At 44.6% G+C, this 144,179-nt stretch overlaps 3 protein-coding genes across 3 annotated transcripts; all 3 read right to left on the reverse strand.

The window, feature by feature from the left end:
- Positions 1 to 9,636: 9,636 nt before the first annotated feature.
- On the reverse strand, positions 9,637 to 37,356 carry LOC311109121 (DENN domain-containing protein 3-like). Its single transcript, XM_084151932.1, has 23 exons — positions 37,216 to 37,356; positions 35,150 to 35,447; positions 34,525 to 34,640; positions 33,157 to 33,287; positions 32,811 to 32,922; positions 32,457 to 32,576; positions 31,185 to 31,403; positions 30,326 to 30,441; positions 29,637 to 29,792; positions 28,821 to 28,917; positions 28,575 to 28,678; positions 27,919 to 28,103; positions 25,631 to 26,158; positions 24,254 to 24,513; positions 23,483 to 23,653; positions 22,031 to 22,160; positions 21,719 to 21,826; positions 18,578 to 18,720; positions 17,888 to 18,048; positions 17,416 to 17,555; positions 16,886 to 17,004; positions 14,841 to 14,978; positions 9,637 to 10,647 (listed from the first exon to the last, which is right to left on the reverse strand). The coding sequence occupies exons 1-23, from the start codon at positions 37,294 to 37,296 to the stop codon at positions 10,447 to 10,449; spliced, it is 3,834 nt and encodes a 1,277-aa protein (XP_084008058.1). The 5' UTR covers positions 37,297 to 37,356; the 3' UTR covers positions 9,637 to 10,446.
- An 11,319-nt stretch (positions 37,357 to 48,675) lies between these two features.
- Positions 48,676 to 113,963, reverse strand: LOC311120419 (solute carrier family 45 member 4-like). The gene is made up of 9 exons (XM_084157845.1): positions 113,861 to 113,963; positions 112,091 to 112,212; positions 87,273 to 88,083; positions 63,698 to 63,886; positions 56,915 to 57,094; positions 55,626 to 56,794; positions 55,085 to 55,184; positions 54,271 to 54,482; positions 48,676 to 52,220 (listed from the first exon to the last, which is right to left on the reverse strand). The coding sequence occupies exons 3-9, from the start codon at positions 87,562 to 87,564 to the stop codon at positions 51,858 to 51,860; spliced, it is 2,505 nt and encodes an 834-aa protein (XP_084013971.1). The 5' UTR covers positions 87,565 to 88,083; positions 112,091 to 112,212; positions 113,861 to 113,963; the 3' UTR covers positions 48,676 to 51,857.
- A 9,088-nt stretch (positions 113,964 to 123,051) lies between these two features.
- LOC311119273 (G-protein coupled receptor 20-like) lies at positions 123,052 to 124,149 on the reverse strand (the record flags this gene model as incomplete). The annotated part of the gene is made up of 1 exon (XM_084157723.1): positions 123,052 to 124,149. One exon carries the CDS (start codon positions 124,147 to 124,149, stop codon positions 123,052 to 123,054), a length of 1,098 nt encoding a protein of 365 aa, XP_084013849.1.
- Between the last annotated feature and the right edge of the window lie 20,030 nt (positions 124,150 to 144,179).

Raw genomic sequence — 144,179 nt, forward strand, 5'->3', positions numbered from 1 at the left:
TTATTTACACTTCTGACCCCCAAGATTTAGAGAATATAAAACTAAGTGTTACAAATGGACACACACACACTCCATCTTTGTTTTGGAACTCCAACGTGTCCATTATAAATGCCAGCAGCAGAGCAGACCTAACCTAATACCTTTGTTTGCGAAACATGTTCTTTAATCACCACCGCACTTAGCTCATCAGGTCAAAAAGCAACACAACAATTCACATAATAGCCACAGCTGCATCACAGCACATCAACTCCTCTCTCTCTCTCTCTTCTCAATCTCTCTCTCTCACACACACAAACAATATGAAACTGCTGCCGCTGAGTTGAGGAAAAAGGCGTTTTTCCCCCATAATCCTGAGGGACGGTGTGTGTCTGTGTGTGTCTGTGTCTGTGTCTGTGTGGCAGCCAGGCTAGGCTACATCCTGGCCAAACTAAAGCAGAATGCAGCAGTACAACTGGAGGACATCGTTGATTTGTCCTTTCTGTCACAGCTGCTGCTTTAGACAGAGCTCCTCTTCCTCTGTCGCTAAAACAACAGTAGGCAGAATAAGGAGGGAGGATGTCTATGTGGAATAGAACTTTCCTGAGGTGGCTATGAGCAAGGTTAGGCCTAGGCCTACTCAATGGAAAATGTAACACGCTCAAGCTCTCACACACACACACACAGAGAGAGAGAGAGGCCTCTGGGAGTCTTATCAATTAATTAAATTCATCAAGCAAGTTATGAGTTATGAGTCCAATCAAAGCCTGTATGTTTAATTTCATTCCCCTTCTTAGTGTCAACCCATTAGATTACAAACTGTCAAGTGTTTGTTTGTGTCATCATGAAGAAGTCTGTCTAAATCTGCCCTCCTGGCTCTGAAAGTGTACTTCAGATCTGGGCCTGTATTTTAGTGTCTCAGAGTGGGAGTTCTGATCTAGGATCTGTATTGCCTTTTAGATAATAATAACGCAGGTTATTATGGACAGGGAGAACCTGATCCTAGATCAGCACTCCTACTCTGAGACACATGATAAATACAGGCCCTGAGTGCAACACTGTCCCACCCTCTCACTCGATACAAAAGTTTACTGTAAGTCTCAAGCAGACAAGTAGATATTTGGAATGTCCCTGAAAAACATTGGGAATGGATACTCAACAACATGAACACAATATTATGGCGGACCAAGGTCAGGTCACATAGCCTATCAACACCTTCAGATATTGAGTCCTACCATAATTCATAACATAAAAAAGGTACAGACTTTTCTATCACATTCACACATCTCCTGGATTTGGGCTAAATGTATACATTAAACTAGCCTAACTAGGACAATCTCTTGTTACACTGTATCTTTACCCTCAGAACTCACCGGTCTTAAAAATACAGGACTTCACTGTACTTTAATTTCCAGAGCCTCGGGCTTACAGTAGTATAAACAGTAACAACAACAAGAAATGCCACGCCAATATTCAAACATAATGGGAGCCGTATTAGGCTTCACAAGGGTGTAACTAACAACACACATTTTCAGGAAACATCCATAAGCTTGGTTACCTAGCTACAACATACAGTTGAAGTCTGAAGTTTAGATACACCTTAGCCAAATACATTTTAAACTCAGTTTTTCACAATTCCTGACATTTAATCCTAGTAAAAATTCCCTGTCTTAGGTCAGTTAGGATCACCACTTAATTTTAAGAATGTGAAATGTCAGAATAATAGTAGCGAGAATGATTTCAGCTTTTATTTCTTTCATCACATTCCAAGTGGATCAGAAGTTTACATACACTCAATCAGTATTTGGTAGCATTGCCTTTAAATTGTTTAACTTGGGTCAAACGTGTCGGGTAGCCTTCCACAAGCTTCCCACAATAAGTTGGGTGAATTTTGGCCCATTCCTCCTGACAGAGCTGGTGTAACTGAGTCAGGTTTGTAGGCCTCCTTGCTCGCACACACTTTTTCAGTTCTGCCCACACATTTTCTATTGGATTGAGGTCAGGGCTTTGTGATGGCCACTCCAATACCTTGACTTTGTTGTCCTTAAGCCATTTTGCCACAACTTTGAAAGTATGCTTGGGGCCATTGTCCATTTGGAAGACCCATTTGCGACCAAGCTTTGAATTCCTGACTGATGTCTTGAGATGTTGCTTCAATATATCCACATAATTTTTCTTCCTCATGATGCCATCTATTTTGTGAAGTGCACCAGTCCCTCCTGTAGCAAAGCACCCCCACAGCATGATGCTGCCACCCCCGTGCTTCACGGTTGGGATGGTGTTCTTTGGCTTGCAAGCGTCCCCCTTTTTCCTCCAAACATAACGATGGTCATTATGGCCAAACAGTTCTATTTTTGTTTCATCAGACCAGAGGACATTTCTCCAAAAAGTACGATCTTTGTCCCCATGTGCAGTTGCAAACCGTAGTCTGGCTTTTTTATGGTGGTTTTGGAGCAGTGGCTTCTTCCTTGCTGAGCGGCCTTTCAGGTTATGTCGATATAGGACTCGTTTTACTGTCGATATAGATACTTTTGTACCTGTTTCCTCCAGCATCTTCACTGTTGTTCTGGGATTGAGTTTTAATGACTCCAACCTTAGTGTATGTAAACTTCCGACATCAACTGTACATACTATATTTCAGAAAGGTATAGTCTGAATACACAAAAAATCATTGAATAATACAAAATAGACATAAGCTACGCGAATTAATAAAAAAACATTTACTATACAACAATTTCTGGAGATTTCGAGTACTTTCCTAAAGATTTAATGAATGACGACCAGAATATAATTTCTAGGTTGAATGGGCTACATGTATGATATGCTTACATTATAGCGATGTGGTATCAATTGATAGACAACACAATGATTGAGAACGAAATATTCAACAGAAAGATACGTGTTAAGGAAAACCACTTTACATTTTATGGGAGGAAACGTCAATGTGTCAGCACAGCAAACCCTCCATCATACACACTTCGCCTGGAAGTAGCCTACATTATACATCACAATATAATATAAGAAACATAACCGTACTCACGTTGGCCTATCCAATTCGCGTGTCGGACAATTCACTTTAGTTTGCCTGTTTAATTCCTAGTTTATATGTGTTTTAAATCCGTCAAAAACTCAAGTTGCTTAGCGGTTCGTGCGCTCTCCTTTCTCAGCCCACCACTCCAGGCTCTGCTTCTTCGTCTTCTTCAGTGGGGTTTATCGGCGGTTGGCATCCAACGTTGTGGTGCATTACCGCCACCTACTGTACTGGAGTGTGGGCCAGAGACAGGGAGAAACTAAATCCTACCCGCTGGCGCCGTTGCTCTTAAAAAAGATACAATATTTGAGACTATATCTAATGACGTTCCACTCAATATACTCTTTAAACTAATTTCCTGTATCCCCTTCTCCCTCATACTAGATCTCATCCTCTCTCTTTCCCTCTGATACTGCCCACACTGTAGCAATACATGCTCCATGGTCTCTGTTTCCTGACAATAATCACACTTTCCTGTTGGATGCTTTCCTATCACATTTAATGTCTTATTCAACTGGCTGTGTCCCACCCTTAATCTTGTAAAAATAGCCTCCTCTCTTCTGTCCCTTCCTGCCGTCCTCCCCTCCCCGACTTTCCTCTGTACTTGAAATAAATGTAAGTCGCTCTGGATAAGAGCGTCTGCTAAATGACTAAAATGTAAATGTAAATGTAAATGCCTTCCCTTATTATCTCTATTCCACTGCTTCTGCCATCTCTGCACCATCACTGTATATCAGCCTTTTTGCCTCTGCCTTGCTCATTGATACTTCAAAATCAACATCCCCTCTACTAAGTGCTTGTTTAGCCTGTTCATCTACAGCCTCGTTCCCTTCCACCCCAACATGGGCTGGAACCCAAGTAAATCTTATCTGAATACCCATCTGTTTAATTCTGCCATGGGTTTGTAGCACCTCACAAAGCAGGTCTTGTCTGCTACATGAGCGAAAGGACTGGAGACTCATTAACAATGCACATTAATCAGAGCAAATAACTACTCTGTCTTGTTCCACTCCAGACTCGCCTACTACTACACCTAGTTCTGTATTTCCCATCCAGAGCCGAGCATTCCAATATGGCTGACACGCTGGGGCAAGGTCAGTGCTATGTGGAATCCTTGGGACGTCCCTACCCTACACCCTAACCTTAACCTTAACCCTTACCCTAACCTTAATCATAACCATAAACCTAACCTTAACCATTTTAAACGTCAACTTCAATGGGGTAGGGACGTCTCAAGGATTCCAGATAGCGTGGACCCAGGAGCAACTGGCCCATAGATGAAGCAACTACACCCCCAACTGTACCAGGCAATGCCACACACCAATATTCATTCTGCCAAACCTCAAGTATCTCTTTGAAACATTATGCTACTTCAAATGTTTCGTGTTTCAAGTCAAGGTGATACATTTGATGATGCCCAAGCACTAATTGTAACATGTGACATCAAAGGCTACAGGCGGTGTCAGAGGAAGGCCCTAAAAATTGTCAAAGACTCCAGCCACCTTAGTCATAGACTGTTCTCTCTGCTACCGCACGGCAAGCGGTACCGGAGCTCCAAGTCTAGGTCCAAAAGGCTTCTTAACAGCTTCTACCCCCAAGCCATAAGACTCTTGAACAGCTAATCAGACTCCTGAACAGCTGCCCAGAATATTTGCATTGTCCCCCACCCCCTCTTTTATGCTGCTGCTACTCTCTGTTTATTATCTATACATACATAGTCACTTTAACTCTACCCACATGTACATATTACCTCAATTACCTCGACTAACCTGTGCCCCCGCACATTGACTCTGTACCGGTACCCCCTGTATATAACCTGTATATTGACTCTGTACCGGTTCCCCCTGTATATAGCCTGTATATTGACTCTGTACCGGTACCCACTGTATATAGCCTCGCTACTGTTATTTTTACTGTTATTTTACTGCTTTTATTATTGACTTATCTATTGTTTACTTAACACTTATTATTCTTAAAACTGCATTGTTGGTTAAGGGCTTGTAAGTAAGGATTTCACTGTAAGGTCTACGAGACCTGTTGTATTCGGTGCATTTGACAAATACAATTTGATTTGATTAGATTTATAACGTTCGAAAAACTAAAAAAAGGGTGCACCTGAAGTCACTGTGTAGCCTATAATGTAAAAACAATTCAGACTATGTAGCAAATGACCCGTGAGCTAATAATGGAATAATCATCTTATGGACTGTATCATTTTAAACATAGCTGTTCATTGTATGTGGCAATAAAACATCTATTGATGTTCTTTCACTTTCTTTTTTTAGAGGTCCGTTTTATTTTGTTTATATTTAATTGTGCAATTTCTGAGGTTGCTTGTATGTGTATACAGCGCATTGGGATTAAATAAATAAAACATCCTCATCAATCTACACACAATATCCCATAACGACAAAGCAAAAACAGTAAAAAAAAAAAAAGATTTTTGCAAATGTATAAAAAATAAAAAACAGAAATACCTTATTTACATAAGTATTCAGACACGTTGCTATGAGTCTCGAAATTGAGCTCAGGTGCATCCTGTTTCCATTGATCATCCTTGAGATGTTTCTACAACTTGATTGGAGTCCACCTGTGGTAATAGTAGTCTAAGGCACTGCATCTCAGTGCTTGAGGCGTCACTACAGACCCCCTGGTTCGATTCCAGGCTGTATCACAACCGGGCGGCGCACAATTGGCCCAGCGTCGTCCGGGTTTGGCCGGGGTAGACCGTCATTGTAAATAATAATTTGTTCTTAACTGACTTGCCTAGTTAAATAAAGGTAAAATAAATAAAAGATGAGGGGTGAAAAATGTGGAAAAAGTCAAGGGGTCTGAATACTTTGCGAACACACTGTATATTTGACTGAATGACCAATGTCGTTGTCATACTACTTGTAGCCGTCTACACTCCTTCCATTGGGATCAAAGTCTCTACACACACTACCAGTATGATGTTCCATCTTTAGGAGCAGGAGCCTACAGATCTGGGGTCACATTTCCCAACTCCAACCCTACCATTAGAAGATGACATGATCTGTGCATTGGGGCGAATACTGTGTGCATGCAGTGGAGTCAAGTTACCTGGAGACAATGTGTGATTTCTGTATCAACGAAAAGGGCCACAATTTAGTAATTGCATCACCCCTGTACCCTATCACCCCAGTACTACCCCACCCAGGAACCACTCCCACCCTTCCCCCACATCAGAGGGGTGCAAGGCAAGCAGCACCTGTTCACTGGTAACCTGACTCGCCCTCTGATTCTCCTTTCTGGAAATTACAACCTTGGGGGTTTAGCTGGATTGCCACCGTAAAAAGAAAGTGTATGACTGGTATCTTGTCATTAGAGTCTGTGGAATGCAGAGTTTGGTTTTCGGCAGGCATTACTGGAACCATGTCGTCCAAAAAGTTATACTTTTGAATCATCTGTCCATAGAACGTTCTTCCAAGAGTCTTGATGAACATCCAGGTGCTTTTTGGCAAACTTGAGTCAACTTTCTGGACGAGATGGGTCCCATTATGCCTGGCGAAAACCAAACACTGCATTCCACAGTAAGAACATCATACCAAAGGTCAAGCATGGTGGTGGTGGTGTGATGGTTTGGGGATGCTTTGCTGCCTCAGGACCTGGACGACTTGCCTTAATAGAAGGAACCATGAATTCTGCTCTGTATCAGAGAATTCTACAGGAGAATGTCAGACCATCCGTCTGTGAGCTGAAGCTGAAGCGCATCTGGGTCATGCAGAAAGACAATGATCCAAAACACACAATCAAGTCTACATGAAATTGCTAAAAAGCAACAAATTGGAAGTTTTGGAATGGCCAAGTCAAAGTCCAGACCTAATCCCAATTGAGATGTTGTGTCAGGATTTGAAACGAGCAGTTCATGCTTGAAAACCCACACGTCACTGAGTTAAAGCAGTTCTGCATGGAAGAGTGGGCCAAAGTTCCTCCACAGCGACGTGAGAGACTGATCAACAACTACAGGAAGCATTTGGTTGGAGTCATTGCAGCTAAAGGTGGCACAACCAGTTATTGAGTGTAAGGGGGCAATTACTTTTTCACACAGGGGAATTGGGTGCTGCATAACTTTGTTTATGAAATAAATATGTAATTGTTGTGTTATTTGTTCACTTATGTTCCCTTTATCTAATATTAGGTTTTGGTTGAAGATCTGACAACATTCAGTATAACAAATATGCAAAAGTAGAGAAAATTAGAAAGGGGGCAAATACCTTTTTATAGCACTGCATTCGGAAAGTATTCAGACCCCTTGACTTTTTCCACATTTTGTTACGTTACAGCCTTTTTCTAAAATGGATACAATTGTTTTTTTCCTCATCAATCTACACACAATACCCCACAATGACAAACCAAAATCTGGTTTTTATACATTTTTGCAAATGTATAAAAAACAAAAAGCTGAAATATTACATTTACGTAAGTATTCAGACCCTTTACTCAGTACTTTGTTGAAGCACCTTTGGCAGCGATTCCAGCCTCAAGTCTTCTTGGGTATGACGCTACAAGCTTGGCACACCTGTATTTGGGGATTTTCTCCCATTCTTCTCTGCAGATCCTCTCAAGCGTTGTCAGGTTGGATGGGGAGCATCGCTGCACAGCTATTTTCAGGTCTCAAGGATGATCAATGGAAACTGGATGCACCTGAGCTCAATTTCAAGTCTCATAGTAAAGGTTCTGAATACTTATGTAAATAAGGTATTTCAGTTATTTGTTTATTTCTAAAAACCTGTTTTTGCTTTGTCATTATGAGGCATTGTGTGTAGATTGATGATTTTTTTTTATTTAATCAATTTTAGAATAAGGCTGTAACGTAACAAAATGTGGAAAAAGTCAAGGGGTATGAATACTTTCCCAATGCACTGTATGTGTTGTGTGCACTAGCTATGGTCTCCATCCAATAAAGGGAAACATAATACTACCACAGCCCACACCCTACCGTGTGTAATACAGTATTTCTGATGGTGGGGACTCTTGATAAAGAGAGACTCAATGCAAGTTCAATACAACTACCGGTACCCACCGTTGCCTGAGCTATGCAGAGACATTGACCTTTTTATTTTGCCCATCAAATGGAATTAATAGATGGTCTATACAGTGCAGAACAGGTAGCAGAGTTCCATCCATATGAAACACACACAATAAAAACCCCTCTCAGTTCAACTGCCACATACATCGCTCTCTGATTCTCTTCATAAGTAGCCTCTTTAAATAGCAAGTGGTTATTCACTCAGTAGCACTCAGTTCTGGCTCATAACAAGAGGCGTATTCCTATTTGTCATGCACAATCACCAACCCACATACACACACTGTGAGTTATAAAAGCCTGGACAACCTGAAAACAGAGTATCCCTTGGAATAGGGAATCATCCAATCCTCATGGTTCACAGAAACCAGGAAAAATGACAGAAACCCAGGTCAGGGCAATGGTGCAACAGGGCCATCTTTCATAACTTTGCTTGATTGGTAATGTACAGTTTCTGTGGTCCCCAGTTTCCCTGGGTACAATAAAATCAGTCATTGTCATCTTTTTTACTGTAAACACAAATAGTGATAAAAAAACGGCCCCACTTTTAGCCAATATGGAGAAACTCTATATGAACATCAACCAGAGCACACAGAGCACAGTAGCTAGGTCCCAAATGGCCTATTCCCTATATAGTGCACTAATTTAGACCAGGGCCCGGTTTCCCAATAGCATCTTAAGGCTAAGTTCAACTTAGAACCATAGGATGCTATGGTTCTAACGATGAATTTAGCCCTATGATGCTTTTGGGAAACCTGGCCCTAGTCTAAATTAGTGCACTATGTAGGGAATAGGTTGCCGTTTTGGACGCACAAGTGTGTTCAGTCAACACATAACTGCCCGCTTGAGGCCAGATTAATGTTTATACAGCATCTTTGTTTACACATCTGCCCACAAACACACATTAATTATTCTGGGAAGTGATATCTGCCTGTGAGGGGAGGAGTCTACCTGTTCTATATTTGTGTTGGACTAAACTAATCGTATTGCGGTCACCTTATCTGTGGATATAAATGCATGATTCAACAGTGCACTGTGTAATCTAGTCCTGTTATTTTAGGCCTCATCAGTCTTCCGCATTCCTGGATTCAATTACTACAACTCATAGTAACTTGTAGTTATGCGCAAAAGAGATGGCATTTGAGACCCATTGGGTAAATCCCAATCTAGGGAAACCACATTGTAAAAAAGAAATACACAATCCCTAGTCTGTAATCCACAGCTGGATTAAAAATGTGGTCTGTGATTATGCTTCTGTGCTCCATTGTATAAGCACAGAGAGGAGAGGGATTTATATTCGTACAGCTGTGGACAGTTGGAGAATAATAACTGGAACACTGGCATTTGGACGATGATTTCAATGATTTTCATCATCTGCTGGTGTGATTAATGAGAGGATTCTCAGATTATGTAGATACGGGCTTCCCTATAGCCACTGTAATGGGATTTAATACAGCTCTGAATAAAGACTGTACTGTATGAAGGCAGACAAACTATTATAGCTGATTGAATATTGAATATGGGCCAAGTGGGTTAAAATGTTATAATCCCCAAGGTTATACAGAAACACCTGGCCTTAGCATCACTGTCAAATTGCTTTATAGAAATAACGTTAAAGATCTTTGGTTTCAGTTAATGCAATACAAAAAAGTCAATTTCATGACGCAGGTTCACAGAGGACAGTTCTGGGATGTGAATTTAAATCTTAGATGTTATACTGTCTCCTGGTGGCAAAATCATATACAGAATACACATAAAACTACTATTTATGGACAATATTTCACTTTTTCATTGAAATGGTTAGAAAATAGTTTGTCATGTTACATGCAGAGCCAAATACATTGAGAGTCTTCATTCCTATATATTTTTTATAATACCAGTAAACAATACAAAAATGCACAGTTTGGGTTTAATGTCTTAAAACATACAAAAAGGTATATTTACAAAAGAAAACACATACATTAAATATAAAATACTCATATGGCTGTGTCATTTGTCATGCATCGCTAAGGTAGTACCAATATAAAAAGCTCAGGCTCTTCCTTAGATGCAAATATTAAAATAAGCAGTAAACAAAAAGGTATTTAATTATAGGTTGGACAAATTACGCGCTAAAAAAAATCCTATGCAATCAGGTGAACATCCCTTATTTTCCTTTTGGTTCGGTCATCCATCCACAGGCAGTCAAAAATCACGACGAGTCCATTTCCCAACTGTTCACAATAACCTGGGTTAATATGGCACAACTTAACAAAACATTTTTCAACAGAAAACGAAAAATAGTGTTTCTTATTGGACCATTCAGCCGCTCCCTGTTCCAGTCCATTTTCTACAGTTTTGTGCCTAATGAACACAACCCTGTTCTGAACCCCAGGCACCAGTTCCACTCCAGTTACTCCACTTTCCAAATGGCTATCTTCCCGTCCTCGCGGGCTGCCCCACTCAGGACATAGCGGTCCTCTGCGGAGCACAGTGCCTGGACACAGTCTGTGTGAGCTACCAGCTCCTTCTCCACCGTGTGTCGCTGGGTGTCCACTACGTAGATCTTCCCCCTGGACTTCCCCGAGCTCCGGCCGCGGCCGCCAACCCAGATCTGACAGGACAGGGTAAAAGATGTGATTTTATGACCAATAAGAGACATCTCTGTTTTTAATAAGACATGTTGAATTGACAATGGACAGCATGTCAGAATGCATGATCTACTGTATTATGTAGGCATTATCTACTGTATTATGTAGGCATTAGCTACTGTGTTATGTATGCATTATCTACTGTGTTATGAGTGCATTATCTACTGGGTTATGTGTGCATTATCTACCGGGTTATGAATGCATTATCTACTGTATTATGAATGCATTATCTACTGTATTATGTGTGCATTATCTACTGGGTTATGTATGCATTATCTACTGTATTGTGTATGCATTATCTACTGTATTATGAATGCATTATCTACAGTATTATCTACTGTATTATAAATGCTTTATCTACTGTATTATGTATGCATTATCTACTGTATTATAAATACATTATATACTGTATTATAAATGCATTATCTACTGTATTATGTATGCATTATCTACTGTGTTATGTATGCATTATCTACTGTATTATGTATGCATTATCTACTGTGTTATGAATCCATTATCTACTGTATTATAAATGCTTTATCTACTGTATTATGTATGCATTATCTACTGTATTATGAATCCATTATCTACTGTATTATAAATACATTATATACTGTATTATACATGCATTATCTACTGTATTATGTATGCATTATCTACTGTATTATAAATGCATTATCTACTGTATTATGTATGCATTATCTACTGTATTATGTATAAAAAAAAGCAGAAAAGTGGGAAGGGGAACCAAGGCTGATTTGGACCAATGAATACTTTCACTAGATTCAACTTTCACATAATAGAATACCTAAACACAGTACGAACTGTAAGTAGTGGATCTAGTAGTCCAGTAGAGTACTCAAGCAATGCCCGTTAATGGAAACTACAGTAGAATAGAAACATCTTAATTTTGGGTGTGACACTCTGGCTCTATGGACGTTTATATTGAGCCAGGGTTGTTCATTTTCATGTGTTTGGGTGTATTTCATTTGGTGGTGTTGGGGATGGGTGAGTTTCATTTTGTTTGTGTCATGTGGTGATTGGTCGATGACTCCCAATCGGAGGTAACGAGTGTCAGCTGTCGGCTCGTTATCTCTGATTGGGAGCCATATATATTCTGTGTGTTTTCACCTTTGTTTTGGGGGTTATTGTTCCAAATGTTCTATGTTCAGTCTGTGTACTGAGGACGTCACGGTTCGTGTTTTGTTTTGTCGTGTGTTTCTTTATCAAATTAAAGTCATGTTCACTCGCTACGCTGCGCATTGGTTTCATCCTTCAGACGATCGTGACAGAATAACCCACCACAAGAGGACCAAGCGGCGTAACAAGCGGCAACAGGACCTACCTACGCAGGATTTATGGAAGCCTCCTAAGGACTTTTGGACATGGGAGGAGATTCGGGCTGGAAAGGGTCCTTGGGCACAACCGGAGGAATATCACCGCCCTCGTGAAGAGCTGGAGGCAGCTGCAGCCGAGAGGAGGTGGTATGAGGAGGAATATCACCGCCCTCGTGAAGAGCTGGAGGCAGCTGCAGCCGAGAGGAGGTGGTATGAAGAGGAAGCGCGGAGTCGAGGCTGGAAGCCCGTGGTTACTCCCCAAAAATTTTTTTGGGGGGGGCACATGGCTTGGGCGCCTGGGCAGCAGGAGGCTGCCACAGGTAGAGCTGGAGAGAAGGCTATCGGATTACGGGAGCCATTGGCGAGTAGAGGGAGGGAAGTTGTTGTGGCACGGCATGAGAGACTGAAGTGTGTTCCCAGTCTGGTCCGGTCCGTTCTTGATCCCCAGTTAAGGCCAGTGGTGGGTGTTCCCGGTACGGACCGGTCTGTTCCTACTCCACGCACCAGGTCCACGATGTGCGTCGCCAGCCCGGCCCGGCCTGTTCCGGCCACTCGCACCAGGGATAAGGTGCGCGTCGCCAGCCCAGCCCGGCCTGTTCCTGCTCCACGCACGAATCCTACGGGGTGCGTCACCAGTCGGCCAGAGTCTGCCGTCTGCCCAACGGCGCCTGAACTGGCCGTCTGCCCAACGGCGCCTGAACTGCCTGTCGGCCCTATGGCGTCTGAACTGCCCGTCTGTCAAGCGCTGCATAAGCCGCCCGTCTGTACTGAGCCTGCAAAGCCGCCCGTCTGCCATGAGCCTTCAGAGCCGTCCGCCAGATCGGAGCCGCTAGTGCCTTCCGCCAGACAGGAGCCGCTAGAGCCTTCCGCCAGACAGAATCATACACCTGCTATGGAATCAGCAGGAGCCGACGCAGCCCATATCAGACTGGAAGCTCAGGTTCGGAACCAGAAAGAGCAGCTCCTGCAGATGGGAGCCGCCCTGCTGGAGGTGATGACTGCAATCCGAGGCTGGGGTCCGCCTCCACCGCCAGCCTCCCAGCCAGCACCATCAGCCAGCCATGAGCAGCCAGATCTGTCAACCAGCCATGAGCAGCCAGACCCGTCAGCCAGCCATGAGCAGCCAGATCCGTCAGCCAGCCATGAGCAGCCAGACCCGTCAGCCAGCCATGAGCAGCCAGATCCGTCAGCCAGCCATGAGCAGCCAGATCCGTCAGCCAGCCATGAGCAGCCAGATCCGTCAGCCAGCCATGAGCAGCCAGATCCGTCAGCCAGCCATGAGCAGCCAGACCCGTCAGCCAGCCATGAGCAGCCAGATCCGTCAGCCAGCCATGAGCAGCCAGATCCGTCAGCCAGCCATGAGCAGCCAGACCCGTCAGCCAGCCATGAGCAGCCAGACCCGTCAGCCAGCCATGAGCAGCCAGACCCGTCAGCCAGCCATGAGCAGCCAGATCCGTCAGCCAGCCATGAGCAGCCAGATCCGTCAGCCAGCCATGAGCAGCCAGATCCGTCAGCCCGCCAGGATCCGCCAGATCCGTCAGCCAGCCAGGATCCGCCAGAGCCGTCCAGCCAGGATCCGCCAGAGCCGTCCAGCCAGGATCCGCCAGAGCCGTCCAGCCAGGATCCGCCAGAGCCGTCCAGCCAGGATCCGCCAGAGCCGTCCAGCCAGGATCCGCCAGAGCCGTCCAGCCAGGATCCGCCAGAGCCGTCCAGCCAGGATCCGCCAGAGCCGTCCAGCCAGGATCCGCCAGAGCCGTCCAGCCAGGATCCGCCAGAGCCGTCCCGCCAGGATCCGCCAGAGCCGTCCAGCCTGGATCCGCCAGAGCCGTCCCGCCAGGATCCGCCAGAGCCGTCTCGCCAGGATCCGCCAGAGCCGTCCCGCCAGGATCCGCCAGAGCCAGCCAGCCAGGATCCGCCATCTAGTCAGGTACTGCCCCTTAGCCCGGTGCTGCCCCTTAGTCCGGTGCTGCCCTTTAGCCCGGTGCTGCCCCTTAGTCCGGTGCTGCCCCTGAGTCCGGTACTGCCCCTTAGCCCGGTGCTGCCCCTTAGTCCTGTACTGCCCTTTAGTCCGGTACTGCCCCGTAGTCCGGTGCTGCCCCTTAGTCCGGTGCTGTCCCTTAGCCCGGTGCTGCCCCTTATCCCGGTGCTGCCCCTTATCCCGGTGCTGCCCCTTATCCCGGTGCTGCCCCTTAGGCCGATGCTGCCCCTTAGTCCGGGGTTGCCCCTTAGTCCAGGTGGGGTTAGGTGGAGGGTGGTCATTAGGAGGAGGCTACCGAAGCAGGTTGTGACTGTGGTGGGGTGGGGATCACGACCGGGGCCAGAGCCGCCACCATGGACAGACGCCCACCCAGACCCTCCCCTAGTCCTGATGTTGGTGCGCCCGGAGTTCGCACCTTTAGGGGGGGGTACTGTGACACTCTGGCTCTATGGACGTTTATATTGAGCCAGGGTTGTTCATTTTCATGTGTTTGGGTGTATTTCATTTGGTGGTGTTGGGGATGGGTGAGTTTCATTTTGTTTGTGTCATGTGGTGATTGGTCGATGACTCCCAATCGGAGGTAACGAGTGTCAGCTGTCGGCTCGTTATCTCTGATTGGGAGCCATATATATTCTGTGTGTTTTCACCTTTGTTTTGGGGGTTATTGTTCCAAATGTTCTATGTTCAGTCTGTGTACTGAGGACGTCACGGTTCGTGTTTTGTTTTGTCGTGTGTTTCTTTATCAAATTAAAGTCATGTTCACTCGCTACGCTGCGCATTGGTTTCATCCTTACAACCGCCGTGACATTGGGTCTGCAGTGCAGTCTGCAGACAGTCTCACCTGGTTTTTGACCTTGATGATGCAGGTGACGCCTGCACAGTCGGGCAGCTGGATCCTCTGGAAGGGCTTGGTGGGCTCCGCGAGGTGCCACACACACAGCTCCCCTACGTCTATACAGGCCGTCCACAGCTGCTCCTTCTGAACCACATACAGTGGGGGAAAAAAGTATTTAGTCAGCCACCAATTGTGCAAGTTCTCCCACTTAAAAAGATGAGAGAGGCCTGTAATTTTCATCATAGGTACACGTCAACTATGACAGACAAAATGAGGAAAAAAAATCCAGAAAATCACATTGTAGGATTTTTTATGAATTTATTTGCAAATTATGGTGGAAAATAAGTATTTGGTCAATAACAACAGTTTCTCAATACTTTGTTATATACCCTTTGTTGGCAATGACACAGGTCAAACGTTTTCTGTAAGTCTTCACAAGGTTTTCACACACTGTTGCTGGTATTTTGGCCCATTCCTCCATGCAGATCTCCTCTAGAGCAGTGATGTTTTGGGGCTGTCGCTGGGCAACATGGACTTTCAACTCCCTCCAAAGATTTTCTATGGGGTTGAGATCTGGAGACTGGCTAGGCCACTCCAAGACCTTGAAATGCTTCTTACGAAGCCACTCCTTCGTTGCCCGGGCGGTGTGTTTGGGATCATTGTCATGCTGAAAGACCCAGCCACGTTTCATCTTCAATGCCCTTGCTGATGGAAGGAGGTTTTCACTCAAAATCTCACGATACATGGCCCCATTCATTCTTTCCTTTACACGGATCAGTCGTCCTGGTCCCTTTGCAGAAAAACAGCCCCAAAGCATGATGTTTCCACCCCCATGCTTCACAGTAGGTATGGTGTTCTTTGGATGCAACTCAGCATTCTTTGTCCTCCAAACACGACGAGTTGAGTTTTTACCAAAAAGTTCTATTTTGGTTTCATCTGACCATATGACATTCTCCCAATCCTCTTCTGGATCATCCAAATGCACTCTAGCAAACTTCAGACGGGCCTGGACATGTACTGGCTTAAGCAGGGGGACACGTCTGGCACTGCAGGATTTGAGTCCCTGGCGGCGTAGTGTGTTACTGATGGTAGGCTTTGTTACTTTGGTCCCAGCTCTCTGCAGGTCATTCACTAGGTCCCCCCGTGTGGTTCTGGGATTTTTGCTCACCGTTCTTGTGATCATTTTGACCCCACGGGGTGAGATCTTGCGTGGAGCCCCAGATCGAGGGAGATTATCAGTGGTCTTGTATGTCTTCCATTTCCTAATAATTGCTCCCACAGTTGATTTCTTCAAACCAAGCTGCTTACCTATTGCAGATTCAGTCTTCCCAGCCTGGTGCAGGTCTACAATTTTGTTTCTGGTGTCCTTTGACAGCTCTTTGGTGTTGGCCATAGTGGAGTTTGGAGTGTGACTGTTTGAGGTTGTGGACAGGTGTCTTTTATACTGATAACAAGTTCAAACAGGTGCCATTAATACAGGTAACGAGTGGAGGACAGAGGAGCCTCTTAAAGAAGAAGTTACAGGTCTGTGAGAGCCAGAAATCTTGCTTGTTTGTAGGTGACCAAATACTTATTTTCCACCATAATTTGCAAATAAATTCAGTAAAAATCCTACAATGTGATTTTCTGGATTTTTTTTCCTCAATTTGTCTGTCATAGTTGACGTGTACCTATGATGAAAATTACAGGCCTCTCTCATCTTTTTAAGTGGGAGAACTTGCACAATTGGTGGCTGACTAAATAATTGTTTCCCCCACTGTATAGCACACAACACCACTCCATCATCACCCCCATACCATGTCAACGTAGCACAGACTTCACTGATCACAGTAGGAAATATTACAGACTATGTATACAATACATGCAGGGATGGAACATGACACTGGCCAGCCGGGCTAGCAGGCCAGAATTTCTACTAACCCCGGTAACAGTCTGGTCCAAAGTCTGTGCCTTTCAAAAACACAATTTCACTAGCCTGGTAGGTTCTGAAAAGTACTAGCCTCAGCTCGTTTAATTTCTATATTTATACAGACACATAAACCATGACCCACCTCATGGTAGAGAAGGAGGCTGCTGAAGGCAGTGGGGGAGCCACAGAGCTGTTCAGGAAGGGAGATCTTGCGATGCAACGTTCCATTTTTCCACACCTCCATAATGCAGTCTCTGGCACCTGAATGACATAGGAGGAATAACAAGCACAATTATAACAATCAATCTTGTCACATACAGTATTATAAACTGGGTGGTTCGAGCCCTGAAAGCTGATTGTCTGACAGCCGTGGTATATCAGTGGTATACCACGGGTACGACAAAACATTCATATTTACTGCTTTATTTGCCTTGGTAACCAGTTTTTAATAGCAATAAGGCACCTCGGGGATTTGTGTTATATGGCCAATATACCACGGCTAAGGGCTGTGTCCAGGCCCTCCGCGTTGCGTCGTGTGTAAGAACAGCCCTTAGCCGTGCTATATTGGCCATATACCACACCTCCTCTGGCCTTATTGCTTAAGTATAGTATAGCCAGAAGTAATTTTAATCCTTTTAAGTACACTATTTGTATGTTTTTATGTGTACTTACAGCACCATAGTGTTCCATTGCAGAGCTGAACGGACTGGAGGCGGTCGCAGGAGAGCCGGAACTGTTTCCTCACCTGTAGTGTGGACACGTCCCACGTCATCACTGTACCCTCCTCACTGCAGGAGTATGCCACCTTGGGGCTGCAACAGGGAATACATGCACAGGTAAAGACTAATGTTACTGATACCCCAGAGAAGAATCAGCCGGTCTATGTTCAGTATGGCACACAGCAGCAAAACACGGAGCGTTTCTTATACAAGTTCAGATTGTCGCTCCCTGTTTCAGTCCATTTTCTTCCGTTTGGTGCCTAATGAACACAGCCCAGGTATAAATAAAGGATGTCATACATTGTACTTAGAGCTGGGACTGCTCATCGATGCCTTTATCATACGCTCCTAAAAAGAAGGCTCGCTCAATTTCTGGGATATCAGTAGTAGCTGTATGTTTGATGCATGTCAACGTCACACCTCACCTGTATTCCTTGCTGCGCTCCCCTAGGGCCAACCCTGTGACCTCACTGCGGTGGTCCGTCAGCTGCTTGTTACAGGACATGCTGCGGGTGCTCATTATGTAAATGACGGAATCCTGGGAGCCAATCCACACCTGCTGCCGGTCCACTCCCAGCATGCAGTTCTGAAGAAAACAACATAAAATAACATTAGGAAGATACAGACTGTTATTCTGTATAACCTGTGTGGCTCAGATGGTAGAGCAAGGCACTTGCAATGCCAGGGTTGTGGGTTTGATTCCCCCGGGGGACCAGTACAAAAATGTATTCACTCAGTACTGTAAGTCACTCTGGATAAGAGTGTCTGCTAAATGAGAAAAATAGAAATAACCAGACAGGCTGCCCAGAAGCTTTTTTAAGCCATGGAAGCAAGCTTGATTACCACCGGCTTTTCTCAGGTTTGTTCCAATAAGCAAGTGAATACAAGACTTGGAAGTGTGGCAACAAGTCCTTGATTTCAGACACCACCAGGGGTCAGCAGAATCCCTGGAGTTATTTTAACTGACAAAAAAACACTAAATATAGTTCAAATGGGTCAAAGCAGAAAGATGACTAACAGTGGTCAGTGAATCACTGCTGCTTTTTCATACTTCTGTAATTGTCCTTTTCCTTTAAAATAGCGGTCTCATCCCTGTTCCACGTCCATAGCCTTACCACTCGTGAAGAACCCACTTGGACTTGGCTTTGTTGCATGGACCAGCTGGCTGCGTCAAACACCACCACCTTCCCGTCGCTCAGGGCACACCACAGTTTGGGGTTCCCATCACCCTCGGAGTCGGACGATACGCCCAGCTGTCCTGAGAATGTAAACAAAAATATTGATGAAGGTCTGGAACGCCTGAATCCACATTCTGTATGCATCTATTTCTATTGGCCCACAAGCATGGCAGAACATCTCTCACATACTGAACACGTCAATTAGATCCGACTCAAATCCAGTAAGTAGGTCATGGTTTGACTAGAGATATTTAACTATACAGTTAAGGAAACAAAACACCCTGATGAAGACTGTGAAGCTGAAAGGCATAGATTATTCTTTATTTATAATAAATATATATTTTCTAATACATCTTCTAGTTTGTTATGAGCAAAGCTAAATATCTCACACACACACACTGAAGAAGTGTAAACATTCACAGTTACACATAATGGCACGCATAGGGAACTTCTGTCAGATATCATTCATGATCTAGTAAGAAATCAATCCATATTTTCAAATACACTCCAAAACTGTTCTATTTCCTTTAACGGCGTAACATTTATTTTTCAAATCATAATAGGAAAAATAAAATAAAAAACAATAATGTGTCACATCCTCCCTTTCATGGGGAGGAGTGATGAACAGAACGGAAAGGAGGAGGGAATATGACAAACATTAATGACCTACATTTAGACCCTGAGAGCTAGGACTTCAATGGTGCTCTGTGCTGAAGCAGCACTGTTACTAATGCCTAGACGATCATGTCCAGGCCCTGTACCGTTGCCACTACCATGCCACCTTCTAATGGGATACAGATGGAACAGTCAGCGGGAAGGCCTAGAAAAACACACCACTGTCTGTGAGAGGACCAGGGGAAGGAGTAGGACCACTGTCTGTGAGAGGACCAGGGGAAGGAGTAGGACCACTGTCTGTAAGAGGACCAGGGGAAGGAGTAGGACCACTGTCTGTGAGAGGACCAGGGGAAGGAGTAGGACCACTGTCTGTGAGAGGACCAGGGGAAGGAGTAGGACCACTGTCTGTGAGAGGACCAGGGGAAGGAGTAGGACCACTGTCTGTAAGAGGACCAGGGGAAGGAGTAGGACCACTGTCTGTGAGAGGACCAGGGGAAGGAGTAGGACCACTGTCTGTAAGAGGACCAGGGGAAGGAGTAGGACCACTGTCTGTGAGAGGACCAGGGGAAGGAGTAGGACCACTGTCTGTAAGAGGACCAGGGGAAGGAGTAGGACCACTGTCTGTGAGAGGACCAGGGGAAGGAGTAGGACCACTGTCTGTAAGAGGACCAGGGGAAGGAGTAGGACCACTGTCTGTAAGAGGACCAGGGGAAGGAGTAGGACCACTGTCTGTAAGAGGACCAGGGGAAGGAGTAGGACCACTGTCTGTAAGAGGACCAGGGGAAGGAGTAGGACCACTGTCTGTAAGAGGACCAGGGGAAGGAGTAGGACCACTGTCTGTGAGAGGACCAGGGGAAGGAGTAGGACCACTGTCTGTAAGAGGACCAGGGGAAGGAGTAGGACCACTGTCTGTGAGAGGACCAGGGGAAGGAGTAGGACCACTGTCTGTAAGAGGACCAGGGGAAGGAGTAGGGATATTGTGTTAAAGAATGAAGCTGTTGTTGGTTCCCTGATGTCACTAGGTTAAGACACAGGCTCCTTTACACATAACCTTACTGTTAGTTTAGGTGCTGGGAGGATCCTTGCAGGCTAGGGCCTGTTTCTTATCTGCCCAGTCAAAACAACACGTTTTGAGACGTACTATTGAGCCTGAGAAAAAATAATGCTGATTCAAACGATTTATGTTAGAAACATACGTTTCGGATGTAAAATTGAAGTCAGACTTTAACACATCTCATTGTGTAATACAAGTCTGTGTAATATAATATAAACGTTTGTGGTTTGAGTAGGAAGAACAATTTCAGTGATTCTATTGCGACTACTGTATGACTCTACTATCAGTAATCAGCGCATGAAACTAAGGATGAAACTAAGGAACACAACAGGAAGTGGTTGGTGGTGATGCGTTGGGAAAATCTGTGTCTCATTATTTGTTTAAGAGGCAGTAACAAACCTCGGAACCAAAACCGCCTCTGGTCAAGCCTCCTCCTGTAACTCCACACTGACACCATCACACTGACACTGTCCTAGCTGCAGTAGCATGCAGCAGTGTGACAGACCTGGGTTCAAATACTACTTTAAATAATGTTAAATACTTTAGCTGTGCTTGATTGAGCTTGCCTGTTGCAATGGAACCAGTAGAACAATCCCAAGAGTTCAAACCCCGCCCACCTGACACTCCAGGCAGATTAAAGCAAATGCACAAAGTATTTGAAAGATTTCAAATAGTATTTGAACCCAGGTCTGGAGTGTGACATATTTACATTTTACGTCATTTAGCAGACGCTCTTATCCAGAGCGACTTACAGTTAGTGAATACATATTTTTTTTATACTGGCCCCCCGTGGGAATCGAACCCACAACCCTGGCGTTGCAAATGCCATGCTCTATCAACTGAGCTACATCCCTGCCGGCCATTCCCTCCCCTACCCTGGGCCAATTGTGCGCCGCCCATGAGTCTCCCGGTCGCGGCCGGCTGCGACAGAGCCTGGATTCAAACCAGGATCTCTAGTGGCACAGTTAGCACTGCGATGCAATGCCTTAGACCACTGCGCCACTCAGGAGCACGGGGGACCAGCACATATGTTACTAGGACACAGGCAGGACACAGGCAACATGATTCTTGTGTGTTGTTGTCGCGCAATACTGTACCTCGACTGCAGAACACAGATTTGAGGACTACTACCATTTAAGTAATGATCTGAGGAGTAGTGTCTGTGAAGGTATGTGGGATGTCCTAGACTGGAGGAGAGTGAGGGTTGAATAGGAAATACCAGCAGCACCTACTTGATCTACTGAGAATACTGTAGGGTGTTTATAGTACTGGGAAATCATACAACAGATATGTAGTGTTACCAGTTTGTTGAACAGGAACTAAATGGTGTCTGATGTCAGCTCTAGTTTGACGCTCCACGTCATAATGTCACCTTCCCTTGAGACTGACAGTGTGCCATAAGGGTTTACCTGGGGTGTAGAGCAGAACATCTACCGCCTGGGGGCTAGTCAGGTCCAGAGATGGGTTGATCTTGTGTTTCAGGGTCTCTGACGTGGTTTTGGGCACCATCATTGGCACTGCTCAGGATGGACAGACAGGTCAGAGGTCAACGTTTGAATTGAACATCTCCTGAGAAGCAAGACACTGTTATAAACATGCACTTTCTGCTAATAATTTCAATAACCTACTGCACAGAACATCGCTTCAGATTGTTTTTGTATCTTCTGTTTTTTTTTTACCCTGTTTATTTTTGTCATGCTAAAAGATTAACTTTGGCATACCTTCCAGTTTCATTCTGTCAAAGTGTGCCAACTTGGTTGCAGCAAAAATTGCCTTTTGTGACTGCAGACAGCCAACCACTGCATCCATCAACAGGGCATTGGTCAGAGCCTGCTGCATATACTGGGGGTCCTGAGAGAGAGAGAGAGAGAGAGAGAGAGAGAGAGAGAGAGAGAGAGAGAGAGAGAGAGAGAGAGAGAGAGAGAGAGAGAGAGACACATGGTGACATGGTGCTGACGTTGACATGAAAACGGTGACATGGTGCTGACGTTGACATTAAAACGGTGACATGGTGCTGACGTTGACATGACAACAGGGAGAAAAGGATGAGTAGAATGCAACACGTCTCTACGGCCAGGAGTTTGTAAACAGACAACCTGGCTCTTACACATACAGTAACTCCATGGCATCTGAACCATGCATTGGTGGAGGCTAGCCTGGCGCCAGATCTGTTTGTGCTGTCTTGCAAACTCCTTGTCTAGTCATTTTCATGCCAGGACAGCACAAACAGATCTGGGGCTAGGCTTGGTGAAGGGAGCAAGGGATGAGGACTTAATAAAAAGAAAGACAGAAAAGGACCCTGGGAAATGCAGTCTTTCCAGTGATAACAGAGAAGAAGACAATATATGAGTGAGATGGGCCAGAAGTGTCCATTTTATTTCATGCAGTTTAATAGCAGAAACTGAAGGCTGGAAAGTAGTGGAGACTTTTGCCTGGCTGAACAATAGAGTCAAGCCCGTATGGAACTCCCCAGCTCCCCCTCTTCCATGGAATGTCAACCACACCCACTGAGCTACAGTACAGTCTGCCAGAGAGGCCCAGGGTGGCATCAGGAAAGGTTTAAGTGCTAACGTTGGCCATCACATCTGTGCTGCTAAAAGCAAAACTCCTCTCATAGTGTACATACTGGGCATACATTAATACATAGTCAGATGCCGAGAGAGAGAGAGAGAGAGACAGAGACAGAGACAGAGACAGAGAGGGAGATACAGAGAGACAGAGAGAGAGAGAGAGAGAGAGAGAGAGAGAGATACAGAGAGACAGAGAGAGAGAGAGAGAGAGAGAGAGAGAGAGAGAGATACAGAGAGACAGAGAGAGAGAGAGAGAGAGAGATACAGAGAGACAGAGACAGAGAGAGAGAGAGAGAGAGAGAGAGAGAGAGAGAGAGATACAGAGAGACAGAGAGAGAGAGAGAGAGAGAGAGAGAGAGAGAGAGTGCTACGTCCCAATTATCTCTCCTTCCTCCCAAAGTGTGCATTTGTTCACTTCTATTCACTAATTTCAAAGGAAATGACAGGTATAAGAAAAACTGTAGATACTCCCACTAGCCCATGCCTCCACCAATCCAATGCTTAGATTTGTGGGAAGTAGTGAACGAGTGCACACTTTAGGAAACGTGAGACTATTGGGACAGGGATTAACCGGAAGTTTAAAGTCACATTTTGACATCCTACCTTGTGGTCGTCGGCCATCTTCCGTCCGGCCCACATCTCCTTAACCATGAGGTGCCAGAGGTCAACCTCTGACTTCAGGTTGACCTCAAACGTCTCTTTCCTCAGGGTGGTCTTGATCTTCAGAGACGGGATCCTCAGCAGCAGGAAGGGAGCCGAGGAGATCTTCACCTCCTGAGGTACAACAGCCAACTGGTTACTCACAATTCACTACCTTTATTTTAGCAGGGAGTCCCACTGAGAAGAAGGTCTCCTTTTCAAGGGAGCCCTGCATCTCAACACATTACACAACCATTAGCCAGGTCCCAGATCTGTTTGTGCTGTCTTGTCAACTATAGCCTGGTCCCAGATCTGTTTGTGCTGTCTTGCCAACTATAGCCTGGTCCCAGATCAGTTTGTGTTGTAAAGACCTATGGTTGTAACTCCTATGGTTGTAAAGACCACCGATCTGGGACCAGGCTTATTTTTTCACCTAACACCATCTTCGACTTATTCATATTTCTAATAGAATACTTGGTAACAATTTGTATAATGGTCCATAAAGCCATGTATCTATAGTGCCTCATGATAACGGTACATGGCATACACTGTGCTATGGAGTCGATCCAGTCGTTTACATTAGCTGTACACATCATAAACATTACTTTGTTTGTCTGTTTTATAGCTTAATGTATTCATATAGTAATCTCTATCAAAAAGTCTACTATCATGAATGATATACGGTATATCACATGAAGTGTAGTAGGAACGTAGATGCGGAAGGTCCTAACTCACCTCAATGTCTCTGAACTTGGTTACCTCCACGTACCCGGGTCGTCCTACGGTCAGCAGGAACAGTCGTCTCTGGGTCATGGCGATCTTGCCCACACCGTGGCTGGTCTTGACCGAAGAGGACAGCTTGAAGACACACTCGTTAGCCTCCAAGTGCTCCAGGACCGAGGCCGGCAGGGCCACTTCCTGAGCCTCGGCCTCCGTCTCTTTCCAGAAGGTGTAGAACACTCGGAAGAGCTCTGGATCCACCTGTTTTTGCTGGCCTGCAGGGGGCAGTCTGGGGTTAGGATCGAAAAATTCCTGAAACCAGCATTTCTGGGACAATATGGGCATTTGGTCAGTTTAAAGTTACTATACTTCACAATGATTTCAGAAGGTTCTAGCATGGAAAAGAGAAGCTAGCAGGGTTGGGGAAGGAGTTACAGGAACAACATTACACAGCCTTGTTTTGGTTGGCTTGTGGAGCAAGTCCATGGTGTGTGGGTTCACTGGAGCAAGAGACTCACACACTCCACATGTACAGTATGAAGAGTAATGTGAGGTACTAAACACACACTTCCACAAGGCAACTCACAGTCCAATGGACCATTGTACGATACAGCGGAGTCAGAGTCCTGTTTGTAACAGAGCCAATAGAACACATAGGCTGAATTCTATTTTGTCATTCAAAACCAAGACTTCAAGTGAGGAAGCAAAGGAAATGATTAACCAGACTTCAGCCTTGAAGGCATGCTATGTGTGGGTGTGCTTGAAGCTGCACACAGGTTGGGAACCAAACACTAATCTTAAATGCGATCAGATTTAAGACCTGAGGGGATAGTTTATTAAGCAGAATGAACAAAGGCCAAAGCAGCACACACACACACACACACACACACACACACACACACACACACACACACACACACACACACACACAGCAGGGTTGGAGATGGGAACAGCACATCATGCTATGCTTACTTTCCAGATTGGAATTAAGGTAAAATACAGACAGGGAAGAAGCCTTCACCGCAGAGTCACAACCTTGACAATCCAAGCCGCTCTTACAACATTCTGATGGGGGGGGGGGGGGATTCAATAGACAGATGAATTAGCATGGCCATTCACTACAGGTATTAAGGTATTAACACATCAATCACAGGGACTGGGGTGATTACGGAGTAGTGGCCAAGTATTATCAACTGGATTATGTTCATGATGAGTCCCATACAACAAGGGGCTAATGTAAAACCATCACAAAATGGGTGGAAAATCAAGACTGGCATAAACACACGTCCCTTGGTGAAGACACCCTTCACCAAGAAAGAGACAACCCTCTCTCCTTTACCCTCACTCATTATTTCCTTCTTTCTAAGCTTGGAGTCTGTGTGACTTCCTTACCCACAGTGAGAGCCTCAAACAGCCGGTGAATGGTCGCTTGGTCCTTGACAATCCCAGACTCCTGCACGTGCCTCACAAAGTCCTCCAACTGCATGTGCTTTTTCGGCAGCTGGAACCGCTTGACACCTTCGTCGTCATGGCACGCCCGCTCCCTCTCGTGGTCCCTCTTCACTCGACTAATCAGACGTTTGATCTCGGTTCGGCGGTTAGCTTGTGCCCGTTCCCCATCCTGTAGAGAGTCCACCAGTGCGTTGACCAGCTCGCCAGGGAAGATGTCCGTGTCTGTCTTGTAAAGGTTCTGAAAGTCTTCCAGAGCGTCCAGACGTTTACCAGCCACGGTGTTGACAAAGCCTCGGAGGTAGTGGTAGCAGGCCAGGAGAGAGGAGTCCTCGGAGGCCACCCCGCTGATGGCCTTGCCCAGGAGGGTGATCATCTCCTGGTAGTAATTCTGGACGTAGTGGTAGGCCAGCGGCGGAGGGAACTCAGGAAGCTTGAAGCATCTCACTGGCTTCTGGGGAGACTTCAGACCTATTAGGGTTCGATCACAAAGGTTTTAAGAACTGAGAACAGCATTTCTTAGACGAAACCTTAAAGCAGTTGGCCAATCGTCCTTGGTTGGATCTTAAAGGTGGCAAACTCAATAGTAGTGGTCAACTACAACAGGGTTTCTCAACTTAGGTCCTGGGGAGTACCCCGTGTGTGCAGGTCTTCACCTCAACCACTTAACACTCATACTAAAACCACTCAATCTAAATTCAGAAATCACAAAAGATAACTATTCGCATCGACAAGTACCGCACACCTGAACCTACAGTTGTCCATCTGAATTTACCGCTGTCCACCTGAACCTACAACCTACAGCTGTCCACCTGAACCTCCAACCTACTGCTGTCCACCTGAACCTACAATCTACTGCTGTCCACCTGAACCTCCAACCTACTGCTGTCCACCTGAACCTACAACCTACCGCTGTCCACCTGAACCTACAACCTACTGCTGTCCACCTGAACCTACCGTTGTCCACCTGAACCTACAACCTACTGCTGTCCACCTGAACCTCCAACCTACTGCTGTCCACCTGAACCTCCAACCTACTGCTGTCCACCTGAACCTACAACCTACTGCTGTCCACCTGAACCTCCAACCTACTGCTGTCCACCTGAACCTACAACCTACCACTGTCCACCTGAACCTACAACCTACTGCTGTCCACCTGAACCTACCGTTGTCCACCTGAACCTACAACCTACTGCTGTCCACCTGAACCTACAACCTACTGCTGTCCACCTGAACCTCCAACCTACCGCTGTCCACCTGAACCTCCAACCTACTGCTGTCCACCTGAACCTACAACCTACCGCTGTCCACCTGAACCTACAACCTACTGCTGTCCACCTGAACCTACCGTTGTCCACCTGAACCTACAACCTACTGCTGTCCACCTGAACCTACAACCTACAGCTGTCCACCTGAACCTACCGTTGTCCACCTGAACCTCCAACCTACTGCTGTCCACCTGAACCGCCAACCTACTGCTGTCCACCTGAACCTACTGCTGTCCACCTGAACCTCCAACCTACTGCTGTCCACCTGAACCTCCAAACTACTGCTGTCCACCTGAACCTACCGCTGTCCACCTGAACCTCCAACCTACTGCTGTCCACCTGAACCTCCAACCTACCGCTGTCCACCTGAACCTACCGCTGTCCACCTGAACCTCCAACCTACTGCTGTCCACCTGAACCTACCGCTGTCCACCTGAACCTCCAACCTACCGCTGTCCACCTGAACCTCCAACCTACCGCTGTCCACCTGAACCTACCGCTGTCCACCTGAACCTCCAACCTACCGCTGTCCACCTGAACCTACAACCTACTGCTGTCCACCTGAACCTACAACCTACTGCTGTCCACCTGAACCTCCAACCTACTGCTGTCCACCTGAACCTCCAACCTACCGCTGTCCACCTGAACCTACAAACTACTGCTGTCCACCTGAACCTCCAACCTACTGCTGTCCACCTGAACCTCCAACCTACCGCTGTCCACCTGAACCTCCAACCTACCGCTGTCCACCTGAACCTCCAACCTAACGCTGTCCACCTGAACCTACAACCTACTGCTGTCCACCTGAACCTACCGTTGTCCACCTGAACCTCTAACCTACCGCTGTCCACCTGAACCTCCAACCTACCGCTGTCCACCTGAACCTACAAACTACCGCTGTCCACCTGAACCTACAACCTACCGCTGTCCACCTGAACCTCCAACCAACTGCTGTCCACCTACCACTGTCCACCTGTATCTTCTTGAGGGAGGTATACATGAGGGGCCCCACCAGGGACCTCACACCCTCCCCCAGGTTGGGCAGGCTGGCCCCCAGCCTCTTGCTGAGCCGGCTCTCTGGGCTGGTGTATTTACGGGCCAACTCCTGCATGGTGGGCCGTCGCGGAGACTCTGTCATGGACCTCAGCCTGGGGAAGAGGACAGTGGTGTAGGGAGAAGTTGCCCTTAGTTGCTGATCTTAGGTCATTTTAGCATTTCCCCCGCTAATGCTTAAGGTTAGGATTGGGGGAGGGGAAGCCAATCCTAGATCTGTACCTAGGGGAAACGTCACCCCGGAGTGAGGATAGACGTCAGGGGAAAGGCTGTGCTTATACCAGGAATGGACCAACTTGGGATGTGTGTATGAAGATACAGTACTGCAGTGTTTCCCAATCCTGGTCCTGAGTACCCAAACGGGTGCACATTTTTGTTTTTTGCCGCAGCACTAACACACATGATTCTAGTAAAAGGATTGCTGATGAGTTGATTAGTTGAATCAACGATTTGAAACCAAATTAAAATCCTACTGAAACCCATTACATTTGCAATAATGGTCAAAATAAACTCTTTACTAGTTTAAAGGTAAAGATTTATGCTAAACTCTTGTCTTTCCTTCTCACCTGTAAGCTTCTGTCCGAGTACTCAGCTCCATGCGCGTGAACGCGTCCATCTTCCTGTTCAGACGATCCCGTAGGAATGAGTGGAAGATGTGTGTGTCCAACACCTGCAAAGAAGACAAAATACACTGCGTTCACTTTCAATTGGACAGGTAAAAAAAACAGGTATTGAAACAAGTTAAATATGTCCTAAATATTGTAGGTTCAAACAGATTGATGTGTGTCTTACTGAATAGGTTTTGGTCGTACCTTCTTGAAAAATGGCTGGTCTGCTGGTTCTCTAGACCTGAGGAACTCTTCACTGTTGAAGACTCTGTGTTCGTAGTTGAGGTGATCGTGGACTTCTCTGTGGGGGGGTGCGGTGGCAGTGGTGGTGGTCGGGGTGAGGTGGGGGGTGGGAGTGGGGGTGATGGGAGTGGGGGTGAGGTTGAGAGTAAAAATCACTGGATTAGCTTGCCTGTCCTGATATTGAACAGGAAATTACTGTGATTTTGCACAGGAAATTGCAGTTATATTGGTTTTAATAAAGCAGGATTTTGTTTCACGTTTCAACGTTTATTCGCAGCATGCACAGGATACAACAGGTGTAAAACAGTACAGGGAAATTCTTACCTTGGGAGATCTTTACAGCAATGCAGTGATAATAATATAGACAATCATTGAAAATAACAGAAAATAGAAAGGAAAAAATGCAGAAGTAGAATTTAATAGGATAACTAACAGTGTTGTTCAAATGTCTAAATAAATCAATATCCATTTGATAATCATCAAGCTTTGGTCCAATCAAATACGTATAACTAGATACTGTGTGCTCAATTTGAGTCTCAATTATCAAAGTAACATAAATACATGTAAATTAGATTATAATATTGTAACAACTATGTAATAATATTATAATAATCATGTCAATGTTTTGTCCTAGTGAACGACAGTAAACGAAAACATAGTATAGCTGTCATGCTAATCTCGGTTAGCCCAGAACTCAAATGTAGCATAATTTGGTCAGATGCTCGGTACCATTTATGTTTCCGTAGTCTTTCCACAAGAGATGAGTTTCATGCTGACCTGAAGATGTTGACGATGAGTTCCAGAGTGATGTTCTGGATGTGTGTGTTGAGTTTCCTCTGCCACTGCCTCCTCTGGGCCCTCAGGTCGTTGACGTCTGTACTGGCCCCCAGGTGACACACCTCCAGGTCATAGTGCATCTGGAGACCCTCCGCCCTGCACAGACAGACAGACAGACAGACACACACACACACAGACACACAGACACACACAGACAGACACACACAGACAGACAGACACACACAGACACACACACACAGACAGACACACACAGACAAACACACACAGACAGACACACACACACACACAGAGAGACACACACGCATAAAACCCCCTTCCCCTATTTATAACAATCCATGTTGTTTCCAGAGCAACGGACAAATAGGACAGCAAACTAACTGGCTGCGTTTACGCACGCAGCCCAATTCTGATCTTTTGCCCAATTATTGGCAAAAAACCTGATCTGATTGGTCAAAAGACCAGAATTGGGCTGCGTGTGTAAACGTATCAACCGAGTGTCTTGTCCTCTAGGTCATATTCATTAGGCACCAAGCGAAAGAAAAGAGACTGAAACAGGGAGGGACAGCCTGATCTTGTCCAATAAGAAATGTTCATTTCCATTTTCCGTTGCAAAACATTTTGCTACGGCGTGCCCTAATGAACATGCCCCAGATCCTTTCCTGTCCTACCGTGTTAGAAAACACTCTCTAGCCGCCAGCGGGATGTCCGGCAGGTCAACCCCGCCGGACCAGGAAGACGACATGGTCCCATCATCAATATTAACCAGAATCAGATCATCTGTTTCCTGTAAGGCCAGGGGAAACAAAACCACACAGTAAAACACAACACTCTGTCCCTCTTAGAGAACACACTGTAATGGAGGAGAACAACGGATTAGGGTCGAGTCAGGAAGGTGAGCTCAAATTAACTGGACTTTCTGTTAACTTCTGTCCTGTATGTCAGTTAGGATATTGAACCACATGATCCTCTATACTGTGTAAAGCAAGTAGAAATGCTGATAAATGATAAAGCATGATAAATCTGTTTATTAAATAATAAATAAATCACTGATGCGAGGAACATTGACAGACAGTGCTGGTGCCATTCTTACCGTGGCTACCTCCTGTAGTGGTGCAGGTAGCAGCCCATGAGGTAAGATAACAGAAGAGAAGATGTACTTTATTGTCCATTAAAACGAAAATGTGTCTTTATGCACAACCCAAACCCCCGAAAAACACACACAAACCCAGTGGGGCTGGAAGCAATGGGTCAGCAGCAATGCAGCGCCCCTGGAGCAATCATATATTAAAAAGTGCCTTGCTCAAGGGCTCAGCGGCAGGCGATGGTACCCAGGATGATCACAGCAACCCTCCTTTTGCCCGGCTGACTCTGCACACGTCTGAGCTGGGATTCAAACCGGCAACCGCTTCTCTAACCACTAGGCTATCTTCCGCCCCAGGTAGGGGTCATTATCACTATAACTGTCCCTACCTGATCATGCTACAGTATTCTATTCTAGCATGGCTACATAGTGATATCCATCCTTACCGCGGCCACCTCTTCATAGTGGTCCAGGTGACAGCCCATGAGGTAGGCGGTGGGCGCCATGAGGAAGTCCAGCATCTGGCTTGAGAGGACGGGCACGAAGGGGTGCTGCCACACCAGGGGGTGGATGAAGTGCATCAGGCTCTCTGCCATTAGGGTGAGCTGTGCCCAGTCACAGGACAACAGTACTACTCTCTGCTCTGTCAGCAGGCTGGTAATGATCTGATGAGATCCAGAAAGAAAGACAGACAGGCAGACAGACAGGCAGACAAGAGGTAACATGGATATCAGTCCTGGGTTCAAATACATGTGTATTTTATTATTTTTTATTTAAATACTTATTTTCGGTGTATTCAAGTATTTTCTAATAATGTGGCCCGAATCAACTACTTCTATTGAAAGCATTTTCTAATAATTTCCTATTTATAAGCCTACTATTTGAAAGTATTTTCAAATACTTATTTCCAAATACATTATTTCAAATGCCAAACAAACCTGGTTCAAATGCCTGGGAGTATTTAAGTATTTGTATAAATACTGTGTATTTGAGTATTTTCAAATACATGCTAATACTTTCCAAATGTATTTCCAAATATATTCCAATATTCAACTAGTTGTGTTTTTTCAAATAAAAAAAATATCTAAATACTTACTTCCAAATGACTTTGAAAGTACTTGAAATTGTCACGAATTCAGCCGAGGCTGCCCCTCCTCCTTGCTCGGGCAGGTTTCGGCGTTCGTCGTCACCGGCTTACTAGCCACTACCGCTCCATTTATCATCACTCCATTTGTCTTGTCTTGTCAATCACACACACCTGGTTCTTATCCCCTCATTAGTCTGTGTATAAGTGTTCCCTCTGCCCCCTTGTCCTTTGTGAGTGATTGTTCATTGTGAGAGTGAGTAGCTTGGTTGAGCTACTCTTGCCTTGTATGTAGCCAAGGTGGATTTTTCCCTTGTGCTAGTTTCGTTTTGACGCTTACTGCGCTTTATTCATGTATACTGAATAAACTCTGGATTTCTGTGTTTTACCTCCTGCGCCTGACTCCGTCATTCACACCTCATCACAGAAATACCCTAAATCGTATTTGAACCCAGGTCTGATTGATATAGACATGTCTTTTACTATTCAAAACAGATGGACAGAAACATACTGTACATTTGCACATTATCACATTCCCACAGTCTTTTAGTCTCTCTAATTGCATTGAAAGAAAATATAATGTAGTGGGGGTTAGGCAGTTTTGTGGCTGTATAATCCGTGTGTCTGTACTCACTTGGAGGAGCTGTCGGGGTCTAAAGCAAAGGAAAGGCAGATGGAGGTCGAGGTCAACAGCCGGCCTGTCCTTATCCTCCCGGGAGGGAAGCACAATCTGGAGAGGCCTCAGACTAAAGACCTGGGACAGAACAGGCAGAGGAATACAGATAGTTAAACTATACTAGTTGAAAGTCAAACACTTAACAATACAACACACTACATAAACATACAATAGATTAAGGTTGGGCCCTTAGATTCTAAGTGGAGCAACGCTATTGGCAAAATGCCCATGCTTGGTTTTACGGTTTATCCTTAACATGATATCCACTGTTAAATAATGCCCGTAAATCATAGAGGGAGACAATTGGCTCACCACATGCAGTTGCCCAGGTGGAGGTATGGGCACCAGCGACAGCTTGGCTGAAAACTCCTTCACCCTCTCCTCAAAGTCCCCCATCCAGCTGGGCTTGAGCTGGGTCAAGAGACTGAGCACACACCCATTAGAGGGACACCATACAGTAAAAACATGAACATACAGGTCAATAGGTGTCTAAGATGAGTTGGACTGATGCCTTTATAACGATGGCCCACATCTGGCATGTATTTATTGTGATAACATGTAGTCTACTGTTTTGTATTCTCGTTCGGTATTTACTTGAACACAAAGAAAGACCTTGAGGAGTAAAAGGATGGTGAGAGGATGGTGAATTTGTTCTCACCATGACAGGCAGTCCCTGAGAGCGTTGTAGTAAGGGTATTTAGAGATGACACAGATGCCGTATGCCGTGTAGAGACGGGACGACTTGGAGGACAACCGGTGGCCATTTTGGTGCCCACCATCCTGAGAGAACTGGGACGCAAGCAAACGACCAATCAGAGAGCAATGTTTTCCACATTGACCAATGACAGTGAAATGACTATTCATGTGGCTGTAGACCGTGTTTCTATTCCATGTGTCCTTCTACATTCACATAGCAGCATGTGTCCTTCTACATTCCCATATCAGCATGTGTCCTTCTACATTCCCATATCAGCATGTGTCCTTCTACATTCACATAGCAGCATGTGTATTTCTACATTCACATAGCAGCATGTGTCCTTCTACATTCACATAGCAGCCACATAGCAGCATGTGTCCTTCTACATTCACATAGCAGCATGTGTCCTTCTACATTCACATAGCAGCATGTTTATTTCTACATTCACATAGCAGCATGTGTCCTTCTACATTCACATAGCAGCATGTGTCCTTCTACATTCACATAGCAGCATGTGTCCTTCTACATTCACATAGCAGCATGTGTATTTCTACATTCACATAGCAGCATGTGTCCTTCTACATTCACATAGCAGCATGTGTATTTCTACATTCACATAGCAGCATGTGTCCTTCTACATTCACATAGCAGCATGTGTCCTTCTACATTCACATAGCAGCATGTGTCCTTCTACATTCACATAGCAGCATGTGTCCTTCTACATTCACATAGCAGCATGTGTCCTTCTACATTCACATAGCAGCATGTGTATTTCTACATTCACATAGCAGCATGTGTCCTTCTACATTCACATAGCAGCATGTGTATTTCTACATTCACATAGCAGCATGTGTCCTTCTACATTCACATAGCAGCATGTGTATTTCTACATTCACCTAGCAGCATGTGTCCTTCTACATTCACATAGCAGCATGTGTCCTTCTACATTCACATAGCAGCATGTGTCCTTCTACATTCACAGAGCAGCATGTGTCCTTCTACATTCACAGAGCAGCATGTGTCCTTCTACATTCACAGAGCAGCATGTGTCCTTCTACATTCACAGAGCAGCATGTGTCCTTCTACATTCACATAGCAGCAAATGTAAAAGTCTACAAATGTACAAAAAAAACATGGACTTAAAACATGGATCTAAAACATGGATCTAAAAAGGCCAATGTTTAAAAGACATCTTTGTTTTGCTGATGAACATGCTTATGTCCATCCAATCTTAAGCCCCTCTGTCTTCAAATGATAAACCATTCTGTATTGAAGAAGGTAAAGCATTCCAGTGCGCATGGATAAAGCTCAGCTGGTGAGCCGTCCCACCTGTATAGGCCTGTAGTACTGCACCACTACGGCATGTGTCCTGTTCCCGAAGACATCAGTAAACACCAGGTAATGGTACGAGTCTTCTCTCTGCTCGCTGGCTATCTGAAGACCCCCTGGCCAATGGAAGAAAGCAGACACAAGACCTCATATAAGAGGAATTATAAACTGGGTGGTTCAAGCCCTGAATGCTGATTGGCCGACAGCCGTGGTATATCAGACCGTATACCACGGGTATGACAAAACATTTATTTTTACTGCTCTAATCACGTTTATAATAGCAATAAGGCACCTCGGGGGGGTTAGTGGTATATGGCCTATATACCACGGCTAAGGGCTGTGTACAGGCACTCTGCGTTGCGTCGTGCTTAAGAACAACCCTTAGCCGTGATATATTGGCCATATACCACACCCCCTCGTGCCTTATTGCTTAATCGCACGACACATACACCTTTGGTGGTGAAGATGACAAATCTGGAGTTCTGAACATGCTCCTTTAATCATTAATACGTAGTGCTATGGTGTAGTGTGTGTGTTGACCTAGTCTAGGTGTTAGGTAGTGTTTCACTGAGGATGGGTCTAGCCGAAATCAAAACGGCGACTTCTAGTCATCACGCTGTGTCACCTGGGAAGCAGAGCTGAGGCAGGGCGATGAGGTCCAGGTCCTTGGGGACACTGATGTCCTCTGTGGTGCCACCCCCTCCATCGATTCCCTTGGCTGCCTCTCCATTAGCCGTACAAGGCCTCTCCATCTTCTTCTTGATGAAGGAGCGCCTCCTCTGGACCCTGGTGAAGGCCGGGGCGTGACCCTGACCTTTGGTCTCACTACTCACACTCTCCTTGGTCACAAAGGGTGGGGCGTGCACCTGCAGTACCTCCACCTCCAACAGGGGGAGCTCTTTGATTTTGGCCTGCTGATGTGACTGGCAGGAAGGGGAAACAATGCATTATATCATATACAGGCCTACAGTTGGGGAAAAAAGTATTTAGTCAGCCACCAATTGTGCAAGTTCTCCCACTTAAAAAGATGAGAGAGGCCTGTAATTTTCATCATAGGTACACATCAACTATGACAGACAAATTGAGGAAAAAAAATCCAGAAAATCACATTGTAGGATTTTTAATGAATTTATTTGCAAATTATGGTGGAAAATAAGTATTTGGTCACCTACAAACAAGCAAGATTTCTGGCTCTCACAGACCTGTAACTTCTTCCTTAAGAGGCTCCTCTGTCCTCCACTCGTTACCTGTATTAATGGCACCTGTTTGAACTTGTTATCAGTATAAAAGACACCTGTCCACAATCTCAAACAGTCACTCTCCAAACTCCACTATGGCCAAGACCAAAGAGCTGTCAAAGGACACCAGAAACAAAATTGTAGACCTGCACCAGGCTGGGAAGACTGAATCTGCAATAGGTAAGCAGCTTGGTTTGAAGAAATCAACTGTGGGAGCAATTATTAGGAAATGGAAGACATACAAGACCACTGATAATCTCCCTCGATCTGGGGCTCCACGCAAGATCTCACCCCGTGGGGTCAAAATGATCACAAGAACGGTGAGCAAATATCCCAGAACCACACGGGGGGACCTAGTGACCTGCAGAGAGCTGGGACCAAAGTAACAAAGCCTACCATCAGTAACACACTACGCTGCCAGGGACTCAAATCCTGCAGTGCGAGACGTGTCCCCCTGCTTAAGCCAGTACATGTCCAGGCCCGTCTGAAGTTTGCTAGAGTGCATTTGGATGATCCAGAAGAGGATTGGGAGAATGTCATATGGTCAGATGAAACCAAAATAGATATTTTTGGTAAAAACTCAACTCGTTGTGTTTGGAGGACAAAGAATGCTGAGTTGCATCCAAAGAACACCATACCTACTGTGAAGCATGGGGGTGGAAACATCATGCTTTGGGGCTGTTTTTCTGCAAAGGGACCAGGACGACTGATCCGTGTAAAGGAAAGAATGAATGGGGCCATGTATCGTGAGATTTTGAGTGAAAACCTCCTTCCATCAGCAAGGGCATTGAAGATGAAACGTGGCTGGGTCTTTCAGCATGACAATGATCCCAAACACACCGCCCAGGCAACGAAGGAGTGGCTTCGTAAGAAGCATTTCAAGGTCCTGGAGTGGCCTAGCCAGTCTCCAGATCTCAACCCCATAGAAAATCTTTGGAGGGAGTTGGAAGTCCGTGTTGCCCAGCGACAGCCCCAAAACATCACTGCTCTAGAGGAGATCTACATGGAGGAATGGGCCAAAATACCAGCAACAGTGTGTGAAAACCTTGTGAAGACTTACAGAAAACGTTTGACCTGTGTCATTGCCAACAAAGGGTATATAACAAAGTATTGAGAAACTTTTGTTATTGACCAAATACTTATTTTCCACCATAATTTGCAAATAAATTCATTAAAAATCCTACAATGTGATTTTCTGGAAAATGTTTCTCATTTTGTCTGTCATAGTTGACGTGTACCTATGATAAATTACAGGCCTCTCTCATCTTTTTAAGTGGGAGAACTTGCACAATTGGTGGCTGACTAAATACTTTTTCCCCCCACTGTACATATGACGTGTATGACTATGTGTCATATGATTAATAGGATGTGGTGGTATCCTAAGCCCACAAAAATCAATGTATTGCAAAACCAACAGTGTATGTCCCCTTTTGATTGAGTCAGCTGTACCTACCTGATAGAGTTCCCTGAGTTTATCGCTGGCTGCTCCAACCACCACACAAGCCTCCAGCAGTCCAGAGGGAATATGTGCCATCAGAGACAACAGCAGAGCTGGCCGGACACCAACGACACACACACACACACACACACACACACACACACACACACACACTGCCAGCTACAGCTGTCTGGCTACAGCATTGTCTTCTGTTCTGAGTCCAATAGGTGGCGTCACTCCTACGCAACACTCCTCCTGTACGATGTTAGTTCAACCAAGTGTGAACAGAGTCGCACTGTCTGACGTAAGACAATGGTGTCTGTCTACAGTCCATACATCCAGATTAGAGTCAGAATGATAGTTCTCCTGCTTCTCCTCCTCTTCTTCCACCACTTTCTTCACCTCCACAGGACATGTCTGGATCAGATCCAACCACCTAAAGGAAAGGCCCATCTCAGTAGAATCATCCGGAACATGGCCTCAGGTCTAGGAAACGACAGACACAGACATTAGTCAGTTAGGTTGTCATTCTATAAGACACTAAGGTCTGAAAGAAGTCAGTATATAGGCCCTATAAACTAAGAGGCCTGCTTGCCTGGCCTGGTAATCACAACAAACACATTGTCATCCCACCAGATGTTGGGGCCTGATCACTCAGGCAGCTAACCACAAACCGATCATTAACATGTTTAACATGGATCCGAAGCCCAGGGGAGGAAATCAAGTATCCGTAGTTACCGTAAATTTGACAAAAAATAAAACAAAGTAAAAACCTGACGATTCACTTGGATAACTGCAAACCAGAAAGGTAAGATTTGAACCTCATAAACCACGTACAACATGTTTTCTCCATAACGTATTACTTTGCCTGCATACTTTCCTCTGTTGTTCGCGATGGTAAAAAAATTAAATCAAGCAAAGATAGGGCTTCACTGATGTAGGTTCCAGAAAGGAGCTGGTCTGGGAGTGAAGATTTCTATGGAGATAAGAGTTTTTCCTCAGAATAAATAAGCAATGTTACACATTCCTATGTGGACTGTGTTCTGAAGCCTGAGATGGTGGTGTGGTGAATTACAATATGTCTGCATTATTCTGTCCACTTGAAGATGATGCCATGGATTTCTTCACATTTTATTGTGTTATAGTTTCTTTACATTTTATTGTGTTATAGTTTCTTTACATTTTATTGTGTTACAAAGTGGGATTAAAATGTATTTAATTGTCACTTTTTGTCAACATTCTTCACTAAATACTCTGTAATGTCAAAGTGGAAGATACAGTGGGGAAAAAAAGTATTTAGTCAGCCACCAATTGTGCAAGTTCTCCCACTTAAAAAGATGAGAGAGGCCTGTAATTTTCATCATAGGTACACGTCAACTATGACAGACAAATTGAGAAGAAAAAAATCCAGAAAATCACATTGTAGGATTTTTAATGAATTTATTTGCAAATTATGGTGGAAAATAAGTATTTGGTCACCTACAAACAAGCAAGATTTCTGGCTCTCACAGACCTGTAACTTCTTCTTTAAGAGGCTCCTGTCACGCTCTGGCTCCGGGACTCTGTATGTTGAGCCAGGGTGTGTTCGTTCTGTGTGGGTTGTTTCTAGGTTGGGTGTTCTAGGTTGTTGTTTTCTGTGTTGGCCTAAGTGACTCCCAATCAGAGGCAACGAGTGTCAGCTGTTTGCTGGTTGTCTCTGATTGGGAGCCATACTTAACTGTCTGTGTTTCACTTTGTGTTTGTGGGTTTTTGTTCCGTGTCGGTATGTTTAACCGTGGACTTCACGAATCGTGTTTTGTTTGTTACTTTAATTAAATAAAGTCATGTTTGTTTCACACGCTGCGCCTTGGTCTACTTCGCTACAAGACGATCGTGACAGCTCCTCTGTCCTCCAATCGTTACCTGTATTAATGGCACCTGTTTGAACTTGTTATCAGTATAAAAGACACCTGTCCACAACCTCAAACAGTCATACTCCAAACTCCACTATGGCCAAGACCAAAGAGCTGTCAAAGGACACCAGAAACAAAATGGTAGACCTGCACCAGGCTGGGAAGACTGAATCTGCAATAGGTAAGCAGCTTGGTTTGAAGAAATCAACTGTGGGAGCAATTATTAGGAAATGGAAGACATACAAGACCACTGATAATCTCCCTCGATCTGGGGCTCCACGAAAGATCTCACCCCGTGGGGTCAAAATGATCACAAGAACGGTGAGCAAAAATCCCAGAACCACACGGGGGGACCTAGTGAATGACCTGCAGAGAGCTGGGACCAAAGTAACAAAGCCTACCATCAGTAACACACTACGCCGCCAGGGACTCAAATCCTGCAGTGCCAGACGTGTCCCCCTGTTTAAGCCAGTACATGTCCAGGCCCGTCTGAAGTTTGCTAGAGTGCATTTGGATGATCCAGAAGAGGATTGGGAGAATGTCATATGGTCAGATGAAACCAAAATAGAACTTTTTGGTAAAAACTCAACTCGTCGTGTTTGGAGGACAAAGAATGCTGAGTTGCATCCAAAGAACACCATACCTACTGTGAAGCATGGGGGTGGAAACATCATGCTTTGGGGCAGTTTTCCTGCAAAGGGACCAGGACGACTGATCCGTGTAAAGGAAAGAATGAATGGGGCCATGTATCGTGAGATTTTGAGTGAAAACCTCCTTCCATCAGCAAGGGCATTGAAGATGAAACGTGGCTGGGTCTTTCAGCATGACAATGATCCCAAACACACCGCCCAGGCAACGAAGGAGTGGCTTCGTAAGAAGCATTTCAAGGTCCTGGAGTGGCCTAGCCAGTCTCCAGATCTCAACCCCATAGAAAATCTTTGGAGGGAGTTGAAAGTCCGTGTTGCCCAGCGACAGCCCCAAAACATCACTGCTCTAGAGGAGATCTGCATGGAGGAATGGGCCAAAATACCAGCAACAGTGTGTGAAAACCTTGTGAAGACTTACAGAAAACGTTTGACCTTTGTCATTGCCAACAAAGGGTATATAACAAAGTATTGAGAAACTTTTGTTATTGATCAAATACTTATTTTCCACCATAATTTGCAAATAAATTCATAAAAAATCCTACAATGTGATTTTCTGGATTTTTTTTCCTCATTTTGTCTGTCATAGTTGACGTGTACCTATGATGAAAATTACAGGCCTCTCTCATCTTTTTAAGTGGGAGAACTTGCACAATTGGTGGCTGACTAAATACTTTTTTCCCCCACTGTATATCGTCGGGTAAGGTCGTCGGGTAAGCTTGGCTTTATACATAGTTTGGGCTTTGTCGAGTAAGGCTTAAACTATGTATTTAGATTGTAGTTAGGTATTGTAGGTAGTTATCGTGGGTTGTTGTATGTAATTATTGTAGGTTAGTATTGTATTCGGCTGAGCCCGGTGAAGCACGAAGCTAGCTGGCTAACCCACTACCTGGACTAGCTGGCGGATAGCTACTGGCAACTATTAGCAACGGTATAGTTGTTTCACGCCTGAGAGTGCCTGTAATTACGCCAGCTGGCTGCCTACAATAATTACATACAATAATTGCCTACCATTCAGCTGTTTTCTAACCTCATTGTCTGAACCGTTAACGTTAGGTAGTAAGTGGCTACTGTGCTTGAAATTTAGCTAGCTTGTTGCTACCTGGATAGCAACTAGTAAACAATAGCTGGAACGACCTAGCGAACAGACGCGAACTGGCTGAGTCAATTCAGTGGCTAGCTCTGCACTTGGCTAGCTAACAGTAGCTGCTAGGGGTAAGTCATAACCTACATTTGTGTTTTTTTTAAATTTATTTTTTACATATTGGTACCCAGAGTCGTTCAAGAAATTCGGGACATGGGTGACTAGTTAACGTTAGTTTGGCTCTCTCTGTGTGTTCGTGCCGTGAAAGGAGGGGTTTCTTCTTTGTCTGAAAGCAATGGCTAGCTAGTATGCTAACTATGCATCTTATGACTAGGTGCCCTGGACGAAATTCACGGAAGAATACTGTACCTAGTTAGCTAGCTGAATAAACTAAGTTAGTCTATTCCTAGAAAACATTGAACTGCTGTAGTTTACAACAATTATAGTTTCTGAAGTGGAAGTTGGGAGAGTTATATTTGGGTGTTGTGGTGAGGGAGGCCCCGCTCTCTCCTTTCCCAGATGTTTAGTTAATCTCATTCCAATCTCCTTTGCATTATTGTAGCCATTTTCTGCAGCCTGTCAACTATGCCTCTGTCTATCCCTGTTCTCTCCTCTCCGCACAGGCTATACAAATGCCTCACACCGAGTGGCTGCTGCCTCTCTAACCTGGTGGTCCTTGCACGCACCACCCACGTGGAGTTCAAGGTCTCAGGCAGCCTCTGGAACTGCCGTTCTGTTGCCAACAAGGCAGAGTTCATCTCAGCCTATGCTACCCTCCAGTCCCTCGACTTCTTGGCGCTGACGGAAACATGGATTACCACTGAAAACACTGCTACTCTACTGCTACTGCTACTGCTACTGCTCTCTCCTCGTCTGACCATGTGTTCTCGCATACCCCGAGAGCATCTGGTCAGCGGGGTGGTGGCACAGGAATCCTCATCTCTCCCAAGTGGACATTCTCTATTTTTCCCCTGCCCCATCTGTCTATCTCCTCATTTGAATTCCATGCTGTCACTAGCCCATTTAAGCTTAATATCCTTGTCATCTATTGCCCTCCAGGTTCCCTTGGAGAGTTCATCAATGAGCTTGATGCCTTGATAAGTTCCTGTCCTGAGGATGGCTCACCCCTCACATTTCTGGGGGACTTCAACCTCCCTACGTCTACCTTTGACTCATTTCTCTCTGCCTCCTTCTTTCCACTCCTCTCCTCTTTTGACCTCACCCTCTCACCGCCCCCCCCTACTCACAAGGCAGGCAATACGCTTGACCTCATCTTTACTAGATGCTGTTCTTCTACTAATCTCACTGCAACTCCCCTCCATGTCTCCGACCACTACTTTGTATCTCCCCTCCAACACTACTCACTCTGCCCCTACTCAGATGGTAATGCGCCGTCGCAACCTTCGCTCTCTCTCTCCCGCTACTCTCTCCTCTTCCATCCTATCATCTCTTCCCTCTGCTCAATCCTTCTGCCTCCAATCTCCTGATTCTGCCTCCTCAACCCTCCTCTCCTCCCTTTCTGCATCCTTTGACTCTCTATGTCCCATATCCTCCCGGCCAGCTCGGTCCTCCCCTCCAGCTCCGTGGCTTGATGACTCATTGCGAGCTCACAGAACAGGGCTCCGGGCAGCCGAGCGGAAATGGAGGAAAACTAGACTCCCTGCGGACCTGGCTTCTTTTCACTTCCTCCTCTCTACATTTTCTTCATCTGTTTCTGCTGCTAAGGCCACTTTCTACCACTCTAAATTCCAAGCATCTGCCTCTAACCCTAGGAAGCTCTTTGCCACCTTCTCCTCCCTGCTGAATCCTCCTCCCCCTCCCCCCCCTCCTCCCTCTCTGTGGATGACTTCGTCAACCATTTTGAAAAGAAGGTTGACGACATCCGATCCTCGTTTGTTAAGTCAAATGACACTGCTGGTCCTGCTCACACTGCCCTACCCTATGCTTTGACTTCTTTCTCCCCTCTCTCTCCAGATAAAATCTTGCGACTTGTGACGGCCGGCCGCCCAACAACCTGCCCGCTTGACCCTATCCCCTCCTCTCTTCTCCAGACCATCTCCGGTGACCTTCTCCCTTACCTCACCTCGCTGATCAACTCATCCTTGACCGCTGGCTATGTCCCTTCCGTCTTCAAGAGAGCGAGAGTTGCACCCCTTCTCAAAAAACCAACACTCGATCCCTCTGATGTCAACAACTACAGACCAGTATCCCTTCTTTCTTTTCTCTCCAAAACTATTGAGTGTGCCGTCTTTAGCCAACTCTCTTGCTATCTCTCTCAGAATGACCTTCTTGATCCAAACCAGTCAGGTTTCAAGACTGGTCATTCAACTGAGACTGCTCTTCTCTGTGTCACGGAGGCTCTCCGCACTGCTAAAGCTAACTCTCTCTCCTCTGCTCTTGTCCTTCTAGACCTGTCTGCTGCCTTTGATACTGTGAACCATCAGATCCTCCTCTCCACCCTCTCCGAGCTGGGCATCTCCGGCGCGGCTCACTCTTGGATTGCGTCCTACCTGACCGGTCGCTCCTACCAAGTGGCGTGGCGAGAAGCTGTCTCCGCACCACGTGCTCTCACCACTGGTGTCCCCCAGGGCTCAGTTCTAGGCCCTCTCCTATTCTCGCTATACACCAAGTCACTTGGCTCTGTCATATCCTCACATGGCCTCTCCTATCATTGCTACGCAGACGACACACAACTAATCTTCTCCTTTCCCCCTTCTGATAACCAGGTGGCGAATCGCATCTCTGCATGTCTGGCAGACATATCAGTATGGATGACGGATCACCACCTCAAGCTGAATCCTGGCAAGACGGAGCTGCTCTTCCTCCCGGGGAAGGACTGCCCGTTCCATGATCTCGCCATCAAGGTTGACAACTCCGTTGTGTCCTCCTCCCAGAGTGCGAAGAGCCTTGGCGTGACCCTGGACAACACCCTGTCGTTCTCCGCTAACATCAAGGCGGTGATCCGATCCTGTAGGTTCATGCTCTACAACATTCGGAGAGTACGACCCTGCCTTACACAGGAAGCGGCACAGGTCCTAATCCAGGCACTTGTCATCTCCCGTCAGGATTACTGCAACTCGCTGTTGGCTGGGCTCCCTGCCTGTGCCATTAAACCCCTACAACTCATCCAGAATGCCGCAGCCCGTCTGGTGTTCAACCTTCCCAAGTTCTCTCACGTCACCCCGCTCCTCCGCACACTCCACTGGCTTCCAGTTGAAGCTCGCATCTGCTACAAGACCATGGTGCTTGCCTACGGAGCTGTGAGGGGAACGGCACCTCCGTACCTTCAGGCTCTGATCAGTCCCTACACCCAAACGAGGGCATTGCGTTCATCCACCTCTGGCCTGCTGGCTCCCCTACCTCTGCTGAAGCACAGTTCCCGCTCAGCCCAGTCAAAACTGTTCGCTGCTCTGGCACCCCAATGGTGGAACAAGCTCCCTCACGACGCCAGGACAGCGGAGTCACTCACCACCTTCCGGAGACATATGAAACCCCACCTCTTTAAGGAATACCTGGGATAGGATAAAGTAATCCCTCTACCCCCCCCTTACCCCACCCCCCCCCAAAAAAAAAAAAAAAAAAAAAACATTGTAAAGTGGTTAACCCACTGGCTATAAGGTGAATGCACCAATTTGTAAGTCGCTCTGGATAAGAGCGTCCGCTAAATGACGTAAATGTAAATGTAATATATACAGTACCAGTCAAAAGTTTGGACACACCTACTCCTTTCTTTATTTTTACTATTTTCTACATTGTAGAATAATAGTGAAGACATTCAAACTATGAAATAACACATATGGAATCATGTAATCACCAAAAAAGTGTTAAACAAATCTAAATATATTTAATATTTGAGATTCTACAAAGTAGCCACCCTTTGCCTTGATGACAGCTTTGCACACTCTTGGCATTCTCTCAACCAGCTTCATGAGGTAGTGAACTGGAATGCATTTCAATTAACAGGTGTGCCTTGTTAAAATTTAATTTGTGGAATTTCTTTCCTTCTTAATGCGTTTGAGCCAATCAGTTGTGTTGTGATAAGGTATGGGTGGTATACAGAAGATAGCCCTATTTGGTAAAAGACCAAGTCCATATTATGGCAAGAACAGCTCAAATAAGCAAAGAGAAACGACAGTCCATTGTTACTTTAAAACATGAAGGTCAGTCAATACTGAAAATGTCAAGAACTTTGAAAGTTTCTTCAATTGCAGTCGCAAAAACCATCAAGCGCTATGATGAAACTGGCTCTCATGAGGACCGCCACAGGAAAGGAAGACCCAGAGTTACCTCTGCTGCAGAGGATAAATTCATTGGAGTTAACTGCACCTCAGATTGCAGCCCAAATAAATGCTTCACAGAGTTCAAGTAACAGACACATCTCAACATCAACTGTTCAGAGGAGACTGCGTGAATCAGGCCTTCATGGTCAAATTGCTGCAAAGAAACCAATACAAAAGGACTCCAATAAGCAGAAGAGACTTGCTTGGGCCAAGAAACACGAGCAATGGACATTAGACCGGTGGAAATCTGTCCTTTGGTCTGATGAGTCCAAATTTGAGATTTTTGATGACACTGATTAATTACTTAAAAATCATACAATGTGATTTTCTGGATTTTAGTTTTAGATTCCGTCTCTCACAGTTGAAGTGTACCTATGATAAAAATTACAGACCTCTACATGCTTTGTAAGTAGGAAAACCTGCAAAATCGGCAGTGTATCAAATACTTGTTCTCCCCACTGTATATATATATATATATTTTGGGGGATAAATAAAACATTCATAATTAAAATATAGTTGTTGCGTAAGTATTCAGCCCCTTTGTTTAGGCAAGCCTAAATTAGTTCAGGAGTAAAATTAGGCTTAACAAATCACATAATAAGTTACATGGACTCATTCTGTGTGACATAATTGGGGTTGACATGATTTTTTTATGATTAACCCTTCCTCTGTCCCCCATTCATACAACATCAGTAAGGTCCTTCAGTCAAGTATTGAATTTCAAGCACCATTCAACTACAAAGAACAGGGAGCTTTTCGAAATCCTCATAAAGCAGGGCAGTGATTGGTAGATGGGTAATAATAACAATATGTTAGAATATTTATTCCACTTTGACAGAGTATTCTGTGTAGATTGTTGACGAAAAATTACAATTAAATTCATTTTAATCCCACTTTGTAACACAATAAAATGTGAAGATATCTGAGGGGTCTGAATACGTTTGCAAGCCACTAAGTATTGATGCCATAAGCATATCTCTGAAAAAAACGTACTTCTGGAAGTTATCATGAATCATTTAGTGAGATTTTTTTTTTAAATACATTTTCAAAAGTTTCGGAACACCTGTTTTTGCTTTGTCATTATGGGGTATTGTGTGTAGATTGATGAGGAAAAAAACACTTTAATCAATTTTAGAAAAAGGCTGTAACATAACAAAATGTGGAAAAAGACAAGGGGTCTGAATACTTTCCGAATGCACTGTATCATCCTGTCATAACTGCCATTTTGTCTGCATGCAGAACTCATAGTCTTTATTTAACATGTAAATAATTATACTATTACTACTACTACTACTACTACTACTACTACTACTACTACTACTACTACTACTACTACTACTATTACTACTAAATATGACCTATTCGGTCAAAAAGTTGAATTCAAAAGATTAAAATACAAGACACTACAAACCAGCACAGAGTAAGGATTGTGTGATTCATAAAGGCCAAGCAGTTTGCTTTTCTCCCTAAAAGGCACATCTGTTTCGTATCATCAGTGCAGCTGTAGTGGCGCTTCCAGTAGGCCTATGAAATCCCTGCCCAACAGTTTGGTACCAGTGAGTAGCCTAACCTTGCGTAATGGAAAACACTAGGAGTTATGTTATTCTCTCTCAAAATCCACAGTTTAGGAAAAAAATCATTTTGGGAAACTTCACAGTTCTGCCTGTATGAAACTATTCAAGGTGCAGTTTCAAAATAGCGATCCATCCAAATGTTACGATAACAAAGTGACTCCACAATAATGACCGAGCGAAAAGAATACAAATATACATAACACAACTATTCCAAAACATGCATCTTGTATACATAGAGAGGATGTTGACAAGTAAGACATATGCACTTTACTACACTACATGCATGACACCAAAGATGGGTCTTAAAATATGATTTTCTAGAAATAAACTACCCTATGGAGCCACGGACATCTAGTATGTACTCTGCTCTGGCAGAACCTTATCTGAGTCCTTCTGGCCGGTAGTGTTACACTGGTCATTCCAGTTCTCAATCTCAGGTATGTCGCAGGTCTGTGCCTCATGGATCTTATTGATAGGGTGCTATTTATAGTCTAAAGACAGGTAGGCAGATATTTGTCCTAATCTATAAGCGCACTTAGATTTCTCATTTAAACTAAAGAACACAAGAGGAAAAGTGATGACATTTTAGGTAGGCGACAGCATCAGCCGTATTCAGTTTAGACACGGTCTTGACACTTTAAATTGCATTGTTGTGACAAGAGGGTTTGCATCTTAAATAAAAGTGGTCAGATTGTTTAAACCTGACTTACAGCTAGCTCTCTTATGACACGTTTAGAAAACACAAGACATCACCAACCTCTATTAAATCGGTTATTTTTCATCAGGTACCTTCGTTGGTGAAATAAACTCCACACAGCGCGCCGCCGACCTGACCACTCCACTCACCGGATAAGACCAGAGCAGTGGAGCTAATGTCCAATTCCAACCGTTGCTGGCTCCATACAACTTCCTGGTAAAAAGGCGGCTCATAGCCTACACAGATTCAAAATTAGATTCAGGACTAATATGAATCAGACGCAGATAAGTAATTGAAATCAAATTAGTTCAACTGTATTGCGATTCAATTAAGATGTATATTGTAAGCTACAACTAGAATCATTTTACAAATAAGACCACTAGAAATGTATAGTACTGCAGTATGCAGTTAAATGCTACCATCCAGCGGCCGAGAGAAACATCCATGAAACGCAGAATACTATTCAGTTGTGAGAAATGTAACACTAAAACAATACCACGAGGTGGCAACATTTTATAAGGGACTGTTGTCAACATTCGCAGACGAGTAGCCCTTTTTGTCCACAAGGTCTAAAGGTCTCATTTGTGTATTATGTCCAAGCCATAGTATTGCAGTCTGGTAGATTTCCAGTAATTTAAATTAATCAAATACACCCGTTGGGTTAGAAGTAGTATATGACCTATGTAGCCTATGCAAGCAACTGTTTCACCTTATCATAAACAAAACATGATCTTACAGAGTGTGGCTTTAATCGAAAGAGGAAGCTGTGGTTAGCTCACTCTGCCTGTCTATCAGCGTAGATGACCTGTGGTTTGCCCTCAGTGAGGGGCTCAAACTGAGGGGCCCCCGAGGTGGCGAGGGCTTGATTATTGTGGGACTGGAATGTGATGTCATTATTCCCTCTCCACCTTTTTATATGCCCTGACAAGTCATCATTAAAGTTTGGCGCCTAATGCACTGATAGCCTTTGTGTATTCTTCGTCTACGAGACCTTTGGTCAACTCCACGGCCTTACAGCACATTTTTTTACATTGTAGTCATTTAGCAGACGCTCTTATCCAGAGCGACTTACAGTTAGTGAGTACATACATTCTTTTTTTTCCCCATACTGGCCCCCAGTGGGAATCGAACCCACAACCCTGGCGTTGCAAGCGCCATGCTCTACCAACTGAGCTACGCTGGCTTTACTCATATTGACCTAAAAACAAACCACCCTCTAACGTTAATATGACTTTATATTACACATGTACAGTATTTCATAGATGATGCAGTTTATTATTATAGTTACATTGCTAATATTTCGTTTTCAAAAGGTAATGTATGAGAGTGCAATACAATAATAAAGAGACAGATGCCCTTGAGTTTTTTTTTAAAGGTGCATTCAATACAGTGTTCTTCCATAGTTCTACATATGAAGGCTCAAGCATATTTACAGAATGTATATACAGTCCATATAGAAATAAAATGCTAATACAAATAATCAGCTTTTTATAGCAGCAAAATAAACTAAAATAGTATTTACACTGACTGCAAATACTGTTTTTCCCATTCATTAAAATAAAATAGTATATGCAACTCCCATTGTCCTAAAATCCAATGATTTTATAAAAGTATCTTTAAAATAATGAGAGACTAATGATATTCTATCAAAAGAAAATAGGGAAATGTATTTAATTGAATTATCAAATTTAATTTTACTTATTCAAAAACACATTTCTGTCTGAAAAGTTAACAAATTAAATGTTGGTATTGCAGTGTGATCTCAATCTTAGAAAATAAAGTGAATTGTAAACCAGATGACGCGCACAACCACGTGTTTCAAACACATTCCAGTCCTCCAATTACTGTAACATACCTCTCTTGCATTTGTTACAACTGTAAATATATCTCTGTATTTATATATTTCATATTTAAATAAAGTGAAAGCATCCATTTAACAAGAAAAGAGCTAAAAAAAATAAATATCCAGTTTCTTTTTTTTATTTTGCAAGAAACATTTTCTTTTTCTTCAAACTTTAAGTTCTGTGCAATGTCAGACCCTCCGCCCATCACAAAACGACACATATTTTACATTCATGACTTTAACATTGTCATCTGATGGAATCAAGGAAACGCCAACTCCCAGCAGGCCTTTCAACATAGGCCACTATGTCAACATTCCAGAGTCAACAGCAAGAGGTTCAGGAAAACTATCATATACTTCCTTGCATCTTAGAAACACTCAAGTTGCACTTCAAGTATTCAACAAGGCATGGTTCTTCTCTTAAAAACCAAACCAATATTTATTTAGCTACGAGTACATGGTTGTTGTTTTTATTTTTCATACACTATAACTATGATACACATACATCCAGCCATGCATTATAAAAGTTCACCCGACCCCAGAGTCTTAACACTTCCACACTTGCTTACAGAGGCAGAAAACATTATTGCAACGATCGTCTGATTTGTCAAATACTTGATGCTCTCTGTTTGATTACACTTCAAGTTTGATTTGAATCTCCTCTTGACACTGAAAAGATTTCAGCTTATTGTTTTTCAGTTTGACACATAAATGAAGGTTAAATTACACTTTCACGAATCTACCTCTATTGATTAACATGTATCCTTAAACAGGCGACGACAGAGCGACGTACTCTGTAACTTCAACATAATAAACACGTAGTAGAAGGAAGCCATATCTCGTATACGGTAGGTATTCCTGTAGAAACACAGCCAACCTGGATATAGTTATTGGGTAGCCCCAGCTCTAGAGCACTAAGGCCCTGATCTGACCTCCTGGGGCCTGTAAAGCCATAACCAGCATGCTCAACGCAACAGACAGACCACAGCCATAATGAGTTCCACAGTGGAGCTCTACTCCCTCCACTAGTTTCCACCCTCAGCCCACCATGTCCTCTATACAAGAATGCAACTGAGCCCCCATTCCGGCTCAGGGTGCATGTAGGCCATGCAGAGCCAACATGGTGAGTTAACATTTAGCTAAGGCCGCTTCAGATAACAGCACAACTCGCAACACGGCCCAAACCATGCAGCAAACAGGTGTAAAATGTAAACGGACTACAAGTGAGAGGATAACTCTTCTATCAAGACCCATTACTTTGTTATCATTCTGTTAGAAAAATAAAACGAAGACCTATATGGTAGGAAAATAATCAACTTGAATTCCTGCACAGTTTAAGTTCTGCCTAAGTGCTCCTCCCCCAACCCTCCACCTTACCCCCCTCACCTCCAAGAGCAGGCACTCCCACATTTAACAAACATCTAGCTAGTATTAGAAACATACTCAAACAAAAGTCAACAGCTGAAATTGTGCAGCGAGTGACACGATCCATTAACAATGCAATTGAAACAAGACAAAGAAGAGAGCGAAATGAAGCTTGAAATCTGTTTCTTCTCTCTGAGACAGAAGAGCTTCCAAGCTCCTTACAGCACTCCTCAACTTCTGTCCTCCGTTTGGTATGCACTCCTCCGTAACTCCAATGCAGCATTGAGATTCTTCCTTAAAGTGTTTCTGTTCTGCATCAACGGTAATGCCCTTGTGATCTCAGAAGGATTTATTTTGAAAGGTGGAAAATAGAATCCTTAGTATAAATTACTAAAGAGGATAAAGATATCTTTGCGTAGATCAGCGTTTCCCAAACTCGGTCCTGGGCTCCCCCCCCCCCCGGGTACACGTTTTGTTTTTCGATCTAACGCTACACAGCTGATTCAAATACTCAAAGCTTGATGATGAGTTCATTATTTGAATCAGCTGTATAGTGCTAGGGCAAAAACCAAAACATGCACCCCTTCGGGTCCCCAGGACAGAGTTTGGGAAACAGGGGTGTCAAACTCATTCCAAAAGTCCAAAAGTAAAACATCAACCCTGTCAATGATACCGGGCCTGGCCCGTTTGGTGATAACAATGTCCTTCCTCAACATAATGTCAAAAATATATAGCGGAAAGTAAACTAAATAAACATGTTCAATCAAAAGACGCTCTTATCCAGAGAGCAATTTTCTGTATTTCCAAATGATTCACTAATTAGAAGAATATAATATTTCTCTCTGTCCTTTTCTTTATCTTGACCCTTGAATGGAAGCGAGAGTAAAGTGCAGGTCTTTTTCCAGAGATCCCAGTTCAGCGCGTGAACGTCGGTCGGTCGCGTGTGCATCCACTGTCCCCTGATCAGTCCTGTTCAGTCGGACCGCCTGTTGGCCCTGAGAGGGAGAGACGGCTGTCCTCTCCTCGCCACACCATAGTCCTTAGACCGCGACGAGCGAGAGACAGGCCCCAAATTAAATGAAATACAAGTAAAAACAAAACCTTCAAACATCATGGCCCATGTGTGTCTTTGAGAAAGAGCAGGTAGGTCAAGCCCATGCCATCAGCAGATACGGTCGTAAAAAAGGGAATGTCGTTTTTTATTTTTTGTTGATGTCGTTGCATTGCTATGGTTACAGTAAGCTCCGACCTTTCCGGTTAATTGCCGATCACATCAAATCACAGAGAGGACTCGCACTCCACTTTACACGTAGTGGCGGCGGCACCTTTCTTGGTCAGTTTTAGAACACTGGGTTTCTCCGTGACGCGGTTATCGGACACGGGCCCTGTTAAAGCCTTCTGCTCGCCCTTGGCCTCCGCATCGCCGTGGCTTGGGTAGATAACCAGGAACCAGGCGGTGAGGAAACCCAGGAAGGAGCCACCGGACGCCACCATGGGGATGACCCGCACACTACCCGTGGCGTCCACTGCTGCGCCCAGCGCCGACGCCACCAGGATCTGGGAGATGTACACCTGGCACGACAGGATGGCACAGTCGATGCCGAAGCCCCGCTTGGAATTCCCCGGGCTGTGGTGGATGTACTGGGAGAGAGGGAGGTTAGAGGGAGAGAAGAGGCATGGTGTAAAAATAATTGCAAAGTTGTCATTGTAATATACAAGGTGTACCTGGTTAAATAAATGTTACATCATTTAAAACAATGTAGATATAGATATTATACCTGCGTATAACCCATTCTGGCATCCTCTAAAGGCATCTGGCATTGAAATGCTCTATTAGTCTCGGTATAGTGACATAAAGGTTAACGTTTCTGGATCTTTTCATGGATTGACACACAGCAGCATACAGCCTAGGGATTATCATAACAGTCAGCAGATTAAACATTACCACCATCTGTTGGCATCTTCAATCTGCCCTCTGGGATGTAGGTCTGCAATAACATCCTTCGGCAGAAGTTACTACTACTGTTTATTGTATGTGATTCAAACTATATTTAATGAGATGTCCACTCAGTATGTTTACTTCAAAACGTTGTGGGGACATGTTAAAAACAAAAAAAGCAGGCATCCTGAGTGGCGCAGCGGTCTAAGGGTTTGATCCCGGGCTGTGTCACAGCCGGCCGTGACGGGAGACCCATGAGGCGGCGCACAATTGGCCCAGCGTTGTTCGGGTTAGGGGAGAGTTTGGCCGGACGGGATTTCCTTGTCCCATCGAGCTCTTGTGGCGGGCTGGGTGCATGCAAGCTGACTTCGGTCGCCAGCTGGACGGTGTTTCCTCTGACACATTGATGCGGCTGGCTTCCGGGTTAAGCAAACAGTGTGTCAAGAAGCAGTGCGGCTTGGCGGGGTCGTGTTTCGGAGGACGCATGGTTCTCGACCTTTGCCTCTCCCAAGTCCGTAGGGGAGTTGCAGCGATGGGACAAGACTGTAACTACCAATTGGATGTTACGAAACATGTTCTCATGTTCTCACACTGGGTGAAAAGTGAATACCAAAACTTCTGAAAAGTGAATACCAAGACTTCTGAGAAGTGAATACCAAGACTTCTGAAAAGTGAATACCAAGACTTCTGAAAAGTGAATACGAAGACTTCTGAAAAGTGAATACCAATACTTCTGAAAAGTGAATACCAAGACTTCTGAAAAGTGAATACCAAGACTTCTGAAAAGTGAATACCAAGACTTCTGAAAAGTGAATACCAAGACTTCTGAAAAGTGAATACCAAGACTTCTGAGAAGTGAATACCAAGACTTCTGAGAAGTGAATACCAAGACTTCTGAAAAGTGAATACCAAGACTTCTGAAAAGTGAATACCAAGACTTCTGAAAAGTGAATACCAAGACTTCTGAAAAGTGAATAACAAAACTTCTGAAAAGTGAATAACAATACTTCTGAAAAGTGAATACCAAGACTTCTGAAAAGTGAATCCCAAGACTTCTGAACATCATCTGGTATATATTGATCCAGTAGGAGATGCGAGTACAGTGTCTACTAACTAACCTGTTATATCAGTGTGTAACTAACTAACCTGTTATATCAGTGTATACTAACTAACCTGTTATATCAGTGTGCACTAACTAACCTGTTATATCAGTGTCTACTAACTAACCTGTTATATCAGTGTCTACTAACTAACCTGTTATATCAGTGTCTACTAACTAACCTGTTATATCAGTGTCTACTAACTAACCTGTTATATCAGTGTATACTAACTAACCTGTTATATCAGTGTGCACTAACTAACCTGTTATATCAGTGTGTAACTAACTAACCTGTTATATCAGTGTGCACTAACTAACCTGTTATATCAGTGTCTACTAACTAACCTGTTATATCAGTGTCTACTAACTAACCTGTTATATCAGTGTCTACTAACTAACCTGTTATATCAGTGTATACTAACTAACCTGTTATATCAGTGCATACTAACTAACCTGTTATCAGTGTATACTAACTAACATGTTATATCAGTGTCTACTAACTAACCTGTTATATCAGTGCATACTAACTAACCTGTTATATTAGTGTATACTAACTAACCTGTTATATCAGTGTGTAACTAACTAACCTGTTATATCAGTGTCTACTAACTAACCTGTTACATCAGTGTGCACTAACTAGTATAGATCCTTACCTCTTTGATCTCATGGTATTGTCCCAGGAGGGCGTAGGGGCAGTAGGAGATGCTCATGGAGATGATGCCCATGCTGCTGATCATCACCATGGAGACGTAGACATTGGGGAAGATGGCCATGACAGCTGTACCGATGGAGAAGCCCAGCGTACCCAGGACATAGATGACCTTGATGCTCAGGTCAAAGTTGTCCAGGTACTTCTGCAGTAAGGCTGCAACAACAGAATATAATAGTTTATAAGCATTTGTGAATATAAACAAGGAGATGCCAAATCAAATGTATTTTATAAAGCCCTTTTTACGTCATCAGGTGTTACAAAGTGTTCAACAGATACCCAGCCTAAAACCCCAAAGACCAAGCGATGCAGACCCAAAAACACATTGGCCGAACCTAGAAACCTAGATTTCATGTGGCCTCGTTTATCCATACAATGGTTCAACTAGATGACATTCACCATGATTTTAGTGACCAGCAATTAGTACATTTCCACTGGGTGTTTAGATCCTGGGTTGCGGTACAGCTCTTTGTGAGTAGTCTGACTGTACTTGTACAGGTCGTCTCAGCTCACTAGCTCATCATGGTCTAACCCTCCAGCAGCGAACAGAGCGATAGATAGCACATTGGCTGAAGACTGTGTGCACATTGTTCAGAACCGTTTTTATGGCTGCCTCAGAGCACACGGCCTGCACACGCCTGTGTCAGGGCACTGTGCGCTCATTCATTGGTCACTTCATTTATTTGTTCACTCGTTCCCTCATTCGTCCATCCATCTTTCTTTTCATCCACCATTCAACTCAGTGACTGGTCACTGACCTGAGCAGGAGGCGGCAGTCAGAGCATAGATGACCAGCCCCCAGCAGCCCATCTGAACTCCTCTGTGGTAGTTCTGCAGATCCGTGGAGTTAGCAGGAGCCTGGAGAGAGAGGAGATAAAACAACTCAGCTTAGTTACTGAGAAAGAGACTAATATGTGATGCTAATAGCCCAGAGCAACCAATGGTTAGGAGAATGTGATGCTAATAGCCCAGAGCAACCAGAGGTTAGGAGAATGTGATGCTAATAGCCCAGAGCAACCAATGGTTAGGAGAATGTGATGCTAATAGCCCAGAGCAACCAGAGGTTAGGAGAATGTGATGCTAATAGCCCAGGCGTTAGAGAGGCGGGCCAGCAACCATAGGTTCAAATCCCAGGAACGGCAGGAAAATCTGGTGGGGAGTGAGTTTTTTGTGTGATCAATAGTTTTTTATTTGCAGAAGACATGGAAAAAATACAAATATGTACATTTATGCCCAAAATAAATACAATTGGCTTTATAATAACGTGACACAATGGCCCTGGAGTCCCTGTAGCCTTACCGTGGGGTCTCCGTGGTAGATGACCTGGCCCATGAAGTCAGTGTAGAAGACGGCCTCAGCTATGATGGAAAACCAGGTGAGGAGATGACAGACACACAGCCTCATCAGCTCTGGAGGCATCTTCAGCATGGACAGCCACAGCAGCCTGACCGTGGTCTCCGTCTCCCCCTCCTCGCTCTCCGTGTCCCCGCTGGAGTTGGTGTTGCCCGACTGGTGGCGCGCTCTGGGGTTCTGCTGTTTCCTCTTCTGCCTCCGCTGCACCTCGTAGATGTCGTTCAAGCTGCGCGACGGCTTGATGAGCAGCGCGGCGTTGGCCCGCCGGTAGCGGTAGCGGTGGGAGCCCACGCGGCCGTAGTAGGAGAAGGTGCAGGACGGCTGGCGGTAGAAGATGTGGCGGCGGCGCCGCATGGAGGCGTTGGTGCTGGCCGAGTTCTTCATGACCATGCGGGCGTGCCCGTTGGCGCTCTGGCTCAAGCCGTTGGCGTGCGCCCGGCCGTTGGGTGTCTTCTGCTCGTTGACCTGGTTGTTGAGCAGCTCCTCCTCCCCATCACGGTCCTGCTCCTGCAGAAACTGGGACAGCCGGCAGATCTTTTTGGAGGTTTTGAGGAGGTCCTGGCTACCTGTGCTGCTGCTGCGGCGTGGTGGAGAGCCGTGGTAGGATGACAGGCGGTCGGCGAAGATGGAGGGCTCGATGTGGCGCAGGAACAGAGTCTCGTGGTCCAGGTGATCTAGTGTGGCATCGGCCATTTGCAGCACAGAGTCAGACTTGGACCTCACCATCTCCACATCCAGGAAGTCCATGTTCATGTCGCGCAACGAGCGCCCGTCCTGGTCCCCCTCTCCGTAGAACTCATAACGGTCGCAAGGGTCGTAGATGTCGTCCTCTCCGATGAACTCCATGTGTGGGGTGTTGTGGCCGTGGAGCTTCCCCAGGGTGCCGTTGACCTTGTTGGCAGTGGAGGAGGCGGCGACGGCTTCCTCGTCCAGCCGGTCCTGCTGGGGGCTGTACTGCTGCTCCTCGATGCTGAACAGATGCAGAGCCACCGAGATGGTGAACAAGATGGCGGCGAAGAAGAAGAGGATCTGCTCCTGGGACTTGAAGATTGATCCCAGGAAGGTATGGGTCCAATCCAGACCGCCCAGCGCGTAGCCCACCGCTCCCCCACAACCTGGCGCAGACACACACATCATTTCCAGTTTGAGAATTTTCAATCTATCAAACCTATCACAGATATTACAGACATAGGTATGCGCATGGAAATATCCTGCTACTAAGACGTGTGTCGTACCAGAGGAGAAGGCGTGGATGTTGAGGGCCATGTCTTGTTCTTCGGTGTCCGCCACGTCTAGTAGGTAAGCCCTTATGGGACTCTCCGTGGCGTCTGCACTGAAGTCCAGCACCACCACTCCGAGCACCGTCAGAACGATCCCTATGGGCTGGTTATTTGGCACGTCGCCGACGGCAAGACCTGGAACACAACCAGAGACAGAGTTAGTATCCTAGCCGGTATAACAGCTTCAGAAAACCATAGGCCTAATTCACAGACAGAGACAAAGTTGGACACAGAGACCATTCCATTCCATTCCATTCCAGTATACATATATTGATTAGCAAAATCCATCCTAGTTCCTTTCAGCTCTCCAACTAGGAGCACACGGTTGGATCGATAGAGTGGGAGAGAGACGGAGAGAGAGAGAGAAATGGAGAGACAGCTGGAGAGAGAGAGCGAGAGAGAGAGAGAGAGAGATGGAGCGAGAGAGAGAGATGACGCGAGAGAGCGAGAGATGGAGAAAGAAATGGAGAGAGAGAGAGAGATGGAGAGAGAGAGAGAGAAAAAGATGGAGAACGAAATGGAGAGAGAGAGAGAGAGAGAGAGAGAGAGAGAGAGAGAGAGAGAGAGAGAGAGAGAGAGAGAGAGAGAGAGAGAGAGAGAGATGGAGAAAGAAATGGAGAGAGAGAGAGATGTAGAGAGAGCGAGAGAGAGATGAGAGAGAGAGATGGAGAGAGAGAGAGAGATGGAGAAAGAAATGAGAGTGAGAGTGAGAGAAAGAGAGAGAAAGAAAGAGAGAGAGATTTGCACATGTGAATCAATACCCGAGTGGGTTACGATTATGGCACACAATCGCCTTCTTACAAACACACACACACACACACACAATAGATCCCAAATTCATCCAACCAGTAGGCCTCGGCTACATTAAAGAAATGTTAAAAAGCAATGAGTCTGATGCAACAGATCAGAACGTTTAGCTTCAAATGTTGATAAACTATTATTTCTTCACATTATAAAGTACAGGGCAGTCTCTGTATGCTGTACACGTGTGATAAATATGATACATAACAAATATACTGCACACACATGCCAATCTAATTCCACTCAGTGATGCAAATTAACCTATAGACCGATAAGCATGACCAGTCAAATGTATTTATCAAAATAGAATTTATAATAAACACTAGCTGTGAAAGGTTGTGTTTCATTGGCGTAAAACAAAACATCATTGCTTTATTGCAAGTGTCATTGGTGTCAATGCAAGTGCTGAAAATATATAATATATCAATATTTCACTGGGAATAAATATATAAATCTAAACTCTTAGTTGTAAAATCCCATTTACTACTTCCATTATAACATTGAGCCCAGAGGAACTCCACGGACACAACAACAAACAAGTCATTATTCAAACCTTCTCATTAAAGGGGAAAAGCTATTCTGAAAATATTGAGCTAATCAACAACGACCACAGAGGAAGAAGAGAGGTGTACAAGTTGAAGAAAGAAAGAAGTCTGTACTGAGTCTGTGTGTAGTCAGTCAGTGTGTACGTAGTAAGCAAAGCCTTTCTTCCTGACAATGGAGTGGCTGACGGGGTGACGCGCAGTGAGCTAGCGCTGGAGACAGGAAGCGGCTCCAGATAGGCATTGAAAGGTAAGAAAGAGGGCAGAACAGGAAACGTTTCCCTGTGAACTGGTTCCCAGTCCTTTCCCATGTCACGGAGAATGACGGTTCACACACACACACACCGCCCGGCCCAGCAGGTCAGAACACCGGAGCCTGTGCTTCTCTTTCTCAGCAAGTTACTGTGACCCACAGCACTGGGACCTGAGCTGGGGGTGACGCCGCACGAATAGCTGCTCTGGGAGGGCTATGACGAGGGCTCTTAGCCAACACACACACATTCACAGAAACGTGCACACACACACACACACACACACACACACACATGCAGCACACACGTGCACACACAACAACATGCACACGCGTACGCACACCTCTCTCCAACACTCTTCAAAACAACGCGGGCCAACTAAATCCAATCCAATCCAATTGAAATCCAGGACCTGTCAAGCTTTTCCGTTTGTTCAGATGTTCAGTGACCCATTGAGCCACATCTCCAGTAAGCAGAGAAAGAGTAAAGCTACGTTCCCCTCCCTTCCCCTACTACCAGACTCTTCAGTCCTACTTGGACTGTCCTGAAGCCGGCAGCAAAACAACTCTATGGGATATCTATTGATCTTCCCCTTCGCTGAACCTTTAAAGCACGGAGCAAAATGGATCCCTTCTCAGTTTCGCCTGCACAGATTGAGGCACTTAGGGTCACTTCCACTGATAATGAATTTACCATAGCCAATGGCTGGCTAATGTAGGATGTTAAACTTCTGATGCAAGTGTAACTTTTGGTGTGCCCGTGTTGCATTAGAACAGAGTTGAAGTTATAGAACCAGGCTTTTTCCTCACCTTTCTCAACTCAGGAGAACCACAGCCATATCACACTCCAGAAGAGGGCTTATTAGGTGAGGCAGAAAGCCTGCCAGACAGGCTGCTATCACTGATGACATCATCAGCCTATTCTGTGTTCTCTCTCTCACAAACATTTACATTTCAGTCATTTAGCAGACGCTCTCTTAGCCAGAGAGACTTACAGTAGGGAGTGCATACATATTCCCCATACTGGTCCCCCGTGGGAATCGACCCCACGAACCTGGCATTGCAAGTGCCATGCTCTAGCAACTGAGCCACACACACAGGACACACACACACACACACACACACACACAGGACACACACAATGGACACACACACTGGACACACACACTGGACACACACACACACACACACACAGGACACGCACACTGGACACACACACTGGACACACACACTGGACACACACACACACACACACACACACACACACAAAAGATCCCAAATTCATACAACTATTACGACTAGCCTACATAAAAAAAGGCTACGCGCGAATGTTCATTTTGCAATTAGCGGGGAAAACACTGGTTGTCAAAAGCGTACCCCATATGCAAGCGGTTTCATGTGACAGATGAAAATAGCCGTTAGAAATGTAGAAAGAGGGGAGATCTAATATGCAAAAACTAGCATGGGTTGCTAATATAACTAGGATTGTTCCTTTGGCTACTGGACAATGAAAGAAAGTTGATATAAAATAATTGCCTCTACGGATATGCTCTGATTTTGGCTAGGCTACTTTGAAGCAAGGTAAGACATGCCTCATAATATGTAGTAAAATGTTCAGGTTTCAAACAATTATGTATGTTTTCAAAATGCATACTGCCTCCAGCTCATTGCAAAGTGGTGTGACTCGCTGATGAAGCCTGCCTTCCGTTACCCTATGGATTTACTGTTTGAGATGCATGACCACAGTCAAATGTACAGTACCAGTCAAAAGTTTGGAAACACCTACTCATTCAAGGGTTTTTCTTTATTTTTACTATTTTCTACATTGTAGAATAATAGTGAAGACATCAAAACTATGAAATAACACATATTGATTCATGTAGTAACCAAAAAAGTGTTAAACAAACACTAACGTTCAAAAGTTTGGGGTCACTTAGACATTTCCTTGTTTTCCATGAAAACATACATGAAATGAGTTTGAATAGGAAATATAGCAAAATGCATAGGAAATGTAGTTATTGACAAGGTTAGAAATAATGATTTTTAATTGAAATAATAATTGTGTCCTTCAAACTTTGCTTTCGTCAACGAATCCTCCATTTGCAGCAATTACAGCCTTGCAGACCTTTGGCATTCAAGTTGTCAATTTGTTGATTTCACCCCATGCTTCCCGAAGCACCTCCCACAAGTTGGATTGGCTTGATGGGCACTTCTTACGTACCATACGGTCAAGCTGCTCCCACAACAGCTCAATAGGGTTGATATCTGGTGACTGTGCTGGCCACTCCATTATAGACAGAATACCAGCTGACTGCTTCTTCCCTAAATGGGTCTTGCATAGTTTGGAGCTGTGCTTTGGGTCATTGTCCTGTTGTAGGAGGAAATTGGCTCCAATCAAGCGCCGTCCACAGGGTATGGCATGGCGTTGCAAAATGAAGTGATAGCCTTCCTTCTTCAAGATCCCTTTTACCCTGTACAAATCTCTCACTTTACCACCATCAAAGCACCCCCAGACCATCACATTGCCTCCACCTTGCTTGACAAATGGCATCAAGCACTCCTCCAGCATCTTTTTATTTGGTCTGCGTCTCACAAATGTTCTTCTTTGTGAATCGAACACCTCAAACTTCGATTAGTCTGTCCATAACACTTTTTTCCAATCTTCCTCTGTCCAGTGTCTGTGTTATTTTGCCCATCTTAATCTTTTATTGGCCAGTCTGAGATATGGCTTTTTATTTGCAACTCTGCCTAGAAGGTCAGCACCCCAGAGTCGCCTCTTCACTGTTGACGTTGATACTGGTGTTTTGCGGGTACTATTTAATGAAGCTGCCAGTTGAGGACCAGTGAGGCGTCTGTTTCTCAAACTAGACACTAATGGTATTCGTCCTCTTGCTCAGTTGTGCACCGGGGCCTCCCACTCCTCTTTCTATTCTGGTTAGAGCCAGTTTGCGCTGTTCTATGAAGGGAGTAGTACACAGCTTTGTACGAGATCTTCAGTTTCTTGGCAATTTCTCTAATGGAATAGCCTTCATTTCTCAGAACAAGAATAGACTGACGAGTTTCAGAAGAAAGTTATTTGTTTCTGGCAATTTTGAGCCTGTAATCAAACCCACAATTGCTGATGCTCCAGATACTCAACTAGTCTCAAGAAGGCCCATTTTATTGCTTCTCTAATCAGCACAACAGTTTTCAGCTGTGTTAACATAATTACAAAAGATTTTTCTAATGATCAATTAGCCTTTAAAATGATCAACTTGGATTAGCAAACACAACGTGCCATTGGAACACAGGACTGATGGTTGCTGATAATGGGCCTCTGTACGCCTATGTTGATATTCCATTAAAAATCAGCTGTTTCCAGCTACAATAGCCATTTACAACATTAACAATGTCTACACTGTATTTCTGATCAATTTTATTGTTTTTCTTTCGAAAACAAGGACATTTCTAAGTGACCCCAATCTTTTGAACGATACTGTGTATATATGAGATTCTTCAAAGTAGCCACCCTTTGCCTTGATGACAGCTTTGCACACTCTTGGCATTCTCTCAACCAGCTTCATGAGGTAGTCACCTGGAATGCATTTCAATTAACAGGTGTGCCTTCTTAAAAGTTAATTTGTGGAATTTCTTTCCTTCTTAATGGGTTTCAAGCACTTTGAAAGTTTCTTCAAGTGCAGTCGCAAAAACCATAAAGCGCTATGATGAAACTGGCTTTCATGAGGACCGACACAGAAAAGTAAGACCCAGAGTTACCTCTGCTGCAGAGGATAAGTTAATTAGAGTTACCAGCCTCAGAAATTGCACCCCAAATAAATGCTTCACATAGTTCAAGTAACAGACACATCTCAACATCAACTGTTCAGAGGAGACTGCATGAATCAGGCCTTCATGGTTGAATTGCTGCAAAGAAACCACTACTAAAGGACAGCAATAATAAGAAGAGACTTGCTTGGGCCAAGAAACAAGAGCAATGGACATTAGACCGGTGGAAATATGTCCTTTGGTCTGATGAGTCCAAATTTGAGATTTTTGGTTCCAACTGCCGTGTCTTTGTGAGACGCAGAGTAGGTGAACGGATGCTCTCCGCATGTGTGGTTCCCACCGTGAAGCATGGAGGAGGAGGTGTTATGGTGTGGGGTGCTTTGCTGGTGACACTGTCTGTGATTTATTCAAGGCACACTTGACCAGCATGGCTACCACAGCATTCTGCAGCAATACGCCATCCCATCTGGTTTGCGCTTAGTGGGACTATCATTTGTTTTTCAAAAGGACAATGACCCAACACACCTCCAGGCTGTGTAAGGGCTATTTTACCAAGAAGGAGAGTGATGGAGTGCTGCATCAGATGACCTGGCCTCCACAATCCCCTGACCTCAACCCAATTGAGATGGTTTGGAATGAGTCGGACCGCAGAGTGAAGGAAAAGCAGCCAACAAGTGCTCAGCATATGTGGGAACTCCTTCAAGACTGTTGGAAAAGCATTCCAGGTGAAGCTGGTTGAGAGAATGTCAAGCGTGTGCAAAGCTGTCATCAAGGCAAGGGTGGCAACTTTGAAGAATCTCAAATCTCAAATATATTTTGATTTGTTTAACCCTTTTTTGGTTACTACATGATTCCATTTGTGTTATTTCATAGTTTTGATGTCTTCTCTATTTTTCTACAATGTAGAAAATAGTAAAAATAAAGACAAACCCTTGAATGAGTAGGTGTGTCCAAAATTTTGACTGGTACTGTATTTACACCGACTGGTATTTCCATCAATTAATAGGCTGAAAAGCATTATTTCGCAATGGGAATTGTTCTTCTTCTCTTAACCCTAACACCCAGTCCCAACGTCGGTCCTCTGTAGCTCCGTTGGTAGAGTATGGCGCTTGCAACGCCAGGATAGTGGGTTCGATTCCCGGGACATTTAAATTTTTTGTCATTTAGCAGACGCTCTTTTCCAGTGCATACATTTTTATTAATTTTTTTCATACTGGACCACCCATATGTATGTATGTATGTATGCATGCATGACTGTAGTTGCTTTGGAAAAAATAAATGTTTCGTCACACCCATGGTATACGGTCTGATATACCATGGCTGTCAGCCAATCAGCATTCAGGGCTCGAACCACCCAGTTTATAATATATTATTTATTACCTATGAGTGACCCGTTGAGGAAGAGTGCCACTCCGAACAGCACGCCCACACACAGGGCCAGGATGAAAGGACGTCGCCGGCCCCATTTCAGGGTGCAGCGGTCGCTGGCTGAGCCAATCAGAGGTGTGAAGATCAGACCCAGGATGGGGCTCAGGAACCAGGTCAGGCTGTAATACTGTTCTGGAAGACCTGGAGATTGACAGGAAGGAAAGAAGAAGGGGGTTAGGGTTTATCATCAAATATAAACACAACATGTAAAGCGTCGGTCCCATGTTTCATTAGCGGAAATAAAAGACCCCCGAATTTTTCCATACGCACAAAAAGCTTATTACACACACTAATCTTCTCTGGGCTATTAAGGCTATCTGCACGTGTCTGTCATCTTGGCCAAAGTAGCCCTTTTACGTAGTGTGACTTGCTGAATGACAAGGCAGATTCGGTGAAGTGGGCCAAACCACTGGCTACTACACAGGCACAGAATGGAGTCCTGGTGTACATAAATGGTGTAGCCAACATGCTAGTAATATGCAAGTAACAACATAATCTTAGAAGTACACTTGTGGTTGATTTTCATTCATTCATCATCTTATCCAACAAACTGATATTTGGAAACATTTTGTCACACTGAATTATACCAGCTGTCCATTCTGTGTTTAAGATCCATTCAAGTACACTATGTTAGACGAGGCCACACCGCCTTATCATGTTAGATCAGGCCACACCCCCTCATCATGTTAGACCAGGCCACACCCCCTCATCATGTTAGACCAGGCCACACCCCCTCATCATGTTAGACCAGGCCACACCCCCTCATCATGTTAGACCAGGCCACACCTCCTCATCATGTTAGACGAGGCCACACCCCCTCATCATGCCCTCTCCACAGAAATTGTGTTTTACATGTGTGTTTTATGGCTCAACAGTAGCCTGTAGCAAGTTCAGATCATTCTAATGACAGGTGGATTGACAAGAGAGAAACAGTGAGAATAATGTATTTATTTAACCCTGTATTTTAACAGGTTAGTTGACTGAGAATATATTATCTTTACAGCAAGGACCTGTGGAAGAGTTACAGGGGAGAGGAGGGGAGATAAATGAGCCAATTGGAAGCTGGGGATGATTAGGTGGCCATGACTGGGAATTTCTCCAGGACACCAGGGTTAACACCCCTACTCTTACAATAAGTGCCATGGGATCTTTAGTGACCACAAATAGTCAAGACACCCATTTTAACGTCCCATCTGAAAGGCAGCGCCTAAACACAGGGCAATGTCCCGTAAACTGCCATGGGTAATTGGGATCTCATTAGACCAGAGGTCCCTACTGGCCCTCCAACACCACTTCCAGCAGCATCTGGTCTCCCATCCAGGGACCGACCAGGACCGACCCTGCTTAGCTTCAGAAGCAAGCCAGCTGCAGGATGCAGGGTGGTATGCTGCTGCAGCGGGATGCAGGGTGGTATGCTGCTGCAGCGGGATGCAGGGTGGTATGCTGCTGCAGCGGGATGCAGGGTGGTATGCTGCTGCAGCGGGATGCAGGGTGGTATGCTGCTGCAGCGGGATGCAGGGTGGTATGCTGCTGCAGCGGGATGCAGGGTGGTATGCTGCTGCAGCGGGATGCAGGGTGGTATGCTGCTGCAGCGGGATGCAGGGTGGTATGCTGCTGCAGCGGGATGCAGGGTGGTATGCTGCTGCAGCGGGATGCAGGGTGTTATGCTGCTGCAGCGGGATGCAGGGTGGTATGCTGCTGCAGCGGGATGCAGGGTGGTATGCTGCTGCAGCGGGATGCAGGGTGGTATGCTGCTGCAGCGGGATGCAGGGTGGTATGCTGCTGCAGCGGGATGCAGGGTGTTATGCTGCTGCAGCGGGATGCAGGGTGGTATGCTGCTGCAGCTGGATGCAGGGTGGTATGCTGCTGCAGCGGGATGCAGGGTGGTATGCTGCTGCAGCGGGATGAAGGGTGGTATGCTGCTGCAGCGGGATGCAGGGTGGTATGCTGCTGCAGCGGGATGCAGGGTGGTATGCTGCTGCAGCGGGATGCAGGGTGGTATGCTGCTGCAGCGGGATGCAGGGTGGTATGCTGCTGCAGCCTAACAGGTGTAGCGATAACACTGACTGAGCACAGAAAGAGAGAGAGAGAAATATTCCAGACTCGCACCTCGGGTCTGAATGTGCAGTATTAACGTGAACCAGACCTGCAACAGCAGTTCTGCAAAGTTCTTATGTTCTCTCAACAAGGTCGTCAGGCTAAGCTGCTGGCACCCCTGTCCCAAAACCGCAGGAACAGGTTCGTACAGGCCAGCCAAGTCTGTTCAGGGCTCACGGCTTGGCAGTACTTTTCTATTCATCTGCCCTGCTTTGCTATGTGGGTTAGAGATGGCAGGCTGCAGGGTGCATTTATAAAACAGTCACTCCATGGAGTGTCAAAACATTACTTGTTAACACAGAGATCATTTTGTTGGTAATTTTCCATGAAGCAAAGTGATCATTTATAATATAAAACTTTGCTTTGCCAGTGAGAACAAATCTCACATTTCATCCTAAGAACTCTGGAATCAGCCTATAAAAAATATTAGAATAAAATAAAATAATGGAGTAGGCTCTTTCCCACTGGGAAGACACTGGTTGAATCAACGGGGTGGGTTATGGTCTTATCAGAGTGTAGACTAGTGGGTTATGGTCTTATCAGAGTGTAGACTAGTGGGTTATGGTCTTATCAGAGTGTAGACTAGTGGGTTATGGTCTTATCAGAGTGTAGACTAGTGGGTTATGGTCTTATCAGAGTGTAGACTAGTGGGTTATGGTCTTATCAGAGTGTAGACTAGTGGGTTATGGTCTTATCAGAGTGTAGACTAGTGGGTTATGGTCTTATCAGAGTGTAGACTAGTGGGTTATGGTCTTATCAGAGTGTAGACTAGTGGGTTATGGTCTTATCAGAGTGTAGACTAGTGGGTTATGGTCTTATCAGAGTGTAGACTAGTGGGTTATGGTCCTATCAGAGTGTAGACTAGTGGGTTATGGTCTTATCAGAGTGTAGACTAGTGGGTTATGGTCTTATCAGAGTGTAGACTAGTGGGTTATGGTCCTATCAGAGTGTAGACTAGTGGGTTATGGTCCTATCAGAGTGTAGACAGTGAGTGAAGCCCTGTTCATATTCTGGTTCAAATGAACCTGATGGTTGTTGCTGATGGCCATGACCCGGTTGGCTTGAGAACCCAGAGCTCCACTGTGCCCCAAACACCACTACTTCCTGTTGCCTGTAGACGGTCTTCCTGCAGACATGTCCTTATGACCACTAAATGACCAATCAATGAGACATAACTTCCTCCTCATGGTTTTAGTTGAGGTTACTCACAGGTCCCCAAAAATGTGTTTTTGTTCATTTTTCACTTGTTTTGGTCACGACCTGCTGTCGGCGTTGGATACAAACACACAAAGTGTCGCAAACAGATTTTAATCTGTCGGTAAGCAGTTTGTTTCTTTGGGAAAGCGGTCTGGGTAAACAGGATGTCAGATTATAGTAAATAAAGACCAGGATTTTAATTTTTCTCTCCACCGGGTCAAAAATGGCGAACAATACTGAGAGCAGTGTGACTTACGCTACTTCAGGACATATTTACTGTGGCCCAGCGAGACTTAGGACAGACAGGTTTAGACCAGGTCAGAAAGAGCAGACTCACAAAACTAGTGAGTTACAAAACTAGACAAAGAGAGGGGGGTGAGGGAGAGAGAGACAGAGAGAGAGACAGAGAGAGAGAGAGAGGGAGAGAGAGAGGGAGAGAGACAGAGAGAGAGAGAGGGACAGAGAGAGACAGAGAAACAGAGGGAGAGAGAGAGGGAGAGAGAGAGGGACAGAGAGAGACAGAGAAACAGAGGGAGAGAGACAGAGGGAGAGAGACAGAGGGAGAGAGACAGAGAGAGACAGAGAAACAGAGGGAGAGAGACAGGGAGAGAGAGAGGGACAGAGAGAGACAGAGAAACAGAGGGAGAGAGACAGAGGGAGAGAGACAGAGGGAGAGAGAGAGAGAGAGAGAAACATAAAGAGAGAGACTGAGGGGGAAACTGAAAACAACCCACAGTGGGTAATAAGGATGTGAGAAGGGGGTAACTCACAATCTTCTCCATCAAAGAGGTTAATCTAGACACACCATTCCCATTTGACACAAAATGGCGTCCCATGTGTGGAACTGAACTGTAAGAGTACAGATGGCTCATTCATATGGCTCTGGTCCAGGCCTTACAGTGTGTTTAGTCAGTCTTGGTGCCATCTCCGCTCATATACCTCCACAATGGAGTCATTAGACACAAATGCTATCAGTGCATCTTGCGGAACTCCTTTGGTAAGCAAGGTGTTAGGTCAGTTTACCCTTCCCAACCCAATGACCATTAGGCCACAGTCAATAACAATGACATTTACATTGACTTGGCTGAGACCCTTAGAGGTGATTTAACGATGGCTAATGGCTGGAAGTGGATGGGACATGTAGAAGGTTTTTATAACTTCTTCGAGGATGTTCTGTTCTGAGGAATGGAGAGCTTAACAGTCTAGAGTCTGGCCTGTCTCATGTGTCACAACACCTTATATAGAAAGGCCCTGGGCTGAAATAGCTGCTCAGATCAAAAGAAGTGTCAAGCGCGCACACACACACACACACACACACACACACACACACACACACACACACACACACACAAACACACACACAAACACAAACACAAACACACAAAATGACTCACGCAGGTCAATTGAACCACCTGCACACAAATGTACACTCCCATGATTGAGCTTTCGACCGGTCCATTCCTCCCTCCATCCCTCCCTCCCTGCTGCCATTTAGACATAAAACAATTTCATCCGATACCTCACCCCTCCCATCCAACCATTTTTACTAGAGGGCTTTTTATGAGAAAACTAAACTGCCAAAAAATCATGTTTGGGTCCTGAGTGGTTGGTGTGAAAAGTGAAAGCAGGTCAGGGACTGTAGGAGCGAGGGAGGAGGAAGGAGGGGCTGAGGGTTAAGTGAAGCAGCCACATGCTGGATGATAGAGGACTGGCAGGAAACAGGTGCTTTCTGGGACTGCGCTGCAGCCAGACAGACAGACTTGGTCAGGTGCATAACAGCCTGCCTGGCCTCAACACGGGGAGGCAGAGAGACAGAGAGAGGGGGAAACATAGGACCAGGGTTACAGTACAAATCACTGGTCACGTCCCAAATGCAATCCTGTTCCCTATATAGTGCAGTACTTTTGACCAGGGCCCCATAGGGCTATATAGGGAACAGGTTACCGCTTGGTACACAGACATTAACAACTGCTAACAATAATAATAATAATAATAATATGCCATTTAGTAGACGCTTTTATCCAAAGCGACTTACAGTCATGTGTGCATACATTTTTACGTATGGGTGGTCCCAGGGATCGAACCCACTACCCTGGCGTTACAAGCACCATGCTCTACCAATTGAGCTACAGAGGACCACGAAGCAGTCTTCAAGAAAAACACCTTGACAACAAACAATGTATAGCTGAGATGCCTGGCAGTTTAAAATCCTTGGCCACACTCTTAGAAAAAAAGGTGCTATCTAGACCCTAAAAGGGTTATTCAGCTGTCCCCATAAGAGAACCCTTTGGAGAACCCTTTTTGGTTCCAGGTAGAACCCTTTTGGGTTCCATGTAGAACCTTTTTCACAGAGGGTTCTACATGGAACCCAAAAGGGTTCCACCTGGAACCAAATAGGGTTCTCCTATGGGGAACAGCCAAAGAACCCTTTTGGAACCCTTTTTGCTAAGAGTGTAGGCTAGCAGAGGGATGTCCTGTATGAATAATTGACATGATCATTTCACATGCAGTTCTCAACCCTCACTGTCTTTCCAACAACAGGGAGAGCTGATACGCAAGCAGTGGGTCTCAGCCAATGAATAATTCAGTGATGCGCAACAAACCAAAACACAGAGTGAAGAAGCTGAGAGAGACTGTGTGTGTGTGAGAGAGAGAGAGAAGCTGAGAGAGAGTGAAGATATACACTGAGTGTACAAAACATTAAGAACACCTGCTCTTTGCATGACAGACTGACCAGGTGAATCCAGGTGAAAGCTATGATCCCTTATTGATGTCACTTGTTAAATCCACTTCAATCAGTGTAGAAAGGGAAGAGACAAGTTAAAGAAGGATTTTTAAGCCTTGAGACACTTGAGACATGTGTATGTGTGCCATACAGAGGGTGAATGGGCAAGACAAAATATTTAAGTGCCTTTGAACAGGGTATGGTAGTAGGTGCCAGGCGCACCGGTTTGTGTCAAGAACTGCAACGCTGCTGGGTTTTTCACACTCAACAGTTTCCCCGCGTGTATTAAGAAGGATCCACCACCCAAAGGACATCAGGCCAACTTGACACAACTGTGGGAAGCTTTGAAGTCAACATGGGCCAGCATCCCTGCGGAATGCTTTCGACACCTTGTAAAGTCCATGCCCCAACGAATTGAGGCTGTTCTGAGGGCAAAAGGGGGTAGCAACTCAATATTAGGAAGGTGTTCTTAATGTTAGACACAGAGAGAGATGACAGTTTAAGTGCATTGACAAATCTGTAGCAGAGCCCCTGAGAGGTGAGAGCGGTGGAGTCTGCTCCTGCCAACAGAGCCACCAGCGGCACAACGGCCTGCCTGCCTTCCTGCACTCAACATCACTTGATTTAATTCCTGAGGACGGTTTAAAGTGCACCCTGTGATGAAGAGCTTTGTCAGGCTCGGCCGACCGAGCAGAGAGCTCGGTGGATCTGACTCTCAAATAAGAGGACTAGAGACAGACAGATGGACAGACAGACACAGACGGAGCCCCCGTCACGGCAGGCTGGGTTGCAGCGTTTGTTTGTTTTCCGTGCTGAGCTGAGTGTGTGTGCATGTCTGTGTGTGAGTGAGTGAGTGAGAGAGTTAGAGAGAGGGGGGTTGTGTGTGTTTTGGTAAGTATGTCAATGTGTGCGTGTAGCCTACACGTGGGAGAGATAGATTATGATGACATCATGTTTGTATAGGTGCAATCATTACGCAGCAAAAGTAGATGCTCAGGAGCCAGGACAGGGGAGTCAGTACTGCCCTGTAATACAGAACAGAAGACATCCAGGACAGGGGAGTCAGTACTGCCCTGTAATACAGAACAGAAGACAGCCAGGACAGGGGAGTCAGTACTGCCCTGTAATACAGAACAGAAGACAGCCAGGACAGGGGAGTCAGTACTGCCCTGTAATACAGAACAGAAGACAGCCAGGACAGGGGAGTCAGTACTGCCCTGTAATACAGAACAGAAGACAGCCAGGACAGGGGAGTCAGTACTGCCCTGTAATACAGAACAGAAGACAGCCAGGACAGGGGAGTCAGTACTGCCCTGTAATACAGAACAGAAGACAGCCAGGACAGGGGAGTCAGTACTGCCCTGTAATACAGAACAGAAGACAGCCAGGACAGGGGAGTCAGTACTGCCCTGTAATACAGAACAGAAGACAGCCAGGACAGGGGAGTCAGTACTGCCCTGTAATACAGAACAGAAGACAGCCAGGACAGGGGAGTCAGTACTGCCCTGTAATACAGAACAGAAGACAGCCAGGACAGGGGAGTCAGTACTGCCCTGTAATACAGAACAGAAGACAGCCAGGACAGGGGAGTCAGTACTGCCATGTAATACAGAACAGAAGACAGCCAGGACAGGGGAGTCAGTACTGCCCTGTAATACAGAACAGAAGACAGCCAGGACAGGGGAGTCAGTACTGCCCTGTAATACAGAACAGAAGACAGCCAGGACAGGGGAGTCAGTACTGCCCTGTAATACAGAACAGAAGACAGCCAGGACAGGGGAGTCAGTACTGCCCTGTAATACAGAACAGAAGACAGCCAGGACAGGGGAGTCAGTACTGCCCTGTAATACAGAACAGAAGACAGCCAGGACAGGGGAGTCAGTACTGCCCTGTAATACAGAACAGAAGACAGCCAGGACAGGGGAGTCAGTACTGCCCTGTAATACAGAACAGAAGACAGCCAGGACAGGGGAGTCAGTACTGCCCTGTAATACAGAACAGAAGACAGCCAGGACAGGAACTAGCTGAGCAGTACCGCAGTATGAACACAATCAGAGCGGAGGACGGCCCCCTCTTTCCTCACACACACACCCACACACACACACACACACACACACACACACACACACACACAACACAACACAACACAACACAACACACACAAAACACACACACAGAGAGCTGTCTGTTCCCCCTTCTTAGTACGTAGAACAGTAGTGCCGTCAAGGTGCCTTCAAGGTAATTTGCACAGTGCCAGCTAAGATGCCGTATGGTGTGTTAGCAGTGTACGGGTGTCTGTGTGTGTGTGTGTGTGTGTGTGAATGAGGAAAGAGGGGGCCGTCCTCAGCTCTGATTGATTGATTCCGAGCTGGCTTCTAATGTAACAAGGATTCTTTTTTTTTATGCGGCATCCACCCGGCTCGCCTTCCACTTCCTGAAGGTGGAAGGCGATTAAATTAAAACTGCATCACACACACAGACACACAGACACAGACACAGACACACACACACACACACACAGACACACAGACACACAGACACACACACAGCTATAAGTCAGCAGTGTTACATAACACTGCAGTAGTCAGTAGCCAGTCACCTAGTCCTGGGACACTGTAGAAGAGGCAGAGAGAGAGAGGATTCTTTCCTCTAACCACAACAGAGAAATTGTGAATTTAACACAGACGGGGACAAAATAAGACAAAATTGAGTTGTGTTGCAGATTATTAAAGGGATACTTTGGGATATTGGCAATGAGGCCCTTTATCTACTTCCCCAGAGTCAGATGAACTCGTCCATGTCTAGTAGATACCCATAGACTTCCAGTCATTGTGATAACGCTAGTTAGCATTGGCTCGCGAAACTACCTCCAACTTACTTCATACTGGACACAAAGACATAAAAATGGTTTCCACGAGTTCATCTGACTCTGGGGAAGTAGATAAAGGGCCTCCTTGACAACATCCCTTTAACATAGCCCCCAAAAATAAAATCAGATGGAAGATAACTAAAAAGGAGTATTTTCTTACATTGTAGTGTAGTCTACATGGTCTCCCTCACAATAAATAACTACAATTTCCCTTTTTTATTTTTTACAACTAACAGTAAACCACAGCATCACAGATTCTAGCCTAAAATTAACTGTTGCAGTAGCATCTGCAACGTTCTGCGACAACACAACAACAACAACAACAACAACAACAACAACAAAACTGCACAGCGTCATTACCACCCAGTCACTACACCTCATTAAACATTCTCTATTAGAAGCAAGTCAGACAAATTAGGTTCCCAACGGGCTCCTGGAATGAAATGGGTCACAGTGTGGGGGTTTCCTGCTTTTGTAGGCACAGATGGCTCAAGGTTCGGAGAGTGATGACGATGGCTATATTGAAATAATACAAACCCTAAATGAATAGTTCTTGCTCTAGCCAAAAGCTCTGGGTTCACCCAGCACCGATTGTTTTGGGGAAGCTGATGAAAAGCCTCACAGACCACGAGACAATGGAAGACAAGCAGAGAGAATAAAGGTTGATTGTAAAGAGCGTGGTAATGTTTATGATATTAAAAACAAAAAGAGGCCAACATGGACCATGTACCATAAAGCACCTTGTCTTAATGGTTCCCATCAGGGTTGGGGTCAATTCCATTTCGATTCAGGAAGTACACTGAAATTCCAATTCCAATTCTCTTCAATACTTTTCAATGAGAGAAATTTGGAATTGGAATTTGGTTTACTTTCGGAATTGACTGGAATTGAAATGGAATTGACCCCAACCCTGGTTCCCATCCCTTTATTACCAAGGGTTTTGTTTCTAGTTGGCCTGTTATAGTCAACCTATTTTCAACCCATCAGATTCATGGTCATTGTGACTTCTAGGAACAAGACGTTAGCCTAACACTTTGCATAATGTATTTTATAATCAGAAATGAGCTAAGCTCACACTGACAACCATTAAAAAGCCATTATGAAAGAGGGTGTGTGTGTGTGTGTGTCTCGGCTCTATCTGTGAGATGTGGCATACCCACGAGGCACGGCACAGTAATTGATGGCTCGGGGCTGGCAGCAGGCTGTGAGCTGTGTGTATGTACCTCTTAGCACCTCTCTATCAGTAAGCTCCAGAATCACGGAAGGTTCCTGCCCCGTGCCTGCCCATACACACTGCTTCCTGTGTGACATCACTCACACACACACACTGCTTCCTGTGTGACATCTATCAAGCTATAGGACCCCATAGGATGACAGAGGATGAGGCCAGCTGATATTGACAGACTCCTGGACAAATGAACGAGCACATGACATGACGCACACAGCTCATATCAGAGTGCTCTATGTCATCTAGCGATCATCTCACGTTAATGAAAGGAAAGCTTAATATGAACTAAAGCAGTTGGAACTGATCTGAAAGTGTTGAGATTAGTCTACCGCAAGTCCTCCGTCTCGATGCCCGAGCTCAACTGAGAGCAGTCAGAGAAATGACAAAATCTCCCCTTGCTGTCTAACTGGGAGGGAAAGATGGGTGCCCTGGGGGGGCCTGTGTGTGTGTGTGTGTGTGTCATAACAGTATAGATTTCTGAGGTCTACTACCAGTGCATTCATTAAACCCACAGTGGGATTTCACAGTATGTAAAGTCACTAGCTGTTCTTTGGTCTGTGGCCACACCATAACCTTGCTGAGATTGGACATTGGACATACGCTACGCTACGCTACGCTACGCTACGCTACGTTCGGCTAGATCAGGGATAGGCAACTTCATGTTTTCGATTTAACCGACCTGGAAGACCAGGTGTGTTGAATTTAGGCAATCACTGAACTGATCAATTATCTCAGTTGGTCAGGTGTGGTGCTTAGTTGGAACAAAATCCTGCAGTACCTGCAGCTCTCCAGGAACAGGGTTACATGCCCCTGAGCTAGATTACCTAAAAATGTATTGTCGTCTAGCTTTAATGATTGGAATCAACTGTGTAGTGCTAGGGCAAAACCCAAAACGTGCACCCAGGAGGGGCCCCGTGACCGAGTTTGGGCAACCCTGATCTAGGCTATGTGACCCCACTTGTCCAACTGACAATATCCAACTAATAATTTTTCCCAGAATTCAATGTCCATCTAACAATGTCCAGCTATGCTACCCCACTTTTACAATGTCCAACTAACTTTTCCCCAGAATCTGCAAGATATGAAGGAATGTTGGATGAGGATTATGGGATGAAAACCAGAGGAATAGTATATTGGCAGAGAACCACAACAACATAGCCTTAAAATTCCACACATTTCAGCCTCATTAGAAACGCCACGTGTCTAGTGTTTTTCCAGTTGCATCATCCCTCCCATCATCAGCTGAGAGTTGGGTTTGCCGGTGACCTCACCCCCAAAAAATTATTCCACAGAAAAAACAAGGGGGGGGGGGGGTTAATAAATGTGCCAGCTCACACATTCCCGCCTAGCAAACTTCTGTCTCCATCTCTTTGTGGTGATTCTTCTTATTCAGCATAGGGAGGTAAACACGGATGGACAAAATGGAAGCCTCCTTGCTGCCATTGCAAATAGTTGGCATTTCTGGCCAACATACCATAGGGCAGGGATGCCAGGGATTAGCCAATGGCGTGGTGTTATAATCGATCATACGATATGCCTACCGTTAGTTCATGGGGCAGACGGAAAACCTGGAAAGTACGCTTTTCGTTCGCACTGGGAGCGGAAAATATCACAGACACACAGCCTAGATGACAGGCTGGCTGACAAATGTTCTGTATTACTGTGTTGGGGTGTATCAAATATTTAGCCTCAATTGAAGCATGCGCTGGTTTGATTTTTACATACTCTGCAGCATGGTGACATTAATAAATCACAAGTCCTACTGCAGCTATTATGAAATAGTGGTCCTCTGTAGCTCAGCTGGTAGAGCACGGCGCTTGTAACGCCAAGGTAGTGGGTTCGATCCCCGGGACCACCCATACACAAAAAAATGTATGCACGCATGACTGTAAGTCGCTTTGGATAAAAGCGTCTGCTAAATGGCATATTATAAATAGTACAAACCTATAAATAGGCACGTTTGACTGTCCATGTAGCATATATAAGTGTTTGGCACCTCCAGTCCTCCACTCCCCCAATAGTACACATTTTTGTTGTAGGCCCGGACAACTCACCTGATTCAACTCATTGAGAGTTTGATGATTATTTGACAAGTTGAATCAGGTGTGCTTGTCCGGGCCTACAACAAAAATGTGCACTATTGGGGGTCCTCGAGAACTGGAGTTGCCAAACACTGATAGTGTATATGCTACATGGTCAGTCAAACGTGCCTATGTTACCAATGTGAAATTGCTGGCTAGTTAGCGGTGCGCGCTAGTGGCATTTCAAAATCGGTAACGTCACTCGCTCCGAGACCTTGAAGTAGTTGTTTCCCTTTTCGTAATAGCTGCAGTAGGACTTGTGATTTATTAACACTATCATCATGCTGCAGAGTATGCAAAAAAGCAAACCAGCGCATCCTTCCATGGAACTGCACTGCGGAGGGAGGGTTCAGATGCAAACAGAGGAACCTAGTAGTGGTGGGTTCCATAGATGTGTGCTGCTATGTATGGATGCACCTATTATAAATAGCTAGTCTGAATGCCTCCTAGGGAAACTAACCCCTGGCCAACAATGTCACAACACGACAGACGGCCCAGACACTCATTATTACGACATAGTACAAACTGTGAGAGACAGAACACAGCTGAATTTAAAAAAAAATAACACAGACAGACTGATTCATTGATATGAATATGTAGACTTTATACTGTATTAGGCCTAGACAAAAACACTGGACCGTTTTTTCAGGATACTTTTTAAACACTCTCCTTGTGCTGAGAATGCATGTTTGAATTAATGAAATGAATAAATTGAAATAGATCAATAAATAAATTCCTACCACAGGGTGAAGGCATTGGTTGTAATAACGTAATCTCAACCCAGCTTTGCCTGCTGGTAAAAGTGTGACTGGAAAGGAAGAAAGTTGTTTTGGATTCCCTCTGAACTACCCAGGATGTGTCTCAAATAGCACCCTTTCCCTATTCCACATGAATTCACAATGCAGCTGCTGCCTCTGACGGTTTGGGTCCACAGGAGGTTGGTGGCACCTTAATTGGGGAGGACGAGCTCGTGGTAATGGCTGGAGAGGAATGGTGGAATGGTATCAAATACATGGTTCCCATGTGTTTGATGACATTCCTTTCGCTCCGTTACAGCCGTTATTATGAGCCGTCCTCCCCTCAGCAGCCTCCACTGTTTGGGTCTCACGGTGCGTCCCTTTCATATGGTTAAGCATTGCACCTGTACTACCATTACTGTACCTCAATTCCACCTCATTTAACTTCTCCGCTGCAACTGCTTGCCTTTCTCTGCCATTTAACGACGATGAGGTAGATTCCAAAATAATGGATTTCGACAAGCCCGGTGTCGACTCCCATTTCTGAGTGTCAAGAGCCATTCAGAGGGTGAATGGGCAAGACAAAAGATTGAAGTGCCTTTGAACGGGGTATGGTAGTAGGTGCCCAGCACACCGGTTTGTGTCAAGAACTGCAACGCTGCTGGGTTTTTCAAGCTCAACAGTTTCCCGTGTGTATCAAGAATGGTCCACCATTCCAGCCAACTTGACACAACTGTGGGATGCATTGGAGTCAACATGGGCCAGCATCCCTGTGGAACACTTTTGACACCTTGTAGAGTCCATGACCTGAGGAATTGAGGCTGTTCTGAGGGCAAAGGGGGGTAGCAACTCAATGTTAGGAAGGTGTTCTTAATATTAGACAGACACAGAGAGAGAGAGAGAGAGAGAGAGAGAGAGAGAGAGAGAGAGAGAGAGAGAGAGAGAGAGAGAGAGAGAGAGAGAGAGAGAGAGAGATAAATATTAGGAAGGTGTTCATAATGTTTGGTATACTCAGTGTATATTGTCTAGAGAGAGAGAGAGAGAGAGAGAGAGAGAGAGAGAGAGAGAGAGAGAGAGAGAGAGAGAGAGAGAGAGAGAGAGAGAGAGAGAAGAGAGAGAGAGAGAGAGAGAGAGAGAGAGAGAGAGAGAGAGAGAGAGAGAAATAGAGAGAGAGAGAGAGAGAGAGAGAGAGAGAGATAGAGAGAGAGAGAGAGGAGAGAGAGAGAGATAGAGAGAGAGAGAGAGAAATAGAGAGAAATAGAGAGAGAGAGAGAGAGAGAGAGAGAGAGAGAGAGAGAGAGAGAGAGAGAGAGAGAGAGAGAGAGAGAGAGAGAGAGAGAGAGAGAGAATTCAATATTAGGAAGGTGTTCATAATGTTTGGTATACTCAGTGTATATTGTCTAGTTCCCATACATTGTCTGGTGCTGGTACAATGCCATTCGCTCTAGGCCTATTCAGGTAGACAGTAATACTAATAGCCTACTATATTCCCATGCACTGTGTAGTTCTCATATATCATCTGGTTCAGGCTTATTCATCTAAACAAACGTCACATTTTGGTCGTTACCCTTGTGTGAAGAAAAAAATAAACAATGAGTGTGGTTGAAAAATGAGCGAAAAGCCCTGAAACTGGGTTATTATTCTCCTGAGATTGTGTTCCCACGTTTAGGAGCCATGAGTGGGTTCCTGTTGGGAAAAGCCACAACTCTGTAGAGGAGCCAGCCAAACATTCACAGGAGACTCAGACCACAGAGTTCGCAATGGTATTACGAACGGAACAGTGGAACACGCACACACACCTTTTGCATATACTGTAGGACTCAACAGCTTGGGCATATCTTATTTATTTGTTACATAAACCTTGCGTGCTACTACCTCTTAGCGTTTCTTATGTCACATCTCTCCATCACTCCCTCTTACCAACCCTCTGGCCCTCACTCTCGCCCCCTTCTTACCCCTCTATCACGATCCCGCTCTCTCCGTCCCCCCCTCCCTCACCCATACATAGCATGCACACCTGACTCGGCATAAATTACACTTCTGAAGACCCTTGACACAGTTATTACAACACTCTTAGAAAAAAGGGTTCCAAAAATGTTTCTCTGGCTGTCCCCATAGGAGACCCCTTTTTGGTTCCGGGTAGAACCCTCAGTTGAAAGAAGAACTCTTTTAGGTTCTAGATAGTACACTCTTAAAAGAAAGATGCTAAGGCGAGACCTCAAACGGTCACATAATCAGAACGCTGAACAGCAATGACAACCACCAGAGAGACCAAGGAATTGAAGCGTCTCAAGCCGAATCAGTTCAGTTCATTTGAATCTGACCCTGACTGTCACCATTCCTACAATGTTTGTTTACATATAATTGTATTTCAACCGCTCTAGTGGAAAATACCATTACCCTTCTCTACTGTAGGCTGTGTCAACAACCATCACCTATGAGGGCTCAACATGACGGGCTGCAACAGGCTAGGTGCAGTTACACAGTGCGTCCCCATCCTGACCTCAACATCAAGAACAATACTGCTGCTGTCTGTGTTTCTCAAGATGTTCAGAACGCAGGGCACTGGGTTTCTAGGTTAGGCCTATTCCCTGGGGGACCTATTTAGTCTGACTAGTCGCCTATGGCTTCATATCGCTATGGAGAAAAGTAACAGAGTCTGATTCTTAAATGGCACCCATAGAGGTCTGGTCAAAAGTAGTGCATTATATTGGGCACTACACAGTATAGGAAATAGGCTGCCATTTGGGATGCAACCTGATAATGTACAATGGTATTTACTGAATTTTACCAAGGGTAGGTAATTGGGTTGTCATGCTGCCAAAAACAAATAACACATCAATCACTGATACCTTGTGACGACACATGCCTACTTTACATCAAAGGAGAGAGCGAAGAGACGTTTCAACAGACTGCAATGACGAACGTCGTTGTCTCACCTTACGATGAGCACAATCAGACAATACTCAAGTCAAACGCTAAGTCACTTCCACAGGGGGTGTTTCCCTGGACTCCTGGACTCTGCTCCAGTACCATGGCCGGTTTACGTAACCCAGAACACGCTATGTCACTTCCACAGGGGTGTTTCCCTGGACTGGACTCTGCTCCAGTACCATGGCCGGCTTACGTAACCCAGAACACGCTATGTCACTTCCACAGGGGTGTTTCCCTGGACTGGACTCAGCTCCAGTACCATGGCCGGTTTACGTAACCCAGAACACGCTATGTCACTTCCACAGGGGTGTTTCCCTGGACTGGACTCTGCTCCAGTACCATGGCCGGCTTACGTAACCCAGAACACGCTATGTCACTTCCACAGGGGTGTTTCCCTGGACTGGACTCAGCTCCAGTACCATGGCCGGCTTACGTAACCCAGAACACGCTATGTCACTTCCACAGGGGTGTTTCCCTGGACTGGACTCTGCTCCAGTACCATGGCCGGCTTACGTAACCCAGAACACGCTATGTCACTTCCACAGGGGTGTTTCCCTGGACTCCTGGACTCAGCTCCAGTACCATGGCCGGCTCACGTAACCCAGAACACGCTATGTCACTTCCACAGGGGTGTTTCCCTGGACTCCTGGACTCAGCTCCAGTACCATGGCCGGCTTACGTAACCCAGAACACGCTATGTCACTTCCACAGGGGTGTTTCCCTGGACTGGACTCAGCTCCAGTACCATGGCCGGTTTACGTAACCCAGAACACGCTATGTCACTTCCACAGGGGTGTTTCCCTGGACTGGACTCTGCTCCAGTACCATGGCCGGTTTACGTAACCCAGAACACGCTATGTCACTTCCACAGGGGTGTTTCCCTGGACTGGACTCTGCTCCAGTACCATGGCCGGCTTACGTAACCCAGAACACGCTATGTCACTTCCACAGGGGTGTTTCCCTGGACTGGACTCAGCTCCAGTACCATGGCCGGTTTACGTAACCCAGAACACGCTATGTCACTACGCCACACCATCATTGAAACTCAGTCTGTCTGAGTGAGGAGATCTATGGCCCCTGGTCAAAAGTAGTGCACTAGAAAGGAAATAGCCTAGCCTGAGAGTGGGTGCAGGGAACACATACAGTTCCAGGATCGCTGGAAATGAGACTTTGGTAGTTGGAGTTGTAAACAAGGTTAGCGCTCAGTCAGAGCTCTGACCAGAGAATGTATCTCTGTCCCTCACTCTCTCTCTCCACACCTCTCCCTCTATCACTCCCTTTACCACCCCTCTCTGTGAGGTGGGTTGACGTGAGAGCGGTGAGGTAGGTAAGGCGTCTGAGGCCAGGATGGACTGTGGTGTTTCAGAGAGCTGTAATCCCCAAGCAGACGCAACAGCAAACTTAGAGGAGAGGACAGACAGAGACGGCTAGCTAGCTAGCTAGACCTTCAAAACACTGGAATAAACACTGATGTCAGCCAGATGGCTTTATGGACTCAAAGGATTATATAATGCCATTAATAATAGAACAGCTAGCCTAATGGAAACACAGCCCCTCTTCACTAGATCTGAAAAAGTTTTTGTTTGGTGATTTTTATCCACAGCTGTAGTTGACTGAGTTACCATTGGTCAAGACGAACACTGGTGTATCAGCGCATCCCCCAGCATCCCCCACGTGGTTATTCTAATCCTCTGCTAAGTCGCATCCAGTGTCTCTATACTTTGCTGCTGCCACGACCCCAGGCCAGTCAAACAGTATGATTTACTGTCTACAGTCGAGATAGCACCTAATCAGATGGACTGTAGAAGGACTGGAGCCTTGTCTTTCCTAGGCAGGCCTGTTATTAGGGCTGTGGCTGTGACCGGAACACTGAACAGCAGGAAGGACCTTGAATTCTTATCCAATGTGTTTACGATGGATGTGTGGATTTAAATGTGGGGATATGTTATGTTGATATAGATGTGTTGATATAGAAGTGTGGATATGTTGTGTTGATATAGAAGTGTAGATATAGATGTGGGGATATGTTGTGTTGATATAGATGTGTGGATATAGATGGTGAGATATGTTGTGTGGATATAGATGTGTGGATATGTTGTGTTGATATAGAAGTGTAGATATAGATGTGGGGATATGTTGTGTTGATATAGATGTGTGGATATAGATGGTGAGATATGTTGTGTGGATATAGATGTGTGGATAGAGATGTGGGGATATGTTGTGTGGATATAGATGTGTGGATATAGATGTGGGGATATGTTGTGTTGATATAGATGTTCGATCGTGTTCAAGTATGGGCTCTGTCTGGGCCACTCAAGGACATTCAGAGACTTGTCCCGAAGCCACTCCTGCATTGTCTTGGCTGTGTGCTTAGGGTTGTTGTCCTGTTGGAAGGTGAACCTTCACCCCAGTCTGAGGTCCTGAGCGCTCTGGAGCAGGTTTTCATCAAGGATCTCTCTGTACTTTGCTCCGTTCATCTTTGCCTCGATCTTGACTTGTCTCCCAGTCCCTGCCGCTGAAAAACATTCCAACAGCATGATGCTGCCACCACCATGCTTCACCGTAGGGATGGTGCCAGGTTTCCTCCAGATGTGACATTTGGCATTCATTATTATTTTTTTTGAACGGATCAGCTTAATATTGCAGATAGATTGTATCTTCTATCAATGTAATTGTCTGCATCACTTCCAATCCCCCATGTTTTTTTATATATATACTCCCTTTATTACTTTTCAACCCCACCATCCTTTCCCTACTTGGAGTAAATTAGTGAACAACAATGCCCAGGCCTCTACTTCCGGTCTATACTTACTATCTACACCTTATGGACAGAGTTAATTTTACAATAATTCTATTATATATATATATATATATATATATATATATATATATATATATATTATTATTATTATTTTTTGCTCCTGAACTTCTTCTACTCCCATCCGGTTTGCTTCTATATGCCATATCTTTCTAACTGCGCTCTTTCCCAAAAGCTCCCAACATACAACCTATATACTTATTATGGACACAGTATGCTTACATTATTAGCTATCTTTGTTATTATTTGTTGTTATTTGTTATTAGTCCCATCCTTCAACTCTATTCAATACCTCCCATCTATCTCTTAACACCATCCATATAGGATTTCTATTTGCCATATATATTTCAACCATACTGTGATGTTTTACAAAAGTTCTGAACCTTTCTATTCTCATTGCTTCTACAGATTGTGAATTAAAAATAAACATTTTTGCTAAAAGTATTATTATATTATTGATTGATTGACTATGACTTTTCAGATCACCCAGTAATGCTATCTGCAAGGTTAGCTCCAGGTAAATATTGCAATCCTTTAGCCATTCCTGGACCTGTGTCCAAAAACAAGCTACAAATGGACAGAACCAAAACAAATGATCTAATGATTCTGTCTCTTCACAGCAAAATCTGCAGAGCTGGGAAGATTGTATCCCCCATATAAATAACATTCTATTGGTAGCAAGAATTTTATATAATAATTTAAATTGAAAGATTCTAATTTTTGAATCTGGTGTCGTTTTGCGTGTCAGTTCATAAACACTATGCCATGGGATCGGTACGTCAAAGATCTCTTCCCAACTATTTTGCAATCTATATGGGACGGCTGTCAATCCTTTGGTCCTTAAGTGAAACTGATATACTTTTTTATTTATCACAGTTTTCCTTAACCAATTATGTTTTTTAATGCAAGGCCGACAGACAAGTTCCTTACTTTCTCCCCCTTCCACTTTCCTCTTCCACTTTTGCGGTAAGGCTGCAATTATTTGGTTGTAATTTTGGGTAGAGCAGACATTTCCATATGTTTTTGTTAGCTGCATGTGCGACATAACTCCACCAGTCCTACCGATGATATCATTTACGAAGATTATACCTTTTTTAAACATTCTGTTAAAAAATAAAGGTTTTTTGTCAATTAGTATATTTGAATTTAACCACAATATTTGTTGCATTATTTGTTCTGTCGTTTCTGGAGGATTAAATTGAAATTGCAACCAACTTTCTATGGCTTGTTTTAGAAATAGTGATATTTGGGAGATTATTTCCTTTTCAAATAACTGAAAGTGAGAGGTTGTAATCTGAATAAAGGGAAAAAGGCCTTTCTTGAACATTGGGTGAGACAATCTTACTAATTTGCTTGAGAACCAGTTCGGATTTAAGTATAACTTTTGTATGACTGAAGCTTTTAGTGATAGGTCTAATGCTTTAATATTTAATAATTTCTGTCCTCCGAATTCATTTTCATTATATAAATATGCCCTTTTAATTTTGTCTGGCTTGCCGTTCCAAATAAAATTGAATATTTTTTTCTCATATAATTTATAAAACTGTTCGCTAGGCGTAGGCAAGACCATAAGCAAATAGGTAAACTGGGATAATACTAAAGAGTTAATCAGGGTGATTTTTCCACAAATTGACAGGTATTTTCCTTTCCATGGTAGTAAGATCTTATCTATTTTTGCTAACTTTCTATTAAAATGTATTGAAGTGAGATCATTTATTTCCTTTGGGATATGTATTCCGAGTATATCCACATCACCATCAGACCATTTTATTGGTAAACTACATGGTAATGTAAAAATTGTATTTTTTTGTGATCCAATACGTAATATAGTACATTTGTCATAATTTGGTTGTAATCCAGAGAGGTTAGAAAATGTATCTAGATCCTCTATGAGGCTGTGGAGGGATTCTAGTTGTGGATTTAAAAGAAAACATGAATCATCAGCGTACAATGACACCTTTGTTTTTAAGCCCTGTATTTCTAATCCTCTGATATTATTATTGCATCTGATTTTAATAGCTAACATCTCGATGGCCACAATAAATAGATATGCCAATAGTGGACAACCTTGTTTCACTCCTCTTGACAGTTTAAAACTTTCTGAGAAATAGCCATTATTTACTATTTTACACCTAGGGTTACTATACATGATTTTGACCCATTTTATAAGAGATTCTCCAAAATTGAAATGCTCCAGGCATTTATATATAAACCCCAGTCGAACTTTATCAAATGCCTTTTCGAAGTCTGCTATGAATAGCAGGCCTGGTTTCCCATATTTTCCATAGTGTTCTATTGTTTCCAATACTTGCCTTATATTATCTCCAATGTATCTTCCATGTAAAAAACCTGTCTGATTAGAATGAATAATATCCGACAATACCTTTTTAATTCTATGCGCTATACATTTTGCTAGGATTTTTTGCATCACAACACTGAAGTGTAAGGGGCCTCCAATTTTGTAAATGGACTGGATCTTTATATTTTCCACTTGTATCCTGTTTCAGTAATAATGAGATCAGACCTTCTTCTTGAGTGTCAGATAATCTACCATTTACATAGGAGTGGTTAAAACATGCTAATAGCGGTCCTCTTAGTATATCAAAAAAGGTTTGGTATACCTCGACTGGTATGCCATCCAACTCTGGAGTTTTCCCGGATTTAAAGTCTTTAATTGCATCCAGAAGTTCCTCCTCTGTAATTTCACCTTCACATGAGTCTTTCTGTGTGGCTGTTAATTTGACATTATCAATAGAAAAAAAATCTCTACAATTAGCTTCAGTTAGAGGAGATGGAGGCGACTGAAAAGAAAACATATGCTTAAAGTACTTTGTTTATTCCTTCAAAATATCATTTGGTGAATTATGGGTGACTCCATCAATTGTAACCAGTTTCATTAAGTTATTTTTGGTAGCATTCCTATGTTGAAGATTAAAAAATAATTTTGTACATTTTTCCCCATATTCCATCCAGTTTGCTTTATTTTTTATAATATATTACACTTGATCTTTCTTGAATAAGTTTCTCCATTTCTTTTAGTTTTTCCTCAAATTTATTCTGAGCCTCTATGTTACAGTTTTTATTGCCATCTATCTGTTCTGTTAGACTTTCTATTTCCTTTCTTAGTATAAACTCTTTTGACCTAAATTGCTTTTGTTTTCGAGATGAGTACTGAATTGCATGGCCTCTAAAGGCACATTTAAAGGTGTTCCATACAATAAGGGGATTCGCTGTACCTATGTTATGTTGGAAAAAGTCAGTTATAAATTCCTTTGTTCTAATTATAAATAAATTATCATCCAATAGGCTTTGATAAAATTTCCAATATCCTCGCCCACGTGGAAATTCAGTAAGAGTAATGTATATGCCTATTATATGATGGTCCGACTGCATTCTGTCCCGTATCAACACTTTTTTTTTTACTTTTGGTGCCAACGAGAATGAGATAAGAAAGAAGTCAAGACGACTAGCTTGATTCAGTCTCCGCCATGTATATCTCACTAGATCAGGATATTTAAGCCTCCATATATCTACGAGTTCTAATGTATCCATGACATTCACAATTTCCTTAAGAGCATGTGGGTGATTGTTTGTGGTGTGATTTCCTTTACGGTCCATTTAGCTATTTAAAACAGTATTATAATCCCCCACCATAATAATATTGTCTTGAGTTGCTTGCATGCTTGATAATTTATTATATATATTGTCAAAGAATTGTGGATCATCATTATTTGGTCCGTAAAGGTTAATGAGCCATATCTGTTTATGGTCCAATAACATATTTAAAATCATCCATCTACCTTGCGTATCTATTTGGACAATTTGCACATTCGGATCGAAATTACTATTAATTAATATCATCACCCCTTTTGAATTTCTTTGCCCATGGGAGAAGTATATCCCCCCCCCCCCCCCATTCCTTTTTCCACGCTACTTCATCTCGAATTGTTGAATGAGTTTCCTGTAAACAATAGATATTATATTCCTTCTCTTGGAGCCATGTAAATATTGTTCTTCTTTTGTTATTATCAGCTAAGCCATTACAATTATAACTGGCTATATTTATTTCACCATACACCATAATGAGATACAAGTTTCAAATCTATTTATCATTATATATGTTTGTAAATTTACCAATAAAAAATAGCGTAATGATTGAGTGAATACTTGTAAATAAGGTATTTCTGTTTTTTATTTCTTATAAATTTGCAAACATTTCTAATAACCTTTTTTCGCTTTGTCATTATGGGATATTGTGTGTAGATTGCTGAGGATTTTAAAAAATGTAATCCATTTCAGAATAAGTCTGTAACGTAGCAAAATGTGGACAAAGTCAAGGGGTCTGAATACTTTCCGAAGGCACTGTAGATGTGTGGATATGTTGTGTTGATATAGATGTGGGGATATGATGTGTTGATATAGATGTGGGGATATGTTGTGTTGATATAGATGTGGGGATATGTTGTGTTGATATAGATGTGGGGATATAGGTGTGTTGATATAGCTGTGGGGATATGTTGTGTTGATATAGCTGTGGGGATATAGGTGTGTTGATATAGCTGTGGGGATATGTTGTGTTGATATAGCTGTGGGGATATAGATGTGGGGATATAGATGTGGGGATATGTTGTGTTGATATAGCTGTGGGGATATGTTGTGTTGGCAGCGTCAACAGTATAGTAGAGTATGTGAATTCACTCACCTGGCTCCTTCATCGTCTGCATGATTCTGGTTAACTCTTGCTGTGTGTGTATTTACATACATGTGTGTTTACATGCATGTGTGTACATGTCTTTACAATGTTCATGCTTCTGTACAGTGACGTCTCAGATCTCTCTTACCTATTTGCAGCAGTACAGGCGTAACCAGGGCTGTTTCCATTGCGTAGCAGAACTCTCGTCCGAACATGACGGCGCCGTGCATCACCCACTGGCGCAGCGGGATCCGGTCTATAGACCCCTCGCTCACCGACTCCTCCTGGCATGACTCCAGCACAACACCTCCTCCTCCTCCGTTCCCAGTGGAGGCAGAACCTGTGGTGGTCTTCTTAGCAGCAGGGACCACCATCACCCCCTGCATTTGCACAGCGTCGGTCTCAGAGTTCTGGGGAGCCATCTTCTTTCTCTTAGGCATGCACACGGCCAAACGCACAACCCTTCAGGCTCCAGAGATGTTTGGGGGGGATTCAAAACTAAATAAACAAATAGATCTGTATTCATACACCGGCGGCGACAGGTGTGAGCTCGTCCTCAAAGTAGCTCCCTCTGCAGTCGATGTCCTCAAACGTCGTTATCAGGAAGGAAGAATAATCTCTTAAACCGTACGATACATTCCTTGTGTGTTTCTCAAAGAGGTATTGTGTTGTTTTCAGGGTGGGCTGTCAACTCAGGCAGCTCAGAACCCCACAGGCAGGTTCATTTGGTGTGAAGAAGGACGTGTGGAAATTAGATGGCTTTTCCTCCCTTTTTGTGTTAGTTGGTTTACTGTCTATTGGAATCAGTAAAAATCCATATCAATTGCCATTCAGTTAATACCAGTTTCATGATGTGTGTGGAGGAGGTGCAGAAGAAGGAGGGCAGGCTGCAGGGCGGAGGGCAGGAGGCGACACAGGTGAGAGCTCCTCTGTGAATCCCCATCGAGTGGCCGATCAATCTGCACATACCCAGGATTCACCACGGGAATAGCCGCCAGTAATCCAGGGCCAGAGAGAGAGAGAGCGAGAGCGAGAGAGAGAGAGAGAGAGAGAGAGAGAGACAAATAGACAGAGAGAGAGAGTTAGTTAATAAAATGGTGTCCGGCAGACTGTAATGACAGTAACGTTTTTAAACTTCCAGTAAGACAGCCGAAAACTGAACCATGCCAACCTGTACTGAACCACACTAGCCTAATATAGAAGGATATGGGTCATATTGGCTTGATTGTGTTAAAGGTGGAAACAGATTCACAACATTGTTCAAAACTCTTTGAGGTGAATCAAAGATGATTTGATGATTTAAGCATGTAAAGGCCTAGTTCATAGTCAACTGACTGTTAGCAGTGCTTTAACCCCTGGGCAGAGACTGTTGCATACTGTACAGGGTTGAGTAGAGGGTGGGAGGGAGGGAGGGAGGGAGGGAGGGAGGGAGGGAGGGAGGGAGGGAGGGAGGGAGGGAGGGAGGGAGAGAGGCCCCACGTTCTCCTCACACACCTCCCGGGGGCTTTTCAGTCTTCTCCTTTATCCTGTAAGAAGGCATGAATAATGCTGCCTTTAATAACCAACCCCTCCTGTCTGTCTCTGTGTATGTGTGTGTGTGTCTCTGTGTGTGTGTCTATCTGTGTGTGTGTGTGTCTGTGTGCGTGTGTGTACTGTTCTGTCCTGAACAAACAGCTAGGCATTAGCATGACTCAGAGGATGGGGTCTGGGACTCCTCGGAGAGATTAGGACGGGGAAATGGCATGTTGTAAGACTCGACACGTGAAACTTTAATTATAGACTTACTATTACGGCTAAACCTCTTTCTGATCAAGCCTAAGTAACTGAAAGAAAGAAAACGGACCACATTGTTAGGAGGGGGCTGATGAAAGCCAATGATGTAGTGGACTAGATTGGGAATAGTATGACATTTGGGACGCAATCTAGGAGATGGGCTGGTCTGTGTGAGTGAATCAGTAGCTTCCTGTTGGGTTTTTAGGCAGAGGCACTGAGTGAGCAAAGGCATGTGATACAACATACAGTGATGTAGGCCTAGGTTTAGGCCTACAGATGTAGGATCTTAATTTTATCACCCTGTTGCAAGAGATCTTTCCTGCAACGCAATATTTTTTGTTTATTTGAGGTTTAAAAAGGCTTCTGAAGTTTGTAATTTCCCCAGCCCCCCAAAAACGTATCAACCCCTACAAAAATGTCCATTAAATTATAATCTACATTACCGGTTGCTGCTGGATTATTTTTCTGCTGTAACAAACTGGCTCAAATTAAGATCCTACATCTGTAAGTAATGCAGGCGAAACACTGGGTCTTCTGTGACCCATCACTGAAACTTTACACCTTTTATCCTTTTGTAAGCTATAATCAATAACCACTATTATAACACTATTGTCACGCCCTGGCTCTGGGGACTCTTAAATATTGAGCCAGGGTGTGGACTTGTTATGTTTAGTTTTCATTGGGTCTGTTCTAGATCGTGCATATCTATGTTGGCCAGGGTGGTTCCCAATCAGAGACAGCTGTAGCTCGTTGTCTCTGATTGGGGTCCATACTTAGGCAGCCTTTTGGCACTTTAGTATTGTGGGAATGTTGTTCTGTATAGGTTTGTGTTGGTGAACCTTTAGACTTCACGTATCGTTTTGTTGTTTTTGTTGTTGTTGTAAAGTACTCATTAAAAGATGTACGCCTATCACGCTGCGCCTTGGTCTGCCTCTAATAACGATCGTGACAGAAGATCCCACCAAAACAGGACCAAGCAGCGTGTTCAGGAACAAACGCCGGGTAAGGAACAGGAGGTTACTCTAGTGGATATCCTCCTCGGTTGGGGGAAGATCACGGAGGAGGAGGCCGTCCGCTACCGGAGGGCGATGAGGGAGGATGCCCAGGCAGGAGAGGAGAAGCGGCGCCAACCGGGCCGTCGTCGGACAGGCGAGAGGCAACCCCAATAATTTTTTTTTGGGGGGGGCACACGGCATGGACGACGGGGCTGCTGGAGGCAGCTACAGGGCGAGTTTGCGGACTAGGAGAGGAGGCCACCAGGTTACGGGGGCCATTGGTCATGAGGGGGAAGGAGAGTGTAGAGGCACGGCGAGAGGTACTGGGGTGTGTTACCAGTCCGGTCCGGCCCGTTCCTGATTCCCGCACAAGGCCAGTGGTGTGTGTTCCCAGTACGGTCCGGCCTGTTCCTGTCCCTCGCACCAAGCCTGTGGTGCGCGTCGCCAGCCCGGTCCGGCCTGTTCCTGCTCCCCGCACCAAGCCTGTGGTGCGCGTCGCCAGCCCGGTCCGGCCTGTTCCTGCTCCCCGCACCAAGCCTGTGGTGCGCGTCGCCAGCCCGGTCCGGCCTGTTCCTGCTCCCCGCACCAAGCCAGTGGTGCGCGTCGCCAGCCCGGTCCGGCCTGTTCCTGCTCCCCGCACCAAGCCAGTGGTGCGCGTCGCCAGCCCGGTCCGGCCTGTTCCTGCTCCCCGCACCAAGCCAGTGGTGCGCGTCGCCAGCCCGGTCCGGCCCGTTCCTGCTCCCCGCACCAGGCCAGGGGTGCGCGTCGCCAGTCCGGCCCGGCCTGTCCCTGTCCCTCGCACCAAGCCTGTGGTGCGCGTCGCCAGCCCGGTCCGGCCTGTTCCTGCTCCCCGCACCAAGCCAGTGGTGCGCGTTGCCAGCCCGGTCCGGCCTGTTCCTGCTCCCCGCACCAAAACAGTGGTGCGCGTCGTCAGCCCGGTCCGGCCCGTTCCTGCTCCCTGCACCAAGCCAGTGGTGCGCGTCGCCAGCCCGGTTCGGCCTGTTCCTGCTCCCCGCACCAAGCCAGTGGTGCGCGTCGTCAGCCCGGTTCGGCCTGTTCCTGCTCCCCGCACCAAGCCAGTGGTGCGCGTCGTCAGCCCGGTCCGGCCCGTTCCTGCTCCCCGCACCAAGCCAGTGGTGCGCGTCATCAGTCCGGCACGGCCCGTGCCTGTTCCACCGGTGATCCACTCCGGAGCAAGAGCAATCCGCTCCACCGGTGTCCAGTCCAGCTCCGGCCAGCGGGACCAGACCAGGGGCGCTACGGGGGGTTAGCGAGAGAGTGGTGGTCACGCCCGGAGCCTGATCCGCCTCCGAGGCGGAATGCCCACCCGGCCCCTCCCCTGTTGTGTTTGGTTGGCGCGGTCGCAGTCCGCGCCTTTGGGGGGGGGGGGGGGTACTGTCACGCCCTGGCTCTGGGGACTCTTAAATGTTGAGCCAGGGTGTGGACTTGTTATGTTTAGTTTTCATTGGGTCTGTTCTAGATCGTTCATATCTATGTTGGCCAGGGTGGTTCCCAATCAGAGACAGCTGTAGCTCGTTGTCTCTGATTGGGGACCATACTTAGGCAGCCTTTTGGCACATTAGTATTGTGGGATCTTGTTCTGTATAGGTTTGTGTTGGTGAACCTTTAGACTTCACGTATCGTTTTGTTGTTTTTGTTGTTGGTGTAAAGTACTCATTAAAAGATGTACGCCTATCACGCTGCGCCTTGGTCTGCCTCTAATAACGATCGTGACAACTATACTAGCTAAGCAGCCTTAAGATGCATCAAACCAGGGATAGCACATCTTTGAACACAGTGACAGTTACAATGTCTTCCAGTAAGATTCGAAATTAGAATGCCAATCACATCTCAGAACCGAGCACATTTTCAGAACACGACTGACTGCGGGGGCACGACAAAGATGGTGGATGAAAGAAGAGGTCTTTCTCAGAAAATAATGCTCACAGTTCAGGTATACTTAAGGGGTGGCTCTCCCAAAGTCAACAATGTGATAGCAGCTGGGTCTGGTCTACATAGTTCATTGACTGTATATGAACCAGACATTTTTTTGGGTGTGGGATGCCTCGCTTCCTCTTCCGTCTTTGGGCAGAATAGGAGCTCCGGTAGCAGTCAACCAAGACGTGTTAGCACCTGGAGGGCCGTGGAGGTTAATTGCATTGTGAGCTGACTGGGGAGGCTCTCTGGGTTAGGCCTAGCTCTCACACGGCCCGTAAGTCAGTCGTGAGTGAGAGAGAGGGGAGAGGGGGATAGAGAGAGGGGATAGGGGGATAGAGAGAGAGAAAGAGAGAGAGAGGGAGAGAGAGAGAGAGAGAGAGAGAGAGAGAGGGACAGGGGAGAGAGCGGAGGGACAGGGGAGAGAGCGGAGGGACAGGGGAGAGAGAGGAGGAGAAACAGGGGGAGAGAGGAGGGACAGGAGAGAGAGAGGAGAGACAGGGGGAAAGAAGAGACAGGGGGAGAGAGAGAGAGGAGAGACCGGGGGGAGAGAGAAGAGACCGGGGGGAGAGAGAGAGGAGGGACAGGGGGAGAGAGAGGAGGGACAGGGGGAGAGAGAGGAGAGACAGGGGGAAAGAAGAGACAGGGGGAGAGAGAGGAGAGACAGGGGGGAGAGAGAGGAGAGACAGGGGGAGAGAGAGGAGAAACGGGGGAGAGAGAAGAGACAGGGGGGGAGAGAGGAGAGACGGGGAGAGAGAGAGGAGAGACGGGAGAGGAGAGACGGCGGAGAGAGAGAGAGAGAGAGAGGAGAGAGGGGATGAGAGAGGGAGGGGGGAGAGAGAGGAGAGACGGGGGGGGAGAGGAGAGGGAGAGAGAGAGAGGAGAGACAGGGGGGAGAGAGGAGAGGGAGAGAGAGGAGAAACAGGGGGGAGAGAGGAGAGGGAGAGAGGAGAGACAGGGGGGAGAGAGGAGAGGGAGAACATGCTGAAGGGAGGCTGAGGGTACATAGAGCTGTGACTGTACATGAGGTGGCCAGGGTTTCAGAAGGACACTTCTACATATGAATGAGTGTGTCCTGGAACTGTTGGTTTAATGCATGCTCCATCTGAGATTACACTATCCAATGTCCACATTAACATTAAAATGTCTCTCCCTCACTCTGACACTACTGTAAGTCTCAGATTTGTAACCAATGTAAGAGAAACTTCACATTTCAGGCATTTAGCAGATGCTCTTATCCAGAGCAACTTACAGGAGCAATTAGGGTTAAGTGCCTTGCTCAAGGGCACATCAACCGATTTTTCAACTAGTCAGCTCAGGGATTTGAACCAGCAACCTTTCAGTTACTGGCCCAACATTCTTAACCGCTAGGCTGCCTTCGCCATACCAATCTACAGTAGCTCACCTAGTCACATGAAAAGGTAAGGTAATACAGTAATGTAATACTTTTTCACTGTAATGTTCAACCACTGTAGCATTTCCACTACAGCCTACATTATGCTACAGTGGTAAAAAAATAAAAAATAAATAGACTATTAGTCCTTTTCAAGAATGCTGTTGCCAGGCAGAATAATGATCTCCACGTTCTAGTCTCTTCTCCACTGAACGCTATTGAGAGTGAAAAGCAAACAAAAAGGCCTCGGCAGAAACATTCTGTCGGTACGAGCAGAACAGGCTCAGACTCAGTGTGAGTAAAAAGACCCTGTTACTACCTGCCCTCCCAGCCTGCCTGCCGCAGGACGGTTACATAACACAGTCACATGGTACTGCCCCCTCCACCCTGCACCACCACCACCACCTTTATCACACCAGGAAGGGGGCTGGGGTCCTGGGAGGCTGTGGAGACTGCTGGGAGCAGTGTGTGTGTGTGTGTGTGTGTGTGTGTGTGTGTGTGTGTGTGTGTGTGTGTGTGTGTGTGTGTGTGTGTGTGTGTGTGTGTGTGTGTGTGTGTGTGTGTGTGTGTGTGTGTGTGTGTGTGTGTGTGTGTGTGTGTGTGTGTGTGTGTGTGTGTGTGTGTGTGTGTGTGTGTGTGTGTGTGTGTGTGTGTGTGTGTGTGTGTGTCCGCGCAAGTGTGTGCGTGTGCAAGTGTTATGAAAGGACACAGAATCCTCAAGGCCAAAACTAAAGCTTTTGGTTATGTAAGACAAAGTGTTAAATCTACATATTTCTGTAGACTGATATATGACAAGGTTATGTAGCCTAGGCCTATTGAGTTCAAAAGGCCAAAACAAAACTACACTGAACAAAAATATAAATGCAACATGCAACAATTTCAACGATTTTACTCAGTTACAGTTCATATAAAGGAAATCAGTCAATCTATGGATTTCACATGACTGGGCAGGAGCGCAGCCATGGGTGGGCCTGGGACGGCATAGGCCCACCCACTGGGGAGCCAGGCCCAGCCAATCAGAATGAGTTTTTCCCCACGAAAAGGCTTTATTACAGATAGAAATACTCCTCAGTTTCATCAGCTGTCCGGGTGGTTTCAGACGATCCCGCAGAAGCCGGATGTGGAGGTCCTGGGCTGGCGTGGTTACACGTGGTCTGCGGTTATGAGGCCAGTTGGACGTACCGCCAAATTCTCTAAAACGACGTTGGAGGTGGCTTATGGTAGAGAAAACATTTTAAAGTGGCATTTTATTGTCCCCAGCACAAGGTGCACCTGTGTAATGACCATGCTGTTTAATCAGCTTCTTGATATGCCACAGCTGTCAGGTGGATGGATTATATTGGCAAAGGAGAAATGCTCACTAACAGGGATGTAAACAAATTTGTGCACAACATTTTAGAGAAATAAGCTTTTTGTGCATATGGAAAACTTCTGGGATATTTTATATCAGCTCATGAAACATGGGACCAACACTTTACATGTTGCGTTTATATTTTTGTTCAGTGTAAATTGGGACCAAACTTGATATTTTGTCAAGCTTACAGTCTTGAGTGGCAGAATGGGGCCAGGGAAGGACCTTCAGTTCTAGAACACTGGGAGAGATAGCCTTCAATGTCAGGTCACCCAACACCAGCATTCATAGAAGTTCAAATACTATAACCTCCTATGTTACCCAACTAGGGATAAACAGTTGTTCACATGTAGCTCCAAAACAGAAGTTGTAACTTCATGTTCTCTCAGGGGGGAATTAAGATCAGTATGATGATAATGTCTATAGATCTAGATAGGATACAGTTTATCCTTAGAGACTCATTATCATGGCATCTCTAGAAGTTGTTTGTACTTGTAAGTATGTAGCCTATATGTGTGTGTGTGTGTGTGTGTGTGTGTGTGTATACGTGTGTGTGTGTGTGTGTATAAGCGTGTGTGTGTACTACTTGACTGACCCAAATAGAGGCCCAGATATGGATTACACAAGGCAGACTGTGGAGTCGGGAGGCCAGCTAACCAACCAGGCAGGCAGGGGGAGGACAGGGGGAGGACAGGGGGAGGACAGGGGGAGGACAGGGGGAGGCCAGGGGGAGGACAGTGGGACAAATAACCACCACCCACAACACACCCAGAGAGAGCTGGGCTGGGCAGACTGGTGACGCCTTATTCATGATTGGCCATTTATATTTGAATTGTTGTCCAATGGCATTGATGAGGACAGCAAGGCTGTATACACATTGATCAATTCATCTATGATGGTGTATTTGATGAGCCACCTCCAAGCCATGAGCCATCTGACCTATCGGAGTGTGTTGCATGGTGGCCATATTGTAAGCTGGGTGACTCACTGACTGTCCATAGAAATTATTGATATTTGCTGAGCTAGAGGTTAGACGGTCGGCTTAGGGGGGTAAGCTGCTGTAACCTTCTGATCACAGAGCCATTTACAACTCACTGCCCCGCATACCACATCTCTCTAGGTCAGGTCACAGCATACCACATGTCTCTAGGTCAGGTCACAGCATACCACATCTCTCTAGGTCAGGTCATAGCATACCACATCTCCCTAGGTCAGGTCACAGCATACCACATCTCTCTAGGTCAGGTCACAGCATACCACATGTCTCTAGGTCAGGTCACAGCATACCACATGTCTCTAGGTCAGGTCACAGCATACCACATGTCTCTAGGTCAGGTCACAGCATACCACATCTCTCTAGGTCAGGTCACAGCATACCACATCTCTCTAGGTCAGGTCACAGCCTACCACATCTCCCTAGGTCAGGTCACAGCATACCACATCTCTCTAGGTCAGGTCACAGCATACCACATGTCTCTAGGTCAGGTCACAGCATACCACATCTCTCTAGGTCAGGTCACAGCATACCACATGTCTCTAGGTCAGGTCACAGCATACCACATCTCTCTAGGTCAGGTCACAGCATACCACATGTCTCTAGGTCAGGTCACAGCATACCACATCTCTCTAGGTCAGGTCACAGCATACCACATCTCCCTAGGTCAGGTCACAGCCTACCACATCTCCCTAGGTCAGGTCACAGCATACCACATGTCTCTAGGTCAGGTCACAGCATACCACATCTCTCTAGGTCAGGTCACAGCATACCACATGTCTCTAGGTCAGGTCACAGCATACCACATCTCTCTAGGTCAGGTCACAGCATACCACATGTCTCTAGGTCAGGTCACAGTATACCACATCTCTCTAGGTCAGGTCACAGCATACCACATCTCCCTAGGTCAGGTCACAGCCTACCACATCTCCCTAGGTCAGGTCACAGCATACCACATCTCTCTAGGTCAGGTCACAGCATACCACATGTCTCTAGGTCAGGTCACAGCATACCACATGTCTCTAGGTCAGGGAAAAATAACTGACCCTCCAGTTCCACATACAGTACACGCAGAGTGATCGATTGCACTGAAACGTGAAAATGAAAACCCTCTGTTAAAAACAAGCAGGCCCGCCAGGATCGTTCAAGGTGATGCAGCCGTCTTCCCCTAACAACAACATAAGAACCACGTTCAAAAGTAACAAAGCAGAAGAAAATGAGGCTAAAAACAACTCTACGAGTTAGGCTTAGGCTCCGCCCAGCGAGGACACAATATTCTGGCCAGAGTGTGTGGACAGCACCCCCATGGTCTGATCTGGGAGCTCCTGATAAGACACACCACCACTTCCGATAAGGCCAAACCGAAACCTCCAGCACAGCGTCGGGTTGACCTAACTGACAGCCACACGTACAGTACCCACACACAGACGCAATAATCAACTGCAGCCTATTTTTAGAATAGAATAGGCTACTATCTACAACAAGAAATGGCCCTGTGGCAGTCTCATGTAGCCCGCCTTTAATCAACATATAATAGATACAGAGCGTAACTATAGATTAACACTAAAGTGGTGTTATTGCATGCACCATTCAATGTAGGCTAACTTCCCCCATCTCATCCTGGCTATTCAGTATGGTGAAACGTGCATTTAATTGGTTTTCCCAGAGCCTGGTGGTGACATCAACTCCAGGAACTTTAGCTACAGATAATATTTTTTTTCGCTATGCTAATACCCTCTGCTCTGTTTAATCCCAGCTTTCCCAGCATGCTCCACACAGGACACAGCACAATGAGCAGACAGACAGAAAGACACTGACTGACGCTGTTAAAGGCCATAGTGTTACACAACTGCTGACCAACACATAAATGGCAAGGTACTGTAGGGGCAGTAGGGACTGTAGGGACTGTAAGGACGGTAGGGAATGTACGTCAGTAGGAACTGTAGGTCAGTAGGAACTGTAGGTCAGTAGGAACTGTAGGTCAGTAGGAACTGTTGGTCAGTAGGGACTGTAGGTCAGTAGGTACTGTAGGGACTGTAGGTCAGTAGGAACTGTAGGTCAGTAGGAACTGTTGGTCAGTAGGGACTGTAGGTCAGTAGGGACTGTAGGTCAGTAGGTACTGTAGGGTCAGTAGGTACTGTAGGGACTGTAGGTCAGTAGGAACTGTTGGTCAGTAGGGACTGTAGGTCAGTAGGTACTGTAGGGACTGTAGGTCAGTAGGGACTGTTGGTCAGTAGGGAATGTTGGTCAGTAGGGACTGTTGGTCAGTAGGGACTGTAGGTCAGTAGGGACTGTAGGTCAGTAGGGACTGTAGGTACTGTAGGGACTGTAGGTCAGTAGGGACTGTAGGTCAGTAAGAACTGTAGGTCAGTAGGGACTGTAGGTCAGTAAGAACTGTAGGTCAGTAGGGACTGTTGGTCAGTAGGGACTGTTGGTCAGTAGGGACTGTAGGGACTGTAGGTCAGTAGGGACTGTAGGTACTGTAGGGACTGTAGGTCAGTAGGGACTGTAGGTCAGTAAGAACTGTTGGTCAGTAAGAACTGTAGGTCAGTAGGGACTGTTGGTCAGTAAGAACTGTAGGTCAGTAGGGACTGTTGGTCAGTAGGGACTGTTGGTCAGTAGGGACTGTTGGTCAGTAGGGACTGTAGGGACTGTAGGGACTGTAGGTCAGTAGGGACTGTAGGTACTGTAGGGACTGTAGGTCAGTAGGGACTGTAGGTCAGTAAGAACTGTTGGTCAGTAAGAACTGTAGGTACTGTAGGGACTGTAGGTCAGTAGGGACTGTTGGTCAGTAAGAACTGTAGGTCAGTAGGGAATGTAGGTCAGTAGGGACTGTAGGTCAGTAGGGACTGTAGGTCAGTAGGGACTGTAGGTCAGTAGGTACTGTAGGGACTGTAGGGACTGTAGGTCAGTAGGTACTGTAGGGACTGTAGGGACTGTAGGTCAGTAGGGACTGTTGGTCAGTAGGGACTGTAGGGACTGTAGGGACTGTAGGTCAGTAGGGACTGTAGGTACTGTAGGGACTGTAGGTCAGTAGGGACTGTAGGTCAGTAAGAACTGTTGGTCAGTAAGAACTGTAGGTCAGTAGGGACTGTTGGTCAGTAAGAACTGTAGGTCAGTAGGGAATGTAGGTCAGTAGGGACTGTAGGTCAGTAGGGACTGTAGGTAAGTAGGGACTGTAGGTCAGTAGGGACTGTAGGTCAGTAGGTACTGTAGGTCAGTAGGTACTGTAGGTCAGTAGGGACTGTAGGTCAGTAGGGACTGTAGGGACTGTAGGTCAGTAGGTACTGTTGGTCAGTAGGGACTGTATGTCAGTAGGGACTGTTGGTCAGTAGGTACTGTAGGTCAGTAGGGACTGTAGGTCAGTAGGGACTGTAGGTACTGTAGGGACTGTAGGTACTGTAGGGACTGTAGGTCAGTAGGTACTGTAGGTCAGTAGGGACTGTAGGGACTGTAGGGACTGTAGGTCAGTAGGTACAGTAGGGGCTGTAGGGACTGTAGGTCAGTAGGTACTGTAGGTCAGTAGGGACTGTTGTCAGCTGGGACTGTAGGTACTGTAGGGACTGTAGGTTAGTAGGGACTGTAGGTCAGTAGGGACTGTAGGTCAGTAGGTACTGTAGGGGCTGTAGGGACTGTAGGTCAGTAGGGACTGTAGGTCAGTAGGGACTGTAGGTCAGTAGGGACTGTAGGTCAGTAGGGACTGTAGGTACTGTAGGGACTGTAGGTCAGTAGGGACTGTAGGTCAGTAGGGACTGTAGGTACTGTAGGTCAGTAGGGACTGTAGGGACTGTAGGTCAGTAGGGACTGTTGTCAGCTGGGACTGTAGGTACTGTAGGGACTGTAGGTTAGTAGGGACTGTAGGTCAGTAGGGACTGTAGGTCAGTAGGTACTGTAGGGGCTGTAGGGACTGTAGGTCAGTAGGGACTGTAGGTCAGTAGGGACTGTAGGTCAGTAGGGACTGTAGGTACTGTAGGGACTGTAGGTCAGTAGGTACTGTAGGTCAGTAGGGACTGTAGGTCAGTAGGGACTGTAGGTCAGTAGGTACTGTAGGTACTGTAGGTCAGTAGGGACTGTAGGTACTGTAGGTCAGTAGGTACTGTAGGGACTGTAGGTCAGTAGGTACTGTAGGTCAGTAGGTACTGTAGGTCAGTAGGTACTGTAGGTCAGTAGGGACTGTAGGTACTGTAGGTCAGTAGGGACTGTAGGGACTGTAGGTCAGTAGGGACTGTAGGTCAGTAGGTACTGTAGGTCAGTAGGGACTGTTGGTCAGTAGGGACTGTTGGTCAGTAGGGACTGTAGGGTCAGTAGGTACTGTAGGGACTGTTGGTCAGTAGGGACTGTAGGTCAGTAGGTACTGTAGGGACTGTAGGTCAGTAGGGACTGTTGGTCAGTAGGGACTGTTGGTCAGTAGGGACTGTAGGTCAGTAGGGACTGTAGGTCAGTAGGTACTGTAGGGACTGTAGGGACTGTAGGTCAGTAGGGACTGTTGGTCAGTAAGAACTGTAGGTCAGTAGGGACTGTAGGTCAGTAGGGACTGTTGGTCAGTAAGAACTGTAGGTCAGTAGGGAATGTAGGTCAGTAGGGACTGTTGGTCAGTAGGGACTGTAGGTAAGTAGGGACTGTAGGTCAGTAGGGACTGTAGGTCAGTAGGGACTGTAGGTCAGTAGGGACTGTAGGGACTGTAGGTCAGTAGGTACTGTTGGTCAGTAGGGACTGTATGTCAGTAGGGACTGTTGGTCAGTAGGGACTGTAGGTCAGTAGGTACTGTACGGGCTGTAGGGACTGTATGTCAGTAGGGACTGTTGGTCAGTAGGGACTGTATGTCAGTAGGGACTGTAGGTCAGTAGGGACTGTAGGTCAGTAGGGACTGTAGGTCAGTAGGGACTGTAGGTCAGTAGGGACTGTTGGTCAGTAGGGACTGTAGGTCAGTAGGGACTGTAGGTACTGTAGGGACTGTAGGTCAGTAGGTACTGTAGGTCAGTAGGTACTGTAGGTCAGTAGGGACTGTAGGTCAGTAGGGACTGTAGGGACTGTAGGGACTGTAGGTCAGTAGGGACTGTAGGTCAGTAGGTACTGTAGGTCAGTAGGGACTGTTGGTCAGTAGGGACTGTTGGTCAGTAGGTACTGTAGGGACTGTTGGTCAGTAGGGACTGTAGGTCAGTAGGTACTGTAGGGACTGTAGGTCAGTAGGGACTGTTGGTCAGTAGGGACTGTTGGTCAGTAGGGACTGTAGGTCAGTAGGGACTGTAGGTCAGTAGGTACTGTAGGGACTGTAGGGACTGTAGGTCAGTAGGGACTGTTGGTCAGTAAGAACTGTAGGTCAGTAGGGACTGTAGGTCAGTAGGGACTGTTGGTCAGTAAGAACTGTAGGTCAGTAGGGAATGTAGGTCAGTAGGGACTGTTGGTCAGTAGGGACTGTAGGTCAGTAGGGACTGCAGGTCAGTAGGGACTGTAGGTCAGTAGGGACTGTAGGGACTGTAGGTCAGTAGGTACTGTTGGTCAGTAGGGACTGTATGTCAGTAGGGACTGTTGGTCAGTAGGGACTGTAGGTCAGTAGGTACTGTACGGGCTGTAGGGACTGTATGTCAGTAGGGACTGTTGGTCAGTAGGGACTGTATGTCAGTAGGGACTGTAGGTCAGTAGGGACTGTAGGTCAGTAGGGACTGTAGGTCAGTAGGGACTGTTGGTCAGTAGGGACTGTAGGTACTGTAGGGACTGTAGGTACTGTAGGGACTGTAGGTCAGTAGGTACTGTAGGTCAGTAGGTACTGTAGGTCAGTAGGGACTGTAGGTCAGTAGGTACTGTAGGTCAGTAGGGACTGTTGTCAGCTGGGACTGTAGGTACTGTAGGGACTGTAGGTTAGTAGGGACTGTAGGTCAGTAGGGACTGTAGGTCAGTAGGTACTGTAGGGGCTGTAGGGACTGTAGGTCAGTAGGGACCGTAGGTCAGTAGAGACCGTTGGTCAGAAGGGACTGTAGGTCAGTAGGGACTGTAGGTCAGTTGGGACTGTAGGTCAGTAGGGACTGTAGGTCAGTAGGGACTGTAGGGACTGTAGGTCAGTAGGGACTGTAGGTCAGTAGGGACTGTAGGTCAGTAGGGACTGTTGGTCAGTAGGGACTGTTGGTCAGTAGGGACTGTAGGTACTGTAGGGACTGTAGGTACTGTAGGGACTGTAGGTCAGTAGGGACTGTAGGTCAGTAGGTACTGTAGGTCAGTAGGGACTGTAGGTCAGTAGGGACTGTAGGTCAGTAGGGACTGTTGGTCAGTAGGGACTGTTGGTCAGTAGGTACTGTAGGGACTGTAGGTCAGTAGGGACTGTAGGTCAGTAGGTACTGTAGGTCAGTAGGTACTGTAGGTCAGTAGGGACTGTAGGTACTGTAGGGACTGTAGGTCAGTAGGGACTGTTGGTCAGTAGGGACTGTAGGTCAGTAGGGACTGTAGGTCAGTAGGGACTGTTGGTCAGTAGGGACTGTGGGTCAGTAGGGACTGTTGGTCAGTAGGGACTGTAAGTCAGTAGGGACTGTAAGTCAGTAGGGACTGTAGGGTCTGTAGGTACTGTAGGGACTGTAGGTCAGTAGGGACTGTAGGTACTGTAGGTCTGTAGGTCAGTAGGGACTGTTGGTCATTAGGGACTGTAGGTCAGTAGGGACTGTAGATCAGTAGGGACTGATGGTCAGTAGGGACTGATGGTCAGTAGGGACTGTAGGGACTGTAGGTCAGTAGGGACTGTAGGTCAGTAGGGACTGTAGGGACTGTAGGTCAGTAGGGACTGTAGGTCAGTAGGGACTGTAGGGACTGTAGGTACTGTAGGGACTGTAGGGACTGTAGGTCAGTAGGGCCTGCAGGTCAGTAGGGGAAGTAGGTACTGTAGGGGGAGTAGGTTCAGTATGCTTTCCACCAGACACTGGGAGATGAATTCACCTTTCAGCAGAACAATAACCTAAAACACAAGGCCAAATATACACTGGAGTTGCTTACCAAGATTACATTGAATGTTCCTGAGTGGCCTAGTTACAGTTGACATACATCTGCTTGAAAATCTATGGCAAGACTTGAATTCAGGCTGTAACACAACAAAATGTGGAATAAATCAAGGGGTATGAATACTTTCTGAAGGCACTGTATATAAAAAAAAATATCCTGCAGCTAAGTCTATCATTTTATACTTCTGTAAATCTAGCCTAATGCATATTAAGATTAAAATAGACATGCAACCGAGGTCAGGTTATTATAAAACCAACCCCACGTGTAACTAAAACAAAACTGTTGAATTCCATCATCGGACACAGCTGGCTAAACTGTATGCGGCGGAAGGAGAGAGATTTGAAAAATCATCCATATTTAATTCCTTAAAATCATTACTCAACTGAGTATGCTGCTCTGGTGCTCTCCATAAGATGTTCCATGACAAATCCACGTCAAACCAGGCAGATGTCACAATCACACTAGAAATATAATGAAATACACTGAGCATACAAAACATTAAGAACACCTGCTCCTTCCATGCACCTCAATATTAGGAAGGTGTTCCTTATGTTTAGTATACTCAGTGTAGATTCTATTTCTATGGTATCTGTGTGTAAGCTAGGCTATGTCATCATCACCCATCTATTCTTAATCTAAACCATGGACAGTTGACAATTCACAACACAAAAACTATTCTGGTTATCATAGCTCACTAACAATTCCACATTCAACTGAATTACAAAACAAAACCAGTAACTTTAGGCATATCTTGAAAATTCTCAATTCTCTACATAGGCTATTCCCACACTGGGGTACGCGCATTACCGTCGGGGGTACACCCAAATAAAAATGTGATTCACATTTTCAAACAGTCCATTTAGATTTTCCGACGGGGCTATACATTTGGGTGATGTTTTTTTCTCCCCTGAGTAGCCTCGTTTCACTGCCAAAAATAAAATTAAACCATCTAGTGTTCAGCGAAATAACAACACAATGTCAAATACAGGTAGCCTGGTCAAATAATGAACAGCCAATCACATTAACCGTTACTCTCTCGCGGGAATTCCACTAACGGTCTGTATGTAGCCAAACGTAGCTGCTGCTCATTCCGTTTGCTCGAAAATTGATAAATGGTTAATATAAGTAAGGCCCGCGTCCATAGAGACACATACCAGCTCTACTGGCAATACTGCTACTACCAGCAGCACTACACCTGCACCTGTCGACGACACAAGTTGTTCTGCTTCCACCAGCACATCCAATGCTAGCATCAGTAATTCTACACTGACTTTTTTTGTGAATCTGATGCAGCCGAAGAGCTACTGCCCCCTTACCCGGGAAAGCACCGAACAGACAGGGATGTTGGACCATCGAAGAGGTGCAAATATGATGAGAACTACGTTGAGTTTTTTAAATTAAGACTACTTTCGAGTAGTAAGACATGTATAAAAGCAACAGATACCATTAATAAGAAGGGGCTAGGAGCGTCTTATATGGTGAGCTACCGAGTGGCTAGGACAGGCAAGCCCCATACTATTGTGGAGGACTTCATTCTTCCTGCTGCCGCGGATATGGCTGGGACAATGCCGAAAAAACTATACAGACAATGCCTTCATCAAACAACACTGTTTCACGACGCATCAGTGACATGGCAGGAGATGTTTTGAAACAATTACTGCTTTGCATACAAACCAGTGAATTATATGCGTTACAGCTGGATGAGTCAACAGACGTAGGGGCCTGGCACAGCTCCTGGTATATGTCCGTTATGTTTATGGGGGGTCAATTAAGGAAGACATCCTCTTCTGCAAACCACTGGAAACCAGGAGAGGATATTTTTAAAGTACTGGACAGCTTTGTGACATCAAATGGACTTTGGTGGTCAAGATTTGTTGCTATCTGTACTGATGGCGCAAAAGCCATGACAGTGAGACATAGTGGAGTGGTAACGCGCGTGCAAGCAGTTGCTCCCGACGCCACTTGTGTACACTGCAGCATCCACCGAGAGGCTCTTGCTGCCAAGGGAATGCCTGACAGCTTGAAAGACGTTTTGGACACTTAAGTCAAAATAGTTAACTTTGTTAAAGCAAGGCCCCTGAACTCTCGTGTATTTTCTGCATTATGCAATGTTATGGGCAGCGACCATGTCACGCTTATACAACATGCAGAAGTGCGCTGGTTATCAAAAGGCAAAGTATTGACACGTTTATTTGAATTGAGAGACGAGTTTAAAGTTGTCTTTACTGACCATCATTTTTCACTTGTCTGACCGCTTGCATGATGACGAGTTTCTCACATGACTGGCCTATCTGGGTGATGTTTTTTCTCACCTGAATGATCTGAATCTAGGATTACAGGGACTCTCTGCAACTATTTTCAATATGGGGGACAAAATTGAGGCTATGATTAAGAAGTTGGAGCTCTTCTCTGTCTGCATTAACAAGGACAACACACGTCTTTCCATCATTGTATGATTTTTTGTGTGAAAATAAACTCAAGTTTACGGACAATGTCAAACGTGATATTGCGAAGCACCTGAGCGAGCTGGGTGCGCAATTATGCAGGTACTTTCCCGCAACGGACGACACAAAACTGGATTCGTTTTCCCTTTCATGCCCTGCCTCCAGTCCACTTACTGATATCTGAACAAGAGAGCCTCATCGAAATTGCAACAAGGGGTTCTGTGAAAATTGAATTTAATCACAAGCCACAGCCAGATTTGTGGATAGGGCTACGCTCAGAGTATGCTGCCTTGGCAAATTGCGCTGTTAAGACACTGATGCCCTTTGCAACCACGTACCTATGTGAGTGGATTCTTGGCCCTCACTAGAATGAAAACTAAATACAGGCACAGACTGTGTGTGGAAAATGATTTAAGACTCTCTCCAATACAACCCAACATTGCAGAGTTATGTGCATCCTTCTCATTAACCTGTGGTGAGTTATTCACAATTTTTTTATGAACAAATAAGGTTTTATATGTAAGAGGGCTAAATAAAGAGCAAAATTATTGTTTATTATTATATTATAATTTGTGCCCTGGTCCTATAAGAGCTCTTTGTCACTTCCCACGAGCTGGGTTGGGACAAAAACTCACACTCATTCTTATGTTTAATTAATGTATCGTATAGTGTGTGTGTGGCAGGCTTACAATGATGGCAAAAAACAACATTTGAGAGTGCGCTGACCCTGGTGCTAGAGGGGGTACGCAGCTGGAGGTTGAATGTTTGAAGGGGTACGGGACTATAAAACGTTTGGGAACCACTGCTCTATATCATCACTACATTTACAATGAGCCACCTGCGTGTAAAAATGGCTACGTCTCGTATCAACCCCATCCAGATAGATCTGGCCCAGGTAAACACTACAAGGGAACATTTCATACCAAACCAGCCACAGTGCATTTGTTGTCTGAGAGGAGATGTTCTCACTCGCTAGCTGGCTGCTGCCTTAATGTTGTTGTTGAACCGCTGCCAAATCCTGTCACCCAAGCCTCTGAGTGAGCTACCTGGGTTGGAGTGGAGACACTTTATTTGAGGGAGGGAGGGAGGGAGGCAAACCTCCCGCTTCTCTCATTTCAAGAGGGGCATGAGAACACAAAAAGACCTGAGCAGTCTGTCTCCATGGAGAACGACACAGAGCCATGAATCAATCTAGTGACTGTATCATCAACAATAATCAGGTATCACCTCACCAGACACACCCATTAGTTAATCTAGTGACTATCATCAACAATACTCAGGTATCACCTCACCAGACACACCCATTAGTTAATCTAGTGACTATCATCAACAATACTCAGGTATCACCTCACCAGACACATCCATGAATCACCTGGGGCAATCAAAGGCTTAGCGCCTTGAGAAAGTGAAACAGTAAAAACCAACTGCACCCTGTAGATACTTCCTTGTTTTGAGGATCCTCCCTATCTGCTCATAGCGAGAAGAGGACCTAGACCTATTGTTGTCCACTTCTGAGATGCCGGTCTACCGGTGTACTACAGACAGACATTACAGCCCGCGGCAACAACAGGCAGCAGTCAGGTCTGTTCGGTCACAAAAACAAGAGTCAAAGAGCTGACAAACATCACAGCCAGACAGGAGAGAGAAAAGAGCTCCTCCCTCGTCACTGTGACCTGTTATTAGCAGGCGTTATTCATTACTGAGAGCTTTTAAATATCCTTAGAGGAGCGCCCAGCCAGGAATACAGTCCAGGGATAAGATTGACTGGCTTTGCTCTTCAGAGGCTAACTGGTCACATGCAGAGGGAAGAAAGAGAGCAACGTTGTCGTTCATCACACGCACACAACACGGGAGAAATATCTCACGTGCGGCTGATCTCTCCTCATGTTGTATTTGAATAAGTGTCCTTTTGTCAAACTCATCAAAAACAGTGACCGATTTAGACCTGGGACACCAGGTGGGTGCAATTAATGATGAGGTAGAATAGAAACCGGCAGTACTCCGGACTTGGTAGGGTAAGATTTAAATACCCCTGGTCTATAACATGGTCTATAATAACTAGTATAATACCTACAGTGGGGAGAACAAGTATTTGTTACACTGCCGATTTTGCTAATTACAAAGCATGTAGAGGTCTGTAATTTTTATCATAGGTACACTTCAACTGTGAGAGACGGACTCTAAAACAAAAATCCAGAAAAACACATTGTATGCTTTTTAAGTAATTAATTTGCATTTTATTGCATGACATAAGTATTTGATCACCTACCAACCAGTAAGAATTCCGGCTCTCACAGACCTGTTAGTTTTTCTTTAAGAAGCCCTCCTGTTCTCCACTCATTACCTGTATTAACTGCACCTGTTTGAACTCGTTACCTGTATAAAAGACACCTGTCCACACTCAATCAAACAGACTCCAACCTCTCCACAATGGCCAAGACCAGAGAGCTGTGTAAGGACATCAGGGATAAAATTGTAGACCTGCACAAGGCTGGGATGGGCTACAGGACAATAGGCAAGCAGCTTGGTGACAAGGCAACAACTGTTGGCGCAATTATTAGAAAATGGAAGAAGTTCAAGATGACGGTCAACCACCCTCGGTCTGGGGCTCCATGCAAGATCTCACCTCGTGGGGCATCAATGATCATGAGAAAGGTGAGGGATCAGCCCAGAATTACACGGCAGGACCTGGTCAATGACCTGAAGAGAGCTGGGACCACAGTCTCAAAGAAAACCATTAGTAACACACTACGCCGTCATGGATTAAAATCCTGCAGCGCACGCAAGGTCCCCCTGCTCAAGCCAGCGCATGTCCAGGCCCGTCTGAAGTTTGCCAATGACCATCTGGATGATCCAGAGGAGGAATGGGAGAAGTTCATGTGGTCTGATGAGACAAAAATATAGCTTTTTGGTCTAAACTCCACACGCCGTGTTTGGAGGAAGAAGAAGGATGAGTACAACCCCAAGAACACAATCCCAACCGTGAAGCATGGAGGTGGAAACATCATTCTTTGGGGATGCTTTTCTGCAAAGGGGACAGGACGACTGCACCGTATTGAGGGGAGGATGGATGGGGCCATGTATCGCGAGATCTTGGCCAACAACCTCCTTCCCTCAGTAAGAGCATTGAAGATGGGTCGTGGCTGGATCTTCCAGCATGACCATGACCCGAAACACACAGCCAGGGCAACTAAGGAGCTCCGTAAGAAGCATCTCAAGGTCCTGGAGTGGCCTAGCCAGTCTCCAGACCTGAACCCAATAGAAAATCTTTGGAGGGAGCTGAAAGTCCGTATTGCCCAGCGACAGCCCCGAAACCTGAAGGATCTGGAGAAGGTCTGTATGGAGGAGTGGGCCAAAATCCCTGCTGCAGTGTGTGCAAACCTGGTCAAGACCTACAGGAAACATATGATCTCTGTAATTGCAAACAAAGGTTTCTGTACCAAATATTAAGTTCTGCTTTTCTGATGTATCAAATACTTATGTCATGCAATAAAATGCAAATTAATTACTTAAAAATCATACAATGTGATTTTCTGGATTTTTGTCCGTCTCTCACAGTTGAAGTGTACCTATGATAAAAATTACAGACCTCTACATGCTTTGTAAGTAGGAAAACCTGCAAAATCGGCAGTGTATCAAATACTTGTTCTCCCCACTGTATATTGAACAAAAATATAAACGCAAAAAAATAAGTATAAAAATACTTATTTTCCACCATAATTTGCAAATAAATTCATAAAAAATCCTACAATGTGATTTTCTGGATTTTTTTTCCTCATTTTGTCTGTCATAGTTGACGTGTACCTATGATGAAAATTACAGGCCTCTCTCATCTTTTTAAGTGGGAGAACTTGCACAATTGGTGGCTGACTAAATACTTTTTTTCCCCACTGTATGCATCTGTTGGTTACAGATACCTTAAAGAAAGTGGGCTTCACAATGGGCCTCAGGATCTCGTCCCGGTATTTCTGTGCATTCAAATTGCCATTGATAAAATGCAATTGTGTTTGTTGTCCGTAGCTTATGCCTGCCCATACCATAACCCCACCGCCACCATGGGGCACTCTGTTCACAACATTAACATCAGCAAAACGCTTGCCCACACAACGCCATACACATGGTCTGAGGTTGTGAGGCCAGTTGGACGTACTGCCAAATTCTCTAAAACGATGTTGGAGGTGGCTTATGGTAGAGAAATACAATTTTAATTATCTACCAACAGCTCTGGTGGAAATTCCTGCAGTCAGCATGCCAATTGCGCACTCCCTCAAAACTTGAGACATCTGTGGCATTGTGTTGTGTGACAAAACTGTACATTCTAGAGTGGCCTTTTAATGTCCGCAGCACAAGGTGCACCTGTGTAATTATCATGGTGTTTAATCAGCTTCTTGGTATGCCACACCTGTCAGGTGGATGGATCATCTTGGCAAAGGAGAAATGCTCACTAACAGGGATGGAAACAAATTTGTTCACAAAATGTGAGAGAAATAAGCTTTTTGTGCTTTTTTTGGTTACTTTTATTTCAGCTCATGAAACATGGGACCAGCACTTTATACGTTGCGTTTATTATTTTGTTCAGTATAGAATGATAACTATAATAGACTAAGGTGGAACATTAAGACACTTTGCTAACAGTGCAAAGCAGGACACCAGATGAAATGGTTGACATGGCAGACAGGACAGGACAGGAGCAGTGTTTATCTGACCTCTACATTAGAACCAGGGCTATTATTAAACCTCAGTAGAATCATGCTGCATGCATGTCACCTGATGTTGATTTAGAGGTACAACAATGTGTCTGCCTGGCCGGAGTCAGGTCTGCTCTCGATCAGCAGTCACTGTGACATCAACGAGTAAACACAGACAAAAACAAACCATTTTAGCCTGATTTACATTACAGCCTTATTCTACAACTGATTAATTGTTTTTTTCCCTCATCAATCTAGACTAAATACCCCATAATGACAAAGCGAAAACAGATTTTTCTATTTTTTTGCAAATTTATTAAAAATAAAAAACAGAAATAGTATTCAGACCCTTTGCTATGAGACTCGAAATTGAGCTCTGGTGTATCCTGTTTACATTGACTACCCTTGAGCTGTTTCTACAACTTGATTTGTGTCCACCTGTGGTAAATTAAATTGATTGGACATGACCTGAAAAGGCACACACCTGCATATATAAGGTCCCACAGTTGATGTTGCATGTCAGAGCAAAAACCAAGCCATGAGGTCAAAGGAATTGTCCTTAGAGCTCCGAGAGAGGATTGTGTCAAGGCACAGATCTGGGGAAGGGTACCAAAAATGTCTGCAGCATTGAAGGTCCCCAAGAACACAGTGGTTGCCATCATTCTTAAATAGAAGAAGTTTGGAACCACCAAGACTCTTCCTAGAGCTGGCCGCCCAGCCAAACTGAGCAATCGGGGGAGAAGGGCCTTGGTCTGGGAGGTGACCAAGAACCCGATAGTCATTCTGACAGAGCTCCAGAGTTCCTCTGTGGAGATGTGAGAACCTTCCAGAAGGACAACCATCTCTGCAACACTCCACCAATCAGGCCTTTATGGTAGAGTGGCCAGATGGAAGCCACTCCTCAGTAAAAGGCACATGAATATAGCTATGCAGCGATGCTCCCCATCCAAACTGACAGTGCTTGAGAGAATCTGCAGAGAAGAATGGGAGAAACTCCCCAAATACAGTTGTGCCAAGCTTGTAGCGTCATTCCTAAGAAGACTCAAGGCTGTAATTGCTGCCAAAGGTGCTTCAACAAAGTACTGAGTAAAGGGTCTGAATACTTATGTAAGTGTGATATTTCCGTTTTTCATTTTTAATACATTTGCAAAGATTTCTACAAACCTGTTTTTGCTTTGTCATTATGGGGTCTTGTGTGTAGATTGATGAGGGAAAAAATTAATGTAATCCATTTTAGAATAAGGCTGTAACGTAACAAAATGTGGAAAAAGTCAAAGGGTCTGAATACTTTCCAAATGCACTGAACATCAGATCTTCTGTTGTGGTTAAACAACATCCCATTGTAATTAGACCTACTGACCCTAGAATGGACAAAAATGACATCGCGCAACTTCACAAGAGAAAGCCGGCAAGGATAAAGTAATAGACTGTATAATTCAATACACTTAGTGTCTGTTGGAATCTCAGTGAAGTGGGTGGGGTTATCGGAGGTCAATATCTTTGCTGAGCTGGAATCCACACTGAAACGTGTGTTATAATGAAAAGATGACAGGCACAACACTGACCTGGTACAGCGGGGCAGGGGATTGGCCCAACCTGTACTAACCTGTCCTATTGTTATTCTTATTATTAAATCATCTGGACGATATGCCCTAATATCCAACATCTCCCACAACAACAAGTTAAGAAAAATATTCCAACTATAGGCCTAGGAGTAGGGCTATCATTTCTAAACTCACTGTCCATTTAAGATTCTGATGAAACGATAGAGGCTCTTAAAATAAAAGAATTAGACCTGGTCAGAAGCATACAACCAAAGACAAGATAAGATAGCCTAAAACTAAACGTATCATTGTTTTTAAAGAGATGCGTTTCGCCCATTTAGGGTGATTTCACATGCCTCCACATGGAGCAGTCAGCCAGAAAGGTTTAATCAGCAGTTTTAAGCTGCAATGAGGAACACAAAGTGCTGGAGGGACAAGTCGTGTCAGGGTGCAGCCCAGTGACTTCTGTGGTTATGGAAGAAGATTTCCACTAAAGCTCCGACAGTAACCGTTCTGTCATGTGTCGTTGAGGCTTTATTCAGGGATGTTGACGCAACATAGAAAGTCTGCAACGAATGAAGAACAAGGGTCTGTGGTTGCCTGGCTCTTGTCATCTTTCTGCTGTGGTGCGAGTCTGCCTGCTGACCCAGCAGGAGTGTTTAGAAATCAATACCATTAATGGGAAGTAAAGGTTTCACTTCATGACTGGCGTCCACACGCAGTCGAGCTGAAACCAGAACGGACCAGCACACCCCGCATCACTACAGTTACAGGTCAGGAGAGTGTGTGAGAGGGTGTTTTTGGTTTTGATCTGGTATCTAACCTGAATAGTTAATGAGTTGTAAAAACATCCAAACAGACTCACCAAAAAGGCCTTAAAAGCTTCATACAGTAACCTCTGCAGACGACGGTGTGCAGCAGTAGTGCTTCCAAAGACGTGGTACTCCTAGTCCTTTTGGAAAAGAGGAGTAGTGGTCTTCATGGCACCTGCGAAAGACAAACAAAGCATTGTGGTTAGGTTAGCACACATTTCTGAAAAGCAAAGAAGAACACAGTGCATCACCGCCCTCGAGGCACTTGGGTAATCAGCAGGAGAGAAAAACATACCGCAGGCTCTCTCTACCCTGCGATTTACATCTGATTTCAATGTCCTCCACAGAACACACCCCTTCCCTGACATTAACCTGTACGCTGCAGTAAATATAGACTAATAAATATAGCAGACGTCAAGTACTTGTTAGTGTAATGCCAAGACATCCACAATCATTCATGTAATTGTGTTGTTCTCTCCTAGCCTTGTAGTTGAGTGATACGTATAATCTATAGGCTAGATAGAGTATATAGCATTATAGAATAGACTATAATGATAGATATTCTATAATAATAGATATTATATCATGATAGATATTCTATCATGATAGACATTCTATTGTATTCTGTTCTAGACAGGACAAACGATGCAAGGTGCCCCTACTTGTTAGTTTTATATGTAGGCTCTGAATTAACTACTAGGCTAGTATGGGGGAAGGGATTCTCAACCATGTAATGGGTAACTTTTCAGGTAAAGAGCTGGACTGTGGGCTGCTTGATTTGTTTACACAGCTGAAACACACCCTTGAGTGAATACTACAGGTGTATCATTTTTACTGTGCTATGCTGAAGAGTAAAAGCTAGAGGTACCACCATATTTTGACAAACTGGTCAACAAACAAACTTGGTTGCTTTTACAGTGTTATTAATTGGCCTATTTGACGGATTGAAATAGGCCATTTAGAACGTGCTTTGATTATAAATTGCGTCAAATCACCTTATACATACATATTGCTAATTTGGAGACTATTGTTGATTGCAATTACACAATAAAGCAATTGTACAGGAGAGGGCGTGGGTTTTAACTTTTTTTTGCCACGGCTGTATTGCGAACGTAGTAGGTACAAAATGATGCGAGCCTAAAAATTGTGTAATACATTTTTGGATTCATGCCATGACAAAACATGGCTAAAATCTTGTGAATTTATATTTGTATTAGTAATGCATAACAATGTTATTTTGTGAAAACACATGCAAAACATATAGGCTACTTTTTACAGGCGCCCGCGCACCTGTCCAGTAGCTAGAGTAGTTGAACGGGATGACACCGTAGAAAATAGTAGCTAGCTCTCGTGGAATATAGACTGCTTTTTAAATAATTATAATAAAAAGGGTTATATGAAAATGTTATTGTATTATATGAAAAGGTTAACGTGACAATTTGTAATTGACAACTGTCCAATTAACGTTATGCCACCTTCCGTCTACTAGGGCCACTGTCAACAGCATCACCGAAGATAGCTGCACGACCACTCAGAATCATTATCTAATTAAACCCGCTGTGTATTCAACGTTATCAACAAACTTGAGGTTGTCAGTTCGTTCATTCTAGTACAGTGTAATAGACATTCATAAGGAAACGCGTTTATTATAGCCTACCACGGAATTTACAGACATTTTGGTGTCGCTTGTTACACAAGTATATAGCATTGCTACTGTAACGGTCAATCGAAACCTTTTGCTGCAGCAAGTAACCTGCGATGCTTGGTAACGATAGTTGGTCAATAATAATAATGTAATCTTTTAAAACATGCATTATCCTTACCCAGTTTTCGTTATCTCTTTCCTTCTTCGTAACTGTTGCGATATTGTTTTTACGTCCCCTCGGAAGGTATTTTGGTGCATCGACTGGATCCTCTGGGACGTCTCGCAGCCCGTCAAGCCACAGCTTTAATACGCCTTTGAAGGAATATCTGTCGGAAATAAGCGTACAGCCAGCTTCCGCTGACGGAGTGAGTGATTTGCATAAAGGGGCGGAGTTTGTGATTTAAAGAGGAAAATAAAATCATGTTGGGCGTGTCCAAAGAACCTCTGCATAATCTCACATAATCTCATGTTACTTCAATAGATGAACCTCTGCATTGACACTAAATACTATAACATTGTTAATAAACAGTTATTAATTTGTTATTATCAGAAAAACGTAACCAGGTAAAGCAACAACAACAAAACATTGTATAAAAGGATGATGTATTATCCAGGCATTGAATTTCTCCTCATGTTTCATCCAGAGTATAGCAGTAGGCCCCTCATGCCATTTCAAGGATCAATAGTAGTCTCCCCTTCAGAGGGATGCTGGCCTGTATTTTACAACATAAAGTAGGTATCAATTAGTTGTTACAATAGCGTGCTACTGACACAAAGGCCTAAAGATGGAACTGTGTTGCAAAATACTTTCATGTGTTATCCACTGGGCTCCACTGGGCTCTAAATAACTTGTACAATATATACAGTACCAGTCAAAAGTTTGGACACACCTACTCATTCAAGGGTTTTTCTTAATTTTTACATTGTAGAATAATAGTGAAGTCATCAAAATGATGAAATAACACATATGGAATCATGTAGTAACCCAAAAAGTATTAAACAAAATCAAAATATATTTTATATTTGAGATTCTTCAAATAGCCACCCTTTGCCTTGATGAAAGCTTTGCACACTCTTGGCATTCTCTCAACCAGCTTCATGAGGTAGTCACCTGTAATGCATTTCAATTAACAGGTGTGCTTCTTAAAAGTTAATTTGTGGAATTACTTTCCTTCTTAGTGCGTTTGAGCCAATCAGTTGTGTTGTGACAAGGTAGAAGATAGCCCTATTTGGTAAAAAAAACAAGTCCATATTATGGCAAGAACAGCTCAAATAAGCAAAGAGAAATGACAGTCCATCATTACTTTAAGACATGAAGGTCAGTCAATATGGAACATTTCAAGAAATGTGAAAGTTTCTTCAAGTGCAGTCACAAAACCGCCAAGCGCTATGATGAAACTTGCTCTCATGAGGACCGCCACAGGAATGGAAGACCCACAGTTACATCTCCTGCAGAGGATAAGTTCATTAGAGTTACCAGCCTCAGAAATTGCAGCCCAAATAAATGTTCAAGTCAAGTCACAGAGACATCTCAACATCAACTGTTCAGAGGAGACTGTGTGAATCAGGCCTTCATTGTCAAATTGCTGCAAAGAAACTACTACTAAAGGACACCAATAAGAAGAAGAGACCTGCTTGGGCCAAGAAACACAAGCAATGGACATTAGACTGGTGGAAATGTGTCTTTTCTTCTGGAGTCCAAATTGGAGATGATTGGTTCCAACCACTGTGTCTTTGTGAGACGCGGTGTGGGTGAACGGATGATCTCCGCATGTGTACTTCTCACCATAAAGCATGGAGGAGGAGGTGTTATGGTGTGGGGGTGCTTTTCTGGTGACACTGTCTTTGATTTATTTAGAATTCAAGGCACACTTAACCAGTATGGCTACCACAGCATTCTGCAGCGATACGCCATCCCATCTGGTTTGCGCTTAGCAGGACTATCATTTGATTTTCAACAGGACAATGACCCAAAACACACCTCAAGGCTGTGTAAGGGCTATTTTACCAAGAAAGAGAGTGATGGAGTGCTGCATCAGATGACCTGAACCCTTGAATCAGTAGGTGTGTCCAAACTTTTGACTGGTAGTGTATATATATAAATATATATATATATTATTTTTTTACTCCTGTCTTGGGGTGTACCTACCATAGTCCTACCATAGTCCTACTACACAGGGGATAAGACGAGGTGGAGGTCTTGAAATAAAAAAAGATTATGCTGAGAAATAATGAGAATCAAATGGTGTGACGTTGTTGAAGCCTTATACACCAGGGGTGAAGATGAGGTGGAGGTGGATAGGGAGAAATAAAGGACTACTGGCTAGTGACTAGACCTCTGTGATGTAAGCAGTATTGCTGAGTTATAGGGATCTAGGCTGGGAACGGGAAGATTTGGACAGGACAGGGGGGGAAACTAAAAGAAACATGAGTCAAAGACACCGGGTATGAGTTTCCTGGTGTAATATACAAAGAAGAATAACAAAACAGTGGGAAATCTCACAAAAGACTTCCTGCTTAACAGTAGGTAAAGCACAACATGATCACATGGTTGATCGCTGTCTGACGGAAAATTCTGAATGTCAGGGTTACACACATCCAAGTTGTGGGTCCATTTTTCCTCATTGATAAGTGGTGGGAAAAACAATGGGGTAACATTTGTAAAAATGTGTATAACAATGGTTATAACAATGACAATAGTAAGTCAGAGGTCCTTCATACTTTAAATGACTATCCAAGAGGTAAAATAACCTGCATAACGGCAGCTTCTAAAGAAAGTTCTACCCACTGCATTTATACAGTATACTATGCAGGTCTGTGTATGCACGTATGTAAGTAACTGTTTCCATACAGTTCATTACCTGAGATAGAAAAACCTTTCCTGCACACATCACAATACATGTCATGTTTCTCATCTTTGAGCTAAGACAAAGCTCCCATGAGAAAAGATCCACAGATCAGTCCTCTATGTATGGTACATCATACTGTACTAAAGAGATGATGGATATGACAGGAGAATAAAGGTGATGGAAGTTCACGGGGAGCCAAACACCTCCTAACAGCAGCGTCTGGGACCTGGTCACACACACGCACGAGTACAGACACGCACACGCAAACACACAAGCACACACTCTCACACACACACACACACACACACACACACACACACACACACACACACACCAGTGAGCGTGAGGACAGGAAACCGCTGTGTTCATAAACTCAACTCTGAGAGGCCACAGCGCTCCTGGGGACTCTGGTTTGACCTCCTATTGTTACCCTCTGTCAAGTAGACGATTATCTCCCGTGTCCATGTCTCCTTAGTCACTTTCACACCCGGCGGAACAATAAAGCTGCCTTTGAGAACACAAGAGCCAAACAGGACACTCTTTCTCTCTCTCTCTCTCTCTCTCTCTCTCTCTCTCTCTCTCTCTCTCTCTCTCTCTCTCTCTCTCTCTCTCTCTCTCTCTCTCTCTCTCTCTCTCTCTCTCTCTCTCTCTCTCTCTCTCTCTCTCTCTCTCTCTCTCTCTCTCTCTCTCTCTCTCTCTCTCTCTCTCTCTCTCTCTCTCTCTCTCTTTTGTGTGTCTCTCGCTCTTTCTCTCTCTCCCCCCCTTCTACTGGACTGTGCAGTCTATTCAGGTCTATAAATACAAGCAAATTGTTGAAAAGCACCTTACAAAAGGCAGGTATGTTAACCTAATGGTGGAAAAGTGACACCAGAGCAGTGATGTAAAGTACTTAAGTAAAAAAAACTTTAAAGTACTACTTATATAGTTTTGGGGGTATCTGCACTTTACTTTGACAACTTTTACTTTGATTTCACTACATTCCTAAAGAAAATCATGTACTTTTTACTCCATACATTTTCCCTGACACCCAAAAGTACTCGTTACATTTTCAATGCTTAGCAGGACAGGAAAATGGTCCAATTCACACACTTATCAAGAGAACATCCCTGGTCATCTCTACTGCCTCTGATCTGACTCACTTAACACACATGCTCCCTTTATAAATGATGTCTGAGTTTTGGAGAGTCCCCCCGGCTATCTGTAAATAAAACAATTGTTTGCTCGATATAAGGAATTTGAAATTATTTATACTTTTACTTTGATACTTAAGTATATTTAAAGAGGTAATCGGTCAGGGACATAAATGGGTTAAATTCGGCTTTTTATTTGTAGGCCTGAGAGGCAGATGTCAGCAACAGAACAAACTCCAGCCACAGGTAAAAGACTAGTTTGTTTCAACAGCATAATTAGCTAGCTAACTACAGTAGTTGGTTTACATAATCCACATTCACTATAATCAGCTGATAGCTGATCACCTCTTTGCCCTCTCTGAGCAGTAGGTTAGCTAGCTAGATCTTGTTTACAGTTGAATGAGTGTATGTTTGGAGAAAATAAATGCAAAAATATATATTTCTGTACAGTAGAGAATTATGAATGCAAAGGAATTTAAGACCAACAATTTGTTGTTTGAACCCTTGCCTGTGAAAAGTTATGGGCCCTGCTCACACATTATGCTTTTTTTTCCAACAGAGACACCGTGTGCAGACAAATTAAACCAAAGGTGGAAATGGTGAAAAACTTTAATGTACTGAGAGATATGAGGAAACAAGGGTTTGATAATAAAAGAGTGGTAGATTCCCACAGAACCGACTGCTAGACTGCATTCCATCTGGTTGCAAAACCAGAGTTGAAGCTGGCAAGCCGTCTGGGTTTGAGGAGCTCGTGATGGGGAAGCTTAAAGCCACACTCGTTTAGGCAACACTCTTAAAAACTGGGCCACCAACAAAAAATGGTAACAATTGAACAAATGCATACCATTACATTTTCACATGCAAATAGCAATTGATTTACTTGATGTGATCTGTAGTTCTTAAGTAATGACTCTGTGGCACAATTAGAGTTCATCAGAGCGGCCAGCATGCAGGATCTTTCAACATGATGGCAACTATTCAACACTCTTATTGGTGTGGGCCAACACCCACAGTGTCTCAGTTTCCTCCGTTTCTAAATACCTTATAAAGTCTATGGAGTTAATACATACGATCTCATTAAATGGGTCTAAAGGTGTGGAAAAAACGGGGTCTGTCGCAAATAGCACCATATTCCCTATGTAGTGCACTACTTTTGATCAGCCCTGGCCAAAAGTAATGTGCTGTGCAGGGAATAGGGTGCTATTTGGGACGGACCTGTGAAAAAACAATGAGACCACAAAGAAAATACAACTTCTGCTAGCCTACTTATGCATTTATATAACAATGTCCAGCTCTGTTGTATAGGGACAGACAGGCCGTTTGCCTTCCTATATTGACCCTGTTGAACCATGTGAAGCTAACTGAAGTCAATGAAGCAGGAGCGTTGAGTGTTATTTTTAAACAGAATGCAATGTTTGTGTGCGTGTGTGTGCAGTGGTGTAAAGTATTTAAGTAAAAATACTTTAAAGTACTACTTAAGTAGTTTATGGGGATATCTGTACTTTACTTTACTATTTATATTTTTTGACAACTTTTACTTTTACTTCGCAACTTTTCTAAAGAAAATAATGCACTTTTTACTCCATACATATTTCCTGACACCAAAAAGTACTTGTTACATTTTGAATGCTTAGCAGGACATGAAAATTGTCCAATTCACACACTTATCAAAGGAACATCCCTGGTCATCTCTACTGCCTCTGATCTGGCGGACTCACAAAACACACATGCTTCATTTGTAAATTATGTCTGAGTGTTGGCATGTAAAAAAAAAAAAAAAAAAAATTGTCCCTTCTGTTTTGCTTAATATCAGGAATTTGAAATTATTTATACTTTTACTTTTGATACTTAAGTATATTTAAAACCAAATACTTTTAGACTTTTACTAAAGTAGTATTTTACTGGGTGACTTTCACTTTTACTTTAGTCATTTTCTATTAAGGTATCTTTACTTTTACTCAAGTATGACAGTTGGGTACTTTTTCCGCCACTGTGTGTGCGTGCATGACTGTGTGAGTGAATCTTACTGACCTACTGCAGCTTTGTAAATCAACTTGAGTAAATTCATTGACTTCCTCTCTGTTTAAATTTTTTTTTTAAATAGTCATTGGCTAAGGCAGCTAGATTGAGACACTCCAGGAAGAATCAGGAGAGCATTCTCATTGCTATGTTCTTGCATACTAAAAGGTACTGAATACCTTTTACAGTTATAATGCAATTAAATGGTGGTAAATCATGATTAATATGTCTACATATGTCCAGTAAAAGCAATAGCATACTACTTGTAGTCTGACGAACCACCTTGGCTGTCTCTTCAGCATAATAACGCAATGTGTAGGTCATACAGCATAGCAAACTTTCAGGATGAATGTCCCTGACCTGAATTGGTGTCACAGTGGCCATAGTTCCAACAAATAGCCTATGGCAGACTTCCTTTACAATGATGGATTGCGAGGAGTCAGGCATTGGCTTTACCCATAAATAAGATATGTTTCAAAGAGTAATCTGGAGGGTCAGATCATATCAAAGATGAATTGATATGGCCAACTGAGATTACTACTACAGTGTCATAATGCAAGTAGCACTGCAATAAACTGTAGAGCACCTGCAATGCATAGCCTGCAGTTAATACTGTTAGCTATCTATTACGTGAGTCCAATACTAACAGCTGAGTAATAATCCCTGCAGCTTTCTAGTCCCCCTCCGCCCTCCGCCACATGAACATGTCCTAGATGGTGGTATTAGCACAGTGACAGCACAACCTGTTCAGTGACTCATCAAGTCATCAAGTTCGTGTTGGTGAGGCATAGCCGTGCACTCCTTAGGGAGAGAAAGAGATACCAGTGTGAAGAAAGATAACAAACAGAGTATAATAGCTATGCAGGGTCACACAGAGGTCACATTATACACACAGTATGTCTCATGACATGAAAGCTCATCACTACACAGTCGTAGTGTATGTTGATCTACACACCATTATACAATAACTTTGACCTGTAGGGAAGGTTGACCTTGGAGAAGCGATCGTTCAATAGCCTTCCTCCAAATAGGATACCTTCCCATCAATACCTGTCAGGCTTTGCTTGAACAAATAGTGTACATGCAAGCCTGAAACCTAATAACAGGTCAGAAACCTGTCCTATTTGATTCGGAGATACACTATCCTTCATTCTGTCCTTCCAAGCTCAAGGTAACATCGTCCGCAACAGAAGGCCTGTCCTAACCTCTTTTGTTCTGAATGTGTCAATATGTCCAGTAAGCTTCAAAGAAATGTACAACAGGTAAATAACAGTTGAATATCAGACGAAACGTCCTTCACCTTTCACCTTTCACCTCTAAACCCACACAGAGAATCACAGCTGTTGATAAGACTGGATCTCGTTGTGGCCTGGGGGGAAAAACCGTTTTATCACTTTCCATTAAAGACGCTGAATCAACTCACAGCAGACGATTTGTTCTCTAAACGTGCTTACCCTCAGAGAGTGCGGTGGAAAATTCTGGCCTGGCAGTTTCAGGTTCTCCTCCTCCTTATTTGTTCCTCTGTCTAGCAGGTTTGGGGTCAATTTGAATTGAAGTCAGTCTATTTAGGAAGTAAACTGAAATTCCAATAATTCTAAAAGGGCATCTATTTTCAATGACCTCTCGATAAACTGAAAAGGAAAAGCTTTTTAATTCAAAGGTTTTAATTTTTAATTTTACTCAAATCACTGCCTGAATTGATTGACAATTTGAATTGACCTCAAACCTGCTGCCTAGGCCTTTGCGTCAGGCCCCCAGTCACCCCAGGCAAACCACCTGGCCCCAAGTCACCCCAGCCAAACCACCTGGCCACGGGCCACAGCCAGGGAAGGGATGGCGATACTCATGCTGTAGGACCTAGGTGTGAACAACGCCAAAGCCCAGACTGATCCTTGTTCACATCCTGTGGAAGAATGTCACAAATACAAGCCTGACCAGCGGACACAGACTGAATGAAACGGCAGGAGGTTATGAGTCTGTTTGCTCCCAACAGCAGAGCATGATGGGAATGTAACAGGCATCATTTTACAGGAAGGCATTGTAGGAGTTTGGAAAATGACATATAGAGGATGTGGAAGTATGTTTTCCAGGAATAAAACAGTAATGCTTACTAAGAAGGTCCAAATGCAGAAACGTGAACAGAGGCTATTCTCAGTCGCAATCAAATGAAAACATCCAAGTCTCATGCTACCCCCTTGTGGCCAAATAATAATGAACACAGTGAGTGAATGTGGTGGCCTACAGCAGTGGTTCTCAATCCTGGTCCTGGGGACCCAAAGTAGTGCATATTTCTGTTTTTGCCTGATTCAAATCATCAAAGTTTGATGATAAGTTGATGATTTGAATCAGCTGTGTAGCGCTAAGGCAAAAACAAAAATGTGCCCCCCTTTGGGTCCCCAGGACTAGGATAGAAAAATACTGGTCTACAGCATCTCCCCCTAAATGGATAAATGTCCCAAACAAATCGTGAAAGTGTTTACCTTTAGAATACCACATTATATTTTCTGACTCAGTGACAGTTAAAGGGGCAATCTGGGATTGGTAAATCAATTTTTAGACTTTTAAATGAATTATTGAAGAATATAAACTATAAATCACAAGCTTAATTCAACTGTCACACCATATCAAAACCTCCAAAATATAAGCTTGTTCGTAAACAAACTGTTTAGCCTCAAAACATGGTTAGTGCTGTTTTACGAATCCCATACTGTAGCTTTAAGGGAGATGTTTTTCAAGGAGAACATTGAAAGCCACAGGAGTGCTTTGACTAAAACATGTCAGTGCAGTGAGATAAACAAGTGAGCCAATTTGTCCATTAAATCAAGTGGAGGCGCAATAAACAAAGGTAGTCTGTGATGGGATGCACTTGTAAGGACCATTCACCCTTTGTGCAACTGGTTACATCATGATCCGAGAATAGTTTATTTTAATTTTTTCAAATTATGTATTTATTGTGCTGTTTACAGATGTTACAGAAGTGTTAAGAAACTTTAAGTGTGACAAGAGATATGAAAAATCTCAATGTAAAAACATAACATTGACACTCAAATTAAAATAAACAGCTTACGCTTTTTCTGGAAAAATGTCTGCTACTGTTCCGTTACAGTGCCACTGCTTTTTAGTGATTCAAATCAATCACATGTCTTGTCCAGGTTCATTATCACTGCATAGTATTGTATGAGTCTTCAGAATCCAAACACCAGGATGTAAATTCTGTTGGGTTTCAAAAGCTCAAGAGATCTAAAGTCCCAATGCAGTCTTATCAATGGCCTTTCCCTTAGTCACAATAGCCAGCCAGTGTAGTAGCAACACCCTCTCTCATTCCAATTCCATCCATTTTCCTCTCTCCCTCTATCACTCCTCTCCTCTCTCTATGCAGACATCTCCATCTGTCGCAGGGTGCAGGTGGTGAGAGTCAGTGTGGCCACACTGTGAGCGATAGCCGTGGCTGTCCCTGATCCTTTTGAACTCCTTAGTCCACTGGCCACGTCCCCTCCACTGGTCCTCTCCGTCTCCGCCTCTGCCCTCTTCCTGCAGGCCCGGCGCATGGCCGAGCGGAAGCTGTCCGTCACAAAGCAATAGACCACTGGGTCCAGGCAGCTGTTGAGGCTGCTGAGGGTCACCGTGGCGTGGTACGCCACCACCTGCTGTGCCCTGTCACCCCCCATCCGGAAGTACACCAGCGCCTGGCGCACGTGGAAAGGCACGAAGCAGACGGAGAAGACGACCAGGACAGCCACCAGGAGCCTGACCGCTCTGGCCCGCCGGCCCCAGCTCTGAGGCATCAGCCTGGGCTCGGTTAGGGCGCACGCCACCCTGAGTGTGAACGTCACGATGACCACCAGGGGGAGCAGGAACTCCAGGAAGGTCAGGGCGAAGAGGGCGGTGAGGCGGCAGCATGATGTGGCCTTGATTTCCAGCGCCGTGGTCTGGAAGGAGTAGGTGACCACCACGGCAAAGAGCCAGATCCCCGCGCTGACTCCCTTGGCAACCCCGGGGCTCCTCCAGCGGCGCCCGGCCCCGGCCCACACCACGGCAATGTAGCGGTCCACGCAGATGCTGGTGAGGAAGAGGATGCTGCAGTACATGTTGACGAAGTAGCTGAAGGTGTGGATGTAGGAACACGCCAGACACCCTCCACCGCTGTGGTAGAGGGCGATGCGGGCAGGGAGCGAGAGCGCCACCAACAGGTCAGCCACTGCCAGGTTGATGGTATAGACCACAGGGGCGGATGAGGTCTGGGAGGGCAGGCAGAAGATGCAGAGGGTCAGGCTGTTAAGGACCACACCCACCACGAACATCAGGGTGTTGACCACCATCAGGGTCACCCACAGGCCATAGAACTCCTGGTACAGGCCCTCGTCCAAGTGGGCTAGTTTCTTCAGGTAGGGCACCCCCCACTGGGGGTTGGAGGTACTGTTCATGTCTTCAGGCGTTGCATTGACCGCCAAGGACGTGACAATCTCCATTGCTGAGAGGCAGGGATGGACTGCTTCTGAAAAACAGTAATACAGTATTGTCATCATGTGACAATATAATGCAAACAACATTGAGTTTCTCAGCGAGTACAAAGTAATATGCTCAATAGAAATATAATCACTAGATCAGAAAAAGGCCCTTAGACCACAGCGATTTGACTGCACCCTCTATGGTATGCTCTATGGTGATATTTCTGCACCATTAAATTAGCTTTATACTGAAAATGATCTTGGGAGGAAATTACCAGAGATACAACAGTGGAAGAATGTGAGAGCATCACGTTTCTTTATCTTGGCCATACATGAATGGGCTGTGCAAACTTTGTAAATCTGTGCAAGAACAGGGGATTAGGCCTAGTGAGTCAGCATACATGGTGGTGATGTAGAGGGATGGTACTGGGTGTCACTCATCACACACTGTAGATAAACACACTCAATTAACTAATATAGCGTCTGGATGAAAAGGGGTCAACACTAGTCCCACGTTATACAGTATGTAATAATACTGGGGTTATTGTTAATCTTTTTTTTTATGAGAGACTGTGTTGTTAATGTAGTTAATATATTTTTTTATGATAGAGAATGTGTTGTTAATGTAAGCTGATACTGTTTTTGAGACACGGCTGTGCTGTGTGAAATTGGTGAGGTGTGATGTGGAGAGGTACAGTAGGTGTATAATAAATAACTAGCTTATTAGCACATCACTAAGTTCTACAACATGATACATATTTTAGTTACATGAATATGCCAATATACCAGACACTTGAGTCAGTGCAAGTGCTCCATAGTTTCCATTGGCTTTAATACAAATCACAGTCACAATGGTCTGCTCTCACACCACCACGTGTATTATTAGTAACGCTTTATTTAAATATTCCATCCTGTTACCTACATTCGTTTTCCATAAACCTGGAAGTGTGACACACTGAAACCTTTCATGACTACACTCTCATATAAGAGTTATGATGGAACATTCCATTAAAGTGTCCCAGCATCTTGACACCTACCTGTCAGTGACGAATACGGAGCTTAGAGAGAGTCTTACTTCATTAGCAGTTCACAAAATGAACTCAAACCTTACCAAAAACCTTGTGTCACACAAACCATCTCCCAAAAGAACAACTTGTTGAGACACAGTGTGCCTCTGTATGGCCTGTGGAGTAAGAGTTCACAGTACGACAATGAATTAACTAGTATTCAGTTAACTAAGCCTTTCTAAAAATGTAAAGTGCGGGTAGCCAATCTGTTGTGAGAGAGTTCTCATTATGCTAGTCTCTCTCTCTCTCTCTAAGACAGAATTTTCTCCATTCTGATAATATTTTTTTTACATTCAGATGCACCTATATCACTACATCTCCACAATGTATTCATGAGCCACATTCAAAGTGTATCAATTTGATATAGCATCATCAACTTCAGCCAACAGAAAACTCCTCCAAACATACCTGTTTCAAGGATAGAATCACGTGATAACCAGTCAGGAGTGAGTGGATGGTTGGTATTCTCTATAGCCAGTTAATTTAGCCAATCAGAGTCCAGTGACCTTTGTAGCCTCTGTCACCTTGGACTCTCTCTGAAGTATGTCCTGGGTGCTCAGAGATCTTCTTATAGTATTGCCAAAGATATATATCTAATGTATCTTCTCACTCCATTGTTGAGCTGAGAGGGAGTCTTTCACACCACAGCACACCATGTCCATTTTACGTCCATTCACTGTAACCAACCATGTCCCTTAGAGGCTTGGATTATCCCTGAGTCTCAATGTCTCTCGGAATCAATCAATCTCTGAAAGTCTCTCTACCTCCCTGAATCTGTCAGGGTGCATCTCCATATCTCCCAGTACGTTTTCTCACAAGAGCCCACCAGGTAGTCTCTCAGTGTCCAGTCTCTGAGACTCTTAGTCAGTGTACTCCTGCCTTGGGCCTCTATTGGTCTCCTGTCTACTCCATCACTGCAGTAAAGTCCCCTGGCGGTACTAATCCCATTTTCCCCTGGGTTAGGAAACTAAAGGAGGAAGAACCTTCCCAAGTTTACTTCAGCTGTGACGTCACGGCCCCAAGGATTAGGGGCTCTGCTGCTCCTGGACTGAAACGTGACGGGGGGAAAGAAAGAGTGTTTGTGTAAATAAAACGATTGAATACAGTAAATGAAGCAGAAATAGTATAGACCATGAAATAAATACACGGATAAGTGGATATTAGTGCCTGGAACTAAATGTCACAACAAATATATTTTGAGCATTTCAAATGGGCCTCAAGAGATGCCATCATGGTGTGTGAAGAGGAGGATACTTCGTTACAAATAGCAAGTAGAAAAGCATTGTTTAGCTCACAGTGGCTAGTTGTTTGAGCGCTGTCTTTGCTGGGGTTTCTGACTCAACGAGGGCCTGTCTGTGTCATCACAGGAGTCAACAGTTCACACACCAAGCCTATACAAAGGGATAGCAAGTGTTAGCAAACGAGAACATATAGAGGATGGTGGATTGCATGGCTGTAAAGGGGAATATATGAGGGTAGTAGTTTGTTCGCTATAAAACTGTTAAATAATATTACATGAGATTGAGCTGATATTGCGAAACTGTCTGGAGTTATGATGGTTTCACAAAAGTACTGATGTAGACTGGATGGAGTGCTGATGTAGACTGGATGGAGTGTAGATGTAGACTGGATAGAGTGCAGATGTAGACTGGATGGAGTGCAGATGTAGACTGGATGGAGTGCAGATGTAGACTGGATGGAGTGCTGATGTAGACTGGATGGAGTGCTGATGTAGACTGGATGGAGTGCTGATGTAGACTGGATGGAGTGCTGATGTAGACTGGATGGAGTGTAGATGTAGACTGGATGAAGTGCTGATGTAGACTGGATGGAGTGCTGATGTAGACTGGATGGAGTGCTGATGTAGACTGGATGGAGTGCTGATGTAGACTGGATGAAGTGCTGATGTAGACTGGATGGAGTGCTGATGTAGACTGGATGGAGTGCTGATGTAGACTGGATGGAGTGCTGATGTAGACTGGATGGAGTGCTGATGTAGACTGGATGGAGTGCTGATGTAGACTGGATGGAGTGTAGATGTAGACTGGATGAAGTGCTGATGTAGACTGGATGGAGTGCTGATGTATTCTGGATGGAGTGCTGATGTAGACTGGATGGAGTGCTGATGTAGACTGGATGGAGTGTAGATGTAGACTGGATAGAGTGTAGATGTAGACTGGATAGAGTGTAGATGTAGACTGGATGGAGTGCAGATGTAGACTGGATGGAGTGCTGATGTAGACTGGATGGAGTGCTGATGTAGACTGGATGGAGTGCTGATGTAGACTGGATGGAGTGTAGATGTAGACTGGATGGAGTGTAGATGTAGACTGGATGGAGTGCTGATATAGACTGAATGGAGTGTAGATGTAGACTGGATGGAGTGCTGATGTAGACTGGATGGAGTGCTGATGTAGACTGGATAGAGTGCTGATGTAGACTGGATGGAGTGCTGATGTAGACTGGATGGAGTGCTGATGTAGACTGGATAGAGTGCAGATGTAGACTGGATGGAGTGCTGATGTAGACTGGATGGAGTGCTGATGTAGACTGGATGGAGTGCTGATATAGACTGGATGGAGTGCTGATGTAGACTGGATGGAGTGCTGATATAGACTGGATGGAGTGCTGATATAGACTGGATGGAGTATAGATGTAGACTGGATGGACTGCTGATGTAGACTGGATGGAGTGCTGATGTAGACTGGATGGAGTGCTGATATAGACTGGATGGAGTGTAGATGTAGACTGGATGGAGTGCTGATGTAGACTGGATGGAGTGCTGATGTAGACTGGATGGAGTGCTGATGTAGACTGGATGGAGTGCTGATGTAGACTGGATGGAGTGTAGATGTAGACTGGATAGAGTGTAGATGTAGACTGGATAGAGTGTGGATGTAGACTGGATGGAGTGCAGATGTAGACTGGATGGAGTGCTGATGTAGACTGGATGGAGTGCTGATATAGACTGGATGGAGTGCTGATGTAGACTGGATGGAGTGCTGATGTAGACTGGATGGAGTGCTGATATAGACTGGATGGAGTGTAGATGTAGACTGGATGGAGTGCTGATGTAGACTGGATGGAGTGCTGATGTAGACTGGATGGAGTGCTGATGTAGACTGGATGGAGTGTAGATGTAGACTGGATGAAGTGCTGATGTAGACTGGATGGAGTGCTGATGTATTCTGGATGGAGTGCTGATGTAGACTGGATGGAGTGCTGATGTAGACTGGATGGAGTGTAGATGTAGACTGGATAGAGTGTAGATGTAGACTGGATAGAGTGTAGATGTAGACTGGATGGAGTGCTGATGTAGACTGGATGGAGTGCTGATGTAGACTGGATGGAGTGCTGATGTAGACTGGATGGAGTGTAGATGTAGACTGGATGAAGTGCTGATGTAGACTGGATGGAGTGCTGATGTATTCTGGATGGAGTGCTGATGTAGACTGGATGGAGTGCTGATGTAGACTGGATGGAGTGTAGATGTAGACTGGATAGAGTGTAGATGTAGACTGGATGGAGTGCAGATGTAGACTGGATGGAGTGCTGATGTATTCTGGATGGAGTGCTGATGTAGACTGGATGGAGTGCTGATGTAGACTGGATGGAGTGTAGATGTAGACTGGATAGAGTGTAGATGTAGACTGGATAGAGTGTAGATGTAGACTGGATGGAGTGCAGATGTAGACTGGATGGAGTGCTGATATAGACTGGATGGAGTGTTGATGTAGACTGGATGGAGTGCTGATGTAGACTGGATGGAGTGCTGATGTAGACTGGATGGAGTGCTGATGTAGACTGGATGGAGTGCTGATGTAGACTGGATGGAGTGCTGATGTAGACTGGATGGAGTGCTGATATAGACTGGATGGAGTGTAGATGTAGACTGGATGGAGTGCTGAAGTAGACTGGATGGAGTGCTGATGTAGACTGGATGGAGTGCTGATGTAGACTGGATGGAGTGTAGATGTAGACTGGATGAAGTGCTGATGTAGACTGGATGGAGTGCTGATGTATTCTGGATGGAGTGCTGATGTAGATTGGATGGAGTGCTGATGTAGACTGGATGGAGTGTAGATGTAGACTGGATGGAGTGCTGATGTAGACTGGATGGAGTGCTGATGTAGACTGGATGGAGTGCTGATGTAGACTGGATGGAGTGTAGATGTAGACTGGATGAAGTGCTGATGTAGACTGGATGGAGTGCTGATGTATTCTGGATGGAGTGCTGATGTAGACTGGATGGAGTGCTGATGTAGACTGGATGGAGTGTAGATGTAGACTGGATAGAGTGTAGATGTAGACTGGATAGAGTGTAGATGTAGACTGGATGGAGTGCAGATGTAGACTGGATGGAGTGCTGATGTAGACTGGATGGAGTGCTGATGTAGACTGGATGGAGTGCTGATGTAGACTGGATGGAGTGCTGATATAGACTGGATGGAGTGTAGATGTAGACTGGATGGAGTGTAGATGTAGACTGGATGGAGTGCTGATATAGACTGAATGGAGTGTAGATGTAGACTGGATGGAGTGCTGATGTAGACTGGATGGAGTGCTGATGTAGACTGGATAGAGTGCTGATGTAGACTGGATGGAGTGCTGATGTAGACTGGATGGAGTGCTGATGTAGACTGGATAGAGTGCAGATGTAGACTGGATGGAGTGCTGATGTAGACTGGATGGAGTGCTGATGTAGACTGGATGGAGTGCTGATATAGACTGGATGGAGTGCTGATATAGACTGGATGGAGTATAGATGTAGACTGGATGGAGTGCTGATGTAGACTGGATGGAGGGCTGATGTAGACTGGATGGAGTGCTGATATAGACTGGATGGAGTGTAGATGTAGACTGGATGGAGTGCTGATGTAGACTGGATGGAGTGCTGATGTAGACTGGATGGAGTGCTGATGTAGACTGGATGGAGTGCTGATGTAGACTGGATAGAGTGTAGATGTAGACTGGATGGAGTGTAGATGTAGACTGGATGAAGTGCTGATGTAGACTGGATGGAGTGCTGATGTAGACTGGATGGAGTGCTGATGTAGACTGGATGGAGTGCTGATGTAGACTGGATGGAGTGTAGATGTAGACTGGATGAAGTGCTGATGTAGACTGGATGGAGTGCTGATGTATTCTGGATGGAGTGCTGATGTAGACTGGATGGAGTGCTGATGTAGACTGGATGGAGTGCTGATGTAGACTGGATGGAGTGCTGATGTAGACTGAATGGAGTGCTGATATAGACTGGATGGAGTGTAGATGTAGACTGGATGGAGTGCTGATGTAGACTGGATAGAGTGCTGATGTAGACTGGATGGAGTGTAGATGTAGACTGGATGGAGTGTAGATGTAGACTAGATGGAGTGGACAGTAGATGTAGACTGGATGGAGTGGACAGTAGATGTAGACTGGATGGAGTGGACAGTAGATGTAGACTGGATGGAGTGGACAGTAGATGTAGACTGGATGGAGTGGACAGTAGATGTAGACTGGATGGAGTGTAGATGTTGCCAGTCTATAGCTTACTTTCTTCTTATAGCCCAGAGATAGATAGAAGGTGTCCATTAGGACACTGAAGTTGTTACTATTAAGACGAGCACTAGTCTTGGTCTGGTTCCAAAAAATATCTTGCTCTTAATTTGTTCAGCGCGTTCTGTAAACTGTTCTGTTTTCGAATTTATCAAGTGGACTGAGGGGATAGTATTATTTTAGTAACTTGGCAGAATGCCTTGGTGCTCCAGAGTGACGAATATAGATTTCAACCTCAATGTGCATTAACCAACCAGGCAGCTGGATATACAGCTTACTGATGGAATCCAGGTTAAGTGCAGAAGACATGATGTATAGTGCAGTACAAGGCTGGTTTGAACCTGGGACTTGACCAATCATCACACCTCTACACTGACAGATTCCGATAAATTAAATCAAAATGGCTCTGGTCATTCAGTTTAACAGATACCTCTCTGAAGAGTTAAGGTGAAATCACAGTTGTTGACGGATCATTGTACTGTCAGTGCTCGTTGGTTTCTGAATAGAATAAGATGTAAGCTTTCTTTTAACTCATTCTGGCAAATACACCAAAATAGCTCTCTCTGAGGACCAATAAAATAGCTCTCTCTGAGGACCAATAAAATAGCTCTCTCTGAGGACCAATAAAATAGCTCTCTCTGAGGACCAATAAAATAGCTCTCTCTGAGGACCAATAAAACGTTTCTAGATATTTTCCTTCCTTCACTGGTCTCCTCCACTGGGAGGCATTAAATACACGATCTGCAACAGGACACTTAATAATTTAATAACACTAGTTACCCATCTCTCATCATTGTATCTCCCACAATACCATGAAATTCTGTAGCTCAGCTGGTAGAGCACGGCGCTTGAAACGCCAAGGTAGTGGGTTCGATCCCCGGGACCACCCATACACAAAAATGTATGCACGCATGACTGTAAGTCGCTTTGGATAAAAGCGTCTGCTAAATGGCATATTATTATTATTATTAAATACCATAGGGTTGTACATGGACCATGATTTTGCAGAATTCTGCATGCAGAGTCTCAATTTGGTGTTTGTCCCATTTTGTGAATTCTTGGTTGGTGAGCGGACCCCAGACCTCACAACCATAAAGGGCAATGGGTTCTATAACTGATTCAAGTATTTTTAGCCAGATCCTAATTGGGATGTTGAATTTTATATTCCTTTTTATGGTGTAGAAGATCCTTCTTGATCTCTCAGATCGTTCACAGTTTTGTGGAAGTTACCTGTGTTGCTGATGTTTAGGCCGAGGTAGGTATAGTTTTTTGTGTGCTCTAGGGCAACGGTGTCTAGATGGAATTTGTTTGTGATCCTGGCAACTGGACCTTTTTTGGAACACCATTATTTTTATGTCTTCCTGAGATTTACGGTCAGGGCCCAGGTCTGACAGAATCTGTGCAGAAGATCTAGGTGCTGCTGTAGGCCCTCCTTGGTTGGGGACAGAAGCACCAGATCATCAGCAAACCCCCCACCCCTTTCTCTCTCTCTCTGCCCCCCCCACCCCCCCCCCCCCCACTCTCATCAGCTTGTATGTTGTTGCCACACCGGTCCATCGTGGGGCCAGTGTTTTGAAGACAGGGGATTAGCATGTTCCACCACACTGACTCAACACGGGGGCACATTACGTTTGTTTGAGGCTGGCTCCAGGGTGGTCTACTGTCCTGCTCTGTTTATGTCTTCTTAAACCTCCCTCTCACACTATACTGGCCCCTGGCCTCCGTGTGCTGCCGACACTGCACTGCACTGCACTCACTCTCTCCCTGTGCCTTCATTTCTACCTAATAGTGTATTTTTACGAGGTGGTTGTTAGTTTTGCGAGACAATTAGTTGAATACAGGGAGAATCAAGAAAGTACCCTTTTAAGGGCACAAAGTCTGACAGAAACCTTTTTCTTTTTTTGTTGTGAAAATGCACCTCGTTAAAAAACGATATCACCAGTATATAGTATAAACAACACCTGCTGCTGAGCACTCAATAAGTAAACCACCATCTAAGCCAGTCTATACATCAAGATAAATAAAGATACAAAGAAATACCATCTATTTCAACTAAACTGAGGTCTATATAGCGTAGACAGTGTTTGCACCATTGTCTCATTAAAAGCTATTGTAACACCACATTCAGATGTGTTACTGTACTTTGAGAGCTTTACAATTGACCGGCAATATCCAGTCAGGGTCCACGGGCTAAAAACAAGCCTAAACACTTGTCACAGTGACAAAGCACAGAACGGCAGGCATATTTCAACTCTCTTTCCCCAAAGTGTCTTGGAAACTGTGTATATTAGGATGTACATAGCAGATCCTGAAGTAAGCCTTAAGGTGCGCTTTCAGGAGGCTGTAGTCTGGACTAGTACCCGTGTACCTTCCAGTGGTGTACCGACAGTATCAAATGAAAACAGCACCAACATTTAAATACTGACATAGTCACGTTCTTTTATTGAGCATTGTGCCTTTCAGAAGTATATTCAATGGACATTGTGAGCATAGAGACATGGGTTGCCCCAGCGGGAATCGTACCCATGACATTGCAAAGCTCTAGCAATTGAGCCACACAGGAGCCTACATGTCCCCGAGGTCTTTCTCTTCACGTAGAGGACTGACCTCAGAGAGACTGTACAGAGACTTAACATCGTCTTGGTGTTGGTCTCCATTGACAGGCACGTTACAGTTTTCCTCCAGGGTGATCCTGGGAGTCACCGACGCCTTCAGCCTCTACACCAGGAGAGAGGAATACATTCATATATCTGCATATCCATCCATCCACCATCCATCCACCATCCATCCACCATCCATCCACCATCCATCCACCATCCATCCATCCATCCATCCACCATCCACCATCCATCCACCATCCATCCACCATCCATCCACCATCCATCCATCCATCCATCCACCATCCATCCACCATCCACCATCCATCCACCATCCATCCACCATCCATCCACCATCCAACCACCATCCATCCACCATCCATCCACCATCCGTCTATCCATCCATCCACATCACGGAATAATGTGCATTCACATACAAACCTTACCGCTAAGCAAGTGCCTTTCCTTCCAAGCAGCTCATGTATGGCTCCAAGAGGGATCCAGCCAACGGACAGAAAGATGATGAACCATGCAACACCGTCAGCCCACGCTGGGTAGCGATACGTCTCCCCGTAACGGAGTGGTCTATGCTGGACCATGGTAGTGACCAATATGGCCTACAGGTAGAAAAGGTAGGTTGGGGAGAAAAAATTGCCTTACTGCTGCAGTAGGGTCGGACAGGCTTCCTGTGTAGATTAAGACACCACGGATTTGATTTCTCATCCCTGGATTGAGGTACATTTTCCCGAGCCATATCTGGCGCCGGATCTGCGGTGTCTTAATCTATACAGGAAGCCTGTCCGACACTAGTGCAGCTGTAAGCAAGCAGGTCGGATCTTCTGGCTAGTTGAAAAATAGCTACGGTTGAATACATACGTTTGTTAACAAATGTCTTAATCCTAGAGAAAAGTTCACTATAAAAAGGTAAGAGACATACTCAGAACAGCACTGACCTGTGTAAAATACAGAACCGTGAAACACAGTTAAACTCGCAATACAATGCAGCGTGATTTGTATTTATTTATTTTTTCTATTTGTAAAAATAAAGAAAAAACCTTGAATGAGTAGGTGTGTCCAAACTTTTGACTGGTAGTGTATATTATTTTAAATATATTTTTTTGTTAACTATATTTTCCTTTATTATTTTCCCCTAACCCTAACACCCCTTCCCTAATTGGAGTAAACTAATGGACAACAATACTTAGATTTCCACTTCCATCTTATACATACTACATACATTTCACGGACAGTATATTTTACATTAGTTATCTTTTGTTTGTTTTTAGTCCCAGCCTTCAGCTACCCTCAACTCCTCCCATCTATCTCGGAAGACCATCCAGTTTTGATTTCTAGCTGCCATATATTTGTCCACTGTGCTGTGATGTTTCATAAAAGTTCTGAACCTTTCTATTCTCATAGTTTCTACAGATTGTAAATTAAAGATAACACCTTTGCTAAGAGAGTTATTATATTATTGATCGATTGACTATGACTTTTCAAATCACACAGCAGGACTATTTGCAGCATTAGCTTCAAGTAAATGTTGAAATTTTTCAGCCATTCCTGACCCTGCGACCAAAAACAAGCTACATATGGGCAGTACCAAAACAAGTGATCTAATGATTCTGTCTCTTCGCAGCAAAATCTGCAGAGCTGGGATGGTTGTATCGCCAATATTTATAACATTCTATTGGTTGCAAGAATTCTGTATAATAATTGAAAAAACTAACTTTTGAATCCAGCGTTGTTTTGTGTATCAGTACATAAAAAATAAAGTACATAAAAAAGTACATAAAAAAGTACATAAAAAAGTACATAAAAAAGTACATAAAAAAGTACATAAAAAATATATTCTCAACTATTCTCTAGAACTTCTGCAACCTGTATGGCGCAGCTGTCAAAGTTTTGGTCCTTATATGAAACTGGTATACTTTTTTATTTATCACTTTTGTCTTTAATGCAGGGCCGACAGACAAAGTTCCTTACCTTCTCCCCTTTCCACTTGCCTCCTCCGTTTTTGCGGTAATGCTGCAATCAGTTGGTTCGAGCAGACATTTCCATATATTTTTGTTAACTGCACGTGTGACATAACTCCACCAGTCCTATTTATGATATCATTTACAAAGGTTATACCGTTTTTAAAAATGTCTTCCAAAAATAATGTATTTCTAAATCAATAAGTATATTTGAGTTTAACCATAATATTTGTTCTAATATTTGTTCTGTCTTTTCTGGTGGATTAAACTAAAATTGCAACCAGCTTTCTATTGCTTGTTTTAAAAATAGCAATATTTTGGAGATTCTTTTATTTTCAAATAACCAAAAGTGAGAGGTCGTAATCTGAATGAAGGGAAAAAGGCCGTTCTTGCACACGGGGTGAACCATTCTTACTAATCTGCTAGAGAACCAGTTCAGATTTAAGTATAGTTTTTGTATGACTGAAGCCTTTAGTGAGAGGTCCAATGCTTTAATATTTAATCATTTCTGCACTTCGAATTCATATGTTGAACATAATAAACAGCTCTCTATCCACCGGATGTGTACCAAACTCACTAAAAGTGGCAGTGATAAAGCCTCTCTTGAAAAAGCCAAACCTTGACCCGGAAAATATAAAAAACTATCGGCCTATATCGAATCTTCCATTCCTCTCAAAAATTTTAGAAAAAGCTGTTGCGCAGCAACTCACTGCCTTTCTGAAGACAAACAATGTATACGAAATGCTTCAGTCTGGTTTTAGACCCCATCATAGCACTGAGACTGCACTTGTGAAGGTGGTAAATGACCTTTTAATGGCGTCAGACCGAGGCTCTGCATCTGTCCTCGTGCTACTAGACCTTAGTGCTGCCTTTGACACCATCGATCACCACATTCTTTTGGAGAGACTGGAAACCCAAATTGGTCTACACGGACAAGTTCTGGCCTGGTTTAGATCTTACCTGTCGGAAAGATATCAGTTTGTCTCTGTGAATGGTCTGTCCTCCGACAAATCAACTGTACATTTCGGTGTTCCTCAAGGTTCCGTTTTAGGACCACTATTGTTTTCACTATATATTTTACCTCTTGGGGATGTTATTCGAAAACATAATGTTAACTTTCACTGCTATGCGGATGACACACAGCTGTACATTTCAATGAAACATGGTGAAGCCCCAAAATTGCCCTCGCTAGAAGCCTGTGTTTCAGACATAAGGAAGTGGATGGCTGAAAACTTTTTACTTTTAAACTCGGACAAAACAGAGATGCTTGTTCTAGGTCCCAAGAAACAAAGAGATCTTCTGTTAAATCTGACAATTCATCTTGATGGTTGTAAAGTCGTCTCAAATAAAACTGTGAAGGACCTCGGCATTACTCTTGACCCTGATCTCTCTTTTGACGAACATATCAAGACTGTTTCAAGGACAGCTTTTTTCCATCTACGTAACATTGCAAAAATCAGAAATTTTCTGTCCAAAAATGATGCAGAAAAATTAATCCATGCATTTGTTACTTCTAGGTTAGACTACTGCAATGCTCTATTTTCCGGCTACCCGGATAAAGCACTAAATAAACTTCAGTTAGTGCTAAATACGGCTGCTAGAATCCTGACTAGAACCAAGAAATTTGATCATATTACTCCAGTGCTAGCTTCCCTACACTGGCTTCCTGTTAAGGCAAGGGCTGATTTCAAGGTTTTACTGTTAACCTATAAAGCGTTACATGGGCTTGCTCCTACCTATCTTTCCGAGTTGGTCCTGCCGTACATACCAATACGTACGCTACGGTCACAAGACGCAGGCCTCCTAATTGTCCCTAGAATTTCTAAGCAAACAGCGGGAGGCAGGGCTTTCTCCTATAGATCTCCATTTTTATGGAACAGTCTGCCTACCCATGTGAGAGACGCAGACTCGGTCTCAACCTTTAAGTCTTTACTGAAGACTTATCTCTTCAGTAGGTCATATGATTGAGTGTAGTCTGGCCCAGGAGTGTGAAGGTGAACGGAAAGGCTCTGGAGCAACGAACAGCCCTTGCTGTCTCTGCCAGGCCGGTTCCCCTCTCCACTGGGGTTCTCTGCCTCTAACCCTGTTGCAGGGGCTGAGTCACTGGCTTGCTGGTGCTCTTTCATGCCGTCCCTGGGAGGGGTGCGTCACTTGAGTGGGTTGAGTTACTGACGTGATCTTCCTGTCTGGGTTGGCGCCCCCCCTTGGTTTGTGCTGTGGTGGAGACCTCTGTGGGCTATACTCGGCCTTGTCTCAGGATTGTAAGTTGGTGGTTGAGGATATCCCTCTAGTGGTGCGGGGGCTGTGCTTTGGCAGAGTGGGTGGGGTTATATCCTTCCTGTTTGGCCCTGTCCGGGGGTTTCTTCGGATGGGGCCACAGTGTCTCCGGACCGCTCCTGTCTCAGCCTCCAGTATTTATGCTGCAGTAGTTTATGTGTCGGGGGGCTGGGGTTAGTTGGTTATACCTGGAGTACTTCTCCTGTCTTATCCAGTGTCCTGTGTGAATTTAAGTATGCTCTCTCTAATTCTCTCGTTCTCTCTTTCTCTCTGAGAACCTGAGCCCTAGGACCATACGTCAGGACTACCGGGCATGATGACACCTTGCTGTCCCCAGTCCGCCTGGCCTTGCTGCTATTCCAGTTTCAACTGTTCTGCCTGCGGTTACGAAACCCCTACCTGTCCCAGACCTGCTGTTTTCAACTCTTAATGATCGGCTATGAAAAGCCAACTGAGAGACCTGAGCCCTAGGACCATACGTCGGGACTACCGGCCGTGGTGACTCCTTGCTGTCCCCCAGTCCGCCTGGCCTTGCTGCTATTCCAGTTTCAACTGTTCTGCCTGCGGTTATGGAACCCCTACCTGTTCCAGACCTGCTGTTTTCAACTCTTAATGATCGGCTATGAAAAGCCAACTGAGATTTATTCCTGATTATTATTTGACCATGCTTGTCACTTATGAACATTTTTGAACATCTTGGCATGGTTCTGTTATAATCTTCACCCGGCACAGCCAGAAGAGGACTGGCCACCCCTCATAGCCTGGTTCCTCTCTAGGTTTCTTCCTAGGTTTTCGCCTTTCTAGGGAGTTTTTCCTAGCCACCGTGCTTCTACACCTGCATTACTAGCTGTTTGGGGTTTTAGGCTGGGTTTCTGTACAGCACTTCGAGATATTAGCTGATGTAAGAAGGGCTATATAAAATAAAATTGATTGATTGATATTCATTATATAAATAGGCCCATTTAATTTTGTCTGGCCGTTCCAAATGAAGTGGAATATTTTTTGCTCATATAATTAAACAAACAAGTCATTAGGTGTAGTTAGGGCCATAAGTAAATAGGTAAACTGGGATATTTTTCCCACAAATAGACAGGTGTTGACCTTTCCATGGTAGCAAGATCTTATCTATTTTTGATAACTTCCTATTGAAATGTATTGTAGTGAGATAATTTCTTTCTTTTCGGGATATGAATACAGAGTATGTCCACTTCACTGTCCATTACCACTTCACGCTAATGTAAAAGTTTGATTATTATTTTTTGATCCAATACGTAATATGGTGCATTTATCATAATTCGGTTTTAATCCAGAGAGGTTAGAAAAATTATCTAGATCCACTATGAGACTCTGCAGGGATCCAAATTGAGGATTTAAAAGAAAACATGAATCGTCAGCATACAGTGACACCTTTGTTTTAAGGCCTGGATTTCTAGCCCCTTGATATTGTTGGATCTGATTTTAATAGCTAACATCTCGATGGCAATAATAAATAGATATGCCGATAGTGGACAACCTTGTTTTACTCCTCTTGACAATTTAATACTTTCTGAGAAGTAGACATTATTTACTATTTTACACCTGGGGTTACTATACATAACTTTAACCCATTATATAAGAGATTCTCCTAAATTAAAATAGTCCAGACATTTATATATAAATTCCAGTCGTACTTTATCAAAGGCCTTTTCAAAGTCAGCTATGAATACCAGGGTGATTAATGCTGTAAATGTTTTGCTCATTGTGTGGGCTGCCCTGGATAAGCAACAAACTTTCACAGTCTCACTGCAGAATTGGACGTTTATCCACGTACCTCAAACATCAAATTTCAAAGTTAAGGGTTAGTTTAGGCAATCATTCCGAATGGTTAAGGTAAGGGGTTAAGGTTTGAGATATGGTTAAAACAAAAAACAAATTAACCAGCCTCCATAACTGAGATCGAACACACTACCCTCTGATCCAGAGTCATGGGATTAGGACCATCTGCCACAACCCAAGCCTACTTGATAGTAATAGCGCTCACTGTTGCCCCTATATTCTTTGTGAAAAGGTCTACACCCAATATGTTCCCCCTGTTAAATGATGCTTATTATGCATTATGGTTGAACCAAAAGATTACATGTAACAAAAACATTTAATGACATTGGAAATATTTAAATATATATGTGAAATTAAATGAAACAATGTATGTTGATGCTAATGCTAACAATGGCCTAATATATTCAATATGCTGTGGGCTATTGTCTTTAACAGTTTTTCATTCTGATTAACTTAGCAATTACGACACATCCCTCACTAATTGTTTGTCTACATAACCTGGTTCAAGCATTCATGACCTTACCCTGAAGAACCCCACCCCCGTTCAGGGGAGTGGTGGAGACGGTGATGAAAGCATCGAGCACAGTGATGCCGAAACGTTGGTGTTTTTTTACCAAAATAAATTACTGGGAGTTTATACATAGAGTGTGCGACTTTTTTTTATAGATGTCAGATTTCGATATCAATCTTGAACGATCTCCCTGGGATAAGGGCTGTGTTGTGTTAGTGGTTCAATGAGGATCTTCAAGTAGACTCACCACGATCAACAGCGGAGAGACCACCAACCAGCAGAGCTTAAAGAAGACGTTTGGAGGCTTTCCCAGAATCCTTTTCACCATGATAGAGAGCCGCCGTACTCCTACAAATCAGCAGGAAGTGTACTGTCACGGACTAAAAGCATTTAAGCAATGATAAGAATGGTATCTGCAAAGGTCATTATAATAATAATAAATAATATAATATGCCATTTAGCAGACGCTTTTATCCAAAGCGACTTACAGTCATGCGTGCATACATTTTTTTTTTGTATATGGGTGGTCCCGGGGTTCGACCCCACTACCTTGGCGTTACAAGCGCCGTGCTCTACCAGCTGAGCTACAGAGGACCACAATTATCTGATGTATATGATGTATATGAAATTAATCTTTGAAAAGAAAGGTCACAAGACGTTTCTATTTGGGACATGTTCAGACAATACTTCACAAATCTACTTTGGAAGCAGGAGTTGTTTTGGAGAGAAAAATCGATGAAAAATGTCATACTACAGGACATTATCATTCAGGGCCAGATGAAGCGAACAGATACATTCATTGTGTGAGGCCCCGTGTAGCTCAGTTGGTAGAGCATGGCGCTTGCAACGCCAGGGTTGTGGGTTCGTTTCCCACAGGGGTGCAGTATGAAAATGTATGCACTCACTAACTGTAAGTCGCTCTGGATAAGAGCGTCTGTTAAATGACTAAAATGTAAAAAGAGTGCCATTAAAGCTCTCATTGGAGCACTTACCAAATATCCAGCTTAGGGCAACAACTTCAAATAAAGAAGTGAACATCAGTGTTATGCCAACAGAATAGTCTAGCAGCTGGAAGATGTAAACCCCGCCCTGTAAAGACCAAGACCCAAGGGGACAATAGGTTATTTGTTTGAATAGGATAATGGCACCAAGATGCCAGGTCGCAGTTGTAAATGAGAACTTGTTCTCAACTGGCTTACCTGGTTAAATAAATAAAAAAATTACACCTCTTGAAACCAGATACACACGCATGCATGCACACACACACACACACACACAAACAGAAATACAAACACACGGACACACACACACACCTGAGTAATGCAAGGAAGGCCAAGCAGGAAGGTCAAGAAGCAGAGTAATTGGGTCACCAGCTCTTTGTACTTCAGCATGAGGAGAATCTTTGGGCCAAAGCTGTCCATAATGAAAGTCCCCATGACCTCCATAAGGGCAAACTATACAGACAAAACACATATTAAACTATTCAGACAAAACACATATTAAACTATAAAGACAAAACACACATTCAACTATACTGTCACGTTCGTTGATGAACGGGTCAGACCAAGGCACAGCGTGATATGCATACATGTTTATTTGAACAAAATAAACAAACACAACAGACTAACGATACATGAAGTCCAAGGTACACACACACCATGCCTCACACGGAACAAGATCCCACAACTCACTAGTGCCAATAGGCTGCCTAAGTATGATCCCCAATCAGAGACAACGAGCGACAGCTGCCTCTGATTGGGAACCACACCGGCCAACATAGAACTAGACATACTAGATCCTAAACATAGAAAATACAACATAGAAAATCACAACAAGGAATATACACACCCTGACTCAACATATAAGCGTCCTCTGAGTCAGGGCGTGACATATACAGACAAAACACACATTCAACTATACAGACAACACACACATTCAACTATAAAGACAAAACACACATTCAACTATAAAGACAAAACACACATTAAACTATAAAGACAAAACACACATTCAACTATACAGACAACACACACATTAAACTAAAGACAAGACAAGACACACATTCAACTAAACAGACAAGACACATCAAACTAAACAGACAAGACACACAGTAAACTATACTGGCTGTGTGTGTGTGTGTGTGTGTGTGTGTGTGTGCGTGTGTGTGTGTGTGTATGTGTGTGTGTGTGTGTGTGTGTGTACCAGGGCCATGCTCAGACCTTTTGATGGGCAGGAGCTCAAAGTGAAAAAAGGGCACCCCTAAAAAAAGCAACAACAACTTTTGTCTTGAATTCCTTTGCATTCATACTTCTCTACTGTACAGAAATATATATTTTTGCATTTATTTTCTCCAAACATACACTCATTCAACTGTAAACAAGATCTAGCTAGCTAACCTACTGCTCAGAGAGGGCAAAGAGGTGATCAGCTATCAGCTGATTATAGTAAATGTAGATTATGTAAACCAACTAGTTAGCTAGCTAGCTATGCTGTTGAAACAAACTAGTGTTTTATCTGTGGCTGGAGTTTGTTCTGCTGCTGACATCTGCCTCATAGGCCTACAAATAAAAAGCCGAATTGAACCCATCCCTGACCCTGACCATGAGAGACAACTCAAAGTGGCCACTACTCAAATTACTTCTCGTTGCCTGTAGCTTCTGCCTGCAGTGTAAGCTATGAAAATGTATGCACTCACTAACTGTAAGTCGCTCTGGATAAGAGCGTCTGCTAAATGACTAAAATGTAAATGTAAAAAATGTAAGCTCGCGTGTGGGAAAAGGAGCGGGGGAGGGGGAATACATTTTTCAAGATTTAAAAAGGAGAAATTAGTTTGATTCTTTACATTTAAAATAGCAAGAGAGAAAATAGTCAAAGTAAAATAAAGATGCATTAATATAAAAAAAACACCACTTTTCTCATAGGAGGGCAAAAGAGCTGGTGCTCAGGCACCCCTAGACCTCTATCTGTGCATGTGCCTGGTGTGCACTAATGCATGTGAGTGTGTTTGTGTGTGTGTGTGTGGGTGTGTGTGTGGGCCTGTGGGTGTGTGTGTGTGCTGCTGAACCTGACTATCCAGGCCGAGACACATCAGCATGAGGAAGAAGAGGAAGGCCCAGAGCTGAGAGACAGGCATGGTGCTGAAGATCTCTGGGTAAACCACAAACGCCAGACCAGGCCCTGGATAAACACACACACACACACACACACACACACACACACACACACACACACACACACACACACACACACACACACACATAGAGTCACTGTATGTATAACCATGACATGTTCTTTACATGTGTTTTCAGGACCTGACAGGTACAGTTCTATTGTGACAGTTCAGGCAAGAACACATTCTAGGTCAGGTATGGCGGTTGCATCATTAAATTACTTCATACTACATCTTGACCGGCTGCATCACCGCCTGGTATGGCAACTGCTCAGGATCCGACCGCTAGGCGCTGCAGAGGGTAGTGCGTACGGCCCAGTACATTAATGGGGCCGAGCTTCCTGCCATCCAGGACCTCTATACCAGGCGGTGTCAGAGGAAGGCCCTAACATTTGTCAAAGACTCCTGCCACCCAAGTCACAGTCTGTTCTCTCTGCTACTGCACGGCAGCGGTACCGGAGAGTCAAGTCTGGGATCAAAAGGCTCCTGAACAGCTTCTAACCCAAAGCCATAAGAATGCTAAACAGTTAATTAAACGGCTACCCAGACTTTCTGCTTTTCACCCTCCACCTACATGTAAATAGTAATTAAATCAATCACCTAACCAAACCTACATGTACGTACTTATTACCTCAATCAACCACCACACCTACCTCGTACCCCAGTACACTGACTCGGTACCAGTACTTCTTGTATATAGCCTGTATAAAGCCTCGTTATTGTTATTTTATTGTGTTATTATTTTATTTTTATCTATTTGTTAATTTTCTTACTTTTTAACTGCATTGCTAGGAAAGGGATCGTAAGTAAGCATTTCACGGTAAAGTCTACACTTGTTGTATTCGGCGCATGTGACAAATAAAATGTGATTTGATTTGACTGTTTCTTAGGTGTGCTTGCTAAAAGCAAAGCGCAACTTTAGAAACTGTTCATACTTCTTCTTACTATTTGCCTTCCGCTGCCATCTGTAGGGCCAAAATCATAAAAGCTACCAACACCAAAACAACCTTGTAAAGTGCAGGCTGAACGTCCGCAGGTTGCTTAAAATAAAATAAAACGTTTTGATACTACCAGGGGCTGGAAACGAAATTATTTTCC

Source organism: Coregonus lavaretus, assembly GCF_964263955.1.
Source record: "Coregonus lavaretus genome assembly, chromosome: 3".
NCBI classification, from domain to species: domain Eukaryota; kingdom Metazoa; phylum Chordata; class Actinopteri; order Salmoniformes; family Salmonidae; genus Coregonus; species Coregonus lavaretus.

Excerpts from the sequence above, each read along its gene's own strand:
- LOC311109121 (XM_084151932.1), bottom strand. The coding sequence starts at position 37,296 with ATGGCACATATTCCCTCTGGACTGCTGGAGGCTTGTGTGGTGGTTGGA. Across the intron at positions 26,159-27,918 it reads GAAGATACAGGTGGACAGTG|GTCTGAAGTCTCCCCAGAAG; the intron begins GTAGGTGGACAG and ends GAACCCTAATAG. Across the intron at positions 18,721-21,718 it reads TGTTCTGCTCTACACCCCAG|GACAGCTGGGCGTATCGTCC; the intron begins GTAAACCCTTAT and ends TTACATTCTCAG.
- LOC311120419 (XM_084157845.1), bottom strand. The coding sequence starts at position 87,564 with ATGCCTAAGAGAAAGAAGATGGCTCCCCAGAACTCTGAGACCGACGCT. Across the intron at positions 57,095-63,697 it reads CCTCAACGGGTCACTCATAG|GTCTTGCCGTCGGCGACGTG; the intron begins GTAATAAATAAT and ends GTTGTGTTCCAG. Across the intron at positions 52,221-54,270 it reads AATACCATGAGATCAAAGAG|TACATCCACCACAGCCCGGG; the intron begins GTAAGGATCTAT and ends CCTCTCTCCCAG.